Source organism: Aethalodelphis obliquidens, unplaced genomic scaffold (genome assembly GCF_003676395.1).
Source record: "Aethalodelphis obliquidens isolate GAN/ISIS:26980383/991018 unplaced genomic scaffold, ASM367639v1 scaffold66, whole genome shotgun sequence".
Taxonomy (NCBI): Eukaryota; Metazoa; Chordata; class Mammalia; order Artiodactyla; family Delphinidae; genus Aethalodelphis; species Aethalodelphis obliquidens.
Window position 1 is genome coordinate 9,175,293 of NW_020838010.1, and position 144,179 is coordinate 9,319,471.

The following is a 144,179-nucleotide window of genomic DNA, read 5'->3' on the forward strand; positions in this document are numbered from 1 at the left end:
AGGAGACTTCCTGACATTATCGCATAATATACCCACTTTTATCTCATCAGCCAGAACTTAGTCACATGGACACGTACGAGGAAAGCTGAGTGAAAATGTGCCCAGCTAAAAGTCCAGTTTCTCTTATTTAGAAAAAAAAGGAAGAACGGATTTGGGGAGGTAACTGGCAGGGTCCACCACAGAAGGTGAAATCTAAATCTATAACATTGAGAAGGACAGCAAAGGGAAGGAGAGGGTGTCAAGGAGGGCAAGTTTTCTAGTCTGCGTGGTTGGGAGAGGAACTGTTCTCTTACTTGCAACTGAACCAATATACTCTAGTGTAGATTTGTGTATTTTAAGGAAGAGCTTTAAAATAGTTTCCCCATTTGGTACAACTCAGAAGACACTAATATAGTTCTACTAGCAGATTTGGTTATAGCTATGCATATAAATTAGAACTAGAAAAGAGCCATTTGGAGTCCTGACTATTATAGACTGCATTAGCAGGAATCACCATCTATATCACCAGACCTTCAAATAGATATTATAATACAGTAACCCTGTTTTATTATGATTATGCCTTGAAATTATATTTCCAAGAAGTTCAAATACATTACTGTTCTTATAATTTTTAATCTAATATGCATGATATATATATGGCAAGTAATTTAATACTCATTTTATTGATAGGGTCAGGAATAAATTGATGTTTATGGTCATAGGGTTTCTCAGACGGCTTCAAGTACCAAGTCCTCTTCTGGGCTTTCTAGCAAGCAAGCTTGTTTCTCCCAAGCAGATTGGTGACCCCAGCCTTCCCTTCTGTAACCCCTCAAAAGGGGCTTGGGAAAAAAAAAAAAAAAAAAAAGGGGCTTGAGTGCACACCGTTAACAATGGATGGAACTGAGATTAGGCCTACATTCTTCAACATACCCAGTATTGATCTGCACGGGCCATATAAGATGATTCAAAACAAACTTTTATGTTTTCCCAAATAGAGGTCCCCATTTGCAAAGACCAAGCACCCAAAAGTACACGCAAAAAGATGCTGCTGGACTGTTTAAGAACCCAAAGAAGGATGAGAGACATCTTGAAAAGGGACCGTCTCAACTCTGGACTTGATCAGCAGATATGGGAAGGGAGGGGAACGGGGAGTAAGAAAGAGACAGGGAGTAAAAATAATGGGTTTATTTTGTGCTTTGCTTTAAATTGCTTTGCTTTGGTTTTTGGTTAAAAAAAAAAATGTACTGGACCTAAACAATATCTTAATGAGGCAGGTCAGTATTTACAGTCCTTCGAACCCCATTTAACCTTTCTGTGCCTCATCTGTTAAGCATATTGGCCAAGATCACATACCAAATCAGTGACACAGTCATCATGAGGCCTCAAGTGCCTGATTCCCACTTTCATATTTTAAATAAGCCAAGTGACAGAAGAGAGGGAAAAACTGGGTCAGAGAAACAAAGTTGGCCTGAAAAAAATTTGTGTTTCAAAATAAAGCCAATTACACAAAGACATGACATTTCTCATCTAAACAGAAAAACAAGTTGGGGCCTTAATATCTTTCTTTTCCAGTGGATACACAGAGGCACTTTTCAATGGTGAGAAAGGCAAAATGATGGATCTACCATCATTGTCAATCCCTTTATCTGACGAAACTCTATTTCTTGTAAAATTTTAGTAGAGTTAGAGAAACAAATAAGTCAAGTAATTGGCTAATACAACACAGCTATAAAGATACACCTAAGTAAAAAAGGTGTATATGCTGACCAAAACATGCCTAACACCAAAGACAGACGTTTAAAATACCAGTTGTGGGACTTCCCTGGTGGTCCAGTGGGTAAGACTCCACGCTCCCAATGCAGGAGTCCCAGCTTCGATCCCTGGTTGGGGAACTAGATCCCGCATGCATGCCACAACTAAGAGTCAGTATCCGCAACAAAGATCCCGCGTGCTACAACTAAGACCCCGTGCAACCTAAATAAATAAATAGTTAAAAATAAAATATCAGGGCTTCCCTGGTGGCGCAGTGGTTGAGAGTCCGCCTGCCGATGCAGGGGACGCGGGTTCGTGCCCCGGTCCGGGAGGATCCCGCATGCCGCGGAGCGGCTGGGCCCGTGGGCCATGGCCGCTGGGCCTGCGCGTCCGGAGCCTGTGCTCCGCAACGGGGGAGGCCACGGCAGTGGGAGGCCCACGTACTGCAAAAAAAAAAAACCCCCAAAAAATAAAATATCAGTTGCTAGTATCTGTCCTTTAGATTCCTGGTCATCTAAATTGTTTTCCACCAATTTTCTTTGTTTCTTTAACTTTAGAGTCCTAAATTTGCACTCCAGACTTGATAGCTGCCTCTAATCCCGTAAATCATGGTGCCCCATTCATAGTAATTTTTTGAATCTTGGCTTTCTGGTCCAGATATCAATTTTTTTTTTTTTTTTTTTTGTGGCTAAGCGTATGTGGGATCTTAGTTCCCCAACCAGGGATCAAACCTGTGCCCCCTGCTGTGGAAGCACAGAGTCTTAACCACTGGACCACCAGGAAAGTCCCCCAGATATCAATTTTGCTGGCTCCTTTGACTTTTGTGTTTTTTCCCTCATTCTTTCCCTCTGTCTCTCTCTCTCTCACACACACACATACACACTCACACACACACACAGAGCAAAGGGGAACTCCAGCAAGTTAGGCAGCTTTCCAGTGCTTTCCATCAAGCACCTGGGGAATATGGAAGAGGCACAATTTTCCTTATTCCTGGGGCAAAAGTACTGTGAGAAAAAAATTCAGTGATGGGACCTAGTAGCTTTACTTAAGGCAAAACTGACTAACAGGACTCACAGCTGGTCTGGGGTTGGGGTGGCAGATGAATATTCTCAGGTTCTCCTTTAACCAAAGTGATTCTTCTTCACCAACCAGAGATTCCCTCCGGGGTACTATGCAGCATTCCCAGCTGTTGTATATCATGAATGTAACATCATTGCATGCCAGGACAGGAATGCTGCTGATAAATGTATAACTCTAGAGGGTCACCTGTTAAGAATGGCCCAGTAATCCAAGAAAAGGGAAGGGCCTGCATCTGGCCCACAAGACCCAGCCCTGAACCACCCCAACACCTCAGACCAGGAAACTGAGTACAGTTGTCCCTCAGTATGTGTGGAGACTGGGTCCAGAGCAACCCCACCACCACCTAATGGATGCTCAAGTCCCTTAAACAAAATGGCTCAGTATTTGCATATAACCTATATACATCCTCCTGTGTACTTTAAATCATCTCTAGGTTAATTATGATGTATAATACAATGTCAATGCTATGTAAATACTTGCCGGTGCACGGTAAATTCAAGTTTTACTTTCTGGAACTTTTCTCCCAAACATTTTCAATACGCAGTTAGGATGCAGAACCCGCAGATACGGAGGGCCAACTCTACCGGCCTCCCATGCACAATCCAGGGGCTGTGGACCAGGACCCAAGTCAGGGAGCTTACCTCTCGCCTCATGCATACCACAGAAATTGTCAGGCACCCAGATGACCCTGGGAAGGCTTGGCCTTGCTCACCCTGAAGGGGTGGATTCCTTTCTCCCTAAGCACTTGTTCAGAATTACCCACCACCACCATCCACATTGTTCTCCGGCCAACTTATGTTTGTTCTCATCACTCAGCACCTGGACTCTTGGCTCCGTACCCCAATGTCAACACCCATATTTAGCCCATATTTTAGTTTTGGTGATACTCTGGGCTCCCCTCCAAGACCAGAGGTTTGGATCTCATCTAGTTTTCGACTTCGCTTATTTTGTTTGTTTGTTCTTCCAAAACTGAGACTGGGTTATTTTATTTTGATTACAAAAATACTATCTATTCATTGTAAAGAAATTTTTTAAAAAGATCAGCCAATAGAGAATGGTTGTAAAAGATTTTTGATTCACATCAGAATATTATATATATATATATATATACACATATATATATATACACACACAAAATTATTCATGATCCCACCACCCAGGTGATGCCCTCTTCAGACTCAGCTAAGACTTTCCTGATTAAGCCATGAGGAACCCCACCCATCCAAGTTGTACCAGCCTCTGATACTCCCTGCAATTAGATTTGGTCCACTAGGCACAGAATGAGGATCCAGAACCTTGGTCATGAACAGGGTGAGAGTATTTGGCATTCTGTCTCTCATTATGTGCTGGTCACAAGGTGTATAGGTGGGTCCATCATTCTCATCAGCATTGAAGGCCTACAGCCATGTTAGACACCTGGAGCAGACACCTGCAGTATGTAAGCAAATGACTTCAGACAACTGACCTGGATTTACCCAGTCCTCCCAAGAGCAAGCACGTTCAGACAACAATTTGAGACCCTTTAACAGTCTTTAGGAGATTAAGATGTGTAACACACACACACATACACACATATTAGGCTTCATTATGTGAAGTGCTTTATATTATGCAACTCATTTTAGATTGCCTGATTTTTTAGAATTTCTCATGTCTCTGATTTGAATCTAAAATCTTCAAATACATGTTTTGATTTTTCGAGAAGCAAGTATTTGTCTATTGAGAGATATTTAAAGTTCAAACTTTTTGCTTTATTCTTTTAAAAAACAGGACTACTTTTAGTGTAGCAAAACCACAATTTTAAGTTGCTTTCATTACTCCAAGTCTTGAAGTTCAAGCCACTTGTGATTCTAGAGTAAGGGAAGAGCTCCACCTTATGGTACTGTTTTGAAGTACACCAAAGAAAATGCCGCGATTTTTAGAATTGTCCTAGAAACTCACGGGGAAAAAGGATTAAAAAAGACAGACCACGGACTTCCCTGGTGGCGCAGTGCTTGAGAGTCCGCTTGCCGAAGCAGGGGACACGGGTTCGTGCCCCAGTCCGGGAGGATCCCACGTGCCGCGGAGCGGCTGTGCCCGTGAGCCGTGAGCCGTGACCGCTGGGCCTGCGCGTTCGGAGTACCGCAACGGAAAAGGCCACACCAGTGAGAGGCCCGCGTACCGCAAAAAAAAAAAAAAAGTATCCTTTGTCAAGTCAAGGATATAGGATGGGGATTAAAAAGGGCAAGGGGAAAGATAAGGGCAAACTAGACATCAAGAAAACAAAACAAAACAAAGAACAGACCACCTCCTCCAAAAAACTGTAAATCCTCTTCTGTGATATGCCCAAAGTGCCAAAATGGCCAAGGATAAGTTAAAATTAAGCAAAACCTTTCACTTGGTTATTGGACTGGGTACTGGTAAGAAGCTACACCTAAACCAGTAAAACTGGACTTTTTTACTTAATACCAAACATCGTCATCATAACTAATGATTCTTGAGTTCTTATTATGAACCAGATTATGGTCTATATATATATATATATATATATATATATATAAAATAATTTAATACTCACACAACTCTATAAGGTAGGTACTATTATGAACTCCATTTTCCAGATGAAGAAACTGAGGCCTAGGCCTAGAAGTTACAGAAATTGCTCAAGCCCACACAGCTAATAAGTGGTAGAGCCAGGACTCATTAGTCCAGACTCTAAACCACCGTGCCATACTGCCTCTTTCTAAAGCTCAAATTCAATAAGGTCCCTCTCAAAATAAACAACTTGAAGCCATGGTCTTATCCGTATTCTTTCTCAAAATAGATGAAGGCAAGACAAGCTCCCTGGTTCAATTTCTATTCCTCTCATGGCTGTCCAGATTTGTAACTCTTTGGCTTACCTCCTATGTTCCTTCCCTACTTTGGCAATGATTCTCTTTGTGATTTTGAGGATAAGTATTGCAGTGGAGTGCTATACGCTGAATGTTTGCATCCCTCTAAAATTCACATGTTGAAACCTGATCTCCCATGTGATGGTATTAGGAAGTGGGGACTTTGGGAGGTACTTAGGTCATGAGGGTGGAGCCCTCATGAATCAGATTAGTGTACTTATAAAAGAGACCCTTGAGAGCACCTTTGCCCCTTCCACCATGTGAGGACACAGCCAGAAGCTGGCCATGTATGGGCCAGGAAGCAGGCCCCCATCAGATACTGAATCTGCCAGCACCTCGATCTTGGACTTTCCAACCCCCAGAACTGTGAGAAATAAATGTTTGTTGTTTAAGCCACCCAGTCTACGGTTTTTCTATTATAGCAGCCCAAAAGGACTGAAACACTGAGAGCTTAGATTTTGTGTCCCTTTACCATTTATGTTCTGCTGTCTCTTCCCCCTGTTTAACCCCAGGCCCCTCATACATCATTTATTTAAAATCATGTTGAAAATGACACATTTCTATAAAAAACAAGGTCCTACAGGAGAGCACAGGGAACTATACTCAGTACCCTGTGATAAACCATAATGGAAAAGATTATGAAAAAGAATATGTATATGTATAACTGAGTCACTTTGCTGTACAGCAGAAGTTAACACAACATTGTAAATCAACTATACTTCAATAACACTTTAAAAATGACATATTTCTAAAAATTCACCAATGTTAATACAACTCAAATCATAATTTTTCCTAAAGCATTTATTTCTTTAAAAAAAAATGGTCTCCTGTAGTACTTTTTCAAAATTTGGTAAAATCTATAGGTTCCCCCCACCCCGCCCAGTTTGAGCAAGCTCTAGTTTTCATGGAAAATCTGAAATAGTATTTTCCAGTACTTTCAGCATTAATACCTAAGTCATATTCCATTAAGGGAAAAACCATTTCTTATTCATCTAACAAAAATTTATTGAGCTTTTACTACTCCTAGGCTCTAAGGACACAACAATGAAAAAGCCAAATATGGTCCCAGCCCTGCTGGAACTTAGGGATCTGAATATTATTCAAGATAGAAAGGAAGAAGGAGATGACTCTGACCCAGGGATACCTTCTAAATATATTTAAAAATTTTTTTTAAGATATATTTTTAAAATAATGTACTACCTTCAAACAAGAGTTACCAGCATGCACATGTGACCGAAAAGTAAATTTACAGTCTTTATAATTTCACTGACAGAAAGTAAAACCCACGAATATTCCAACAGGGGAAAAACAGGATTGTACTCTATATTCAAAAATTACCAGATGACATTTTTCTCAGACTGCCAAAACAAGGATATTAGAGAGGCCTAGGGCTGCCCTGGAAGCCACCCTGCCATGGGCAGCTTGCCTTTGGAATTTGGAACTACTTGCTAAACTAGAGGCAATCTGGAAGTAGCTCAGCCTGACCCAAATGAGAACCTTGGGTAAATTCCTCCTTGCCTTTTTATGCCTGTGATCCTTGGGCACCACCCAAATTGCAAACTCTGGCTGGACAGCAACAATCCAACAATTTTCTCAATGCCAATCCTCTCTTCCTCTCTTCTCTATCCAGTTTCTTAACTCCTTGTCTCTCTTCCAACACTTCCACTGCACAGTCTGGAACTCTTATTCCTTGGTAAACACAGTCCACTCCTATGTGTCCACTTCTTCCCTGAATACTCACTCCATCTCCTGTTGCTAACTGAAAGGCAGTTCTCTACCTACAAGACCATATGCCATAAAGCCATCCCAAGGCTGTATTTTCTTCCACAGCCTACATGTTGGGCTGAGGTGAGGGTTAGGGAGAGCTATGTCACCATTCACCTTACTCCCCCACCGCATTTTCTAAACCAGGGTCACCAAACTTTTTTTTTTTAAGTACCAGATAGTAAATATTTTAGGCTTTGTGGGGATATACTGGTTCTTTTGCAACCACCTGACTCTACTGTTGTAGCTTGAAAGCAGCCATCGACAATATGCAAACAAATGGGCATGGTTGTGTTCCAATAAAACTTTATTTACGAAAACTGGCAACAAGACCAGATTTGACCCATGGGTAGTTTGCCAATCTCTAAACTATTAATATTTCATCCTGTGTGAAAAAAGATAAATCCCTTCTTATTTGAAAGTCACACTAACTATATATACAGCATCCTACCTCTCCTTGCTCCTGTCATGTACGCAACTCCTAGTTCAGCCGTGTTTATTGAGGACTCTGGCATCTGGTTCACAGTCCACCTCTAGTCCCATCGTCATCCTGGATGATTTCCAAATCCATAAGGGTGATCAATATACTGCCATGGCTTCACAGTGACTTGACTTCCTCAGTTCCAGTGATTTTCACCTCCATTGCATTTTGACAACCCACTCCTTTGAGAAATATTACACCTTTAATACCTTCAAACCAATTTTCCACTCTCACTACAACTGTTATCCTACAGACTTTCCAACTTTTCTCTCCCAATAAATCTGATCTTTGACCTCAGAACCCCTCCATTTTCTCCCTATTAGTTTGCCTCCGCCTGGCGTCACTTTCCCCTACCCAGTCTGCACGCCATGGTAAATCACTGTACTCTCTTGTATCCTCAATCCCCTTGCTCCCTTTTCTTTCCATTGTTCATCTGTGACTATCAAAACCATACCCACTGTGGACCTAGAGTCTGTCATACAGAGTGAAGTAAGTCAGAAAGAGAAAAACAAATACTGTATGCTAACACATATATATGGAATCTAAAAAAAAAAAAAAAATGGTTCTGAAGAACGTAGGGGCAGGACAGGAATAAAGAGGCAGACATAGAGAATGGACTTGAGGACACGCGGAGGGGGAAGGGTAAGCTGGGACGAAGTGAGAGAGTGGCATGGACATATATACACTACCAAATGTAAAATAGATAGCTAGTGGGAAGCAGCTGCATAGCAAGGGGAGATCAGCTTGTGTTTTGTGACCACCTAGAGGGGTGGGATAGGGAGGGAGGGAGGGAGACACAGAGGGAGGGGATATGGGGATATATGTATAGGTACAGCTGATCCACTTTGTTATACAGCAGAAATTAACACACCATCGTAAAGCAATTATACTCCAACAAAGATGTTTAAAAAAAAAACAACATACCCACTCCTGAATCAATTAAATTACCAGACTTCTCTGATCCTATAGCCAAATGGCTGAACACAGCTGGAGAAAACTGTACCACTGGTATAAATCTGAGCCACTATAAACTCATAATTTTACATCTAGCTGGGCCCTCACTACTTCAAGTCTATCCTTTCTAACGGTCTTCCTTTAACTCCCTATCACATTTATATTAGGCAAGGCAACATAGTGCTGTAAAGAGATTGCAGGCTTGTAAACCAGATAGACTCAGGTTTGATATCTGGTTCCACCATTTACTAGCTGTATGGTCTTGAGTAAGTTATTTAACTTTTTTGCCTCAGTTTCCTCATGAGTAAAATGGGAAAAAGAATACCTACTTTATATGTTAAATAAGATAATGTATGCAAAACAATTAACACAGTGCCTGACACCCAGCAGTTGCTGAATAAATGATAGCTATTAATAATAGCTCATGTTCAGTAGGTGACTATACCTCCTACTGCGATAAGACCATTAAGTGTTTCTTAGCCTGAGTTCCCCAGAAGGCAGAGCAATGGTTTATGTGCTATTTGGTTGAATCATATGGAAGTGCTGAAATTCGGCCATTTGACATACAAAAACCATAAGACTCAGCCTAAATATGTTATTAGAGTGCACTCCCAGGGAAGCAGGAGGGAAGGAAAAGAGGGAAATGAAGGAATGAGAGAGTCAATAGGAAGGTTTTCTTTGTCAAAGGTTTGCAGCCCTGGGCTGTGTTAACTCCTCTGCATTTCCAGGCTGTTCCAGGCTACGCTGTGCATGGGCGCCCCAGGCCTTCCCACGCTGTCTCAAGCCTCAATGTCCGCGGAAAACGGCAGAGCCCAGCACTGAGAAGCTGTGGGCTTTGCGCCTTGTCAGTCTGTCCGAGCCCATTGAGAGAACGGGCTGAGACAACGCAATGGCCAAAGGCCCCTGAGACAATAAGGCCCAGAGGATCTGGACTGGTGAGTAAGAGGTGGCTGATAGAAAATGTGCCTCGATTGCCTTTCACTTTGCAAACTTTCCTGTAACTCTAACCCACTCTTTTGGTCAGAGGAAGGGACGTGGCTCCTCCTATTCAGGGCTATGACCCACCCCTCCAGCTCCCCCATCCTCCCGACCCACCCTGTGCTCCTATTTCCATCCCTCCTACCTCCTCCAGCCCACCCACCCTGGATTTTTTTACCTTCAACTCTCTCACTCCTCCGATCCCTCCCCCTCTACCAATATACCTGCTTGGGGCTTTCCTTTCCTTTAAATATCCTTCTTTACTTTGCACAGGCTTCTAGCCACTTCCTTTTCTTCTCAGCGAAATACCTGAAATGAGTAATCCAGATTTACTCTGTCTACTTGCTCACCACGTGGACTGATCTCATCACTCTACCCAAATACCTTCACCGCGGCCACCACTGATGGCCGTATCTGGTAGACATAATTCTAGCCCCATCTATCTTGGTTCCTCTGCAGCATTTGGTCCTGTGGACCCCTCCCTCCTTACTGAAACTCCTTCTCAGTTTTGTTACCACACCACCATTATTTGCCGCTTCTCCTACTGCTTTTCCCGGCCTCTTTTTCTCTCAGCCTCTATCCAGTCCTTAAGTGTTGGTGTTCCCCAGAGTTCTTCCCTTCTCCTATTACCCCCCACACTCTCCATGGAGGATATCACCCATTTCCTGGATTTCAACTCTTACTATGCGCTGGTAACTACCAAATTCATCTCCAGCCAGACCTCTCCCTCCACACTCATCTTGGAAATGCCTGCCAAACAGCTGGATATATCAACCAAAGCACAATTGTTCATAAAAAACTCTTAAACTCCTCCTGGCACTACTAAGGTCAGCTGAAGTATGCGGACCAGAGTAGAGCTACAGTTCAAAGGAGCATATCCTGCACACTCCCCAGCACAGGGCATGGGGGATACAGATGAGGATGACAAGGAATACTGACTTGCTCAGTGTGGCTCCTTTAACATGCTCTACCTATTCCTACCAATAGGTACTAGGCACTACATAAAATGTATTGCCAATAATTACTATCGTATTTTTAGTTCAATTACTAATTCCTGAACTTCCCTTCCCAGGCTGACACACACCTTCCACCCCATTCTATCTCTCTTAAGTCTTCCATACAGAGACTTCAAATAGTCTTTCTTTGTATTATGTTTGGGAACTGGATACACATAGTTGAATCCCAGGTCATGGTTTTGGAACTTTCCAGTTAAAACTCAGCTCTGGTCCAGCAATGTTCTGACCTAGCTGTCCTGGCCCAATGGTGGACACTCAAGAACAAGTGGATGAAACGGGAGTTTAGGCAAGATTAAGAAGGACGTTGAATATCAGATTATGAACTATGGACTTAAACTTGTAGGAAGTGGGGAGTCTGTGAAGTTTCTAAGCAGGAAAGCAAGAGGCTGAAAACAAAAGCCATGTTTTAGATTCTGGTAGAGTGAGAGTAGTAGTAGTGAAAATGGACTGAGAAGGAAAACGGGAAGCATGGAAATCTATTAGAAGTATGTTTCAGGAATCCAGAAATGAGGTAGTCAGCCCAGCCCAGTCAACCACACCTGCCTCAACCCTTCACACTTAATCCCTTGTCAGATCAAATCTAAATGGGGACCCCTCAGCCAACACTGGAGGACAGATGGCTGTATTTGGAATAATTTCAGAACATCACAATAACCAGTAATGAAACTGATATCACTACAGGACACTCTTTTGATGGTTTAAATTTTTAAAGAGAGGTCCTTTGCCACTTCAACATAAGTGTCTGAAGTGTCCCCTTTGCTTTGAGCACTAAAATTTGGGGTTATTTACTAAGGCAGTGCCAATAATAAAGGATGACTATCTCCAAGATTGCCGATTCCTTGTTTTGCAAATTGCCCTTCATTAGGCTTTCACTTTAGAATCAAATTACAAGATTTTTTTTTTTTAAACTCTCTTTAAAGGCTCACACAGCTTTTACAGGTGTAGCCCTGGAAAGAGGGTGTTAATTAGCAATACTTCTAGATCTGACAAAAACTGATATGAAAACGGTGTGTAACGATCTTTGGCTGATCAACTCTAGCTTTACTTACTCAAGTAAGGAAAGAAATTGTACTCATTTGTCCCTATATATAACTGACTTCTCATTTGAATCCTACCACCAAAGCAACTGTAATAAAAATATAAAATGTAGTGGTGCAAAGAAAGAGTGGTAGACAATCTCATAGTCAAAGATTATAAGCTTTTATTTTAATAGTTACAGGAAAACCAATTCAATAAACTAAGTAAGACTAAGAAGATGATTAGAATTAGGAAAGAAATACCCATAGTTCACCAAAATAAAATGTCTTGTACTTGTGAGACAATGGAACATATTTTTTTACTTCAGCTGTGATGTATATACTATACATGCTATCTAAAAGTCTCAGAGATACTTTACATTATCTACAATAAATTAGTAGGAGATTCAGTTTAATAACAACTGGATATGGATAGAAATAATTTCACTTCAAATTTTAAAAAATAAGATCAGCTAGCACATCTCCCTTGATCACTACACTGCAGAATAGAGTAAGGCTGTGCCCAAGCCAACAAGATAATTTTGTAATCAAATGTCATTTAAAATAAGAGTTATGCAAATTGAATCTTGGATGGTCATAAAACCATTAAATTATTACAAAATTGAAGAGCAAATCAAAATCCAAAGCATGATCTATGATTTTTCTGTCCATGCTAATGCATATTATTAACTATTTTAAACTTCATTCTTCTTAAATGTAAGGGAAGACACATCTCTGAACATTGAGCCTGTTTCCTATCAGTGCCTGTTTCCTACCAGTTTTCTGAGATTTCTTCAAGATTAGCTGCATATAAATTTATCCTGCCTCTAAGATGTCAGTGGTGTATTTTGATCTGAGGTTGTTGACACTGTTTCTAATGCTTGAAATATTTAGGTCAACCAACTGATATAACAAGTGATATGAGTGGTGGATAAACCATATATCTGTGTCTCATGGTAAGCAACTTTCTTTTTCATGTTGCTTGTGTCCATACTTGTATAAAAGAAACTCAGGACTTTGACTTTCATTTTGGGATGACTAAATGAAGTCAAAAGAATAGGTGATGTCAGCATGGACAAAGTGAGATCAGCGGTTTCTTAATAATTATTTGACCTTTATTTTTCATCAATTAAAAATGTATTGAGGGGCCAGACTATGCTTAGTGCTGGAAGGAAGTTGAGGGGGACAAGACATAGTCCCTTCTCCCATTTTCGACTACAATACAAAATAAGTGTCATAAGAAGTATGGAGTCTCATTAGATTTCGGGGATGGAAGTGGATGGCTGCCATTTGAAGAATAACATGACACACCATTGAAAATACAAAAACCTTTGAGAGCATCAATATCCTCTATTAGAGGAACAAACCAAGGTCATTAACATTCCATTAAGGGAGGATGAAAGATTAGTCACTGGGAGGAGGATGAGTATGACTTCAACATCAGTCCCTCATTAGGAGCAAAATCTTTCAGATTGGGCCATCCTAGAGAGTAGGTGACCACTTGACATGGAGTATTTCAGGGTCACCAGAAAGGTCACTCAATGTAAAAAAATTCTCCCTGGAGACCAACCTCCAAGACTCTTCAGAGATTCTTTACTCTGGTTTAAGGCACTGCATTTCTAGGAAGCAAAAAGCAAATACCTCTTAGAGGAGTAATACACTAGCTTTTATCAATAGAAATTAGCTTTTTTTGAACATGATAGGCAGCTGGGTGACAATGAATACTTGACACAGATATGGGAGAGAGTTTTCAACTGTGCAGAGCTCTTAAGAAAGCTAGATGACGGCATAAGAGCACTGGGTGATTGGACCAAAGGGCATCTAACGGCAGTAGAGGAGGCCACACACTAGCTTCACAATTTTCCCAAAGGCCAGCCTGCTCCCAGACAAACAAAACAGACAAATTACTGCCTAATTATAACAATTCTACACACTTTTCCTAAAGATGTTCTTGGTATTGGAATCATTTATATCTTTAGCTCAGCAAGATCGGGCAGGATTTAAGTGTTAAAAACAATGAAATCATGTGTACTAGAAGAAAATGTGGGTGAATATTTTTCATATTTTTGAGTGGGAAAGGTCTTTCTAAACATGGCACAAAACACGAAGTCATAACATAAAAGACTGATCAATTTGACCACCCAAAAATAAAGAAACAAATTTACAGGGCTAAAACAACCACAAAATAAAAAATAAACTAGAACTTAAAGCCAGAATATATGGATAACTCTTCCAACTCAATAATCAAAAGACAAATAACTCAATTTTAAAATGGGTAGAGACACTTCCAGTCAGGCACATAAGGAGCTTGAAAGGCATCACTCCCTCCTAATAAGTAAAATGCTGACTAAACCAAAACATCAACGACTCTTTAGATCCATCAGAGAAATGAGGTCACAGGCAGCCAAACTGCTGCCCCAGAATTAGAGAGACTAACAGGCAAATACAGAAAATCACAACTTACTGGAGCAGGAACCCATAAGCAGAAACCTCCATGGGAACCATTACCAGGGTATGAAAACCTGTACTATAACTGACAAATTGCTGGAGGCTAGTCTAAGAGTTAAAAACTCCAGAGGGGCCCAGGCATAGGGGAGCCCCCACACTTTGTGAGTTTTACTTTCAGAAGCTCTAGCAGGTTCTCTCCGTGAATATTGGAGAAAAATCTTCTCATGCCTCCAGCAGGAGGAGAAAAGTAACCAGTTTGAAATATACCAGATAATTCTATTCTTCGTAACAAGGTCTGCCTTCAAAATAAACTATTTTGCCATCACAAAACCTATTGGAGTCTTTGGTAATAAGAGTCTAACCAAACCAGGGGAAGGGAAAAACCCAACCTCAGCCTACTCTAGACATCCTGTACCACTTAAGGGAGAACAAAACTGAGAAGCACTTGTGAAGTTCACAGCCCAGAACATAGGCTCACTAAAAGCCTGAGACCTAATCATAGTTCCAAAGAACACTTCCCCTCCTCCTACACCTTACCACCACACCACTAAAAGTCTATTAATTAGAGATCCTTTTACCTAAAACATCATGTCCAGCTTTCAGCAAAAAAATTACAAGGCATACTACATGGCAAAAAACAAAAAAACACAGTTTGAAGAGGCAGAGCAAGCATCAGAACCAGACTCAGATATGGCAAGGATGTTGGAATTAATAGATCAGGAATTTAAAACAACTATGATTAATATGGTAAGGGCCCTAATGGAAAAAGTAGACAACATTCAAGAACAGGTGAATAATATAAGCAGAGAGATGAAAATTTTAAGAAAGAATCAAAAGGAAATTCTAGAGACCAAAAATATTGTAACACAAATGAAGAATGCTTTTTTTTATGGACTCATTATTATATTGGACAAGGATGAAGAAAGAATCTCTGAATTTGAGGATATCTCAACAAAAACTTCTAAAACTGAAAAGCAAAGGGAAAAAAGCCTGAAAAAAAAGAACAGAATATCCAATAACTGTCGGACAACTACAAAAGGCGTAATATATGTATAATGGGACTATCAGAAGAAGAAAGAGAGAAAGGAACAGAAGAAATATTTGAAGCAATAATAATGACTGAGAATTTCCCCAAATTAATGTCAGACACCACACTACATATCCAGGAACCTCTGAAACACCAACTAGGATAAATACCAAAAAACTACACCTAGGCCTATCATATTCAAATTGCAGAAAATCAAAGATAAAGAAAAAAATCTTGAAATAAGCCAAGAGGGGGAAAAAATCCTTATCTACAGAGGGACAAAGATAGGAATTATATCCAACTTCACAGAAACCATGCAAGCAAGAAGAGTTGAGTTAAATATGTATAGTATTGGGAGAAACAAAAACACCAACCTAAAATTTTGTACTCTGTGAACTTATCCTTCAAAAGTAAAGGAGAAATAAAGACTTACTCAGACAAACAGATATGGAGGGAATTTTTTGCCAGTAGACCTGCCTTGCAAGAAATGTTAAAAGAAGTTCTTCAGAGATAAGTAAAATAAGATAGGTCAGAACTTAGATCTACATAAAGAAAAGAAGAGCACTGAAGAAGGAATAAGTGAAAGTAAAATAAAAACGTTTACTTTTCTTATTCTTAATTGATCTAACAGATAACAGTTTGTTCAAAATAATAATAGCAACAATATATTCAATTATATAAAGCTTATGTGCTTATATATAAATAAAATAGATGACAAGCAATGATACAAGGGACAGGAGATTGGTTCAAGATGGCAAAGTAGAAGGACATGCTCTCACTCCCTCTTGCGAGAGCACTGGAATCACAACTAACTGCTGAACAATCATCGACAGGAAGACACTGGAACTCACCAAAAAAGATACCCCACATCCAAAGACAAAGGAGAAGCCACAATGAGATGGTGGAGGGGTGCAATCACAATAAAATCAAATCCCATAACTGCTGGGTGGGTGACTCACAAACTAGAGAACACTTATACCACAGAAGTCCACACACTGGAGTGAAGGTTCTGAGTCCCACGTCAGGCTTCCCAAACTGGGGGTCCGGCAATGAGAGGAGGAATTCCTAGAGAATCAGACTTTGAAGGCTAGTGCGATTTGATACAGGACTTTGACAGGACTGTGGGTAAACAGAGACTCCACTCTTGGAGGGCACACACAAAGTAGTGTGCGCATCGGCACCCCGGGAAGGAGCAGTGACCCCACAGGAGACTGAACCAGACCTACCTGCTGGTGTTGGGGGGGCTCCTGTGGAGGTAGGGGGTGGCTGTGTCTCACGGTGAGGACAAGGACATTGGCAGCAGAAGTTCTGGGAAGTACTCCTTGGCGTGAGCCCTCCCAGAGTCCGCCATTAGCCCCACCAAAGAGCCCGGGTAGGCTCCAGTGTTGGGTTGCCTCAGGCCAAACAACCCACAGAGAGGGAACCCAGCCCCACCCATCAGCAGACAAGCAGATTAAAGTTTTATGGAGCTCTGCACTAGAGCAACAGCCAGCTCTACTAAACACCAGTCCCTCCCATCAGGAAACTTGCACAAGAATCTTAGATAACCTAATCCACCAGAGGGCAGACAGCAGAATCAAGAAGAACTACAATTGTGCAGCCTGTGGAACAAAAACCACATTCACAGCAAGACAGACAAGAAAAAAGGCAGAGGGCTATGTACCAGGTGAAGGAACAAGATAAAACCACAGAAAAATAACTAAATAAACTGCAGATAGGCAACCTTCCAGAAAAAGAATTCAGAATAACAATAGTGAAGATGATCTAGGACCTCGGGAAAAGAATGGAGGCAAAGATGGAGAAGATGCAAGAAATGTTTAACAAAGACCTAGAAGAATTAAAGAACAAACAAACAGAGATGAAAAATACAATAACTGAAATAAAAAATACACTAGAAGGAATCAACAGCAGAATAACTGAGGTAGAAGAACAGATAAGTGACCTGGAGGACACAATGGTGGAATTCACTGCTGCAGAACAGAATAAAGAGAAAAGAATGAAAAGGAATGAAGACAGCCTAAGAGACCTCGGGGACAACATTAAACACAACAACATTCTCATGATAGGGGTCCCAGAAGGAGAAGAGAGAGAGAAAGGATCCGAGAAACTATTTGAAGAGATTATAGTAGAAAACTTCCCTAACATGGGAAAGGAAATAGCCACCCAAGTGCAGGAAGCGCAGAGAGTCCCATACAGGATAAACCCAAGGAGAAACGTGCTGAGACACATAGTAATCAAATTGGCAAAAATTAAAGACAAAGAAAAATTACTGAAAGCAGCAAGGGAAAAATGACAAATAACATACAAGGGAACTCCCATAAGGTTAACAGCTGATTTCTCAGCAGAAACTCTACAAGCCAGAAGGGGGTGGCATGACATATTTAAAGTGATGAAAGGGAAAAACCTACAACCAGGATTACTCTAACCGGCAAGGATCTCATTCAGATTCAATGGAGAAATCAAAAGCTTTACAGACAAGTGAAAGCTAAGAGAATTCAGCACCACCAAACCAGCTCTACAACAAATGCTAAAGGAACTTCTCTAAGTGGGAAACACAAGACAAGAAAAGGACCTACAAAAACAAACCCAAAACAATTAAGAAAATGGTAATAGGAACATACATATCAATAATCACCTTAAACGTGAATGGATTAAATGTTCCAACCAAAAGACACAGTCTCGCTGAATGGATACAAAAACAAGACCCATATACATGCTGTCTACAAGAGACCCACTTCAGACCTAGGGACACATACAGACTGAAAGTGAGGGGATGGAAAAAGATATTCCATGCAAACGGAAATCAAAAGAAAGCTGGAGTAGCAATATTCATATCAGATAAAATAGACTTTAAAATAAAGAATGTTATAAGAGACAAGGAAGGACACTACATAATGGTCAAGGGATCAATCCAAGAAGAAGATATAACAATTATAAACATATATTCACACAACATAGGAGCACCGCAATACATAAGGCAACTGCTAACAGCTATAAAAGAGGAAATCAACAGTAACACAATAATAGTGGGGGACTGTAACACCTCACTTACAACAATGGACAGATCATCCAAAATGAAAATAAATAAGGAAACAGAAGCTTTAAATGACACAATAGACCAGATAGATTTAATTGATATTTATAGGACATTCCATCCAAAAACAGCAGATTACATTTTCTTCTCAAGGGCACATGGAACATTCTCCAGGATAGATCACATCTTTGGTCACAAATTAAGCCTTGGTAAATTTAATAAAACTGATATCATAACAAGCATCTTTTCTGACAACAACGCTATGAGATTAGAAATCAATTACAGGGTAAAAAACATAAAAACACAAACACATGGAGGCTAAAAAATACGTTACTAAATAACCAAGGGATCACTGAAGAAATCAAAGAGGAAATTAAAAAAATACCTAGAGACAAATTACAAAGAAAACACGACAATCCAAAACCTATGGGATGCAGCAAAAGCAGTTCTAAGAGGGAAGTTTATAGCAATACAAGCCTACCTCAAGAAACAAGAAAAATCTCAAATAAACAATCTAAACTTACACCTAAACAAACTAGAGAAAGAAGAACAAACAAAACCCAAAGTTAGTAGAAGGAAAGAAATCATAAAGATCAGATCAGAAATAAATGAAAAAGAAATGAAGGAAACAATAGCAAAGATCAAAAAAACTAAAAGCTGGTTCTTTGAGAAGATAAGCAAAATTGATAAACCATTAGCTAGACTCATCAAGAAAAAGAGGGAGAGGACTCAAATCAATAAAATTAGAAATGATAAAGGAGAAGTTATAACAGACACCGCAGGAATACAAAGCATCCTAAGAGATTACTACAAGCAACTCTGTGTCAATAAAATGGACAACCTGGAAGAAATGGACAAATTCTTAGAAAGGTATAACCTTCCCAGGCTGAACCAGGAAGAAATAGAAAACATGAACAGACCAATCACAAGTAATGAAATTGAAACTGTGATTAAAAATCTTCCAACAAAAGTCTAGAACCAGATGGCTTCACAGGTGAATTCTATCAAACATATAGAGAAGAGCTAACACCCATCCTTCTCAAACTCTTCCAAACAATTGCAGAGGAAGGAACAATCTCAGACTCATTCTACGAGGCCAGCATCACCCTGATACCAAAACCAGACAAAGATGTCACAAAAAAAGAAAACTACAGGCCAATATCATTGATGAATATAGATGCAAAAATCCTCGACAAAATATTAGCAAACAGAATCCAACAGCACATTAAAAGGATCATACACCATGATCAAGTGGGATTTATCTCAGGGATGCAAGCATTCTTCAATATATGCAAATCAATCAATGTGATACACCATATTAACAAATTGAAGAAGAAAAACCATATGATCATCTCAATAGATGCAGAAAAAGCTTTTGACAGAATTCAACGCCCATTTATGATAAAAATTCTCCAGAAAGTGGGCATAGAGGGAACCTACCTCAACATAATAAAGGCCATATACAACAAACCCACAGCAAACATCATTCTCAATGGTGAAAAACTGAAAGCATTCCCTCTAAGATCAGGAAGAAGACAAGGATGTCCACTCTCATCACTATTATTCAACATAGTTTTGGAAGTCCTAGCCATGGCAATCAGAGAAGAAAAAGAAATAAAAGGAACACAAATTGGAAAAGAAGAAGTAAAACTGTCACTGTTTGCAGATGACATGATACTATACATAGAGAATCCTAAAGATGCCACCAGAAAACTATTAGAGCTAATCAATGAATTTGGTAAAGTTGCAGGATAGAAAACCAATGCACAGAAATCTCTTGCATTCCTATACACTAATGATGAAAAATCTGAAAGAGGAATTAAGGAAACACTCCCATTTACCACCACAATAAATAGAATAATATACCTAAGAAGAAACCTACCTAGGGAGACAAAAGACCTGTATGCAGAAAACTATAAGACACTGATGAAAGAAACTAAAGTTAATATAAACAGATGGAGAGATATACCATGTTCTTGGATTGGAAGAATAAATATTGTGAAAATGACTATACTATTCATAGCAATGTACAGATTCAATGCAATCCCTATCACATTACCAATGGCATTTTTTACAAAACTAGAACAAAAAACACAAAAGACCCTGAATAGCCAAAGCAATATTGAGAGAGAAAACGGAGCTGGCGGAATCAGGCTCCCTGACTTCAGACTACACTACAAAGTTACAGTAATCAAGACAGCATGGTACTGGAACAAAAACAGAAATATAGATCAGTGGAACAGGATACACAGCCTAGAGATAAACCCTGGCATATATGGTCACCTTATCTTTGATAAAGGAGGCAAGAAATACAATGGAGAAAAGACAGCTTCTTCAATAAGTGGTACTGGGAAAACTGGACACCTACATGTAAAGTAATGAAATTAGAACACTCCCTAACATGATACACAAAAATAAACTCAAAATGGATTAAAGACCTAAATGTAAGGCCAGACATTCTAAAACTCTTAGAGGAAAACATAAGCAGGACACTCTATGACGTAAATCACAGCAAGATCCTTTTTGACCCACCTCCTAGAGAAATGGAAGCAAAAACAAAAATAAACAAATGGGACCTAATGAAACTTAAAAGCTCTTGCACAGCAAAGGAAACCATAAACAAGATGAAAAGACAACCCTCAGAATGGGAGAAGATATTTGCAAATGAATCAACGGACAAAGGATTAATCTCCAAATTATACAAACAGCTCATGCAGCTCAATATTAAAGAAACAAACAACCCAATCCAAAAATGGGCAGAAGACCTAAATAGACATTTCTCTGAAGAAGATATACAGATTGCCAAAAAACACATGAAAATATGCTCAACATCAGTAATCATTAGAGAAATGCAAATCAAAACTACAATGAGGTATCACCTCATACCAGTCAGAATGGCCATCATCAAAAAATCTACAAACAATAAATGCTGGAGAAGGTGTGGAGAAACGGGAACCCGCTTGCACTGTTGGTGGGAATGTAAATTGATACAGCCACTATGGAGAAAAGTATGGAGGTTCCTTAAAAAACTAAAAATAGAACTACCATACGACCCAGCAATCCCACTACTGGGCATATACCCGGAGAAAGCCCTAATTCAAAAAGCGTCATGTACCACAATGTTCACTGCAGCACTATTTACAATAGCGAGGACATGGAAGCAACCTAAATGCCCATCGACAGATGAATGGATAAAGACGATGTGGCACATATATACAATAGAATATTACTCAGCCATAAAAAGAAATGAAATTGAGTTATTTGTAGTCAGGTGGATGGACCTAGAGTCTGTCATACAGAGTGAAGTAAGTCCAAAAGAGAAAAACAAATACTGTATGCTAACACATATATATGGAATCTAAAAAAAAGGTTCTGAAGAATCTAGGGGAAGGACAGGAATCAAGATGCAGACGTAGAGAATGGACTTGAGGACACGGGGAGGGGGAAGGGTAAGTTGGGACAAAGTGAGAGTGGCATGGACATATATACACTACCAAATGTAAAATAGATAGCTAGTGGGAAGCAGCCGCATAGCACAGGGAGATCAGCTCAGTGCTCTGTGACCACCTAGAGGGGTGGGATAGGGAGGGTGGGAGGGAGACGCAAGAGGGAGGGGATATGGGGATATAGGTATATGTATAGCTGATTCACTCTGTGATACAGCAGAAACTAACACACCATTGTTGAGCAATTATACTCCAATAAAGATGCTAAAAAAGAAAAGTTAAACCACTTGGGATTCTATTTTGAATGGAAAATATCTCCCAGAAGATTTTTGAAAATATCTCCCAGAAGATTTTTGAAAATTAAAGGTAATACCCAGGCAAAATAAAATAGGTTTAACAAGAAAGAAGAGCAAGGCATAAAAAAATCATGTATATAGGAATCGAACTTATGGTTACCACAGGGGAGGGGAGAGATAAATTAGGAGTTTGAGATTAACATATACACACAACTATATATAAAATAGATAAACAACAAGGATCTTTCTGTATAGCACAGGGAACTATATTCAGTACCTTGTAGTAACCTATAGTGGAAAAGGATCTGAAAAAGAATATATATATATATATATACACACACACACATATATATTTATATATAAATATATATGTATATATATATGTGTGTATGTATATATATATATATATATATATATATATATATATATGTATGTATATATATTGGGTTGGCCAAAAAGTGTCTTAGGTTTTTAAGTAAAAATAAAGGACACATTTTTCGTTTTCACCAAGAACTTTATTATGTATTCACCCTTTTGTTCCACTAACTTCTGCCATTTTTCAGGCAATTTCATAATTCCATCTTCTCAAAACTTTTTATCTTTTTGAGCAAAAAACTGTTCCAGGTGCCTTTTACAGTATTCCAGGGAATTCAAAGTTTTTCCATTAAGACAATTTTGTAAAGACATAAATAAATGGAAATCCGAAGGTGCAATGTCTGGTGAATATGGTGGATGAATCAGAACTTCCCAGCCAAGCCGTAACAGTTTTTGCCTGGTCATCAAAGAAACATGCAGTCTTGCGTTATCCTGATAGAAGACTATGCATTTTCTGTTGACTAATTCTGGACAGTTTCGTTGAGTGCTGCTTTCATTTGGTCTAATTGGGAGCAGTACTTGTTGGAATTAATCGTTTGGTTTTCCAGAAGGAGCTCATAATAGAGGACTCCCTTCCAATCCCACCATATACACATTACCTTCTTTGGATGAAGACCGGCCTTTGGTGTGGTTGGTGGTGGTTCATTTCACTTGCCCCATGATCTCTTCCGTTCCACATTATTGTACAGTGTCCACTTTTCATCGCCTGTCACAATTTGTTTTAAAAGCAGAACGTTTTCATTACGTTTCAGTAGAGAATCACATGCAGAAATAAGGTCAAGAAGTTTTTTTTCACTTAATTTATGTGGAACGCAAACATCAAAGCGGTTAACATAACCAAGCTGGTGGAAATGATTTTCAACGCTTGATTTGGATATTTTGAGTATGTTGGCTATCTGCCGCGTGGTATAACGTTGATTGTTCTCAATAAATGTCTCGATTTGATTGCTATCAACTTCAACTGGTCTACTTGACCTTGGAACGTCGTCCAGCGAGCAATCTCCAGCGCGAAACTTCGCAAACCACTTGACACGTTTGATCAGTCACAGCACCTTCACCATACATTGCACAAATCTTTTTCTGTGTGTGTGTTTCAGTTGCGTTTTTACCTTTCTTGAAATAATAAAGCATAATATGCCGAAAATGTTGCTTTTTTCTTCCATCTTCAATATTAAGATGGCTGTATAAAAATTCACCAATTTTGATGTGTTTTTTTAAATGCATGCTGATATGACAGCTGTCACAATACAATCTAACAAAATTGTTTCAAATGAAGTTAAAGATAAGAGCTACTAGAGCCATCTTACAGAAAAAACTGAACAAACCTTTTGGCCAACCCACTATATATATATATATATATATATATATATATATATATATATATATATATATATACATGTATACACACACACACACACACATATCTGGATCACTTTGCTGTACACCTAAAACTAACACAACATTGTAAATCAACTGTACTTCAATTTTTAAAAATCATTTAAAAAAACATATATATGTATATATTTATATGAATAATTAAAATAACATATATTTTGGAAGAAACATGCAGAAAATATACACCTAACTCTTCAGAGTGTCTCTAGAGGAGAGGATTGCAACCTACTTCCACTATCTGTTATATATTGCAATTGTTTATTTTGTTGTTTTACAATGAGCATGTATTACTACTGCAAGCAGTAAAAATATTTTTTAAAAGTAGGGACAATAAAAAAGTAATCAAGGGAATTTGAACACAACTTTAGTCTTCACTAGGAAAACTCAATGCAACAACAATTAAAAGAAAAAGAATATAGCGGAAAATGCTGTTTTCAAGCAAGCTGCCTCTGAATTTAGTGTTATGCTACACTATGCCAAAGGCTGGGAGAATCGATGAACAAATCAATGCAAAATGTACATATTTTCTTGTATTCTTGCTCAGCATTTCCATTACTGCAATGGGTAAAAATGAAAGAATAAGATGTTATAATTTTTTTTTTTTTTTTTTTTGCGGTACGCGGGCCTCTCACTGTTGTGGCCTCTCCCGTTGCGGAGCACAGGCTCCGGACGCGCAGGCTCAGCGGCCATGGCTCACGGGCCCAACCGCTCCGCGGCATGTGGGATCTTCCCGGACCGGGGCACGAACCCACGTGCCCTGCATCGGCAGGCGGACTCTCAACCACTGCGCCACCAGGGAAGCCCAGATGTTACAATTTTGATTAAAGAGATGCCTTTGCCATCCTGTGGCAGCTGGTCTGGAAGATTAGGCCATTCTTAGGCTGTAATTGGATAATGCTGGCTTGGTTGATTTGAAGTAGAAGGCTAAGCTAGGCAGTTTACAGTGACAACAAAACTGTCAGATTGCTGGCATGGTAACAGGAAAAGAAAATGTAATGAGAGACTGGAACAGTCCTCTTGCCTGTGTCTTATGCCAGTGGCAGGTATCATTTATTGTACATTGGGTTGCAAGTATGTTTATATTTAATATAAATACTGTATGTTTGCAAATATAAAAATCTTAGCATAGATCATGAATGAATATATGATTACATGCATATTGTGTGTGAAGGCTAATTTTAAGCAGAAATCATAGTTCTGAGATGTAAACTTTGTGCTATGTGAACATATTTTGAACAGAAATATATCATACATAACAGAGATAGAGAATAATTATACTCTTTCAGCATTTTGTGGCAACATCACAGTGAACATGTTTTATAAAATGTACCCAGGAGTGGGTTCATTATCTTTAATGGAAAAGGAGAATTACCATAATCATAATTCAGAATCCTATGGCTGAGATGGAAATGAGTCATATGCTAGTTGTTAGAAGGGAAGACCAAAAGGAAAAAAAAAAAAGAATTTACATCAAACAATGCAATGTTAAATACATAGGTTCTTCCAACATGGGTAGTACACTTCTCATTAAAAAATGTTTAAGCCTAATGGCCAAAGTTTAAAACATAATCTTATATCAGCATTTCCCAAAACTGGATATGGAAATTACCCAAAATGGGCCCCTCAAAAAGACAGGACAGAAGAGGGTCCATCATGGACCTCTAAACACCTTTTTGATTCACCAGGAGGAAAAGTAGTCTCTACCAACATCCTTCACCTCCTATAGTAAATGCCTCTAAGTCAAAAAGTGCTATGAAAAAACATTCATAATCTTTAAATATAGTTTTTCAGCTTCTAGAAAATTATTCTGCAGAATCCCATAAGAGTACAAAGATTAATGCACAAGGATATTCATTGCAGTATTGTTCATGGTTTTTTGCAATAGCTAAAAGTTGGTAACAATCCAAATGTTCATCAATAGGGAGGTATTTAAATAAATCAAAATAAATAAATATATATATATATATTTTAATGACAGATTCATCAGTACCACCATGGGAAGATGTGCATGCTATACTAAGTGAAAAAAATATGCTGTAAAATGCTATGTTGCACCCTGTTATATATAAAATAGGTAACAAATAAGGACCTACTGTATAGCACAGGAAACTCTGCTCAATACTCTGTAATGACCCACATGGGAAAAGAATCTAAAGAACAGTGTATATATGTATATGTATAACTGATTCACTTTGCTGTACACCTGAAACTAACACAACGTTGTAAAGCAACCATACTCCAATAAAAATTGTAAAAAATGCCATGTTAAATATGATCCATTTTCATACTTGGTATCAGTATGTCAGGAAAAAAAACTAGAGGAATAAGCTGTAAACTATTGATAGTGGAGGCTAAAGAAGACTTTCACTTTTCGGTTTATGCATTTCTGTAGCATTTGAATCTTGTATAATGTACATGTATTAATTTTATAATCAGAAAAAATGATTTTAAATTTTTTTTTTTTTTTTTTTTTTTTGCGGTACGCGGGCCTCTCACTGTTGTGGCTTCTCCTGTTGCGGAGCACAGGCTCCAGACGCGCAGGCTCAGCGGCCCTGGCTCACGGGCCCAGCCGCTCCGCGGCATGTGGGATCTTCCCAGACCGGGGCACAAACCTGTGTCCCCTGCATCGGCAGGCGGACTCTCAACCACTGCGCCACCAGGGAAGCCCTAAAATTATTTTTTAAGAGACAGATCTTGTACACACAAATACACACACACACAAACTGAGCATTTTGACTGACTTAGGTCAAATTGATTAAAAATAGATGTAGAAACAGACTAGGCTATACAGGCTTGACTTTTTTCTTTAAGATGGTATTATGGACTAAATTGTATACTGACAAAATTCATATTTTGAAGCCCTAATCCCCAATAATTCAGAATGTGACTGTATTTTGAGATAGGTCCTTTAAGGAGCTAATTAAGTTAAAATGAGGTCATTAGGGTGGGCCATAATCTTTATAGCTGGTGTCTTTATAAGAAGAGATTAGGACATAGACACAGAATAATGACCGTATTAAGATGCAGCGAGAAGGTGCTATGTACAAGCCAAGAAGAGATGCTCAGAAGAAACCAATCCTGATGACACTTGATCTTGGAATTCTTGATCTTCCAGATTTGTGAGAAAATAAATTTCTGTTGTTTAAAATATCACCCAGGGCTTCCCTGGTGGCGCAGTGGTTGAGAGTCCGCCTGCCGATGCAGGGGACACGGGTTCATGCCCCAGTCCGGGAAGATCCCACATGCCGCGGAGTGGCTGGGCCCGTGAGCCATGGCCGCTGAGCCTGTGCGTCTGGAGACCTGTGCTCAGCAACGGGAGAGGCCACAACAGTGAGAGGCCTGCGTGCCTCAAAAAAAATAAAAATAAAAAAAATAAAAAATAAAAAAAATATCACCCAATCAGTTGTATTTTATTATGGCAGCCCCAGCAGATTAATACAGATGGTAAACAAGGAAACTGTAAAAACCACTACAGATCTACATTTTAAACTTTACTTTATAACAACAAGGATGACCCTTGAAAACATGCTAAGTGAAAGAAGTCAGTCACAAAAGACCACATGCTATATGATTCCATTTATACAAAATGTCCAGATTAGGAAAACCTATACAGACAGAAAGAGATTAGTGGTTGCCTAGGCCTGAGGGTCTTGGAGTGAAATTAGAAATAACCACTGATGGCCACAGGGTTTCTTCTGAGAGTGTAGAATATGTCCTAAAATGGATTGTAGTGCTGGGTGTAGATCTCTGTGAACATACTAAACCTACTGAAGCGTACACTTTAAATGGGTGAATTGTAATATGAATTATTTCATGAAAGCCATTTTTAAAAACTCATTTTATACAAATAAAGAGGGAAATCACAAAATTGAAAATACTGAAGTAACCATAGACAGTTGAAGTAAAAAGAATTATTGTACAGTAGTTTACTCAACTCTATACAGATAAATTTGAAAACTTGGGTCAATGGCCTATTTCCTAGGAAAATCTGAATCACCAAAATTAACTCTTCGAAGAGAATGAAAACAAACGAATAACTATGAAAGAAAATGAAAATATTGTCAAAAGCTACCTCCATGTTTTATAAAGCCCAGAAATTTCAGATAAATTCTACCAAATCTTCAAGTACTGAATAACTACGTTATTTCACCTGTTTAATAGCACAGAAAAGAATCCAAATTATCTTTTTCGAATTTCAAAGAAAGCTTGAGCTCAATCTCACTTATGAATATCAATGCAAAAATACTATACAAAATAGAAACAAATAAAATTAGCCCATTGAAAGAATAACACACCAGTGACCAAGTGGGTTTATTTCTAGGAGGAAAATTTTTTTAATGTTAGGAATTCCATCAATATAATTCACTATATTAACAGATCAAGGGAGAAAAATAATATGATCATTTTCATAGATGCTGAAAACGTATTTGACAAAATTCAACATCCATTGCTGATTTAAAATACTCAATAAACTAGGGATAAATATATATTTGTTTAACATTATGGTACTTAAAACAGTTTGATACTGATGCATAAACAGACAGACATAGCAATAAAACAGAATACACTCCAGAAGTAGAGCCAGATATATACAGGACTTTAGGAATAAAACACACATTTCAAATCAGTAGAGGAAATGGCTGTATTTAACAAATGGTGTAGCGACAACTGGCTAGACATACTCTAGATCCCTACCACATTCCTTGTACCAAATTAAACTGCAGATGGAATTAGTTTTTAAGAAACAGAAACATATTAGAAAAAAAATTAGTTGGATACATTTATGACCTTGGGTTAAGAAAGGTCCATTTAAACAAGACACAAAATACAAAAGCCATAGGAAGTTTTTGATATATTTTACTATATTTAAAAATTAAAATTTTCTGCAGGGAAAAACACTTCTTACCTCAAAATAATTCTAAATGGATCAAAGATTTAAACATTTTTTTAAGTTATTAAAAAATAACGTAGGAGTGGGGATTCCCTGGTGGTCCAGTGGTTAAGACTCCATGCTCCCAATGCAGGGGGCCTGGGTTCCATCCCTGGTCAGGGAACTAGATCCTGAATGCCACAACTAAGAGCCTGCATGCTGCAACTGAAAGGTCCCGCGTGTAGTAACTAAAAAAAAAAAAAAAAAACGATTCCGCATGCCACAACAAAGATCTCGCACGCAATAACGAAGATCCTGCGTGCCACAACTAAGACCCAGGGCAACCAAATAATTAAATAAATAAATAATGTGGGAGTTTAAAAAAAAAAATAATCTCAAAGCGGAGAAAAGCCTTTCCAAACAAGGCATAAAATCCAGAAGCCATAAAGAAAATATGGACAAACTTGAATACATAAAAATTTAAAAGGTCTGCATGGAAAAAACACTATAACCAAAGTCAAAAGACAAGCTGGACAATTATTGGCAATTCATATCACAGACCCAGCCCTAGTTTCCTTGATAAAGAGCTCCTACAACTCAAAAAGGAAAAAAACCAATAGAAAAATAGGCAAAGGATATGGACTAAGAGTTAACCAAGAAAAAAAAAAAAGAAATAGTTTTTAGAATGTCAGAATTACTGAAGTTCACTCATAATTAAAGAGATGCACACTTACAATGAGATAACATTTTCTCCTATTAAATTATCAAAGACCCAAAAGTTTGATAACATTATTTTTGATTCAGGTACAGGAAAATACGCAGTCTACATTTCTGATGGGAGTGTAAATTGGTACAATCAGCATAGAGATCAATTTAGCAATATCTATCAAAATTTAAAGTAATTGACAGCAATTTTATTTCAGAGAATTTATCCTGTTATACTCCCACATTTGCAAAATGACATATGTACAGGGGTACTTATTGCAGCACTGATTGCAATAGCAACGGTTGGAAACAACCGAATGTCCATCAAGTAGGGGACAGTTTAAATAAATAAAATATCTATATGATTATACAAGTAATCTCTATAGGATACATGAAAAATGGTAAAAGTGGCTATTTCTGAGGAAGCAAACTGAGGGACTGGGGATCAGTGATTAGAAAGAGATTTACTTTTCATCATACTTTTTAAAATATCCCTTGAGTTTTTTTACCATGTCCATAACTTACCTATTTTTTAGTGAACATGTAGAAATCAGTATGTGCTAAACACTATCAGCTTTCCAAATATTAACTTAGGTGTTTTTCATAACAACCCTATGCAATAGGCACTATTTTTATCTGTATTTCAACAAATGATGAAACCCAGGCACACAGGGTCACATTATGACTTCCGTGGGCCCTGAGCACTTTGGTTGTTGTGGGACACTTCCACCATAAGAAAATTTTGCCAATTATATTTTACAACTGCTTTGGTAAATAAAGACAAATAAAATCCAGCCTGGATTCATTATTATATATTCATTAGTTTTATATTTATTCTTCTTCTGATTTTAAATGAAATTAAACTTAAAACATTTTCATAGACTCCTAAAAGTATAATAGGTCCTAGGCACTGTGTCTCCTGCAGGCACAGAGAAGTTATGTAACTTGCCCAAGGTCACACAGCCAGTATTAGAGCTTGGAATTGAACCCTGGTAGTGTGGCTTCAGAATCTATGCTTTTAATCTGTATGCTAGATAAATAAAGCAAATCACAGGGAGAAAATTATGTAGTTATATATGTGCTGACGTGGAGCTACCTACAAGATAAATTAAGTGAGAAAATCACGGGAGAAAATACTGTACATATTATGCATTTTTTAAAAAAGGAAGCTTTATACACACATACACACACTATTTCTGGAAGAATTTTTTTTAATATCTGGAGAAAGGGGCTGGGGAACTGGAGGTCTGGAGGTCTGGAGGACTTCCTTTTCATTGTATTTCTCTTTGCACTACTGGATTTTTTGTTTGTTTGTTTTTTTACCATGAGCATATATTTACAGATGAGAAAACTGAGACTAAAACAGGTTAAGTAACTTGCCCAAAGTTACATAGGTAGTAAAGAAACCAATAACATATAAGTATGAACAACTATTCTGTCAATTAATAATACATCACCATTCCTAAGTATAGACCTGTCAATGTATTCCTGTCAAATTGCATCATTTTAACCCAGTCGGCCAAGCTCTTTTTGTATCATGATTCTGGATCCACTGCATTCATCTTTATGACGTACTTAAATCTGGCAAGCATGCTTTCTGTTTCCATTCAGGTTGTCGATGAAAATGTTTCACACATGATAGGGCTTAAGTAGAGCCCTGCTGATGAGACTAGGGATCCCTCCAGGATCACATTAATCAATCTCTTTGGGTAATGAGCTACCAATCCTATTGATTGTACTATCATTCCACTCACACCCCCTAATTTCCCCTTGACCATAAGGATAACTGAAGATCCCAATGTTTTCTGCAAATTTTCCATAGCATTCCCTTGTTTGCTAAGCTGCTCTGAAACCACTTGCACAGAAGGTATTTAAAATTAATAAATAATTGGTTTCTTTACTACGTTCTGCAGGTTTCTAAAGTTTACAACCTGGACAATTCCCCAGAATTCAAACAAAAACTGTTTCAGAAGGACTAGGATTTCTAGCCCCCAATGTTTTCATAATGCAATTGAACAGAACATTTTAAAAAGCAGAGATATACAGCCGTTTCCCCAATGGAATCAACCCACTGCCACCCAAAATAGCCCAGACAACTGAACAGAGCAGCTGGGAAAAGGACAGACGTCTCTAGCCCTGGGGAAAAGGAAGCTAAACGCACACCACAGGGAATTTCCGAGGAAGCACTCTCTGTAACAACCCCTTACTTTTCTAGCTACAACACACAAGCTATAGTCTAAGTGTTGGAAGAAGAACATATTTTCTGGTTTCCCCTATAATCACACACTATGGCATTGAATGTTTACATAGGTAACGCTAACTGAACACAACTGCTAAGTTTCTGAAAAGTTTACTGTGAAGCAATAAACAAGGAATTCATTTTTTCATTGACTTGCCCTAGCAAATTGGGAGCCACATTGCCCTGAAAAAAATTTTGTTCTCTGGTTATTTAAGAAAACAATTACAACTTACAAATGCTACAGAATTTTCAATTATATTTTAGAGGAAAATGTGATTAACACTAAAATAATAGATAACATGTTTAACTCTAAATGTCACAGAATAGAATGACTAAAAGTAAAAACATAGTAGAATGTCAGAGATTCTGGTAATAGGATTACTTAGCTAATATTGCCTCACATATCGTTCCACTATGAAAGCTCAGTTGTGAACCATTACTAGTGTTTTCCTGTTTTAGATGTACCATCCCTTTTCAGACCTCTCTTCATCAGATAAAGTCTATACGGCTCGTTAAAGGAATTATTTCGATAGGAGAAGAACAATGCACAAGGTAGGTCTGTTTAGATATATGCAGTTGACTGGCAGCTGGTTAATGTCCACAAAATGATAAGTAACTTGGGCTTCCCTGGTGGCGCAGTGGTTGAGAGTCAACCTGCCGATGCAGGGGATGCGGGTTCGTGCCCCGGTTCAGGAGGATCCCATCATGCCGCGGAGCGGCTGGGCCTGTGAGCCATGGCCGCTGGGCCTGTGCATCCGGAGCCTGTGCTCCGCAACGGGAGAGGCCACAACAGTGAGAGGCCCGCGTACCAAAAAAAAAAGATAAGTAACTTAAATTATGACTATACTATTCCCAACCTAATCGTTTAAAAGGTGGTACTGCTCTCCTATGTTATTTTATCAAAATAGTATTTGTTGAGATTGACAAAATGCAGATCATAGATATTAACTCTTTGTTGTCATTTATCATTCCAGGATAGAGCGATAATAGCTAACTTGCACAGATATTCACTATATACCAGATACTGTGATAAGTGTTTGACATTTATTATCACATTTAAGGTTGACAACAACCCTAAGGTACAAAGCATTGTTATTCACATTTTATAGAAGAAACTGAGGCACAGAGGAGCTAAGGAATTTGACAAAGATGGTATAACCAATAATGGTAGAACCTGATATGAAGTCAGACTAATTTCAGAGCCTGAACTCAACCACTACTGGGAAAGGAATTTGGCATTTCTGTTGATGATAGATGGGGGGGAGTAGATATAATAGCAGCAACTTGGTTTTTTAAAAAATGAGGCTGCTGTTTGTATCTTACTAAATGAATTTCTTGATTTCAGAGTTTCTCTAAATCAATCACCCATGAATGAGAGACACCTACCCACTTAGGCTGGACTCTGTCAAGAGTCTATGTATCCATGAATGGCTTTTAATTAGATTGCAAAGGAATTCCACCCTTCCTCCCTAATATTGCAGCTTTGATGCCTTTAGGATAAGTGACAGAGTGCATTGCTAAGAGAAGGGCTAGGAAGAGAAATGGGAAAGATTTTTTTCCTGAGGCTTGACTGAGGGGTATGGCAGGAAAGGCCTGGAGGTATACTTACTAGCAGCACATTAGTCCAGTGCTCTTAAGACTCAACTCTCTTTTGCATAATAAATTATTAAAAGTTCTCACACAGCTAAGAATAACAATCCTCATTCTATACTATACTCAATAGATCACAACTCTAACTAAATATGTTAATACTCCTAATACTGATATTTCAGATTATTGTTTTACAGTTAAGAAGTCATAATAGTAAATATAGATTCTAAAACAATGATCCTGACTTTTTTGAGTGATGTACTAAAAAGATATAAACTAGCCAAATGAGCTGCATCCTGACCTCCTCCGAATTTACACACAGCTCCCCACCTCACCCTGTCAGTTTCCAAAATAATCTCTCTTTTCTCAAAGTCTCCCTTGAATAACAACTGACTGATTATCACAAAACCATTCCTATATCTTTTCCCCTAAACTATATGCAAATTACCTATTTTTCACACTCACTCCAAAAGAAATAAATTTCCTGTCCACATCCCCAAACATTTACTGCCTTTATGCTGTTTCTCTTCATTTAGGGGTGCTAACAATTACTATTACTTCTAGCATTAGTCATGGTCTTCCAGAGAATAGCAAGGCTAAAATTCATGCTTTACTGCAATTGGTAAATCAGGCAAGTGAAAAACAGCAGAAGCACATAATTTAAATCCTCTTTGGGTTCTTAATCTAAGACTCTGACATTTGAATTAGGATCAGTAATACATGGTTAAAATTAAACCATGAAGCAAGCCTATATAAATTACCATAAAATCTAACTCTATCATCCAAAAACTCATAAATTAAGAATTGAGATTGAAACTCTGCTTTGAATCCTTAGTATTATACCTTAAAACTACAGTACATACCATGCTAAATAGACGTATATTTTGTTTTCATTTATTTTGCCTGTTACTTAGGTTAGTGCCTTTTGATCTAAACTAAAAGCCAGTCATTTGCAGATGACAAGTTATTCCTTTGAAAACATATTTTTCCAATTAATGAAATTCCAGAAAGCATTTTTATGTCATCAAAATCTACACTCCATTTATTCTAAGTAATAGGAATTATATCCTATTTTCTCTTAGTTGTGATTTAAGTCTATACTCTCTTCTTTCCCATCCTCTCCTTTTTCCCTTTGATGCCTGTTTTCTAAGAATCATGGATAAGCTACAATTGCATGAGATTGAAGTATTGTTTATAAACAGAAGAATGACAAATCTATTGCAGGGGAGGCAGAGGGAGGTGCTCTTTGATTCTATGTCCCCAAATTGTGTAAGAATGGCTGCCCCATCGGGGTGGAAGTCAACATTTCCATTTTCTTTCCCATATCACTAGGGCTTTCCTCTTCTCCTGGTTATCCTTCCTCCACTGCTACTTTGCCAAACACTACCTAGTATCTCCTCTTCCACCCAGTCCTAGTCCCATTTTGCCTAAGTGCTGGTTGGCAAATGGAGATGGGAAAAACAAAGTGATGCTACTGAAGAGAAAGGGAGTTGAACATCTTTTTTGTGCCACGCACTGAACCAAACATTTTATACATGGCATCTCACTTAATTCTACAACAGGCCTATAAAACTGGACCTATTATTCTCAATGGAAGATGATGAAATTGAGGCTAAAAGACCTTTTAAAAATGTGCCCAACACTTACACAGCTAGCAAAGGTTAGAAAAAAAAAACAACAGAAATCAAAAAACTTAAGAGAAGGCAAACTCTGCTCACCTTACTCCTTACCACCTCTCTCAAGCCCTCAACCCTACAGCTCAGCTCCATGGGACCATGCATGCCAGTGGCCTCCAGCTCAATATTCTCAGTAGCCTTCAACTGTAACTCTCAACATTACCTTAAATTTAACTCTTAAATGTTACCTACAATAAAGTCAGACATATAGTTTTAGAGACAAATAAAGGGATAGAAAGATCTTTGTGAACTTCCATTTCCAGGAATATGAACTAGCTCTCTTTTAAAAATCTCCTGCTACAAAATAACTAGAAATTCTGTAGGTTTATCTTTAATCTTTTTGATGTGTAACAAAACTCATCCTGCAAGAGAAAAGAGTAAATCTCCAGAGGTCAAAAACAAAGTTGATAGCAGAACAGTAATCAGATGTTAATGCTTCAACAGCCCTGGGTGTTTTTGCACTCATAGGTAACCAACATTCAAAGAGATATTAGCAGACAAATTTTCATAATTTATGAAAGTTAATAATCCTCAAATTCTGAAACCATACACAGGATTTTTTAAAAAAGAAATTCCAAATTGTAAAGGAAAAATTCAAGATTTTTCCTTCCTATCTAGGGATAAAAACCTCAGTTCAGTCTACCTCTCATGTAGGAAAAAACGCAGTTCTTCCCTCCTGCTTCTCCTTTCCTTTACACAGACACCCTACTCACAAAGAACACTTCACTTCTGACACCTCCAGTCACCAAATATGTGGAGGTTTTTCCCCACACTAAGCAATTCTCTATAAAACCAACTGGGTGTCCTATAATTTAATTTGAATCTAACACTATCTACCTGGAGATAGTGTCAGGTCCCATAGGTTAAGGGCTCAGTCCCACAAGACTGCTCCCACCACACTTCAGATGCCAATTATAAGTAGTAAGTCTCCATGTTACCCACAACTTCCGTCCAATTTAGCTAAAATCAGAGGTTCCCATGACCCCCCTCCTCAGGCTTGATTAATTTGCTATAACAATTCACAGAACTTAGGAAAACACTTACTTACATTTACCAGTTTATTAAAGAATATAAAGGCTACAGATGAATAGCCAGATAAAGAGATACATAGGGCAAGGTCTGGGAGGGTCCCAAGTGCAGGAGTTTCTGTCCCTGTGGAATTGGAATGTGTCATCCTCCCTGTATGGATGTGTTCACCAACCTGGAAGTTCCCCGAACCCCCTACTATTGGGGTTTTATGAAGGCTTCCATAAATATTATGGGCATGATCCATGATTAACTCCATTTCCAGGCCCTCTCCCCTCTCTGGAGAATGTGGGGGGAGCTGAAAATCCCAAGATTTTAATCATGGCTTGGCCTTTCTGGTGACCAGCCCCATCCAAGAGCCCACCCAGAACCACCTCAGTAGAACAAAAGACATTCTTCATTGCTCTTATCACTTAGGAATTTACAAGGGTTTTATAAGCCCTGTGCCAGGGATGGGGTCGAAGATAGACAGAGGAAGAGGTGCTCCTAGTGTTTTTATCACTTAGAAAATTGCAAGGGTTTTAGGAGTTCTGTGCCAGGAACCAGAACAGAGACCAATATATATTTTCTATTATCTCACATAAATGTAAACATATTGCTGTCAAGTATCAAAAACAAAAAAAATCTTAAAGCGGCCAGAGAGAAAAGATAGATTATTATAAAAGAATAACAAACTGACAGCAGGCATCTCAAAAGCAACAATAAAAGCCAGAAGAAAATAAATAATATCTTCAAAGTGTTGAGAGAAAATCGTTGTCAACTTGGAATTGTGTAACCAGCAAAGCTATCTATCAACAATAAGAGCAGGGACTTCCCTGGTGGTGCAGTGGTTAGGGATCCATGCTCCTGATGCAGGGGGCCCGGGTTCATTCCCTGGTGGGGGAGCTGGATCCCGCATGCATGCTGCAACTGGGAGTTCACATGCCGCAACTGGGGAGCCTGCCTGCCGCAACTACCACCCAGTGCAACCAAATAAATATTTTTTTAAAAGAGCAAAATAAAAACATTTTCAGACAAATGAAAATTACAAGTTTTACCAAAAGACCTTCACTAAAGGAAATTTCTAATGAATAAACTTAAGAAAGAAGAAAACTGAACCCAAAACAAAGGTCTGATATTAAAGAAGAAATTACTTGTTAGGAAATTAGAAAATATGTGGTCAAAGCCAAACAAGCATTGACTGTATGAAACAATAATAACAATATATAGTTTGGATAAGGTGGAGGTATGATACTGGACAAGTACAACTGCGGGGGTATGGGGTTTCAGTGGAGTTAAAGCATTCTAAAGTTCTTGTTTCAATTTGGAAGAGGGTAGAAATGTTCATTTTATTAGTAAAGAGATTTTGTTTAGTCAAGATGCATGTTAAAAATTCAAGAGTAACAGTAAAAGAAAAAAAATGTTTAAATCTGAATAAATTAGCATCCCAAAAACTACAATGGGTGCAAACACAAAAAAGCCCTAAGAAAAGACTGCTCTCTCTATCTAAAGGACCAGGAAAGGAGCAGGCTAGTAAGACAGAAAAACTTTTAAACAATAACTACCTGCAGCAGCCAAACATCATAGAAAAAATGGCCCTATCCCCACCCCCATTGGCAAAGGGCAAGTGGCAAGCCTAGACTTCTATCCTCTCGCCAGGCTATAACAAAGCTTCACAATACTCTCTCCAGGGTGGTACCAGAGAAGGCTGAGTAGGGTGGCAGGACTTTCATTTCTGGTAGGTGATCATGAGAGAAAGCCCCCAAAAGGTATAAGTAGAGACCATAGGGGGAGCCTGGCAATAACAAAACATGTCTCCTCCTCCTTGCTGGGGTAGTGTCAAGAGGCTTGGCAGAAGGACAGGACTTTCACCACTGCCCAGCGGTAATGAAGCCACTCATTACCCCTACCACGGTGTCATTGGAGACCATGTGGTGAGCAGCTAATGAGGTATGAGTGGGGGCCAGAATTCCCACACCCACCTAGCACTAGCAAGGAGCAAACTCCCCTCCCATGATTGTCAACAGAGGCTAAGTGGGGAACCTAGACTCCTACAACCCACCTGGCAGTAACAAAGCAGTGCCCCTCTTCCCTTGCCAGAGTGGTGTCAGAGAAAGCCATCTAAAAGAGGAAGTTTAAATAAGATAGAGTCTCATAACATAATACCAACAATGTCTAGGTTTCAATAAATAAATAAATAATCTCTCCACATACCAAGAACCAGAAAGCTATCAAGCTGAATTAAAAACAGAATCAATAGATGCCAATAACAAGATGACAGAGATATTAGAATTCTGTAACAAAAAGTTTAAAGCAGCTATTATAAAAAAGATTCTATAAGCAAATATAAACATACTTGAAACAAATGGAAAAAAAAAGAAAACCTTAGCAAAGAAATAGAAGAATAAAAAAGAACCAAATGGAAGGGCTTACCTGGTGGCGCAGTGGTTGAGAATCTGCCTGCCAATGTAGGGGACACGGATTCGAGCCCTGGTCCAGGAAGATCCCACATGCCACGGAGCAACTAAACCCATGCACCACAACTACTGAGTCTGTGCTCTAGGGCCCATGTGCCACAACCACTGAGCCCATGTGCCACAGCTACTGAAGCCCATGTGCCTAGAGCCCGTGCTCTGCCACAAGAGAAGCCACCGCAATGAGAAGCCCACGCACCGCAACAAAGAGTAGCCCCCACTCACCACAACTAGAGAAAGCCCGCACACAGCAACGAAGACCCAACTCAGCCAAAATAAATTTAAAAAAAAAGAACCAAATGGAATATTTGGAATTGAATGCACTATACAGCAGAATGAAGGAGACAGAGGAAAAAATATCAGTGAACTCGAAGATAGAACAATGAAAATTACCCAAATTGAACAAGAGAGAAAATAAATGGAAAAAAAATTAACAGAGCTTCCTAGGACTATAACAAAAGCTATAACATTCATGTCATGAGAATCCCAGGAGAGGAAAAAGATGACAAGGCTGAAAAAGTACTTGAAGAAATAATGGCTGAAAACTTCTCAAATTTGGCAAAAGATATAAACCTACAGATTCAAGAAGTGAACTCCAAACAGAATAAACTCTAAAGAATTTCACACCAGGACACATCATAGTCAAACTTCTGAAAACTAACAACAAACACAAAGTTCTTAAAAGCAGCAAGCGAAACAACACCTTACCTATAAGGAAACACAATTTGAACGACAGTAGATTTCTCATCTGAAGCCATGCAGGCCGAAGGAAGTTGCATGATGTATTTCATAGGCTGAAAGAAAAAAAAAAACAACTGTCAACCTGAATCCTGTATCCAACAAAAATATCCTCCAGGAATGAAGAGGAAATCAAGACATTCTCAGATGAAGGACAGACACTAAGAGAATTTGTCCCCAGCTGCCCTTCCCTAAAGAATGGCTTAAGGAAGTTCTCTAAATGAATAGGAAATGATTTTTTTTAAAGAAATCTTGGAACATCAGAAAGAATATGGTAAGGAAAACTATGGATAAATAGAATTTACTTCTCCTTTGGAGTCTTCTAAATTATGTTGGAGGGTGGGAGCAAAATTATTACCCTGTGTGATGTAGTTTTAAATATATGTAAATACCTAAGACAAATATAGTGTAAATGGGGAAGTGTAAAAGGACATAAAGGGAGATAAAGTCTCTATACTTCACTCGAACTGGTAAAATGAAGACACCAATAGTCTGTAATAAGTTATATGTACATAATATAATACCTAGAACAATGACTAAAAAAGCTACACAAAGAGATACACTCAAAATAGCCATACATAAATTAAGATGGAATTCTAAAAATGTTCAAGTAACTCACAAGAAGGCAGGAAATAAGAAATCAGAAGAAATAAAAAAGAGAGAAAGAAAACAAAAAATAAAATTGCAGAATTAATTCCAAAATAGCAATAATTACATTAAAGTTAAATGGTATAAATATACCAATTAAAAAACAGAGACCTTTGTATGGTGACAGATTGTAACTAAACTTATCATGGTGATTATTTTGTAATATACAGAAATATCGAGTCACTATGTTGCGCACCAGGAACTAACATTGTGTTGCAAGTTAGCTATACTTTAAAAACAAACAAACAACAAACTCATAGAAAAAGAGATCAAATTTGTGGTTACCAGAGGCAGGAGGTGGAGGGAAGGAGAATTGGATGAAGGTGGTCAAGGAGTACAAACTTCCAGTTACATGATAAATAAGTACTAGGGATGCAACATATAACATGATAAATATAATTAGCACTGCTGTGTGTTACATATGTAAGTTGTTAAGAGAGTAAATTCCAAGAGTTCTCATCACAAGGAAAAAAATTTTTTTCTCTTTTATTTTGTATCTATATGAAACAATGGATGTTCACTAAACTTATTTTGGTAATCATTTCATGATGTATGTAAGTCAAATCATTATACTGTACACCTTAAATTTATACAGTGCTGTATGTCAATTATATCTCAATTTAAAAAGACAGGGAAACTGTCAGAGTGAGTTAAGAAACATGACCCAACTATATGCTATTTACAAGAAGCTCATGTTAGCTATAATAACATAATTAGGTTGAAAGTAGAAGGATGGAAAAAGTTATATCATACAAACATTAATCAAAAGAAAGCAAGAGTGGCTATATTAATATCAGAATATATATAAAGAAAATATCTATGCTAATATACATTAGCAATATATACATTATATATAATAGACAATTTTATTATTTACATATTATATATTAAATTAAATATATACCAATATATAAATAAATAATAATAATACATATATAGACAGAGTGAAACATAAAATAGATTTCAGATCCAAAATATTTAACTGAAACAGAGGATATTGTATAATGATAAAAGGGCCAATCCATCAAGATACAGCATTCCTAAATGTGGATGCACCAAACAATAGAGCTGCAAAACATGTGAAGCAAAAACTTATTAAACTAAAAGCAGAAATAGACAAATCTACAATTATAGTTGGAAATTTCAACACCCCTCTCTCAGTGATTGATAGAACAACTAGACAGAAAATCAGCAAGGATATAGAAGAACTCAACAACACCGTCAACCAATTGGATCTAATCAACATCCATAGAACATTCCACCCAACAGCAGGATGCACAATTTCTTCATATACCCATGGAACATATATCAAGATAGGCCCTATCCCAGGCCATGAAACAAACCTTAACAAATTTAAAAGAACTGAAATCACAGAGTATGCTATCCAACTGCAGTGGAATCAAACTAGAAATAAGTAATAGAACAATAACAAGAAAATCTGCAAACACTTGGAAACTAAGCAACATACTTCTAAACAATTCATGGATCAGAGGGGAAGTTTCAAGGGAAATTTAAAAATATATTGATGTTGAGGGACTTCCCTTGTGGTCCAGTGGTTAAGACTCCGTGCTCCCAGTGCAGGGGGCCTGGGTTCGATCTCTGGTCAGGGAACTAGATCCCACATGCCACAAATAAAGATCCTGCGTGCTGCAACTAAAAGATCCTGCATGCCGCAACTAAAGATCCTGCATGCCACGGTGAAGATCAAAGATCATGCATGCCATGACTAAGACCCAGCGCAGCCAAATAAATAATAAATATTTTTAAAAAATAAAGAAAGGATTGTTGTAAATATATATATATATATGTTGAAATGAATGAAAATGAAAACACAACATATCAAAATCTGTGGGACACAGCTAAAGCAGTGCTGAGAGGGAAATTTTTAGCACTAATTGCATATAATAATGGAAAAGGAAAAGTCTGAAATCAGTAACCCAAGTTCCCACCTCAAGGACCTAGCAAAAGAAGGACAAAATAAATCCAAAGCAAGTAGAAGGAAAGAAATAATAAAGATAAGAGCAGAAAGCAATGAAATGAAAACAGAAAAACAATAGAAAAAAAATCAATGAAACAAAGAGCTGGTTTTTTAGAAAGATCAAAAAAATTGGCAAACCTCTAGTAAGACTGACAAAAAAAGAGAAGACACGTATTATATTACATACCCTACAGACATCAAAAGGATAACAAGGAAATATTATGAACCATTCTACACACAAATTTGTTAATTTAGGTGAAATGAACCAATTCTTCCAAAAACAAAAATTAACACCATTCATCCAATATGAAGTAGATCATTTGAATAACCCTATTACTATAAGGAAACTTCATTGGCAATTAGAAGACTTCAATTTAAAAAAAAGGAAATCTGCAGGTCCAGATGGTTTCACTAGACTATTCTACCAAACACAAGGAAGAATTAACACCAATTCTACAGAATCTCTTCCAGAAAAAAGAGAAAGGGGCATTGCCCAAATCATATTTCCCTAATACAAAAACTATATATAGTACAAAAAGAGAAAATTATAGGCCAATATTCTTATTACTATAGATGCAAAAATTCTAAAAAATGTTAGCAAATAGAATTCAATAATATACAGAAAGAATTATAGAATTCAATAATATACAGAAAGAATTATACAGTGTGAACAAGCAGAATTTATTCCAGGAGTGCAATGCTAACTCAGTATTTGAAAATCAAGCAATGTAATCCTCCGTACAAACAAGTTAAAGAAGAAAAATCACATGATCATATCAATAGATGCAGAAAAAGAATTTGACAAAATCCAACACCCATTCATGAAAAAAAATCTCAGAAAAAATAAGAATATAGGGGGACTTCCTCAACTTGATAAAGAAATCTACAAAAACCCTATGGCTGACATCATACTTAATGGTGAGAAACTAGACGTTTTCCTCCTAAGGTCAGGAACAAGGCAAGGATATCTGCTCTTAACCACTCTTATTCATCATGGTGCTGGAAATTCTAGCCAGTGAAATAAGGCAAAAACGGAAATAAAAGGCAGACAGAGGGCTTCCCTGGTGGTGCAGTGGTTGAGAGTCCGCCTGCCGATGCAGGGCACATGGGTTCGTGCCCCGGTCTGGGAAGATCCCACATGCCGCGGAGCGGCTGGGCCCGTGAGCCATGGCCGCTGAACCTGCGCGTCCGGAGCCTGTGCTCCGCAACGGGAGAGGCCACAACAGTGAGAGGCCCGCGTACCGCAAAAAAAAAAAAAAAAAAAAGGCAGACAGATAGGAAAGGAGGAAATAAAACTGTCCCTATTTGTAGACACGATTGTCTACGTAGAAAATCCCAAGGAATCTACCAAAGAACTCTTAGGACAAATAAATGAGCTCAGCAAAGTTTCAGTATACAAGATAAATACATAGAAATCTACTGAATTTCTATATAATAGTAATGAACACATGGACACAAAATTCAAATACAATACCATTTACAATCGCTCAAAAAATAATTAAATGATTAGGTATAATTCTAACAAAACACGTACAGGACTTGCATGCTGAAAATTACAAAATGCTGATAAAATAAATCAAAGATCTAAACAAAACTTCATGGATTGGAAGACTCAACATAGTAAAGAAGTCAATTCTCTTCCAAATTGATATACAGATTTAATGCAATTCCTATCAAAATCTAAGCAGGATTTCTTATAGATATAAACAAGATTATTCCATAGGGCTTCCCTGATGGCGCAGTGGTTGAGAGTCCGCCTGCCGATGCAGGGGACACGGGTTCGTGCCCCGGTCCGGGAAGATCCCACATGCCGCAGAGCGGCTGGGCCCGTGAGCCACGGCCGCTGAGCCTGCACGTCCAGAGCCTGTGCTCCGCAACGGGAGAGGCCACAACAGTGAGAGGCCCACGTACCGAAAAAAAAAAAAAAATTATTCCATAAATTATATAGAAAAACAAAGTAACTAGAATAGCTAAAACAATTCTGAACAAGAATAAAGTGGGAAGAATCAGTCTACATGATTTCAAAGCTTATTATAAAACTATAGTAATCAGGACTGTGTGATATTGGTGGAGGGACAGACACATAGATCAGTGAAATGAAATCGAGAACCCAGAATTAGACTCACTCAAATACGCCCAACTGATTTTTGACAAAGGTGCAAAAGCAATCCAATAAAAGAAAGATAGCCTTTTCAACAAATGACACTGGAGCAATTGGTCATCCGTCAGCAAAAATGAAACTCAATCTAAGTCTCATGATTTATACAAATATTAACTCAAAATGGATCAGGGATTTAAATGTAAAACTATAAAACTTTTAGAAAAAACACATAGGAGAAAATCTTTGGGATCTGGAGTAGGCAAAGAGATTTGACACTAAAAGCAGGATTCATAAAAGGAAAAATTGATAAGTTGGGCTTCACCAAAACGAAAAACTTTTGCTCTGTGAAAGATACAATTAAGACCATGAAAAGACAAGCTACAGAATGGGAGAAAATATTTGCAAACCACAATATGCCAAAGGACTAATATTCAGAATGTATATTTAAAAAAAAAAAAAAACTCTGAAAACACACACACACACACAAAAAAATCCGTTAGAAAAATGGGCAAAAGACACTGAAGAGACATTTCACCAAAGAGGATATACCTATGACAAAGAAGTACATGAAAATATGTTTAAAATCATTAGCCACTAGGGAGATGGAAATCAAAAGGGTGAGATATTACTGCTATCAGAAGGATGAAAATAAATAATAATGACAACACCCAAATACCAGCAAGGATGTAAAGAAACTATCATTTGGACATTGCTGGTGGGGAAAATGGCACAGCCACTCTGTAAAACACTTTGGTAATTTCTTAAAAAACTAAAAATGCAAGCATTATATGACTCAGCAGTTGCACTCCTGGGCATCTATCCCAGAGAAATGAAAACTTATGTTCACACAAAAACCTATACAAGAATGTTTATAGCAGTTTTATTCATAATAGTAAAAAACTGGAAATAACCCAGATGTCCTTCAATAGGTGGATAGTTAAACTGTGTTACATTCATACTATGGAATGATACTCAGCAGCAAAATGGAACGAATGGCACCTCACATCCATTAGGATGGCTACTATAAAAAAAAAAACAGAAGTGTTGGTGAGGATGTGGAGAAATCGGAACCATAGTACAATGTTTATGGTATTGTAAAATGGTGCAACCACTATGGAGAACAATATGGAAGTTCCTCAAAAATTTAAAACTAGAACTACCAAATGATCTAGCAATCTCACTTTGGATATATATCCAAAAGAATTGAAAGCAGGGTCTGAAAGAGATATTTTCACACCCACATTCATAGCAGCAGATGGAAGCAACCCAAATGTCCATCGATGGACAAATGAATAAACAAAATGTGATATATACATACAATGGCATATTATTCAGCCTTTAAAAAAAAAAGGAAGGAAATCGTGGCACATGCTACAACATGGAAGAAGCTTAAGGACACTATGATAAATAAAATTAGCCAGTTACAAAAGACAAATACTCTATGACTCCACTTATATGAGGTATCTAAAGTAGTCAAATTCACTGAAACAGAAAGTAGGACGGTGGTTAACCAGGGGCTTGTAGGGAGGAGGGAATGGGGAGTCGTCGTTTAATGGGTATAGAGTTTCAGTTTCGCAAGACAAAAAGAGTTCTGGAGATTGGTTGCACAATGTGAATGTACTTAACAAGGCTGAACTGTACACATTACACTGGTTAAGGTGGTAAATTTTTGTTATGTATATTTTACCACAATTAAATTTTTTTTAAAAGACTTTCATCATATAACTTTAAACTTGTGTCTCATTTCCAATACCTGCCTACCTAATATACTACAAATCCTTATTTTATATAAACCCAGCAATTATTCTGAACAAAAATATTGCACAATATTGTCCATGTTAAGAAAAAGCATTTTGTTAAATGTATACATTTTAAATATACCACAATTTTTAACCCTTGCTTGGCATTTATTTTCTATTATATCCTGAAGATTAAAACTGGCCTTGTTTCTCCTCTTCAAACACCTCTTTTTCAACCACCTTTCCCTTTCCCCAAACTATGTTCTAATAACTATGTTCTAATTCTTCACCTGTCTATTGCCCCCATCCCGCTTCTTTGTATAGAATCCTCACCCTAGGGATCCTCAACTCAGGACCCTGTCATTTCTGTCTCCCATCCCTACTCAGCCTGCATTCATCTGATTGAGCCAGAACTGAAGACCAGGGAAGCCACTAGCTGCTTGGACGTGGGGAATTTCCCGTCCTGCTTGTCAGGAACTGGCATGGAATGCTCTAGAACTGGGGTAAGGAGTGCTGAGTTAGAAGGTAGCAAGACTCAGAACAGACTTTTGTATGAGGCTGAAGTCAAAGCTTAGGAACTACCTCCAAAGTGAGGAGGAAAAAGTTGATGATAGAGTTGGCTAAAGCTCTCAGTAAACATTGGTGGGACAGGTCCCTTTGTCTGAAACAGAATCACAGTTACTGTTAGGAAACCACATAGCCCACAAATAAAGGGACAATTGGTTGGGTCAATGCTGTACCCCTAATAAACATGAGTCCTTAGTAGAGGTCAGGATGGATAGAAATGGATTCCAAATATACACTTAGATAACTATTAGCTTTACAAAGCAGAGGCTGGACCAGAGAAGCCTGATCTGAATCCCATCGAAGCATGTCACTCCAAATTGTTCTGCAGCTGGTAGGAAAAGACACAGCCATAGTTTCATGGGTGTCCCTGGCCAATTACATCCAGAACCAGCTCCCCATCTCTTTGTGATCACAAGGCTAGCTTCAAGGGAGTACAACTTGTGTGGTCACACAGGGCCCCCACTCAGAAGGGGCTTGATTTAATGCTACACTACTGCCATCTTGAAATTCTTAATAATTTTATCTTTGAATTTATGTTTTGTAAGTGTAGTTCAATGGGACAATAGATCATGCTCATAAGCAGAGTAGGTATGTGGGATAAAGAAAAAAAGCTTTACATTTTAGTACCTTTAACAGCAATTTTTTCCTTGCTTTTGAAAAAAGCATTTTCATTCTGCAATGGGCCTAGCCAATCAGGCAGCCAGTCCCCCATGACCACATTTTCCCTGCAAGACACACCAACTGCCTCAAATCTGCCAACCAGATTCTCTAGCTCTCCTTCAAGGAACCTGGAACTTTATGGTACTTTGTGCTTTTTTTCCCCTTAAATTCACAAAATATATTTATTAGAGGAAAATTAGAAAATATGTTAATCAAAAAGAAAAATATATAAAAATCATTGCTAATCCCAAGATCCAGAGATAACCACTCTCAATATTTTGGTATATATCCTGTTTATATGCACATGTACTCATTTTTATAAAAACAAATGTTAAGTCACAAGATTTAGTAATCTGCTCTTTTACAATATTAATATATTAAAAACATTTTTATGCCACTAAATATATACATATTTATTTTCAAAAGGAAATAAATGTCAATTTTTCTAATTATAAAAATAATATTAGCTCATTGGGAGAAAACATCAGGCAACAGAGAAATGTATAAATAAGAGTGAAATTTCTACTTAATCTCACCATCCATAGATAATCACTGCTAACAATTTGCTGCAGATACTTTGAGACTTCCTTCTGTGTGTGTGTGTGTGTGTGTGTGTGTGCGTGTGCACACATGTGTGTGAGTAAATACACACATATAAGTTTTATATTAAATACACATATTTAAACAAATATGGGATCACACTGTGTATAGTCATATAGTCTTTTTTATTTTCCTATAGAATATGGATATATTTCTATGTGAATATAGATCACTATATACTTTTACATAAATGAGATTATCCTATATATAATACTCTTCATCCTGATTTTATCTCCTAACAATATGACTTAGATGTCTTTCCCATTCCAATACATACAGACTTCTCTTATTCTTTGTAATGACTGAAGAGTTATTAAACTAAGAGTTGTTAACACTCATTGTATAGATTTATTATAATGTAACCATTCCTCAGATGATTAAACATTCAGCTTGTTTCCAGTTTTTCAATTTTTAAAACAATACTATGATGAACATTCGGTTACATATATGTGTGTATATGAGTGTGTATGTTTGGACCCGTCCAATTATTTCTTCAGAATAAACTACTAGATGTGTAATGGCTGGATTAAAGGATATTAACATAAAATTTATACTTTACAGTTCATATTGAGCAACTATGTGTAGCCTCTTTATTTTTTTCTTCTTTTTCTTCTTTATTTTTTTCTTTCTAAAGTTTCTTTAAACCCCTATCCCTCTGGATGATACAGGAGGCATACAGACATAAACTTGCCAATTAAAGATATCCTTAATTCTTCAAGTTTAAAAAATAATATTTTTCTATTTCAAATAATCTCCTTTGGTTAAATGCCCAGACTTTCAAGGTTTCTCTCCCTTCTCCTTCCCAAGATGTCTTCATGGCAATTGAGTGTGGGATCCTGGCCGCTGGCTGTCCTTTGAGTCTCAGCTGGTCCTTTGCTCCATGCTGTCTGTGGGTACCTTCCGAAGCTCATGGCGGTTGGTGCTGATATCTTTACCTAGTCTGGTTTTTGAGACTAATGATGTCTACCTTCTTGGTTCTACCGTGTGGCATGAGGTTATTGGTATAGGACATTGGTATGACAGGCATGACTATTGTCCCTACGACTCATCTCTAGAGGTTGGTCACCCACAGCCTCTGCTTGGTGTCATCTCATCCTAGTTTCTTTTGGGAAGCAAGTTGGCCCATATCCCAGTAACTTTTCAGAGCCTTCTCCAGGTCCCAGCTATGCCAATCTCAGTGCCATGGGAAACAAGGGAATGCCTTTTTCCTTCTTCCAACTTACTATGCCATCATGCCATTTTAAACTTCTTATCTGGGTAGCATCATAATGGACACAATACTTCTCTAGGGGAATTTACCATTTTCCAGTCTGAACCTGGGGATACAAAGAGCTGTCTCTACTGCTCTAATAATCTCTCAAACTTATTTGGGACCACCCCCTTCTCCTTCCTAGGCAGTCCCCTCTAGGAATCAGAAAGGGCTATATTTTACTTCTTCCTATCTGGACGAGACAAAAATGTCCCTTCCTTCTCAAGGTGGCATTTACTCTCTCCATTCCCTAGGAACTTAATGATGGAAAGCTATCAGATTATCAAAAAGGAAACACACTGAGAGGTATTTCAAAAAATATCCATGTCACATACATTTTAAGGCCTTAATACATGTTACCAAATTACCCTACAAAATATAGTACCCATCTAAACTCCAAATAGCAGTATATGAGATGTCCTTTCCCATAATCCTTCAATAGTAGGCACTAAACTTGGCCAACTGTGCAAAATCTTGTTATCCTAATCCTTTAGTTTGCATTTTTTTGAGTATTAGTGAAATTGACAGTTTTTGATGTTTATTTGTTCTTTTGTGAATTTCTCATTCCTGATCTTTGCCCATTATTCTACACATCTTTTTATATTTTTCTTATTGATTCATGAGAGTTCGTTATATAATAAGAATATATATATATTTTTTATAATAAGAATATTAACCCAAGTTTGCCATTTGTCACTTAATTTATGGTACTTTTTACTCTTCAGAATTTTTTAAATTTTTATGAAGTCAAATCTATCTTTTTTTTCCTTTTTTGTTTTCTGTTTTTACCTTCATGCTTAGAAGGACCTTCTACACACTGATTATATGAATACATATCTACATTTTATTCTATACTTTATGTGTTATTGTTTTCATTTAAGTATGTAATATATTTGAAATTTATGTTGGTGCAAGATGTGAGGTAAGGCTCTTTATTTCCCAAATGATTAACAAGTTGTCATAATGTCCTGGTGATCTTTGTAAAGAAGAAAAATATCGTGCTCTTGATTTTCCACAACACTGTGGCTTCAATGTAGTAACCGTAAGTAACCACCATAAACTTTATTTTCTGACATTACAGCAACTCTGAGGAACCTAGGTCTAACCAAAGTTCTAACCTCCTAGGCAAATACTCATCTGAACTTGTGTTAGTGGTAAATAGAAAGGGACCTTCCATATGTATTTAGGAGAGGTAGATTATCTGATAATGCCCTCTGCCTCTGTCACACACCCTGACCATTTTCTAAGACCAATCACTGGGATCCCTCACAACTTTCCGCCCAGAGTTTCACTAGTGTTAGAGAACCCCCTGCATCTTAGCTGTCACCATAACGTTCCCGAGCCAACCCAGAGATGTTTATTTTAGAAAACTTAGAAGCGCAAAGGACAAGTTCTCTTTGGCTGAGACATTTTCAGGATGCTGGACAAAGTATCAGTTATCTTGGAGTGGAAAACCCCCTGAACTGTTATTAAGGACATCAAACAATTACTGGAGTTCCCCCAGTTTTCCACCCCCACCCTGGTAACCCTACTAACAGGCCTTCTCAAGAAGAAGGCAGGCTTTTACCTAGTCCCTGGCTGTAGCTCCTCTGCCTTTATCCTTGCCTACCCTACGCCAACATGTTCCTAAGTTATTAAAATCAACCGCAGCTCAAGCATCATCACCTCCAGGAAATCTTCCCTGGTACATTCTCCCCAAAGGCTGGATTAAGCGTCATTCATACATCCTCCTATAATACAGAATATAAAGTTTACCACAGTTTTGCACTCATTGTATTTTAATTATATTTCTGTGTGCCAGTGAACCCATTTGATCGCAGCACTCTCTTAGGGAAGGACTCTGTCTTATCTCTCTGTGTATCCCCAAGGTCTAACAATATGTGGTACACAACAGGCCCTCAGTAAATTCTTGCTGGTTAAATTAACAAATAAATGAACCGTGTCCTATCATTTGATTGTTAAACAATCTCCCTGCCCCAATCCAGAAATGAAGTAGTGCCCTGAAGAAAAAAAATCCGGTACAACCAAGTCATACATACATTTTGAGAAATTTATCAAATTTGGCTAAGGCTGTTACCATTGTGTATATATTGCTTCTATATCCAAGTATTTGGCCAAAGGGAAATCTTCATTGAGTGAACTGACTATTCTAATAAAGAATAACCTATATTCTACATAATTTCTTATTGTGATTATCTGTTTAGGTATACATATCTCCCACAAGACTAAGAGCTTCTTAAAGCTCCACGCCCAGTACAATGCTTGACACATAGTCAACACTCAATAAATGCTAGTTGAATAATATATAAGACATATATTCATGCTATTTCCTCTACCAAAATTGCCTCTTCTCCCTCTCCTTTTGCACCTGAAAAAATTACACTTGTCCTTCAGGGTTCAGCTCAAATGTCAACCCTTTCTGATTCAGCATAAAGCAGAAATAATCACTTCCTCCTCTGGGCTACCGTAGTTATTATATATGTAGTTCTTGTAGCATCTACTATGTTGTACTGTAGTTAGTTAAATTTAAGAACGATCATCCACTCCTCACGAACTCAAGAGCAGGAACTTTGTGTATTTACATTTGCATCTCTTTGTACTGTACTTACTGTACCGAAAAATTGAAGGCCCTAAATAACAGTCTGTAAATTAGATTGAAGGGGGTAACAATAAGAATAGAGAGGAGGAGATGTGTGTTATAACAGGGGGTAGAGACCAAATCCAGAGAATTTTCTGAACAAAATAGTGAGAGAAAGGAAAGATGTAGGGAGAAAAATCAAGGATGATTAAGGTTTTGAACCTGAGTGACTAGAATAACTGAGTCATTTAAACCTGAATAACAGAAATAAAGAAATGAATACTAGGCACAGGTTTGGGCAGGTGTGGGCAATTAGGACTTTATTTAATTTTAGACATGCTGAATTCAAGGTTCCAGGAAACATCCAGTCAACATTTAAAACCCAAATCTGAATTTAAGTTGCAAAAGATACAGGCTTAGCATTCATCTATCATTGGAGCTATCAGGATTAAGTAACAAGAAAAAGGTATCCATTTTCCCACATTGGTCTTAGTAAAAAAAGAAAAAGAAGAAAAAGAAGTGAGTGCTAAATACTGGAATTATTTGCTTATGATATGACAGTCTAACTGGAAAAGTATAAAATAGAAGCCAATAAAGTTATAGAAGCCAGGATAAAAGGTGAATACACAAAATTCAATTGCTTTCAATATAATGAAAATAACTAACTAGAAAATGGTATTTTACGACTTCCCTGGTGGCACAATGGTTAAGAATCCACCTGCCAATGCAGGGGACACGGGTTCGATCACTGGTCCGGGAAGATCCCACATGCGTCAGAGCAGCTAAGCCCATGCGCCACAACTACTGAGCCTGCACTCTAGAGCCCACGAGCCACAACTACTGAGCCCACGCACCTAGAGCCCATGCTCCGCAACAACAGAAGCCACCGCAATGAGAAGCCCGCGCACCACAACAAAGAGTAGTCCCCACTCGCCGCAACTAGAGAAAGCATGCGCACAGCAACAAAGGCCCAATACAGCCCCCCCAAAAATGCAATTTTAAAAACCTATTCATGATAATAGCAAAACTATAAAATGCTTAGAAAAAAATGTGTAAAACCTATATGAAGAAAATCATAAAACTTCACTGATGCACATAAAAGAAAATCTTTAAAAACAGAAAAGTATACCAAGTTCCTGGGTGGGATGATGCAGTATTCTAAATAAAACAATTCTTTTTAAATTAATATATAAATCTAATGCAATTTTAATCAAAAACCTAAAGAAATTTTTGGAAATGTTAAAAGTTAATTCTAAAATTCCTCTGTAAGAACATATCCTAGAAATTTTTGAAAAAGAATAATGAAAATGGACTTGCTCTACCAGAAACCAAAATTTACATAAAGGAACAACAATGAATGCAGTCTAGGAGCATATTTATATACATCTGGGGATTCAGTATGTGATAACAGTGGCATTTCAAATCAGTGGGGAAGAAAATGATTATTCCATAAATGAAGTTAGTACAGTTTTCTATTCATTTGGGAAAAAAATCAGAATCTCTACTTTATATCATATACAAAAATAAATTCCAGATGGATTGAAGATCTAAATGTAAAAAAGAAAATATAGAGGAATAGAAGAAAATACAGAAGACTCATGTGACAATATTGAAATAGGAAAAGCTTTCTAAGTAACTCACAAAACACAGAAGCTATAAAGTGAAAAAATGATAGATCTGACTGCATACAAATTTAAAATTGTACAACAAATGACAGCATAAATAAAAATCAACTGTTTTGGTCTTCCCTGGTGGCGCAGTGGTTGGGAGTCCGCCTGCCGATGCAGGGGACGCGGGTTCATGCCCCGGTCCGGGAAGATCCCACATGCCGCGGAGCGGCTGAACCCGTGAGCCATGGCCGCTGAGCCTGCGCGTCCGGAGCCTGTGCTCCACAACGGGAGAGGCCACAACAGTGAGGCCCGCGTACCGCAAAAAAAAAAAAAAAATCAAGTGTTTTTATTTAAACATAATAAGTACAACTGGGATAAAATATACTAACAAATTAAAGGATTAATATACATAAAGAATAAAGAGTTCCCTCAAATCAATAGAAAAAGAGAATCCAAAGGAAAAAATAGGCAAATAGGTAATTCAAAGATAAGAAGTACAAATTTCCAATAAAACATTTTTAATGTTCAGCCTCACTAGTAATCAAAACATGCAATTAAAAACAATGAGATCTTTTCTTTTTACTCAGGTTGGGAAAAAGGAAAACAATCAAATACTTATTAATGCATATCCAATGCTGCGGATAAGGGTGTGGAGAAATGGACTCTCTTAAATCCTATTGGTGAGAGTGACTGTAAATTGCTTCAAGCTTTTCAGAAGGCAAATTGTTATTGTCTATTAAAGCTCTACGTTAAAAACTATAAAATGCTAATTATATATTTAAGTATCTATTACAATTTTACAGGTATATACTCCATCATCCAGTAATTGCATAGTGTGCCTTACATACCTTATTTCCTTCTGTCACACCAATCCAAACCTCTCCTTTATGATAATCTATATGTTATTTCTCATACAGCTCTCTTCCTCTTCTAAGATAACCAAATCTCTCACTCTCTTTACCCTCCCTAATTCTTCTACTGTGTCCTCTGGAACTCCATTTGTATCAGTATTAAAGTCTGTCATATCCTCAACCTCTTCCCTAAATGTTCCCTTCACCTTCTTGTTCTCACCAAAACCTCACACTTCCCTGAGCACACTGCTTTCCCTGTAGCCCTCTCAAGTGGAGGTTGTATCTCTTCCACACAAGTCACACCACTAAACTTGGACATAAAGTGGCCTCCTGTTGCCCCTCTCCTCACAGCCATTTCTAATTCATTCCTCCTTAAAAATAATTGCTGTCATCTAGCCCTAAGACTGATGACTTTGCCATCAGTCTTACATCTTGCTCTCTAAAACTACTGCTGTCATTCTTGGTGACTTTGATATTCATGAGGATGATCACTGAACCCCCTCTGGTCAATCAGTTCCTTGACCTCCATCACATCCAATGATATTTTTCTCCAGGCTGCCTCAGCTTCTCACTTCACTGCCATAACCTAAACCTGTAATCACTATCACTGAATCGCCTTTCAATGTAACAGTGGCAATTCAAAGACAATAGAGCAATGTCTTCAAAATTGTGATGGAAAATTATTTTCAAACTAAAATTCTATATTCAGCCAAAAATCAAGTGACAGGGTAGATTAAAGACATTTCAAACAGGTAAGATCTCAAATAATGCTCGAGATTCTCATCCCCCATCCCCCAACCCCCACACACACACAAACACACACACGCAATGTTATGCTCTGACCTATTCTTTTTTTGAAATATAGTTGATTCACAATATTGTGTTCGTTTCATGTGTACAGCAAAGTGATTCCGTTATACATATATATGCATATATATATTCTTTTTTATTCTTTTCCATTAGAGTTTATTACAAGATATTGAATATATTTCCCTGTGCTATACAGTAAATCCTTGTTGTTTATCTATTTTATATATGGTAATGTATATATGTTAATCCCATACTCCCAATTTATCCCTACCCCCCCCCCTTGCCCTTTGGTAACCATAAGTTTGTTTTCTATGTCTGTGAGTCTGTTTCTCTTTTGTAAATAAGTTCATTTGTACTATTTTTTAGATTCCACATATAAGTGATATCATATAATATTTGTCTTTCTCTGTCTGACTTACTTCACTTCATGTGATAATCTCCAGGCCCATCCATGTTGCTGCAAATGGCATTATTTCATTCTTTTTATGGCTGAGTAATATTCCATTGTATATATATATACCACATCTTCTTTATCCATTCATCTGTTGATAGACACTTACGTTGCTTCCATGTCTTGGCTCTTGTCAATAGTGCTGCTATGAACATTGAGGTGCATGTATCTTTTCAAATTAGAGCTTTTGTCTTTTCCAGATATATGCTCAGGAGTGGGATAGCTGGATCATATGGCAACTCTATTTTTAGTTAAGGAACCTCCTTACTGTGTTCCATAGTGGCTGCACCAATTTACATCCCTACCAACAGTGTAGGAAGGTTCCCTTTTCTCCACATCCTCTCCAGTATTTATTATTTATAGACTTTTTAATGATGGCCATTCTGACCAGTGTGAGGTGATACTTCATTATACTTTTGTTTTGCACTTCTCTAAAAATCACAATGTTGAGCATCTTTTCATGTGCCTATTGGCCATCTGTATGTCTTCTTTGGAGAAATGTCTACTTAGGTCCTCTGCCCATTTTTTGACCAGGTTGTTTGTTTTTCTCTTATTGAGTTGTATAAGCCATTTGTATATTTTGGAAATTAATCCCTTGTTGGTCACATCATTTGCAAGTGTTTTCTCCCAGCCATAGGTTGTCTTTTCATTTTGTTCATGATTGCCTTTGCTGTGCAAAAGCTTATAAGTTTGATTAGGTCCCATTTGTTTATTTTTGCTTTTATTTCTATTGCCTTGGGCTAGTGACTGTCTAAGGAAACATAATCAAAACATTGTTATGATTTATGTCAGAGAATGTTTTGCGTGTGTTCTCTTCTAGGAGTTTTATGGTGTCATGTCTTATATTTAAGTCTTTAAGCCATTTTGAACTTATTTTTGTTTATGGTGCAAGGGAGTGTTCTAACTTCATTGGTTTACATATGGCTGCCCAGCTTTCCCAACACCACTTGCTGAAGAGACTGTCTTTTCTCCATTGTATATTCTGGCCCCCTTTGTTGAAGATTAATTGACCACAGATGTGTGGGTTTACTTCTGGGCTCTCTATTCTGTTCCATTCATCTTTGTCTGTTATTGTGCCAGTACCACACTGTTTTGATTACTGTAGCTTTGTATTATAGTCTGAATGCTTTGACCTATTCTTGAATACTGAAGTTTGGCCATGGTGAGCTTTAAAAATATGGTGCAGCCCATTCCCTGTGGTCATCTTTCTGCAGAATGTTCAAAACCTGGTCCACACAACAACAGCCTTGCCAAATACCCTGACTGTTCTGAGCCCTGTGTTTCTCAGGACAAGTGGTTTGCTGGTTTCCTGGCTTTCCAAAATATTTTTTAATCAAAAGAAAAAGCCCTGAGTTTAGATTTTTGTCAATTTTCATGACACAAATATTTCCCTTAGGGCCAATTTCAAGCTGCCAACATGAGATCAATTTCCTGAAAATGTAATCATCAGCCAGTAAAAGCTGACTCCAGCACACCACTATGTAACGCAGCAGCACTCACTTTAGGCTTTGCCCAAGAATTCCCACAGAAAGGATTCCTATAAACTCTCAGGAAAGCTGAACACAGGCTATGCCCCAGAGACTTCCTATGAAAGCCTTTATTTAATAATGGCAATATTACTCTTCCCTAATACAGTGAAATTAGTGCTTACTACTCAATTTTTCAAAATTAAACCAAATACATTACACAAAGGTGGTTAATATGTAAGAAAAAAACAAAGAAATGTTTAAAACAAAGGCAAGATAGTGATTACACCTGGTGGTGAGGGAAGGGTACACAAGTGAGAAGGATCCATCCACACAGGGGCCTTCTAAGGTATTGATGATTTTCCGCTTCTTGAGTCAGATGACATGTATCCAGGTGTTTATTTTATTACTATGCTTATGCTATTTTTAATGTAATATATATTTAATAGTTTAAAATGTTTAAGTAATAATAAAATAGAATAAAGAAAGAAAAATTATGTGCTAAAATAAAATACAGTAGAATATTTTTACGTAATCTTCAACTGGGAGGGCCTTCTTTAGCAAGACTCCAAACCCCAAATTGAAAAGATTGACAAGTTTGATTACATCAAAATATTAAATTTCTGTACAACAAAAGATAACATAAATGAAGTTAAAAGACAAGTAACAGAGTAGGAAGGAAAATTTTCTATTATGTGAGGAAAGGATTAATACTTAGTATATATGAAGGGTCCCTACAAATCAATGAGAAAAAGATAAATAACCCATCAGAAAATTGAGTAAAGAATATCAACAGACAATTCATAGAAAAAAGGCAAATATTAAACATATAAAAAATGTTTGATATCACTAATATTGGGGGAAAAACAAATTAAACAATAATGAAATGCCAATTCTCACCCATCTTGTTGGCAAAGATAAAAAAGATTGATGATACCCAGTGTTGGTGAGGGTGTAGGGAAAGAAAGCCTCTCAAATACTACTCGTGAGAATGTAAATGAGCACATTCTTCTTAGAGGACAATTTGGTTGTATATCTAACAAAATATTAAATGCATTTTTCAACCCTGCAATTCCTCTTCTAGAGTACTAGTCTTCAGACATACTTTCATAGGTATACAAAGTACAAATGTAAAAATAAAAAGAAATGCCCATCAATAGGGGACTGATTAAATATATCACAAGATATTGATATAATCGAATATACGCATCTGCTGAAGAAACAAGATTCACTGACACGGAAAGATGCCTCTGGTTTATTGTTACATTAAAAAAAGCAATATTCAGATCAATATGATTGACTGATATGATTTTATTTATTAAAAAACTATTATGTGTATTTATATATATAAATAAATAATACATATAAAATGTCATATATATGCTTTTTTCTTATAGATTCTTATATATTTTATATGCTTATATATTTTTTCTATATGCTTTTTAATAATTTAACTATAATATATAAAAGTATATATAGATATATATATGTAAAAGCATAGAAAATATTTTGAAAGAAACTTACTAATCTGTTCATTATGTTACCTCTTGTTGGGTCATGTACCTGGGGAGCAGCTGGAGGAAGACTAACAATTATAACATTTAACTTCTCTATTGTTTGAATCTTTATAAGCACGTATCTGAAGGATTTTTACACAATTATAATATAAAAATGTTAATGTTTACATGGTGCGGACATTTTTACAAAAAATATATTTGATAATGTTTAATTTAGTATAGCTTTGATTGGGACTTCTTTAAAAATAATCCTGATTACTTCTGTCAAAGCAGCTTATGGATAATATGGGCTCACAAGCATAATAACAAAATGGTATATCTCTGACTTCACTCCCATCAGCTCTGCAGAAGTTAAAAATAACTCTTCTTAAAATTTTCCCTAATATTTCTGGCATTAAGTCCCCAGAGGCTATCTCACATATGCTCTGTAAATGAGTCTGCTTTGCTGCCATGTGGTGCCTGCCATTTTTCTCCAGTAATGATGTCTCCGTTCCTTTCACCAAGAGTGGCTAGTATGCCAACAATGTCCATGAAGGCCACATGAGCTGATGTCTGAGCTGAAGGTGCCAATGCTGTTTAGCAGAGGCACTGAAGGTACCACTGCCAACGGAACTACTGCCTTTAACAATGCCACTGCTAATGTTGCTGCCACCATCACCATCATCTTGATACCACTCTTTCCCTCAACCCCACCTCCTATTTATCTATAAGTCCAATGGATTCAAGTTCTAAAACATATCGCCAATATGCCAACTTCCTTCCAAGTCCACTATTAACACCCTGGCCCAAGCTACCACCATATTTACTTGCACTATTGCAAATACCCTAAATGCTCTCCCTGTTTCCATTCTTACACCAATCTGACCCATTTTCCATGACAGTAGTAAGAATGATCCTTTAAAATATAAATTAGGTCTTATCATTTCCCTGCTCAAAATCATTCAATGACTCTTCATCACACTTAGATTAAAATTCAGAGTCTTTACCACGACTCACTAGATTGTATAATACATGATCTGGCCCCTGACTACCTCTAGAATCTCATCTTTTTTTTAAAATTTATTTTATTAATTAATTTATTTATTTTTGGCTGTGTCAGGTCTTCATTGCTGCGAACGGGCTTTCTCTAGTTGCAGAGAGCAGGGGCTACTCTTCGTTGCGGTGCGCGGACTTCTCATTACGGTGGCTTCTCTTGTTGCAAAGCTCGGGCTCTAGGCGCGTGGGCTTCAGGACTTGTGGCACACGAGCTCAGTAGTTGTGGCACGCAGGCTCTAGAGCACAGGCTCAGTAGTTGTGGTACACGGGCTTAGTGGCTCCGCGGCATGTGGGATCTTCCCAGACCAGGGCTCGAACCCATGTCCCCTGCATTGGCAGGCAGATTCTTAACCACTGTGCCACCAGGGAAGTCCTAGAATCTCATCTTGTCCTACTCTCTCCTCAATCAAACCGGCCTCCTTTCTGTTCCTCAAACATGCCAAGCTTCTCCTGCCTTCGGGTCATTACATCTGCTGTTCTCCTTGCCTAGAATATTCATCTCCCAGCATTTCATATGGCTTGCCTCCTCCTTGTCATTCATACCTTACCTTAGATATCTCCTCTGCAGAGAGCAAACTTCCCAGACCTACCAATCCAAACAAAAGCCACTCATTCTCTACTATATGACTTTATTTAATATTCTGCACGGCACTTCTCACTACCTGACGTTGTTTTGTTAGTCTGTTTTCACCAACAAAAGTACTAGAATCCATGATCCAAGAGAGAAAGGACTTTGTCAATCCTGTTTGCACTGTTTCCTTAGTGCCTAGACTGGTGCCTGGCACATAATACAGGCTCTCAATAAAATTTTGCTGAATGAAGGAATCACCATCACCAATACTGCCAGTGTTGTTGCCAATACCAAAGCTGTTAACCCCTTGTGCTCTTACTATCCTACTGAGTTTTAGAGGACACCATTATTTTAGCTTTTACTCTTTTGCAGCTCCTTAGACCTAGTCTCAAGTCTGGCAATCCAGGTATGACCACAGGTATGACTCCCTGGGGGCTGAACCCAGGGGCATCTTGATTGATAGAAACATGCTGCACCCAGAACCACCCTTCCCCTGCTGCATTGGTCAGTATTCTTGACTCAGCCCTGTGTATCTCTAGGCTCTCATCCTCTGGAGCTGCAGTTCTTGATTTTGGCTGCAGAAAGAATTACCTGAGGAAGTTTGATGCCTGGCCAGGTCCCACCCTCAGAGGTTCTGATTAATTGGTCTGAGACGCATCAAGGGCGTTGGGATAGTTTTTTAAGCTCCCAAGGTGATTCTGATGTGATAACTGCTGCTTTGGAATAAATTCTTTCACAGGAGCCTCCTTGATTCCTCATATAAATTAGATTCCCGGTAGGTCAATTTCAAGTCCTCTTGAATCTCCCAGAATTACGACGAATGACAGCTTTAGGCTCAATCTGACACCCCTGAGGCCCTTGCTGCATGGATGTGCTGCCACATACTGATACTGAAATAGTAATACAATAATATTTTGACCAAATCAGGGTTCTGAAGATACATTTCATGATCACATTAACTGAGTTGAGGCACTTTTGAGAAATGTAGTATGTGCTTGTTGTCACTAGAGGGCTGTCAGGTAAGGTAAGCAAAAGAAGAAAAGAGGAAGAAAAATTGTCAAACTTCAGAGAATCCATTTACTCCCACAGTTCCTATCATTTTGATGAGTACAAAGCTAAGTTTTCTATCACTTGCCCTGATCACTTTTCAAATGTCCAGTCCTGTATATTCAAGTGGATCCTAGCGATTTCTTCCTGATTGTCCACCACCTCACATTTAACTAAACACTAAAATCAAACACATGCCTCCCCAAACTGACTTTTCTTTCCGACTTCTGTTTCTGTGCATGACGTTTTTATTTTCCCAGGCACCTAACAAGAAACTCCACAGTCCCATGCTTCCTTTTCCCATATGTCCCCTCCCTCCATGCTCTACACTGATTTGCCTCCTAAATATTTCTCACATCCATTTCTTCCCCTTTATCCCTATTGCCATGGCCTTAGTCCAGACCCATAGGACTTCTCACTTGGATTTTTGTAATAACCTCTGAAAGGGTATCTCTGACCCAGTTTGGGGTTGTCTACTCTTTCCTTAACACTGCCACCAGAATGAGCTTTCAAAACCAAAAAGCTGACCGTGATCATGGCAGTCCCCTGCTTAAAACCCTTCAGTGGCTCTACACATAATAAAGTACAAATATCTCTTTAGGGCTCTTTAAGATCTGGCTCCTGCCTACTTCTCCAAACATATGTTTCACAGCCCCTTCTCTTGCATGCTAAGATCTGATGTCTACAAACTTGCAGTTCCCCCATCTGTGCCTTTGCAAGTGTTATTTCCTCTGTCTACAACGCCCTTCCTCCTCTTTTTAACCTTTTTAAGATACTCATCTCTCAAAATTCAGCTATGGAGTTTCCTTCTTTTTCCAGGCAAAGGTAGCCATTCTGGTGCTGCCTGGGCATCAGGATTTTTCAAAGCTCTCCAGGTGATTCTGATGTGTACCAAGGTTGAGAACCACTGCTGCCATATATCTCTAAAACTACAATATATTTCAATTAGTTTTAGGCATATCTGTCCTCCTTTCTAAACTCTAAGGTCTTTGAGGGAATAAACTATGTCTTATTCAATTTTACAGTCCTAGTACCTGGGGAGAAGAAATGAATGAACGAGTGAATAAACCCTCCCAATGATATAAAAAATACAAGTTTCCACTAATATTTTTGTCATATCATAAACACATGTAAGTCTCTTCTGTAAAAATATGATGGAGCATTACCTTATAGGAACATAAGAATTGTCTTGCTGATTTAGACTAAATATTGTCACCAATAGTGTAAAAGAACATGATTGTCCTCATTGACAACTACCTTAACCTGCACAAAGATATACCTATAATAATTTTAGCTTCCTGAAATAATTTATTATAAAACCATTTAAAAGTTGTTTATAATTTTAGCTCATCCTATTTTGTGGGGATAAATTTACTATTGGCATGCAGCAGCATTCCAGGGCCTGCTAGGAGACACAGAGTACAATGAAGCCACCTAAAATTTTCTTTTTTAGATAGAACTCGATCCTATGCCCAAGGACAATTTATCCCCACAGCAGCTTCCCTAGATGCCTCCATTACACCATCACATTCTTATCAACAGCTGCTTAGCTAAAAAGTCCTGAGGACAGCTCATCCAGCCCAGCCCAAAAGACTTGAAGATATTTCTGGGATTAGAAGAGAGATAGTTGAGAGACCACGGAAATAGGGGACAGCTGCTGTTGTCATTCCACAACAAAGAAGACACCAGACAACTTGGGCCTTCGTCCTAGGTAGGAGTGCCTAACCACAGTTTGGAGGTTTCTGGCCCATGAGGAAATACGAAGGCCTAACCTGAGTTGGGTCTGGGACATGCATTCTTCTAACCTGCACCCTGCTTTGGCAGGGGTGTCCTGTCAAAGACTCTCTCAACTCCTTTCACGTCATTTATCTAGACACACACAGGGTATTTAAGAGCCAGAACCATTACTCTTATCCAAAAGAACAGGGACCTGAACAGGCCATGGACTGGCAGCAAGAAAGTACCTTCGTACATAGGTAGTCAGATCAAGAAAACCAGCGCTCGAAATTAGTTGGAGCACATATTAACAAACTCTCACGTAGGAGCATAGTCTAAAGCTACAGGCAGCCAGGAGGCTGGCTGTTGCCTCAGCTCTAGTCTAAGGAGGACTGTTCAATGATAAAAATGGCAAACATTCTTCCTATTTTCAGGACTTAAAGGGTGAGCATCTTGTCCTTTAACTGAAAGCTCGATTAGCATTGCAGATGGGATGAAATGCACCTGGACACCCCCTAGCTGGGCTCCTCGTTTTTTCACTACTGATCAGCTCCCTTGGTCTATTCCAGACACGAGTAAACTTAAGGCGCTGAGAGGAAAATTTGGAGAAAAGCTATTTACATTTGTGGTAATGGCAAAATATTGCTCAACTTTGCAAAGTTTGAACCACTAAGTAGGTCCTTGCAGTATTCACTGCTAACATTCCCTATAACACAGAGGAGTGACAACAGTCACTAAACCCTGACCTTGAAGTCTATTTTTTCTAATTAGTTTTCCCTACTTCCACCTTCCAGACCCAGATTACAAAATAAGCTTTAATTTCCTTTTTGGTCTTTAGAGGGATAAAGTCCTTTGTTATCTGGCTTTCAACAGACATGGGTTTTGGCTTCAGCTTGAAACGGCATTAACTTCCTGACCACCTCTCATCACCCACTTGGTTAGTTTCCCTCTGGCTGCTCCCAGGATGTCCTGTTTCTATCTCTTCCTCCCTGCTTGCGACAGAGGCCCTGCTCCCACGCTGTTCCTGGTCCCTGCCCCCAGGATTATAGCATCCTGAGTGGTCTGCCATTTGTCTCTATTGCCTCTCTCCAGACTCTCCCTGTACTTTCCGGTTTCCATCATATATTCCACACCCAGTGCCCTTGAGCTTCTTTCCGTCCCTGACTCTGGTCATCCCACGTTTTCTGTCTCTTCTCTTTTTTTCCAAAGAAACACTTCTGGATTTTGGATTTCTTTTTCACAAATTTACCCCTAGGTATCACCCACCCACTATGTAGGGCTCCATTTCCTTACCTCCCTGTAGTTCAATCTTTCCCCCATTCAGGCTTGAACAATACACATCTTCAAAAGTACCCCCCAACACACACACACACTAATTACCATTAAACATTTACATATACTTAAGATTCTTACATTTAGATTTTAAGAGTCCCACTTTTAGACCTCCTCTTCCCAATTCCACAGTCACTTTGAAGAAGGAAGGCGTTTTTTTCTATAGATGTCTCTGAGTATTTACGGCTGGAATCCTCAATCTGATGGCCAAATGGCAGCATGAAAATATAATGTGAAACTCCCTCAAGTAAACCTTGCTTAAAGTGTTATCTAAAGACCACCTGCATCACAGTCACTTGGGGGAAGCTTCTCAAAATGCTAATTTTAGGGGCTCCCTAGAAATAAGAATTCAATAGGTCTAGGGTGAAGTTCTAGAATCTGTATTTTAACCGGCTCCCTAGAAGAGTGTATAGTTTGAAAATCACTGCAGTAAGACATGCTGCTTACATAGCTCTCCTAACTTTAGGTGTTAGCATCTTGACTGTGGTCATCAGATTATACATCCATAACAGTATGTGGAGAGTTCTTTAACTTGGGACTTTATGAAGACAGCAAAAATAACTGAACCTGAACTGAACTCTAATAACAAGAACTATATACCTACTCATAAACACGCACACACACACACACACACACACACACACACACACACACATACTGCTTATTTACCTACTGCATATATTTAGATAAAACCAACTATAAGGTCTATGGTGGGTTTTGTTATCAATCTCCATATCCTCCTTTCTAAGGAAGTGACCTGTGTACATTTTCCTTCCAGGATCTGAGGATCACCATCTGTCTGCCAAGTTGTTAGTATCCCGTGCTGACTGAGATGGGAGATCTAATTCCTGCTTCACAGTGCTTATTAGGAATCCCATGCACTTGCTCTAAGTATTGAGAATTAAATGATTTATATGTTAAGCTTTACATCCTTCCAATATGTTCTGCAAACAGGTGACTACCTATTGTACTAGTTAATTGGAATTGTTTCAAAAGAGAGCCAGCGGGGAGGGAAGGGAATATATGAAAATCAACTGAGGAGCTTTTTCAAGTGACATGTGCCCTCTGTCCAGGATGCCTGAGATTTTGGCAAGATTCATGCTTGTGGATGGGGTAGGAAATTCAGGTTGAGAATTACACTCTGACCAGCATTCTGCATCTATGTTCTCTGGAACAGGTGGAGTCTCTTATTTTTTTAAATCAGCATTTTTCAAGGTGAGAGGTGCATTTTAAATATATTTTGCTGGGAAAAGCCACTCGTGCTTTTGAATCTAAGCTGAAAAAAATTCTCCTGTTTCTCTCACGACACAAGTCCATAACACAACTCTTCCTCTATACACCATAAACATCCTCCACAACCATTCCAACCCTTACTCCGGGGCAGCATCAGCTCAGGGTATTACTACCTAATCACTTCTTGCCTTCTATCCATTGATCTAAAGAATGACTTTTACATTTACAATGGACATCCTCAGGATTGACAGTATCTACAGTCTTTCCCAGGGCTGGTATGAGATACGGCTTAGATTTTGAGTTTCCCACATATGGTATATGACCAGAGGGAATGTGTTTCTGTCACTAGCTTCATTGACCTTCATCCCTCAACCAAAATGATGGACATCGAATAGCTGTCCACTAACCAATGTATACCCAAAGGAGGAAGACTTAGATTCCACTCAAAAAAATCATTGACCCCTTCGTAGACAAAAAAGTTATGGCTCCTCAGTAAGAAAGTAGCTCAGTTTCAAATAAATTGAATCTCCACATGTCCTAGGCAGACCAGATATCTTGATGCTATTATGGAAAGAAAGGATTCTCACCTTCTACCCAAACAGTGCTTGATCTACTTTCTGCAGTTCTCTAGGCCAGAAAGTGTCTGCTTCAGGACCTGCTGCTGGTATAAGTAGTTATATCACACTACCTGATCCAGGACCTCAAACATCCTTAGTTTTTCAAAGACACAAAAAATCCAGTAAACATATCCACCACAACAACTATGTAATGGCCTAATCAATATAAACCTAAAGGCAGAGCTTCTGTGTAATCAGTTTTACTTTTTGCCAAAAAGACTGCCTCCATGATAATTGTACACATCTTAATCCACCTAGCCAAACATCCTTCTGTGGAATAGAACTGAATTGAGGGACATTCACAGAAAGATAGACAAGATAAAAAGGCAGAGAGCTATCTACCAGATGAAGGAACAAGATAAAACCCCAGAAAAACAACTAAATGAAGTGGAGATAGGCAACCTTCCAGAAAAAGGATTCAGAATAATGATAGTGAAGATGATCCAGGACCTTGGAAAAAGAATGGAGGCAAATAACGAGAAGATGCAAGAAATGTTTAACAATGACCTACAGGAATTAAAGAACAAACAAACAGATGAAAAATACAATAACTGAAATAAAAAATACACTAGAAGGAATCAATAGCAGAATAACTGAGGCAGAAGAACAGATAGGTGACCTGGAAGACACAATGGTGGAATTCACTGCTGAAGAACAGAATAAAGAAAAAAGAATGAAAAGAAATGAAGACAGCCTAAGAGACCTCTGGGACAACATTAAACACAACAACATTCTCATTATAGGGGTCCCAGAAGGAGAAGAGAGGGAGAAAGGACCCGAGAAAATATTTGAAGGGATAATAGTTGAACACTTTCCTAACATGGGACAGGAAATAGCCACCCAAGTCCAGGAAGCACAGAGAGTCCCAGGCAGGATAAACCCAAGGAGAAACACACCGAGACACATAGTAATCAAATAGACAAAAACTAAAGACAAAGAAAAATTATCGAAAGCAGCAAGGGAAAAATGACAAACAACATACAAGGGAACTCCCATAAGGTTAACAGCTGATTTCTCAGCAGAAATTCTACAAGCCAGAAGGGAGTGGCATGATATATTTAAAGTGATGAAAGGGAAGAACCTATAACCAAGATTACTCAACCTGGCAAGGATCTCATTCAGATTCGATGGAAAAATCAAAAGCTTTACAGATAAGCAAAAGCTAAGAGAATTCAGCACCACCAAACCAGCTCTATAACAAATGCTAAAGGAACTTCTCTAAGTGGGGAACACAAGAGAAGAAAAGGACCTACAAAAACAAACCCATAACAATTAAGAAAATGGTCATAGGAACATACATATCAATAATCACCTTAAACGTGAATGGATTAAATGTTCCAACCAAAAGACACAGGCTCACTGAATGGATACAGAAACAAGACCCATATATATGCTGTCTGCAAGAGACTCACTTCAGACCTAGGGACACATACAGACTGAAAGTGAGGGGATGGAAAAAGATATTCCATGCAAATGGAAATCAAAAGAAAGCTGGAGCAGCAATTCTCATATCAGATGAAATAGACTTTAAAACAAATACTATTACAAGAGAAAAAGAAGGACATTACATAATGATCAAGGGATCAATCCAAGAAGAAGATATAACAATTATAAATATATATGCACTCAACATAGGAGCACCTCAATACATAAGCCAACTGCTAACAGTTATAAAAGAGGAAATCAACAGTAACACAATAATAGTGGGGGACTGTAACACCTCACTTACAACAATGGACAGATCATCCAAACACAAAATTAATAAGGAAACACAAACTTTAAATGACACAACAGACCAGATAGATTTAATTGATAGTTATAGGACATTCCATCCAAAAACAGCAGATTACACTTTCTTCTCAAGTGCACATAGAGCATTCGCCAGGAGAGATGACATCTGGGGTCACAAATCAAGCCTCAGTAAATTTAAGAAAATTGAAATCATATCAAGCATCTTTTCTGACCACAACAATATGAGATTAGAAATCAATTACAGGGAAAAAAAACGTAAAAACACAAACACATTGAGGCTCAACAATACGTTACTAAATAACCAAGAGATAACTGAAGAAATCAAAGAGGAAATCAAAAAATACCTAGAGACAAATAACAAAAACGCGACAACCCAAAATCTATGGGATGCAGCAAAAGCAGTTCTAAGAGGGTGGTTTATAGTAATACAAGCCTACCTCAAGAAACAAGAAACATCTCAAATAAACAATCTAACCTTACACCTAAACAAACTAGAGAAAGAAGAACAAACAAAACCCAAAGTTAGTAGAAGGAAAGAAATCATAAAAATCAAAGCAGAAATAAATGAAATAGAAACAAAGAAAACAACAGCAAAGATCAATAAAACTAAAAGCCGGTTCTTTGAGAAGATAAACAAAATTGATAAACCATTAGCCAGACTCACCAAGAAAAAGAGGGAGAGGACTCAAAAATCAATAAAATTAGAAATGAAGAAGGAGAACTTACAATGGACACCGCAGAAATACACAGGATCATGAGAGATTACTACAAGCAACTCTATGCCAATAAAATGGACAACCTGGAAGAAATGGACAAATTCTTAGAAATGCACAACCTGCTGAGACTGAACCAGGAAGAAATAGAGTATATTTACAGACCAATCACAAGTAATGAAATTGAAACTGTGATTAAAAACCTTCCAACAAACAAAAGTCCAGGACCAGATGGTTTACAGGTGAATTCTATCAAACATTTAGAGAAGAGCTAACACCCATCCTTCTCAAACTCTTCCAAACAATTGAAAAGGAAGGAACACTACCAAACTCATTCTATGAGGCCACCATCACCCTGATACCAAAACCAGTCAAAGATACTACAAAAAAGAAAATTACAGATCAATATCACTGATGAATATAGATGCAAAAATCCTCAACAAAATACTAGCAAACAACACATTAAAAGCATCATACACCATGATCAAGTGGGATTTATCCCAGGGATGCAAGGATTCTTCAATATACGCAAATTAATCAATGTGATATACCATATTAACAAATTGAAGGATAAAAACCATATGATCATCTCAATAGATGCAGAAAAAGCTTTTGACAAAATTCAACAACCAATTATGATAAAAACTCTCCAGAAAGTGGGCATAGAGGGAACCTACCTCAACATAATAAAGCCCATATATGACAAACCCACAGCAAACATCATTTTCAATGGTGAAAACTGAAAGCATTTCCTCTAATATCAGGATCAAGACAAGCATGTCCACTGTTGCCACTATTATTGCACATAGTCTTGGAAGTCCTAGCTACAGCAATCAGAGAAGAAACAGAAATAAAAGGAATACAAATTGGAAAAGAAAAAGTAAAACTGTCACTGTTTGCAGATGACATGATACTATACACAGAGAATCCTAAACATGCCACCAGAAAACTACTAGAGCTAATCAATGAATCTGGTAAAGTTGCAGGATACAAAATTAATGTACAGAAAGAAATCTCTTGCATTCCTATAAACTAATGATGAAAAATCTGAAAGAGAAATTAAGGAAACACTCCCATTTACCACTGCAACAAAAAGAATAAAATACCTAGGAATAAACCTACCTAAGGAGTCAAAAGACCTGTATGCAGAAAACTATAAGACACTGATGAAAGAAATTAAAGATGATACAAATGGATGGAGAGATATACCATGTTCTTGGATTGGAAGAATCAATATTGTGAAAACGGCTATACTACCCAAAGCAATCTACAGATTCAATGCAATCCCTATCAAATTACCAGTGGCATTTTTTACAGAACTAGAACAAAAAAAATCTTAAAATCTGTATGGAGACACAAAAGACCCCGAAGAGCCAAAGCAGTCTTGAGGGAAAAAAACGGAGCTAGAGGAATCAGATTCCCTGACTTCAGACTATACTACAAAACTATAGTAATCAAGAAAATATGGTACTGGCACAAAAACAGAAATATAGATCAATGGAACAGGATAGAAAGCCCAGAGATAAACCCACGCACCTATGGTCAACTAATGTATGACAAAGGAGGCAAGGATATACAATGGAGAAAAGACAGTATCTGTGATAAGTGGTGCTGGGAAAACTGGACAGCTACATGTAAAAGAATGAAATCAGAACACTCCCTAACACCATACACAAAAATAAACTCAAAATGGATTAGAGACCTAAATGTAAGACAGGACACTATAAAACTCTTAGAGGAAAACATAGGAAGAACATTCTTTGACATAAATCACAGCAAGATCTTTCTTGACCCACCTCCTAGAGTAATGGAAATAAAAACAAAAATAAACAAATGGGACCTAATGAAACTTAAAAGCTTTTGCAAAGCAAAGGAAACTACAAACAAGACGATAAGACAACCCTCAGAATGGGAGAAAATATTTGCAAACGAAGCAACGGACAAAGGATTCATCTCCAAAATATATAAACAGCTCATGCGGCTCAATATTAAAAAAACAAACAACCCAATCCAAAAATGGGCAGAAGACCTAAATAGACACTTCTCCAAAGAAGACATACAGATGGCCAAGAAGCACATGAAAAGCTGCTCAACATCACTAATTATTAGAGAAATGCAAATCAAAACTACAATGAGGTATCACCTCACACCAGTTAGAATGGACATCATCAGAAAATCTACAAACAACAAATGCTGGAGAGGGTGTGGAGAAAAGGGAACCCTCTTGCACTGTTGGTGCAAATGTAAATTGATACAGCCACTGTGGAGAACAGTATGCAGGTTCCTTAAAAAACTAAAAATAGAATTACCATACAACCCAGCAATCCCAGTACTGGGCATATACCCAGCAAAAACCATAATTCAAAAAGGCACATGCACCCCGATGTTCACTGCAGCACTATTTACAATAGCCAGGTCATGGAAGCAACCTAAATGCCCATCGACAGATGAATGGATAAAGAAGATGTGGTACATATATACAATGGAATATTACTTAGCCATAAAAAGGAACGAAATTGGGTCATTTGTTGAGACGTGGATGGATCTAGAGACTGTCATACAGAGTGAAGTAAGTCAGAAAGAGAAAAACAAATATAATATATTAACACATACATGTGGAACCTAGAAAAATTTTACAGATGAACTGGTTTGCAGGGCAGAAATAGAGACACAGATGTAGAGAACAAACGTATGGACACCAAGGGGGGAAAGTGGTGGGGGGTGGGGGTGGGGGTGGGATGAATTGGGAGACTGGGATTGATATGTATACACTAATATGTATAAAATGGATGACTAATAAGAACCTGCATATAAAAATAAATAAATAAAATAAAATTCAAAAATTCAAAAAAATTGAAAGAAATAAAAAGTAGATTAAAATTTTTTTAAAAAGAATTGAATTGAGGAAATATGGCAGAAGAGATAGCCAAAGAAATACCTCCAGTTTAGTACATCTTAAAATGATAGGTAGATAGATAGATATGATAGATAGGTATGATAGATAGAATATATCCTTTTAAATGCAGGGCTGATAGTTGAGATAGTGGGAAAATAAGAGCCAGTAAGGACATGTCAGCAGTAATCCAGAATAAAGAGGAAGCAACTACCTTTGGATAGCTACTGGTTCCTAATAACCCTAGAGTTCAAAAAATCCTAGTAGTTTTAATGGGCTAGTCGAGTGCAAGGGACCAAAAAGACAAATCCTGGGGCCCAGGCAAGGTTAGAAGTTAGATCAGGCACACACCATCCCTTTCTTTCTCTGCTTAAAGTCAGACCCCCAAAGGGTGATGCTCTTCATGGATGAATGGGGGCAAAACTACCACCCAGAGGCAGATGGTAGAGATAGGTGCTTCTCCTGGTTTGGGCTCTGGGTAGGAGAGAGAGAGAGAGAGAGAGAGAAATTTCCTTTAGACATCATAACCCCAGGCAGGTCTGGGTCCAGAAATCACATTACCTCTATGGCCAAAACACCTCATACCAGAAATTTAGCTTAAAATAGTCCTGGACTGGCAGTATTGCCAGGTGAGTAGTAGGAGCAACTCTCCCTTAGAAGTGTTCACTTTAAACCCAGGTTTCAATCTCCAGAGAGAAAGTTCCAATGAAATGTGTGCTCACAAATAAATACCAAAATACACACGAGGGAAAATATGAAAGACAGGTGAAGACATATGGAGGATATAATGAGATGGATCAACATGCATCTAGTGGAAGTTCTAGAAGGAAATATCAAAGAGAATAAGAGAAAATGGCTATGAATTTTCCACAGTTAGCGAAATACAAATCCTCAGATTCAGGCCACATTTAGCGAGCTGGCTGACTTTGTCTACTAAACTTATTAGGCAAATATCAACGTTTCATTTGCCCACATGAGAATCCTGGATTGACCACAATCAGGGTGTCCATTCATGTCATCTTCAAAAGGAGCAAAGGGCAATGAGCACAGTTGCTTGAATAAGCCTTATGGTTTTTTTCAGAATACTAGACATGCGATTCTGTTTAATCAACACAGACATTTCCTTCAGAGTCTGAAGTGGTATCTGGTAGGTGAGCTCTATTAATTCTAACTCCTAGCTTGACCATTCTGCAATCTCCAAAAGGAAAAACAGAGAGAAAAGTATGCATTTTGATGCAGTATACTGGGAAAAGTGTGCATTTAAGGGCCAGGTACACCTAAGTTCAAATTCTGACCCTGCTACTGTGCTTCAGGTCCCTACGTATAAAAATTTTTTAATAAACACAGTGGGGGAAGGTTTGAGAACTGAATGACTGAGATAACATGTAAAAAGCCAGCCAGATCACTGGTACAGCACAAGTGATTATTCCCTTTTCATCTCCCCATCCCTCTTCTTAGGTCATGACTTTCAGACTTTGGTCCAAGACTGAGGTCAGATCCCTGATTAGTTTTTAAACAAATTGTCTACTTTTGACAAAATGGCCATTTTAGGTATAAAACTTTGTTAAAATTTTGAAAAACTAAGATTATGTCTACTATTTCTCAACTTCAAGATGTATATGGTCAAGCTAGGTCTAAGGATTGAAGAGATACTGACCAACGAGAATGGCCAGCCAGTGTGACCCAGATGGATAGGATGACTGAAGTAGGAGAAAATATTTGGCATGACAAGCTAGATTTCAAGTCCATAACTTAGCACTAGCCAGGGAACATTGGAAGACTGTGGTCAAGGCAAGCTGGAGAAGGCTGGTGACCAGAAGTTTAGGCTTCAAAGATGAGGAACATAGGCAAAAGCCATAAATGAAAAGCTAGGCATTTAGTTATTCAGGGTGACCTGGATTACATGTGTCAGATGCCAGGCACACAGTACTGAAGCTACAAGTCAGAGCTCAGATTAAGAGTTTAGGTGACAGGGATGAAAAGCCCAGCCCAGAAGGACTGTTATACCACTGTTAACCCACTACTAGTACAATGCCTAGCATACAGCAAGCCCTCTGTTGAATGAATGAAAGAATGAATGAATGATCAAGCAACCACCGTGAAGCCATATAAAAATACTGGAAGGTCAGTAGTAAGATTAACAGTGAAACTAAGTCTAAATTCTAAAGGCAGGCAGGTTCACTCAATGGTTAAAGACCACAGAAGCAAGGGAACCAGAGAGTCCCTAACATCACATGGGTAGCCGGATTGCTGCGGTTCTGGAGAATATTTTGCAAACGGGGTTGAATTTTGGGTGTACTGTGTGTGAGTGTATGTGAAGCAAGATACTTCTTTCATATCTTAAATGCATGTTAGGTAATTTTTTCTGATCTCACTGTTTTTTCTTCTGTTATATTACACCTTAATGTTCACTCCCAGTGTTACATTTATTCCCAAGTGCACTCAAGGACTTCAGAAAGCAAACAGCACCTGCTGATGTATCACACTTGCTTTGCCATGACCTACCTAGATTCATGGTTCTTAACTAGCAGAGGGAAGATAAGGATATGTACCCCTGGAGTCGTTTTCTATTGTTTCATAACAAATTACCAATTTGTTAGTGACCTAAAAAAGTGGCCTAAAAAAATACGAATTTGTTAGCTCACAGTTCTGTAAACCAGAAGGCTGGGTAGTGTGGCTGAGCTCTCTGCTCAGGGTCTAACAAGGCTGAAATCAAGATGTCAGCTAGGCTGCTTTCTCATATGGAGCTTGGGATCCTCTTCCCACCCCATTCAGGTTGTCGGCAGAACACAGATCCCTGTAGCCAGAACACTGAGGTCCCCCTTTCCTTACTATCAGCAGGGAGCTACTCTTGGTTCCTAGAGGCCACATTCCACACCCCTTGGCCCCAAAGGCAGTATACAGCATAGATGTTTGCTCTCTTCCTTTTAGATGTTTGCTCTCTTTTTTTTTAGATGTTTGCTTTCTTCCAAGCCTGCCAGAGTGTATTTCTCTGACTTCCTTTTCCCACCAGTCAGAGAAAATTCTGCTTTTAAAGGGCTCATGTGATTAGGTCAGATCCACAGGTATAATCTCGCTATCTTAAAGACAACTCATTTGGGACTTTAATTACATCTGCAAAATCCCTTCATAGCAGCACCTAGATTAGCATTGAATTGAATAACTGGGAGAAGATGTGTGTATAGAAGAAGCTAGGAAATCTTAAGGGTCTATCTTAAAATTCTGCCTACCATAAACGCCAATGTTGAGATGTTCCTATTTAGATAAATACCATAAAAAGTGGGAAAAAAAGAAATGTCAACCAATTGCTTTAATTTTTTGTTGTAATATTATTATTTCAGACACTTCACTCATTAATATGGCTCATTTGCTATAAGTTAGTCAAACTAGAGGAAACTCTGGGAAGATAACAAAAATAAAATAAAATAAAATAGAATAAAATAAGTGTGACCTTGGGCTTAAATCTTCACCACTAAATGCTAGCTGTAAAACTCTGGGTAAGTTACTTAACTCTTCTAAACTTCAGTTTCCCTACCTATAAAATGGGGATAATAGTAGTATATTCCTCATATAGTGCATGATGGATTAAGTGAAATAATATGTGCAAAGCACTTAATACAGTATCTAGCACTAATTTAATGATAGCAATTATTATTTTATCATTGAATGACATAAGACATGTAAAACTGTCTCAGAAAGCATAAAGAATGATTCTGATGTAACATATTATCACTAGGTACACATAGAGGGCACACCACTAGACAGGTATCCTGTACATAAGGTGAATATGTTTAGTATGTACACATATTATCACATACTTATTTAATGTACCACTTTAATTGTGCAGTTCAAATTCCCACTTATCTTTGTCTCTGAACACATTCAGCATAAACAAATCAGCATACAGTTGACCCTTGAACAACACGGATTTGAACTGTGCAGGTGCACTTGTATGTGGATCTTTTTCAATAAATACATACTACAGTACTACGTGAACCGAGGTTGGCTGAATCCGAAGATGCGTAACCACAGATACGGAGGGCCAACTGTAAAGTTGTAAGTGGATTTTTTGACCTCTAGCCCCCACATTGTTCAAGGGTCAACTGTATGCTCCCAAGATGAAGAACATAAAGAGGACTGATAATCATCTTTAAATAGATTAAAGGTTTTGTATGGATTTAGTAGCCAGAATTATAACCAGTGGAAGGAAAATACAGAAATGCAGATTTGGGCTAAATACAATGAAGAGATTCATTAACATTTATCAAAAAAATGGATTGAGTAAATAGTAAGTTCCATGTCCCTGAGTGACCACTTATCGGGGAAGTTTGTAAAAAGAATTCATGCATTAGATATGAGGCTTACACTAGTGACCTTTAAAGTCCCTTCCAATTGTAACAGCACGCACACACGCATTAACCTGATTGATATTTCTATATAAATGTTTCCCACTAGATTGTTTCACCAATTAAAAAATACATATGTATATGTGTATATATATGTATGTATGTATATATTCCTTTTCTTCCCTGAAAGAAAAATAAAAGATCTCTTCCTCAGAATTTGACCTGGAGTAAAATTTTGAAGCATAAATTTCATATGTCTTAGTTTTTCTCTCTTTAGATCAGGCCACATATACTGCTTATTGTTTTGAAAAACAAAATTATGCTTAGTCCATATTATTTACAAGTGAACCTCTAATATTATACTTTGCTTCTAGAAGCTCCATATCAGTGCATCACTTCACAGTTGCTTTGGAAATTACCGTTACCATTCTCTTTGTGTGTCAGGCCTGCAGTGCAGAAAATATGACTATTTTTTCCAAGTTCATTTTCTCAGTGGCCCTTATTAAACTGTTCCAAAAGCTAAGTGTGACACCTGTAATAGGCCCAGGACTCACAGTCATGCACTATATTGGGAATGAATCTCAGATCTTCATTTTGTGTATAAGTCTACCCTGTATATGATTGCTTATATATTTTCTTTCAACATTTTCCCCTCGTTTAAAAAGTAATACATATTCACTGTAGAAAACTGAGTCATTATATAAAGGTACAAATAACCAAAACTTTCATTATTATTTTAATCAGCAACCAAAGACAATCACCATCAAGCATTTATGAATATTCTTCCAGAATCCCCTATGCTTATATACACATATAGATACACAGATAAATAATCTTACATAAATGGGATTATTCCTCATGCAGTTATTTCATGACATCTGTTTTCATTTAATGCATCATGAGCTCCCGTCATGTCAATGAATATAGAGACTTACCCCTTAACAGCTGGTGGTTAGCACATTGTTCCTGTCTGCTAGTAACCCTTTCTTGAAAAAAACATCCATTGCATACTCCATGTGGTCCGTGAGGAAGATGATCACAGTAGTCTCTCCCCACATGGTGTGTGGCAGGGAATCAGTTGACCCAGAGAGGTTTCCTAAGACCAATCAACATAGACCCTGAGATTTAATATATCAACACCAAGAGAAAGTTTTACTTCCTTTGGGATTGAGAATTATTAAGACATTATAAACTGAAGTTGCCTGCAGCCATCTTTGCTGAGTACAAAAAGGAAGCTGTCTGTGATAGGAAAATTGAAGCCAAAGCACAAAAAGAAGCAGAGATAAGCAAAGAAGAGAGGCAGACAGAAAGAGAAAGTTTTGATATATCTTAGACCCTGGATCTAGCCATGCCTAAAGCTACTTCATCTGGACTACAGTCTGTGCTGCTATAAGACAATATATGGGGACTTCCCTGGTGGCACAGTGGTTAAGAATCTGCCTGCCAATGTGGGGGACATGGGTTCGAGCTCTGGTCAGGAAGATCCCACACGCCGCAGAGCAACTAAGCCCGTGCGCCACAACTACTAAGCCCATGTGCCACAACTACTAAGCCTGCATGCCTAGAGCCCATGCTCCGCAACAAGAGAAGCCACCGCAATGAGAAGCCCGCGCACCGCAAGGAAGAGTAGCCCTGCCCGCCACAACTAGAGAAAGCCCTCGTGCAGCAACGAAGACCCAATGCAGCCAAAAATAAATAAATAAATTTAAAAAAAGACAACATATGCTTTCCCACAAAATTACTGCATTATGCAAAGTTGTTCAATAAAAACCACAGGGCTTATGGGGGAAATGGGGCTATGAGTGCAACATTTAAGAACTGTCAGTGACACATACACTAAAAGATACAAACCTAATGAAAATGGTAGCAGTTTTACACATTAAATGGTTAAGAAATACATAAATACTACAATATGGTGCTTTGAAAAAGAACTAAAGTTTGCTTGTGGAAATGGGTTATCAGAAGGGTTGCAACTTGTGAATTATTGTGAAGTGGTGGAAGGAGGGTTATCTGAAATCAGGTGGAAAGCTGTAACACTCCATGTGGATGGGTGTGACTCAAAACACACAATGAAGTGAGGTAACTGGTAGACGTCTGAGGTCTGTGTGCGTGTATTTTGTGTATTCCTACGCAACTTGATTCATCTGGGTGTAGTTTTCTGTTCACCTGTATCTGGCTGACAAAATTGCACATAAACAAATGCAAAATTCACCTTCCGCTTAAATTGTCTCTAATATATTAGTCACAAAGGAATAGACAAGTGTTAGAGCAGTCTGTACTTGACTATGTTAGCGAATAAATTCCCTTTTTTTGTTTAAGATAATTCCAGTTAGCTTTCTTCCAGGGTCCTGAATAGTAATACATGGCTACAAAATATTCCATTGCACAATACTAACACATTTTAAGTGTCAGGCTGGCTTTTCTGTGTCTCTTGACACATTTCTAGACTACCACTCTCTACTTTCAGTTCTTGTGTGCTCAGAGATTGAAAATTCATTTTAATATGAACATAAACTATCATTAAGAAGGTGGAGTAGACCTGAAAAAGATATAAAAATTCCAAAGCCAAATAGATTTTTTGAATTTGTACTATTATAATCTGTAACACAACTGACTTTTCAAACAGATAATTGAAAGTTGATGATTACAGAATTTAGTCTTGGCCCTGACAAACTGTGGCCAGTTTCAGAATGATTTTTTCATGGATTCTTATATTTCAAAATCCACAAAAACTCTCACAGAGATTATAATATTAAATCTTTTCATGTCAATATTGTATTGTATCAAATCACCTAACCCTGTACATAAAAAGTTTTCCCCTGAGTTATCATGTTAGCTCTTGTTTATAACAAAAGCCTACATGCATTACAGTTTTGTTACTGATGTTTTGAGTGATTATCCTTGGGGTTGGAGCAAAATTGGCTCCAAGGATACCGCCATTTTGTATTATTCTTGACAAGAGGAGAGAGCAAGTATCCCACAGACAAGCTGTTCTATACACTGGCTGTGACCCTAGCCTTTGAAACTCCTAAGTAGAGTTTATGCTGTGCAGATAAGGAGGCATAAAAAGTTTCCTTAAACCCACCTTAGCCCTAGACCTGTGCAGTTTTTATAGTCATTGGAAATGAGCCAGGTGGGAAAATGTTTTATTCTCATTTTTATCTATACGTATAATTTTGTGCCATTATACAATTCTGTTGTGAAACTAATTCAAACAACCATTTAATTTCAGTGTAATTTCAGTTCTCAGTTACCCTAGAAAATAGTATCCTCTGGATCAGGGGTTGGCAAAATTTTTCTGCAAAGAGCCTGAGAGTAAATATTTTAGGCTTTGAGGGCCATAGAGTCTCTGTCCCCACTACTCAACTCTGCTCTGAAAGCAAACATATACAATATATAAACAAATAGGGCTGGTTGTGTTCCAATAAAACTTTATTTACAAAAAGAGACAGCAGGACAGATTTGTCCAGTGTACCAGTACCATAATTTGCCAACCCCTGCTTTGGACCAATAGCTTTCTTTTTCTTTCTTTCTTTCTTTTTTTTTTTTTTTTTTTGATGGAGCCTTGCAGCAGTCTCTTGAGACTCAAGGAAAGCCAAGCAGGCAGGAACCTGAACTATCCCTGCTTCAACTAAAATTGTTTTTATTTTTATGATATGTGGACTTTTGCAAGAAATTAGGCTTGATTAAAGGGTTCCATTTCTAATAAGGAGAAAGGCTTCAAAACCACTGCCTTGGACTAAGCCTAAAACCTGCTGCTTTAAAACTCAAGAACAGATGTTTCAGGCAAAACAAACACATCTTCTGACATCTTTAAAAATGATCATAGGTGGTACACATGTGTTTTGATGTTCCCAGAAATTCACTTTCTCATAAAATTGATAAAAGCATTTACATAGATAATTTTAACAGCTCTAAAAATGTTATCAGCTTAATCTTTCCTAGTTCATTTTAACTGTTTTCTAAGTATAATGTTTAAAGTACCTTAAAAGGTCCAAGAGAGGTGGTATGGTATAGTGAAAAAAAGCACCAAATTGGGACTCTGTGTTTTCATCCATTGTTAGATTGTGAGCTTCTGGAAGAGAGGAACTAAGTTGTCTTTTTCATCTTTGAATTATCCTCAGCACCTAGAATAATACATGACACCAAACTTTAATTTTTTTTTTTTTTTTTTTTTTTTTGCGGTACGCGGGCCTCTCACTGTTGTGGCCTCTCCCGTTATGGAGCACAGGCTCCGGACGCGCAGGCTCAGTGGCCATGGCTCACGGGCCCAGCCGCTCGGCGGCATGTGGGATCTTCCCGGACCGGGGCACGAACCCGTGTCCCCTGCATCGGCAGGCGGACTCTCAACCACTGCACCACCAGGGAAGCCCCAAACTTTAATTTTTAAGGCAAATGTAAATTCACTATCAGAAAGCTAGGAAGAGAATAAATTCAGGTAGTTTATTTACTTGTATCTTTCCATAATCCATAAGGAAAATAGCATATCTCTCCTAGTGAGCAACAAAATAAAAAGTTAGTACTTTGAGATATATTTTTATACCTAGGAAATTAACATGTTTAAAACACATAAAAGCTAGGGACTTCCCTGGTGGTCCAGTGGCCAAGACTCTGTGCTCCCAATGTAGAGGGCCAGGGTTCGATCCCTGGTCAGGGAACTAGATCCCGCATGCCGCAACGAAGAGTTCACATGCCACAACTAAAAGATCCCACGTGCCGCAACTAAGACCCAATGCAGCTAAATAAATTTTTTAAAATAAATTTATTTATTTTTATGTTTGGCTGTGTTGTGCCTTCGTTGCTACGCCCAGGTTTTCTCTAGTTGCGGCGAGCGGGGGCTACTCTTGGTTGCGGTGTGCGGGCTTCTCATTGCAGTGGCTTCTCTTGTTGCAGAGCACAGGCTTCAGTAGTTGTGGCTTGCAAGCTCTAGAGCGCAGGCTCAGTAGTTGTGGCGAACGGGCTTAGTTGCTCCGCGGCATGTGGGATCTTCCCGGACCAGGGCTCAAACCCGTGTCCCCTGCGTTGGCAGGCAGGTTCTTAACCACTGCACCAGCAGGGAAGCCCTAAATAAATATTTTTAAACAACAAAAAAAGCTAATAATTATTGGACAGTGCCAAAAGTCATGTCCTCACAAGGATCCACAAATCCCTTATGTGCAATTCTTAAATCTCAAAAGCTCTGGAAACCAAACATTTTTGTTTTGTACTTTTAGTAACTTATTGACAGTTAAATTACTCTAATCTAAACTTACTTGACAGTAGTAGCTGATCTGAACTGAAGGAGGCTATTTACTGGTATTTATTTACCACGCATGAATAATCATATGGTTTACTGCAAAATATATTACCCTATTTCATTATGCAGCGTTTTCCCTGAACTTCTAGGGTGTTAAAGAATACACAATCTATGGCATTTGGTTTTACACAACTCCAGATCTTTTCCTGGTTGCTTTCCGTAGTAATCTAGAGCCCCATTCCAGCCTGAGGCCATGCCATTGGTCCCACTTGTCTTTTCTGCGACCATCTTGAGCAACAATTGAGGCTGCAAACGGATCAGACCGCCTTCCTTTCTGTCATGGCAGTGGGAAAAGTAAATGTGCCTCCCAATCCCATAGAAAGTCAGTATTATCACTTTGATGGTCCATGATGCGTTAAGAAAGACCATCTTGGTCTTTTAAAAAGCACCTTTCTATTTTCATCACTGGACATTGGGCAGTCGAGGATTAGAATTAAGTTACCAGCTCTTAGCCTTGCAACGGAATCTGCTCAATATATATTTACCATTTGGCTGACGCACATCTTGGGCAGTATGTAAGAATTTCTCTTGCATTAAGTGTGGGCAAAAATGCGTATTTGTAGGGAGAAAGTAACCGGAGGCCCAACAGTGGCTCAGCTCCAGTAACAAATCCATCATTACTCCATGCAACTATCACGCTCCCCACGTATCTCTCTTGGACCCCACCCTCTGGCCGGCAGGATCGTATCTAGGGATCTCAATTAGAGAGCTTGTAGTAAATAAGACGGGTTATACCCGTAACGCTAGAGGAGGTGGACCTGCCTACTCCCTAGGGTGGGATATTCCGCGCTTGGAAAAATTAAAACGAAGTAGATTCAAACCACAATGCTAACTTTTCCCGACAGCATTTCCTTGTAAGAAAAAAAGCAGACCCCAAATCACCCCTCTAAAAATGCCTCTTTGGAACTGCAGAGTTAGTGGGTAGAACACTCTGCTGGACCCCACCTACGTCGGGCGCGCTCTCACAAGGCCGGGGAACCTCGCCGCTCCTGCGCGGGTTCTAGACTCCTCCCCTCAGGACGCTCATCACCACCCTTCCCCGCTACTTCCGGCCCTCACCGAACGCCCTCATCGCGCTTGCGCCGTTTTGATAGGCTCTTCGAGTACAAGAAATCTGAGAGCTGCTTCCCAGGAACCGCCCCCGCCTCCTCTTCGCCCCGCCCACGCCTTACTGGCCTCTCCTGAAATCTCGCGAGGGTTGGTGAGCGTCCGTATTTTGCGGGCAACTAGCTTTCCCAGCTGCTGTAATTGCAGCTGCGGGAGAAATTGGAGCTGCTGTCGTCGGCGTGCCCCCCCCTCCCCCACTGAGGAGAGCCACCGCCTCTTCTCTCGCTCTCCTCGTACACCTATCGCCGGGAGCGGCGGCAGCAACAGTCCCTGAACCCACCGGCGCCTCCTCAGGCGGCCGCACTGCTGGTCATTCCCTCAGTCCGGCAGCTGCCGGCGGCCCCCTGCCACTGTCCGGCTCCTTACTGCAGATCGTCTGCTCCCTCCTCATCCTTCCCCGGGACCCACCTCCCCACGGCCTCGCCGGGGTGGAGGACGACGAGGAGGAGACGAGAGTCACCCTCCCTCCAGGCGGCGCCGGCTCCCTCACCCGCGGGTGTGTCTTATAAATGGCGTCGGAAAGCGACACAGAGGAATTCTTTGATGCCCCTGAAGATGTGCACCTAGGGGGCGGCTACCCTGTAGGGTAAGTAACCGGAGCCATGGCCCACAAGCCGGGCGTCCCCGTCCCCCGGCTTCCCCTGTGCCTTCCCCCGTGCCTTCCCCCCTACACCCCTCCCAGGGCCGGCTGTGTCCGCCACCGCTGCTCCTCTCCGCCTCCCTCGGGCACTTAAGAGAGAGTCGGGGGAGGGCGATTGGCCACTTCGGGCAAACCCTCCTCTTTTCCCTGGTGAACGGCCCCAGGTGTTCCTTTCTTGTCTTGTCCAGCTTTCTAAGAGGTGGGACAGTTTACGAACCTGAGAGCCGGAGATTTGTATTTGTGGGCTTCAGAGCATACTTTGGAAACATCCGTTTTAGCCTTGGGGGCCATAGTTTAAAGGAGCAGCAACAGGAGAAATTACAGTGCCCAGTTTTTTTTTTCTTTTGCCGCTAACTTACCTATTCGTTTCAGAGGTGGCTGTACCTCTCCCTATTTTGCCTTCTCTTCGTTGCACAGAAAGAAAAGGAGCGGAGCGCGGAGTGGGGGGGAAGATTGGGTGTTTACTTAGGAAAGTCCTCTAGGTGATGTACTCTAGATCCACGGTGTTTTATTAAAATAGCACCTTGCCGTGAGGCAAAGGAAATCGAAGACAAGGTCCTTTGCCATTAGGGAGAATGCGGTCTTAAAAGAGTAGCCGGACATAAATGTGCACAACCGACTACAGAGATACAAACAAGTGCTGAGTAATCTGTGGTTAGAAGGAGAGCCACAGCTTTGTGCTCTTTATCTAATTCTGCAAGATGTTTTAGTGGTGATTAATATGGGAGATTCTGAGTAGGAAATAGAGTAGTTGGAATGCTTCGCTTGCCTGGGACTTCTACTTACCCACTCCTCCGCTTTTCAAAGTTGGAATATGTTTAAAGCGATTTCACCGAACTCTTCTACTGGGCTTGTGTGGAACTAGAGGCAGTGAAATACATTTTCATGCTATAAGAACTTGAAAATCGGTAAAATTTGTCTGTTAATGTAAGTCACTAATATGGTTCCAGGAGTCAGCTGCCTTCAATTTGCAAGCTTACCCGTGGAAGAAATATCTTAATGCAGATAATGTTATCTGTACATTCTAGAAGTCGTTCTAAAACCTAATATGTATTATATATAATATATACCTCAAAAGTTACAGCAACAAAATCAGAGAGAACTTTCTACGTTGGTAGATCGCTGATGAGTGTGTTTCCACCAACCTTCAAATCACTGTTATGGGATTTGGGGGCTGCAATGGCCAATCTTGAGATGGCATTGAATCTCCTTCAAGTTCAATATATGAAACAAGTTCATAGCTAGATGTTAGAGGATAGAAAATTCACTTGGATTACCAAGTACATTGGAGCCCCCTGAAATTAAATTTTGTCTTTGTGGTATTCCCTTTAAAGTTATGAACTGTCAATTCAGGTTAAATAAGAGACCTAATCCTTTAGTTGTTGTTGTTGTTGTTGTTGTTGTTGTGTGTGTGTGTGCGCGCGCACGCGTGCGCGTGCGTGGAGGGGGAAGGGAAATAACCGTCGACATATATGATTTAATCAATTTAGAGCTATGTGAATATTGTTCCTTTTCAATGAATATAACAAATTTAAGTTTGAAGGACAGCTACATCAGGACCTGTGTAAACTGCCTAGTAGTCCAGGACCTGGCACAGAGAAAGAACTGCAATGTTCATTCCCTTCTCCTTCTTTTCTTGGAATTAGCAAATTTAACTTCACACAGTGCTTACTTTGGGAGGAAGTATGCAGAACTTGGAGTTATTTAACGTATCCAAACCGAATGAGTCATTTTGATAGAATTGATAGAGTCACTTATTCCCTCGTGGGATAATATAGTTTCTCAAGCACTTTGATCCTTTGATATGCTAGGTGAAAAGTAAAAACATCTCTTGGGACCCAGCCTTCTGATTTTAACTCTAACCTGCCTATATATTGAGAGTGTTGAGCTCTGTGGATAAAACTGTTAGTCTGAATTTTTCAGCTCCATTCTGCGTTAGTGAGGGGATTTGGAAGAGAATTAGACTCATCTGGAGAATTGCATCTGAAAAGAACTAGCTGTACTGGGAGGACTGCACAAGGTTGGCATCATTAGCATTTCCTCTGTCCTTTGTGACAGTTTTTGTCATTTTGCATAAGGTACTGTGAGGAGACTTGGCTGGGTAACTAACAACCTAGAAATGCAGTGAGAAATCTTGATTTGTGGAAACACATGGTATCACTAGATATCTGGTCATTAGAAGTATCCTCTCTCCCTTGAGATACACTTGGAGTAGCATACCATACAAACTCTAAGAGGTTAACAGACTGAGTTTGGGCACTTTAAGAAATGTTCCTTGCATTGCGCGTTCTAGAGTACACAGACCATTTCACCAAATTGTAGTAAACTGAGTAGACTGTTGAGAGTAATCTCGTGTTTTGTTAATCAGCAGAATCCAGGTAAACAATTCATTTCCTAAAATTGATTTATTTCTTCTTTTCTCCCTCCAGTGGTGTCTTCAACTTTGTTATTCTACTCTTTGAAAGCAAATTTAATAAGTTAAAAATAAGCCCAGCTGTTTATAGAAAGGCTTGATTCGAATGCACCCTACTATGACACAGTGGCAGATCATCTCCACTTGTACAGCTTTGCAGTGTACATCAGTTATAATGCTTTATTTTGATTGGTATTTTAAGTCAGGTTTCCTTATTCTTATCTCCGTTTTAATGAGAAACCTTAGGCTCAGAGAGGTTAATGAATTGGCCTAGGAGACACAGCTTATAAGTGAAAGCTGGGATTTGAAACCAGTTCTTCGGACTCCTACTCCAGTATTTTTTCTAGTACATCATAGCTGCCCCATCCTGGGTGTGTGTGTGGGGGGTGTGTGTGTGTGTGTGTGTGTGTGTGTGTGTGTGTGTTTATACAGGGTAACCTCCTCCAAGAGATGCTGGAGTAAAATGTTTTAGGACCAACTTGCTAAATTGAACTGATGCATATATTTAGAACTAGCAGCACAAACTTTTCAGTTCTCTTGGCTAGAAATTCCCACTTTCTCTTTCAAGAATGTGTATCTTGTTTTGTCAGATAGGAATGTTATAAGATCATAGCATGTTACAGCTGGAAGGGACATCTAGTTAAACTCTTCATGTAAAATGTTGTGAAAGCCAAAGCCTGGAAAAAGTAAAGTGACTTGTCCAAGGTGCCACAGCAAACTAATGGCAAAGTTAGGACTAGAATCCAGATGAGTTTCACAGTCTAGAGTTCTTTTCTGCTATCATGCTGTCTTTTGATAAAGCAGGAAAGGGAGGAGGAAGTTTGGTATAGTAGAAAAAAGCCCTGGACTATGAGTCATTTCATTTCCTCATCTTTAATTCGAGGAGAGTTTAACAGACTGGATGGTATTGGGTACATGATTCGAGACCCATAGATTTGAAATTAAATATTTACTGGGTAAATTATATATGAAATGAATGTTCCTGCTAATTTGTGTGGATTATACATACACCTACTAAAGGCTGGCACTGAAACATGTTATAAAATTAAATGTGACATTTTGAGCATTCTTTATTTTTGTGTTGGCAACCAAAATATTTGTATTTTGGCTATACTTGTAATCAGCTATACATATACATATATCCCCATATCTCTTCCCTGTTGCGTCTCCCTCCCTCCCACCCTCCCTATCCCACTCCTCTAGGTGGTCACAAAGCACTGAGCTGATCTCCATGGAGTCACAGTATATTATTTTAGATTGGAGTAATGACAAAATCTTGATTTTTAAGTTATGAGAACTGAGATCAAACTGCTCCAAAGAATTGTTTGGTCTGAAAAGTAAAAAGTTGCATACTGCCTTTGTTGAAAACTCAGCTTCTCACTTAGGCCTCAGAAACATTTCTCTCTGAATTGAAAATTGATACAAGTTTCAATTAAAAAGGCCTTGGAAGGAAGGCTAGAATGGTAACATTTTTAGAGTAGGAAGGGACAGGAGATCATTTAGCCCAGCCCTTCCATTTAACTGAAAGAGAAACCTAGGCTCAGACAGGTGAAGTGACACATCGCTGATTAGTGGCAAGCTCAGAACTAGAACCCAGGTCTCTTGATTCTTCATTTATACCGTGATGCCTTGTCTGCAGAAGGAGGGGAAGTGTTGCCAGGTATCCCTGCTGTAGGTTTCTGGCACTTACCCTGTTAGCGGGACTCCTAAGATGGTCAACTGCTATCTACCATGATTCTGTTTCTTTCATGCCTTTCTGTCAGAGGACATGGACTGTTCTAGGATCCTAACTTTTGTCCACTAATTTTCTCCAAGTCAGGATGAAAAACGGTGACAGAATAGCTAATCTAAGAACAGGGATGGTTATTTGTTTTGTTTTGTTACTGTCAGTCACAGTGTATTATTTTATTTATTTATTTTAACATCTTTATTGGAGTATAATTGCTTTACAATGGTGTGTTAGTTTCTGCTTTTAACAAAGTGAATCAGTTATACATATACATATATCCCCATATCTCTTCCCTCTTGCGTCTCCCTCCCTATCCCACCCCTCTAGGTGGTCACAAAGCACCGAGCTGATCTCCCTGGAGTCACAGTATATTATTTTAGATTGGAGTAGTGACAAAATCTTGATTTTTAAGTTATGAGAACTGAGATCCACCTGCCCCAAAGAATTGTTTGGTCTGAAAAATAAAAACTTGCATAGCTGCCTTTGTTGAAAACTCAGCTTCTCACTTAGGCATCAGAAACATTTCTCTCTGAATTGAAAAGCGATACAAGTTTCAATTAAAAAGGTATTTGGGGCTTCCCTGGTGGCGCAGTGGTTGAGAGTCTGCCTGCTGATGCAGGGGACACGGGTTCGTGCCCAGGTCCGGGAAGATCCCACATGCCGCCGAGCGGCTGGGCCCGTGAGCCATGGCCGCTGAGCCTGTGCGTCCGGAGCCTGTGCTCCGTAACGGGAGAGGCCACAACAGTGAGAGGCCCGCGTACCGCAAAAAAAAAAAAAAAAAAAAAAAAAAAGGTATTTGTGTGCTATGGGTTACTTAAGGAAAGAGTCCTTAAAAATGACTGTTCATGGGTTGGCGTTTAAGCATAAATTGTATTTAATCATGGATTATATTTGATTGCTATTGGCTTTGTGGATGATAGAAATATATTTACATATGCTGTTTTATCACACCCATGTAGCATCATATAGAAGTGGGGGGGAAACCTTCTGCATATTAATTAGTAAATTCAGGCTCTAAATTTAGTGGCCTCAAACTGTCAGTTTGGTGACCCATTGAGGCGGGACAGTCCGAACCAGTACTGCAATTTGGGGGCTCAATTTGAATCTGTACAAACTCCTGTAAACTGAAAACTTTATTCTGTTCTTATGATAACCTACTTCGTAAAATAGGGTAGATAAAATTTGATCTTTAAAAATATTAAAAACCTAGATTTAGGATGTTGACCATTCAGTGGTGATCCTACAGAACAAAAAATAACTTCTAATTGTTGATATTTGAGACTTGTGTAACCTTTACATTACATGACAATCCATGTGTTCTCTTTGGTTCATTGTTTTGATTTTGACAAAGTCAGGTGAATTTGCCGGGCAAGCACCTTGAAGAGGCTGTTTGTTTCCTCCTCACACTCTGCCTGCAGTTCTGGTAATTACTTCCTGGGGTATGGAGGAAAGGAGTGGTGGTGGTGGTGGTGGTGGAGGAGGTGATGGAGATGGAGTAGGTGGTGAAGGTAGCCCCAGCAGCCGAGATAGAGAGACCAGGTTCTAAGGCTGCTTCTGGGGCATGGGTAACTGAGACCAGACAAATCATACTATTTAGCATTGTTTTAGGTACATGCCTACACAGTGAATTAAACAACCCTTTCTGTAAGAGATTAATAGCCTATAAGAATTACCTCAAACAAAATTTAAAATAATAAAAATTGTAGGTATTTAACCTGAATTGATAATTAACCTACATTTGTTTTCTACCCAGAGCTAAGCTAATTTCTACAAACTTTCACAAGGTTTATTCCCCCCTAGCTGTCAGATATTATTCTGCTAACAAGCTAAACCTTTAATTGGGTGCTTTCCTTACTCTTCAGAGCGGAACCTTATCTATTCTCTTATTTCAAACTGAGCAGTCTTTGTGTTAGTCCGTCATCTCGTGATTCAAGATTGTGGAAAAAGCACATAAGACATAATGTGGGCCTCATACCTGATGGCAACCCCAATGTTTTCCCCCATTCAGTATACAAATTTATCTTGGTTACTATAGCAACCAACCTATCAGTTATTCTTCTAGCTCTTTTGCCTTCTCAGATATTAGGATTACCATATAATCAGGTTCTGCTAAAGCTCTTCAGGTCTTAGCATTTTATTACCAGCCGCAGCTGTCTGGCAGTTTACAGCTTGGCATTCCATTAGTGTCAGTCGGTTTTAAGTCCACAAAACCTTTTTGTCTCCAAACATTTTAAACATACAGAATTTAACAGGAACATGTTTAGGCAACATTTTTCTCATACTAATTTTCTCAGTTCCATTGTTAGTCATTGTCTTGAAGATTGAATGCATTACATCACTGGCATCCAGTGGCCATCCATTTGTCATATCAGCTAGAATAAACTTCAAGATCAAGAGTGACCGTTTAAGAAATATATGCAAATGTGAAGTGACTTAAAAGTACCTTGATTCATCAGCAACTACCAAATAACCATAACTACCTCTAACAAAAATGATTTCCGTAGGTTGTAGAAAGAATGTTTGGACCTTTCATTCTAATTTGAGAAAACAGTTTCGAAATTTAATAGGAGAGGTTATCTTTCTTTTGCAGCCTTTGAATAAACGGGAAAAGAAAGGTAAAGACTGCATAGTTGTATGGGTCTTTATTATGTCCTTCTGGGTTTTTTTTGTTTTGTTTGCAATACGCGGGCCTCTCACTGTTGTGGCCTCTCCCGTTGCGGAGCACAGGCTCCAGACGCGCAGGCTTAGTGGCCATGGCTCACGGGCCCAGCCGCTCTGCGGCATGTGGGATCTTCCCAGACCGGGGCACGAACCAGTGTCCCCTGCATCGGCAGGCGGACTCTCAACCACTGCGCCACCAGGGAAGCCCGTGTCCTTCTATTTTTTTATCTCTTAAAAACTTCAGAATTCAAACAACTAAAATAGTTTTAAGTTATATATATGTTTGTTTTGCTAAAAATAAGGATGTTGAAGAAATATTTAGGATATATAAACCGGTAGTTTATGTATTAGTGTTTGTGTTAATGTTTGGTGCTCATGCTTGTTAATATTGTATGGTATAGTAATAACTTCTAAATATGCATAATTAATCTCAGTTTAACTGAGGTGGTTAATCTTTTAGTCATTTAGCCAATATTGGTATCCGTTTCTGTACACAACTATAACGTAAGTAATTGTTACAGCTACTGCTTTGGGCAGCACAGATCTAGAATGTTCTGTCACCACAGGACGTTCTCTTGGGGAGTGCTGCTGATGCCTCCTGGTGGGGGCGGCTGGAGAGATGCAAGTTGGGCTATGTTGGCTATCCCTGTCTAAAAGGCAGGCAAGAAGATATTGGAACCGCTGTCTGCATTTTATGCCATGTTTCGCCAGGAACTCAGTCTGTTTTGTTTTACCAAACCTCGAGCTGGAGCACATGGTTCGGGCAAGGATAGTTCTTACATATTTGTAAATTGATTTATAGCAGTCTTAAAAGACAAAAAGTGAAACCACATTTGGTTAAGCATTTAAAAAATATATATATCAAAGTAGAATTCTCTTAAGATATTGTGTGTACTTTTCAAAAAGTGTTTGTCTTTCTGAATTAGAATATTATGTAGTGAGCTTGTAAGTTTGTGAAATGATTAAATTAAAATTTCCTGGCTTGAATTTTTATTTAAATCATATTCAAATGGTTTCATTTTAATATTAGTTTATCCTATTCAGAACTCTGGTTACCAAATTCTGAGGATGCCCCAAGGAGAATTTTATTTTCATTGTATAAATAGGCTTAAGAGCAGAAAAGGTTTTACTTTATCCGCAGGATCCTAATCCTTAAAATTTTTAAAAAGAAGGGGGAGGGGAGGATAAAATTTTTTTCAAAAAGGGCCAAGGATGAAGCATAAAAGTTTTGGAAACTACTGACAGAAAACTTTAACAATGTTTTCCAGTAGGCAGCCTGTACAGAGCAACCCATACCTGTTTAAAACCTACTTGACCACTCACTACTAATTGTAGTAGACTATTCCAGTACAGACTCATTGAACCATGGGCATTCTTATGAACCACAGGTCAAGCTCTCTAGAGGACCAATAAATAGAATATAGAGCTGTATTCAAACCCACTTTCTCAGAAGCAGGCATCCTGGTTACTAAGTAGGCTCAAGAGAAGAGGTAGGAGTGTTCTTTCTGGCATTGCTCTTGAACTGGAAAGACTAGCCATGGATGAACTTAATGTCCATAGTCCTCTTTTAAATTTGTTCCTGCAAGTCTTTATTTAAATTGGGAGACTGAGGAAATTATCTTTCTAGTTATTAGCAGTACTATTAACAATTTGTGTGGTTTTTAAAAAAATCATTATTTTAAAATATACCTATCTACCCAAATGGCAGGTGGTTTGAAGGTTTCCTCCCAACCCCAATTCCACCCCATTCACCCCCAGCTTTCTCCTTCCTAGCTTACCTCAAGGACATTAGTACAGAGATTCCCCAGCATAATGACTTGCTGTTCCTTACAACTGAGAAGGAACAGTGATGGATGACATATAATGAATGGGTGGGTCTTTGGGAAGGAATAAGGGAAAGATTGGTTAAATTGGATATAGCGGATGCATTGGTAAGTGGGAGGTTAAATTGGATATAGCAGATGCATTGGTAAGTGGGATTGGTTAGTATCACAGGTGGGGTAGGTCATTGGATTAGCAGAAGTTAGGTGAGCGGAATGAATAGGTAGTTTGATAAAACTAGTACCTTTGTGAGTGAAAGTGAGTGGGTTTGTCAATATTTTGCAATTGGTATTTTATCTTTATTGGATTGGCTTTAGAGAGATTAAGGCTAATGACTGAGATCAGTCTTTTTTCCTTTAAGTGAACTTTACTATGCCTATTTTTATCCCAGGTCATAGCTCCTGGTTGTTGACTTTTAACCTTTGCCTTACTTCCCAGCGTAGAGAGGAGATGTCTGCAGTTGATGTGTAGCAGCTACAAAAGGTTTAGGTGGCGATAGGATGCTCTATGGTGTTCCACTTCTCTTCACAATTTCTTCTACTTTTGAACTTCCTGGTTCTCTGAAATCTTCACTCCCTTCCCCCATCCCTATACAGTTCCTATAAGGGTGAAGGGAAGAAATGGAAGGGGCTGAGACAAGGACAGTGGTTTGGATTTATGGGACCTTTATAACTTGGGGACATCCTGTACTCAGTAAATATTAAGTGTTAACAGTGAAGCCTTGGGAAGTGTTGCCAGTTATCGTGCAGTCATATCAATTCCTTGTTACCAACTTTCTTTTTTCCAGGAATGAATGTATTCCCAATAAGAAAGAAATAATATAGTACTGCATGTTGTTAAACATGCAAAGAATGGTAATGCCATACTCTTGATTAATGTTGGGCATTCATTTTCAAAGTACTTTTATTTACATTATCTCTTCTGATTTATCCTGCAATTCTGTAAGATAGGACAATTTTTGTGAGCTAGGTAGGGCAGTTATTATGCTAATTTTGCAAATAAAAAAACAGCTCAGCATAAATGGGGGTCAGCCAGCAAAAGTGGAATTTCACTAATTTGTGGTAATTAGATGATGGTTTTGAATGGAGATGTAAAACATTAGGTTCCTCCCGCTTCACTTTTCTAAACTATAAACATTTTTCGATGTTATATTTTAAATGTGAATTATTAGAATGATGAGGCTGACTCTCCTGCCATTTGGGTATGTATAATTCACTGTTGAAAACAACAAAAAGCAGTATTTTTTATGCTTTTCTTTTTAAGCTTTGACGGAATTGATTATGGTACGGTAGCTAGGTCAGAAAATGACCTTGCTACTGAAAGAGCTGGAATCCCAGACACTGCTAACTGCATTTCAAAGGGTATGTTCTTTGTTCCTAAGGGAAAAACCCCTCAAGATGTGAGACACTGCTGATTTGGGCTTCTGTGCCTCATCAAAAAGTCTTGAGCACAGATTTTTTTTTTCTGTAATTGTTTTGTAGATTGTTGTCAGTTGTTTAGTTACGCCACATTTTTTTTCCTTTTTTTTTTTGCTGTATAACTCTGATTCATATTTTTGGCTACAAGCCACTAATTGGAAACACAATGTTTCTTTATTTTTTTTTCCCTTCCCCTTCAAAGGTATTTTCTAGCAGTCACAATGAATGCATGTGGGAGTTTTTAATATTTTCCAGCTAATCAGACCTCTTTTGGCTATCAAATTAATGGGAAAAATACATTCCTAGTAGCTAATTAGAAAAATTACATTCTCAGTAATTACTATTTAAGATGTAAATAAGGATGAATAATCTCTTTAATAATAAACTTGGCCTACAGATTGTTTTATGTAGGTAAGCATTCTGGGTAATTTGAGATTTTTCTAGAATATTTATGAAGTTTTTAATACATGTTACAGAATGCAGAAGTAGAAATTCAGATACATAAAGCATAGAAGTAGAATTTATAACCTAAAGTGCTTAATTACTGAAATATGTCCAATTTTCTATTATTCATGATATTGGGGGAAAACATGAATAATTAAATGTTACCAGTTACACCAAAACCTCAGCTCAGTCATTAGTTTACAACTTCCTTTCCCATCAAACCTTTTATCAGAGATAACAGTAATTTTTTTCCTGTAATTTAAAAAACAAAATAAATGGTTTAGTTTGAATTTTTGTTCCTCTACCCATCTTTGGTGATAAGTAGTGAACTCAAAAGAAGAAAAGCAAAGAATCTCAAAGTCTGAATAATCAGTTCATTGATAATAGAATTGATTTATTTAAATTTTTTAAAAAGGGGGGTTGTGATAGGTTCTCCCTTGGTGGCACAGTGGTTAAGAACCTACCTGCCTACACATGGGACACGGGTTCAATCCCTGGTCCAGAAAGATCCCACATGCCGTGGAGCAGCTAAGCCCGTGCGCCACAACTACTGAGCCTGCACTCTAGAGCCCCTGAGTCACAACTACTGAAGCCAGCGTGGGTGCCGCAACTACTGAGCCTACACGCTGCAACTGCTGAATCCCGCACGCTCTAGGGCCCGTGTGCTGCAACTACTGAAGCCCACGTGCCTAGAGCCCGTGCTCCGCATCAAGAGAAGCCACCACCATGAGAAGCCTGTGTACCACAACGAAGAGTAGCCCCCTCTCGCCACAACTAGAGAGAGTCCACAGGCAGCAACAAAGATCCAACGCAACCAAAAATAAATAGAAATTTTAAAAAAAGATTAGTACACCATTGGGTGTTTTAGATAACTTACAAAATCATATTAGCACGTTAACTTGATAAAGCTTCTGTAAAGTGGCCTGTAGCCCAACATCTTGTTTACTTTTTAAAAAGTAAGTTACAAAGTGATTTAGCATAATTGCATTAGTATTGACTTTTCCAGACAGTCATAAATTTAGTTATCTGTTTCTGTTGCAATTTTACTAGAAATTATTTTAAATCATTAATAGATGTGACTTTCATCTAACCCACTTTGACAAATTGGGACATTGTGATATAGCTGCCCTACCCTGGAGTTACTGCTTGAATGTGGGTATTTATTGAATGATTGTAAACGTGCAGGGTAGAATGGTTTTAGTTTAGAATTCTTGAGTAGGCCCAGGGAGCTGATATATTTTTCTGTTTATTTTGTCAATAAATAGATTATCAAGCTGTTCTTTCAGGAATATGGCGTAAAACTACATGAATTACATAAATCAGTTTGGAAAAATCAGCTTGTCATTTTAGACAAGATAAAGCTGCTTAAGTTCTACTTTGAGCTTTAATTACTTTCTATATGACTAGAATTATATTTCATTATAAAGTTTCCTTTGATTTCATTATAGATCACTTAAAAATGTTGCCACAAAACCTATATTGAGAAAACAGAGAGCCATTGTGCCAAATTTTCTCTCCATCTATTTCTATTAATATCAATGGTAAAATAGTCATTAGGTATTTTAGACATATTCTGCTTCTTGGCTTTCATAGTATTTAAAACCTAAAATGGTCTTTCAAAGGATAATAAAAGTAGTAATTCACATCTTGAGGATTCAGTTAATTCCCTATTAGATAACTGTCATAACTATATTCTCCATTTTTTGTTAATCTTGTTAATAAACCAGTATTGCCATGTATCAAGGGAAACCCCCTTCTGTGGGGGGTTTTATGCTTAGCATGTAATCTAGTAAAACTTGCCATAACAATGTAACTAATTAATAAATACATTCATTAGTGATATATACGCATCAGTATATACATTTTAATTCCAGTGAACGATGCTGCATACCAAATTTTTAAAAATTATGCACCTAGAGCAAGATTTAAAAAATAAAATGGTATCTTATTCTCTAAATTTGAACTGTTCTTAATTTTTCTTCAACCTGAGGTTTGGTTCTGTTTTTGATTTTTGCTTCGTTTTTGTTGTTTTCCTGCCTGGCCTAAGTGGGGGAAGAAATCCTCATGTCCTTGTTTTGTGAGCACCAGAACCTTTTTGATTACTAGTTTAGACTTAGCACTTTTGTGTTGGTCTTAGTTTGCCATCAGATCTTCCTATTTCAGTTTGCTGGGCTTTAGAAATCAAAACCCTTTAATTACCTGCTTATTTTAATGACTAGCTAGGGCCTTATCTGCGCTCACCTCCTGTTCACCTCAAGGACCTTAGAATCCCAAATCTTTGTACAGGCAAGCTGTTCTTTGCTCTGCTTGATTCAGTTTGTTGATGTACTGCTTAAGCTTATCTTACTTTTATAGTTTCCTGATGGCAAAGGCAAAAAGAGGTGGATAAAAACAAAATCAAGCTATAGGACAATTTTCTGTTAAGCCCTTGGTAGTCACCTTCTATAAGAAAAATGATTGCCAAGCCACCAGCTTTATTCCAGCTGACTCACTCTATGCTTCCTCCTTCCATGTCATTACTCTTTTTTTTACCTCCTTAGGAGTTTGTCAGGAATTTTGCACCCTGACAAGAGGCTTCTTCAGAGCCAACCATCTTTTTTTCCTCAGAACCTAAAATGTGAGTCCTCTTACTGACAAAAAAAGAAAAGAAGACCTTGTTAGTCCGTTTTTCTGTGTGTTGCCCAATTGTTTTGGTATATTCTTTTCGCCCAGTATAATGAGTAGTCTGGAAATGGAAATGTTAAATGTGAGATCACTCTTCTATTTTGTGTAGTGGGTCTTTGAGTTCCTCCTTGTTTAGTTGACTATGAAGCAGGTGGCAAATGTAGCTTTAGTCTGCACATTCCTTCCACCCTGTTCTCAGAAGGCTTACAGGTTGTGTTTGTTTTTCAGATAACCCTCAGGTAAGAGGTAAGAGAAACACCAAACCCAAAAGACAGAAGGATCTGTCTATAGCTAAAGGGTGAGAAACTAGAGGTAGGATGGCTTATGGGATCTGACTGTTTGAAACTACAGAAATTCAGTGTTCTTTTTTAAAGTAGACTTAAGCACTGATTACCCTAAAGCCATAGTGCATGAGTGATGAAGATGGAAAAGATGATTCAATGATTGCCTGGAGAGAAACCACTCGCTGAAGCTCTGAAAAACCAAGTTAGACTATTACAGTAGTCAGCCATGTTTATACCTGATTTCAAAATGTGGGTTTTGCAGTAAGACAGGCAAGGAAATGCAACTGGCTTCTATTTGGGGAATCTAATCTGTACGAGTTCTTAATACACACTTGTATTGACTGCCATTCAAATTGAGGAGCCATTAGTGCTTCAGGTTGTGGGAGGATGTTGAGACAATTGAAAAGCAAGTTCTACCTCATATTGTAGAAAGCTCATCAGTTTTTTTTATTGAAAAAGAACGTATCTGAAATATTTCTGATATCCCTTTTATAAAGTGAAGTGTCCTAAAATGACTTTGTAAATACAGTAACCGGATCCATTTTTAATGACAACATAATTTTAATTGATATTTATCCAGAAAGTTGGCTGTTGATCTTTATTTGACCTATATAGGTTAACTTCATTTTTAACACGAAGACAAATGATATAAATATTTTTATAAATAATGGTTATAAGTCAGTTTACATATCTAGAGATTTATCAGTTTGTTACAGTAGCCATCTTGTTTTTGTTTTTTTGAGGGGTTCAATCTAAGCCAAAATAATGAAGCTGTTAATAGACCTTACTACTCTGTTTCACTGAGTGTTTTTGAAAAATGTACATAATAGCATATATACAGTATTTGCATTTGGGCATATCCACTGAATGCATTGTCTGGAAAAGCTTTGACTAAATTCACACATGTGCAATTTTTTTCCCCAGTCAGTAAATGCTGTTGAATACTTAGATTAATATTTATACAATGACATTGGCCATACAATTCCTCCCACTTTGTCCCTTTATCACACACGGACAGATCATAGAATTAATTGTCCACCTAATCATTTTAGGGGTAGGGTAGAGTTGCCAGATAAAATACAGGACTCCCAGTTAAATCCCAATTTCAGATAAACATACTAAAAATAGATTTGTTGTTTATCTGAAATTGGAATTTAACTGAGCAGCCTATATTTATGTTTGCTAAATCTGGCAACCCTAGGTGGGGGAGAAGCAAAAGGAGACTAGTAGGTATGGGCACAGTTGTGAGACTTAAATACAACTAAGTATGCAGTGACAAGGATCGCCTTTTACTCTGATTGGGAATACCGAGATTTTTGAGTGCAATGTTAATTTTAAGAGTCCAACTCTTTTTTTCTTTGTAAGTGCATTCCTGAAAACAAAGCTCAGAAATAACAAAACTTAACAATATATTGTTTAGAGATACATGGCATTTTAAAAATAAAAAAGTAAGGGAACAATAAGTCAAATCTGGGCTAGTGGTTCCCTCTAAGGCAAAAGCAGCAGAATAGGGCAGACAGTAGCTGCCCTGGTCTTGATGCTGTTCTCATTCTCAGGTGACCTAGTGAGTCACAGTTCATTTTATTTGTTGTGCTTCATAATTACATGTATATGCTACATTATACTCTTGTACATATCAAATATAGAATAACAGTTTAAAAGTTAAAACATAGGCTTCAGTGAGAATATTAGCCTATATGCAAAGTTTCACTGCTTGTACTTTCCAAAATAAATCCAAAATCCAAAAGGTAAAGAGGCGTTCATTTCTCTCTTCTCTGGGTTAGCCATCCTTAGTTCTTTATATCATTCTACTCAGTTTCTGGAACATTCACCAAATTGGTTTCTGTCTTTTGGATATGTTCTGTTTTTTCAGTGTTTCTTTTAAAATGTATCCCAATGATACATGATATTCTAAAGCGTGCTCTTATCTATCAGTGGGAAGTAGAGTAGAATTTACCACTCCCCTTGCCCTGGACATGATAGTTCTGTTAATTCAGCCTAAGATCACACTAGCTCTTTCAGTAGTCATATCACAGCCTTTACTGTCTGAGCAATCAACAAAAATACCTAAATGTTTTCACATGATTTGTTGTTAAGTCATATCTCCCCAATCATGCATTTTACATTTATCCCTATTACATTACATTCTGTTAAGATTTGGCCCATCCTTCTAACTTGTTGAAATATTTTTGGATACTGTCAGCCAGTATATTCCTTATCCCTCCAACTTTGTGCCAACTGTAAATTTGGTAGATATACCATCAGTTTCCTCATTCAAGACATTGAAATGTCAAGTGGGACAGAACATCAAGTAGGATAGAGTACAATAAAAATTATTTAATATTTCCTTATGGTTTTTCATTGATCCATTAATCACACCTTGAGTAATGTTCAACCAGTTACACACCCACCTAAGTGTATTCTAGCCTACATCTCTTTGTTGTCTAAAAGGATATCATGAGAGAATTATAAAATTTAGTGCGTAAATCCAGATTTTTTGTGTGTACAGTATTCCCTTTATATTCTAGGCCAGTAACCCTATCAAAAAAGGAAATTAGGTTAATCTTGCATGTTTGGCTTTCTGTGAGTGCTTACTGACTCTTAAATGAGTATCTTTTCCCCACGCCTAGGGCCCTAAAACCATTTCACAATGTGTTTAAGAATTTTGCTTGACATTGACATCAAGTGAATCTGTTTATAGTTTGTAGCATCTACCTACTTTCCAGTGTTGACTACCAGAGTTTTCCTTAGCATCCTTTTCCATCTCTGATTCTTCAGAGGTTTTAGAGATTGAACTCTATAAATTCTCAGAGTATGCTGGGATATAATTTGGGACAGGAGAACTGAAATCATTTACAGTAGCTAGGTACTTTTATCTCCTTGAATGCTCTGGGATTCAATTTCCTCATTCTATAATTTGTTTTTCCCTTTCCGGTTTAACTATCAGTAATCTTAATTGGAAAAAAAAAGAATTGATGCAGGCTTTTATTTTATATTATTCATTCACATATATCCAGACTGCAGTTTCTTTTTGTTGTTCTGAATATAAATTACAATAATGAAAAACTCTGTCTCTGGTATTTTTTTAAATCCTCGCACATTTTGAGCACCAGTCTTTTCTGATACTGTTCTTATAGGTTTTTGTACTTTTCCTTGGATGTGTGCCCATTCCATCCCTCCGATCTCTTCTGCATGTTCTCCTTTAAAATACTTCTTTTGACATGTCACCATGGAGATGCAATCAACGAAATTCAGACAATGAGAAATTCTAGGGGATGAACAACCTAGTGTCTTTGTTTAAGACTTTTTTTTAAGAGCAGTTTTAGGTTCACAGCAAAATTGAGAGGAAGGTACAGAGATTTCCCATATACCCCTCCCCCACACACAGGTATAGCCTCCCCCATTATCAACGTCCCTCACCAGAGTGATACATTTGTTACAATTGATGAACCTACATTGACACATCCATAATCACCCAAAGTCCATAGTTTACCTTAGGGTTCACTTTTGGTGTTGTAGATTCTATGGTTTTGGACAACTGCCTAATGGCATGTATCCATCATTATAGTATCATACACATTAGTTTCACTGCCCTAAAAAATCCTCTTCAGAATGAACAGCCTAGTTCCTCAACACATGAACTGCAAGAAATAAAAAAAAGAAAGGAAACCTACTCATTGAAAGAGACATATCAACTGATTATAGCACAAGGACCTTATTTGGATACTGATTGAAATGGACCAACTGTAAAAAAAAAAAAAAAAAAAAAAATTGAGACAATCTGGGAAATATGAATGTTGACTGTGTATAATAGGGAATTGTTAAATTTGATAATAGTGTTGTGGTTATGTTTTAGATATGTACTGAAATTTTTATGGGTAAAAATGAAATAGTTCCTGAGATTTGCTTCAAAATAATCTGGCAGGGGAGTGGAGGGAGGGATATTGATATTGATCACTATTGACCATGGTCAACATGTTGTGCATGTGGGTTGATAATATTATTCTCCCAATTTTGTACATGTTTGAAATAGCCATAATTAAAAGTTGGAAAAACTCCCCCAAAATATTTTTTATGGTCACATACATTGTTACTAGCAGATTCAGAACTAAAACTCAGGTCTCCTGATTTCCAGCTCATGTTCTTTTACTATGTAGCTAAACTTACAGCCCTTCTACTTCGAGATTGGTGTCATGGTGCCCTTTCAGTCTTTGGGACCCCCTCCCCAAGGCTTCCCTGGGGAATTTGTGGTGGCACTCCTAGATAAGTAAGGCTTTAGTAAATGGCCAGTTTCATTTGACTGGCTACCTACCCATGTGAAACCAGGAAAGAATATTAGACTTATTAGGGTAAATTGACAGGCTGCATGTGTTGCTAGAATCAGCAAAGAGACTTGGGTCCTACGCCTAATTATTATTAGGCCCTTGATCTTCGCATAGGCTCTAGGAGATGAGGGCCTATGTCTGCTTTGTTCACTACTTTACACCCAGTGCCTAGCACTGTGCTGGTACGAGGTAAGCAGTAGGTAAATGTTGAATGAATGGATTAATTTAACCTTCTTTGGCCTTATTTTCCTCACATGTAAAATGAGATAGTTGGTCTAAATTATTCTTACTTCCTTCAAACATGAAAAAAATATATATTCCCTTCCTACTGATTTTTTTAAAATCCTTTTAGGACTTTGTAAAGAATTACTGTAAATTTCTTTTTAACACTAGGTAACATCATTAGGTAGAATGCTCACTTCCAACACCTGTGACAGAAAACCCACAGTTATGTTGCATCAAAATCTCTTGAAAATAGCCTACTGCTATGCATCTTCTGTTGGATTGATTTTATTTCTATTAAGTAAATGAATACTGTTCTCAACATTACTAAATTAGAGAGTCAGGTTTAGCAAGTTCCAAACTCAAGCTAAGAGGGTTATTAATAAAATGTTGCATCGCTTGCATATTTTTACATTTCACTGAAATTGTATTGAATGCAGTATTATTATGTCAGAGTTTATAAAGGATTTGACATTTTGCTTCCTCTGGAAACTTAGTGAGCAACTTTTGGATAAACTGTAATTATTGTCATCAGATCCGAATCCCAGTGATTAGCACCTACCTTGGGAAGTAATGACCTTATTATTCTAATGAAATTTTACCTTAGGTGTCTGAAAGTTATCACTGGATCAGGTCAGAGTTTATAAAAGAAAAAATAATTCCTATACTGCCCTGCAAAGTGACCAGAGCAATGTTTTGATGCCATGTAACATTTTAAAAATAATGAATGTTGTGTAGATACTAAAGTGCATTGGTACTGAACACAAATACCCTAGATGCAAAAGGAAAACTACTATAATTAAAATGCTAAATGGACAGGGACCGGAGAAAGCTTCAGTCACACATTATTTTATACTCAAATATGAGGTTCGTTAGTATAAACTCAACATAGCGAGTGCATGAAAATAACTTTCTTACAGAAAACAGGATATAATGAATTAAAATATTCTATCTGTATAAGTTGCTGAAATACTAACCTTAAAATTGCTTTTATATTCAAAACCTGAGTGCAAGCCACACTAAAAATAAGTATTTGATCCATAAGCCATGTGGGTTTTTGTTTGTTTTTTAGTAGAATACCAATACTTGTTTAACTTAGACTTTATTTTGGAGCTGTTTCAGAAATTGTTTTTCATGTTTAAGTTTAATAATATCATTGATAGACATTGTCTTCAATTTCAGAAACTATGCTGCAAAATCAAAGATTTACTGCATTTTTAATTAGTATGAATATGTTGAAAGGTTTTTTTTTATGCTATTAGGTGATGAAGGAAGTTTCTCCCATTAAAGTTATATATATTTTTTTTTTTTTTTTTTTTTTTTTTTTTGCGGTATGCGGGCCTCTCACTGCCGCGGCCTCTCCCGCCGCGGAGCACAGGCTCCGGACGCGCAGGCTCAGCGGCCACGGCCCACGGGCCCAGCCGCTCCGCGGCATGCGGGATCCTCCCAAACCGGGGCACGAACCCGCATCCCCCGCACCGGCAGGCGGACTCCCAACCACTGCGCCACCAGGGAAGCCCTAAAGTTATATTTTTGTTCAGCTTTGTAAGAAGCACATTTCTTATTTCAATGAAGCTTTGTTAATCATATATATTTAAATGTGTCAAAAATATTTGATTTTAAAATATCCTATAATAAAAACTTTTGAAATGAAAATTGAACTTTTGAAGTTCTCATTTTGGTTTGTAAAGGTTTTGTTAAAGTGAGATAAACTACCAATACTTAAATATATCTACCTGTTAACTTCAGTTTTCTTATAGATCTCTCACTTGTGTGCGGTGTAATAAAAGTTATTTTATGTGCTTTTTATGGGAAATATGTGGGCTTTTTATGGGAAAAATTACTGACCTTAACCTTTGAACAGGAGGAATCTAATATTTAGTATCTACAGAAAATTTTGAAAGAATATTTTTCTAGTAAACAAGATGTATCAGAGTATTACCGGACATTTCTGGATGTGTGTGTGTGCGCTGGATTATGTCCAAGTTTCCTATAATATATCTCAAATTTAAGGGAAGTCAGAGGTATAAAATTTAGATCATTAATCATGGTATAAAAATTACATCTTCACTCCCAAACTAATGAAGCGTCTTAAAATAAACTTTCCTAAAATTACAGAAACTCTGAAAACCCTTGCTTAAAGGTCTTGCCCCTAGTTGGTTGGGAAAGCCAAGAGTGGAACTTAATTTTCTTGACCTAGTCCCCTATTTCTCCTGTCCCCAAACTCCAACATGAATAGCTATTTTCTTTAGGTACATAATCACTCTGAAATAGTATGTTATTATCTCTACTTTGAAGTTAGAGACTGAGTTATGGAGAAGAGTTGAGTGGTTGTCTGGAGAGACCCTCAGAAGCTCTGGATTCTTCCTTTACCATACAATTCCAGTTTTAAAAACCGGGTTTCCCAGCTCGATGCAGACTAGAAGCAAAAATTAGAAGGGAAGGGGGAAGAAAGCTTTTAAAGGCAGGCACATGGCCAGCTGTAAGAAGTGACCACTTCTATTGAGGAGGGAGATGCAAAACTATAAAACACAGACATTCCAAGCATAGTAGCCTAGGGTCCTGTAGTGTGAAGGCAAATAAATCCCCTGTACCTTAGGGTCCGTGGAGGGCATTACTGTATTAAAATGTAGTGTAGTATTTGAGCATGATAATTACTCTGAGTCAGTAAGAAAGGGAAAATTGTATATCCTTTGTTTAAGAAGGTATTTTCAAGGGAAAGATTACTGAAACGGCAAGGCTTAGCCTATAATGTACTTATTTACAAGCTGCTTTTGAAATTTGAAATTCAAAAGTACTTAGAACACTTTCAGAAGTTTGGCACTCAAAGAGAAGCTTCATCTCTGGCAGTTTTATACATGGAACATTTCATTATTTTATTTCCTAGCTGTGCCAAATCAATTAGGCATTAATTGTAGTTGTTAAAGGCAGATCAGGATTCAAGCCTTTGACTTAATTAGTTTAGTACAACTCAAGAAGCAGCGCTAATTGCCTTTAGTTTGGTGTTCATTCATAGCACTGCTTAGAATATTCTCATAACCGTCATCTTGTAAGACCTTACACAGAAAAGAGGCCATATTGCAATGTAGTTGAGAGAGTGGACCCTAGAGCCAGACTGCCTAGGGTCAAATTCTGGCCCAGTTATTCACTAGCAGTGCAATTTAAATTACCTCATCTGACCCAAGCCTCAAGTTTTTTTGTTGTGTAAAATAGGGAAGGTAATATAACTACCTCATTGGAAAGTTGTGAGGACTAAAGAAGCAAAAGCAAGTCAAGTCTTAGCACATTTTTGGCACATGCTTATTAATAAATGATGGCCATTGTATAATTATTATTACAAGGCCCCTATTAAGAACATTTCCTGTGGAAATACTAAATAATGATTTACTGTTTATTATGGTGAAATGAATTGTTTTCTCATTTTGGCACATGATACAAATCGTTTTAGCCAACTTTGCAAGTTATAAATATGCTTTCACTTTTTACTAGATGCTAATGTTCTATAAATGGATGAAAAAATGTATCTTACAGACTACCCTGTTAAAGACAATTTTAGGCTTAATCAGACTAGAGGAAGCTATGAAATGTTTTACTACCTACCAAGACCTTAACAACTTTGTAACATTTAAATTATGTTTTGAACACGAGTGGCTTTTGTTATTAGTTTTTTGTTTAATGACATCACAAAATGCAAGCAGGATCCCATTTTAATCACCAGCTCAGTATAATCTGGTGTTTTTCATGTTCCCTGTTGTTAAATAGCCTGGAGCTTTACGGGCTGTAGGGTATCTTTCCTATATCCAGAAATTGGTCTCAGGCTTCCCACTACTGACAAAGTCCCTTGGAGAAACTTGGTGCACTCATTATTTGTGAGTTTCAATGGAGCAATTCAAAGCTGCTGAGGAAACTACAGCTTATTGTGTGTGCCCCATGTGCTCTCTCACTTAATGCTTATAGTAGTCCTATGAAGTGTAGATGTTTTTACCCCTTTTCCAAAGGAGGAGATTGAGGCTTGGATAAATTAAATGAATTGATCAAGATCACACATAGGGTAAATGGCAGAAGCAGTATTCAAGCAAGGTCTATCTGCACATGTTCTTTTCACTGCATTCCCTTGGCTCTCAAAAGGAAGTAATAAATTACTCTTTATAGTTTGTACACAGCTGTATGTAAAGCCCCACCAGAACCAATCTGGACTATTTCCATGTGTGTCAACAGTTGGTCTATAACTTAGATCCTGTGAATAATCAGCTCTTTATGAAACCAGTTACATGCAAGAGATAAATGTGGCGCCCTATTCTGTTTTTTGGACAGCTAAAAAACCTGATCAGATTTCTCAAAGTGGGAGTCATGGGGAAGGCAGATTTTCTTTTTCTTGCCTTCTCTACCTCATATGGGGGTTAAGTTTTTTGAAAAACATCTTATTTCCTCTTGTCGCTACACCTCTGTGGTAGATGATTTTTTTTTTCTTGATTGACATTCAGAATATGTGCCATATGGAAATTTGAGCCTCTTCAAGGTTTTTTGTTTTTGTTTTTTAAATTTTTGTTATTGTTTTGAGTGCACTTGTATTTTACACATCCTTTTTGTGAAATATTATTCCTTTTTTTAAAATTGGAATAACCTTGGTCCTAATCACCTCCGGATAAACAGGATTTTGTTACAGACCAGTATATGTTTGCCAGGGAAACCAAATTATTGCAGATATTAAAATTTTCATTCCTGGAAATTGTCCTTTATTAACATGAAATGATATCGTCCAGGCACTGCAATTAAGTGGGCAGGCACTTAAAAGAAACTTAAAAAGAGACTACCTTTTTTGTTTTTTAAACAAGCTTTAAAAAACCCCTAAACTGGGATTGTGTCTTAATCATCTTCCTATCTCTAGTCCCTGGTACATGGTAGATGTTCCATAAATGTTTGTTGCATAAAGGGGTTGATTTTCTGTTGAATGGCAAAAGTAATTTTTTTATCACACTGTTTTGATTAGAGGTCAAGGATTACTCAATTTGGCACATGAAGAGCATGGGAGTAGGACTCGATGCTTCTCTTGGTTCTGCCCCTAACTTAATTTGTGACTTTGGGGAAAGTCACTTAATCTCTGAGCACCTTGGTTTCTTTATCTGTAAAAAGAGGCGCTATGACTAGATGAACTTGAAGGCGCCTTTCAACACAAAGTTGTATCATCTGTGATCACTGCATTTAAAAAATTTAGGAATGGCATATGAATCATTTAAAAGCTTCTTACTGCATAACCCTGATAAGCGGCTGTAAGGGTATGTCTCTCCTTTGTGCTTTGAAGCAGATATCAAATTGTTCCTATTCGAAGGAAAATGTAAGGGGGTGTGTGAAAATAATCGGTGAAAAGTTACTTTTTAAAATTATTATATCTAGAGCACTCTGTATTTAAGAATAGAGTTTTGCTCCAGTTAAAAAAAAAAAAGAGCTGCAAACAAAAATAGGTTATCTCTCTTTAAAAGTAACGTAAATGTCTAATGCATATGAAACTTTTCATCCATACTGTAAATCAAAGAAGCACAAATTAAGACAGCAATAAGATATATTTTGCCTATCAAATTTGTAAACATTTAAAAATAACACTCATTTTTGGCAAGGGTATTAAGAAACAGGGACTCAGAGCAATGGGAGTGTATTTAAATTGGTAACAACTGTTCTGGAGGGCAATTTGAGAGTTTCTCAAAATGCTGAAAAGTGTGTATACTTTTGACCTGCAATTCCACTTTTAGAGAAATTTATTTTAAAGAAATTTATCATGGAAGAGTACAAAATTTTATTCACATTAATGCTAATTATAGTGTTATATATCTAGGAAGACAAAAGATACAAACTCAAATCTCTTGGTTGTAAGGCTATGGGTCACTTTAATTTTCTTCTTTACTTTTTTATGGTTTCTACATCTTCTGTAAATGTTTTTTAAAATATGGGCTTGTCTTTAATGAGTGTGTAGAAGTATTTCCCTTCTCATCTCCACTATTCAACACTTTCTTGCTTTTATTTCTGAACAGGCCTCCAGGAAAGGTTGTGATTTCAACATTAAAGGTGAGTTGTGCTTTCTGAAAGTGATAAGTATATTTCTACAAATTGTATACAATTTTCATTCATTTTTCTCTTTTATGTAATTCTTCGTTTTCTGCTTTGGCTTTCTATTACTTATTTTTTGCTAAGTAATATTATCATTGTATCTTACTCTAGGTGTGATTAGGTACTCTAGAAATACCTAATTAAATATTGTACTGTAAGGAAGGGACTATAAGTATTTTTTAGATTTCTGCTAATTTTTATTTGGTTTACAATTTTTAGAATAAAAGAACACTATAAAATACTTGTATTTGTGTGTATGTGTGTTTTTAATTGAAAAAGTAATACTTGCATGACAGAAGTATGGAGTAACCAAAACACTTGTATACTTCTTATGGGCACATGTATTGGTATCATAATTATATATAAAAATCAATCCTAGCCTCAAGCAAAGAAGTTTGATATTGAGACATTATGCCAATGAGAACCATATTAAATACAAGAATATCACCAAACAGAACTATTTACATCAAATAGAATATATACTATATGTGTATGTTTGTGTATGGTTGTGTTTGCGTGTACGTCTGTACATATGTATGTATAATCTCAAACATGCTGTATTTTTTTTTCAGTTTCAGTGTCCCTACCTTCTATTTATACACATTGGATATTGATCTGTTTGATAAATTGTGGTGTATTCATATGGAATATTCTGTAGCAGTGGCTATGAATGAATTAGTTATACACAATAACATGGATGAATTTCAGCACCATGGTGTTGAGTGGGGGAAATAAAACAAGTCACAGGAAAATACATGTAGGAAGATTCCATTTATATTAAGTCCAAAAGCATGCAAAACTAGAGAATATATTGTTCAGAGATACAAGCATAGTAAAACTATAAAGAACAGCAAGGGAATAATAAACACAAAGTTTAGGATATCAGTCATCTCTGAGGGTGAAAGAATGTAATGGAAATGGAGAAGGACATACAAGAGACTTGAAAGCTAATAGTAATACTGTTCTTTTTCTTAAACTGAGTACTTAAGAAAGGTTATATCATAATTCTTTATTCCTTATGTTTTATAAAAATTCTTTTATATTAACTATTTAATAAAACCGTTTTAAAAAACAACTCATGGACATGGTTAAAATTTACTCAGTGTGAGGGTTTCCCTGGTGCCGCAGTGGTTGAGAGTCCGCCTGCCGATGCAGGGTACACGGGTTTGTGCCCCGGTCCGGGAAGATCCCACATGCCGCGGAGCGGCTGGGCCCGTGAGCCATGGCCGCTGAGCCTGCGCGTACGGAGCCTATGCTCCGCAACGGGAGAAGCCACAACAGTGAGAGGCCCGCGTACCGAAAAAAAAAAAAAAAAATTCACTCTGTGAAAAGAAGATGGTTGAAAATGTAGCTTCCCTCCCATTCTTCACCTTCCACTTCCCAGTCCTCCTATCCAGAGACTATTGCTGTTTATGCTTGTAGATTTTAAAAGCCACTTAGATCTTAAGATATTTTTAGGTTATAACAAATAGGTTTGGGGAATTTATTTTATCCCAGTAATTATAGATTATCCTTAACTTGAATAAAATTAGATAGAAAATGTACATATTTAGTAAATAAATATGAAGTTGGATATAGTTCTTTTTTACTTTTTATTTTGAAATAATTATAGAGTCACAGAAAGCTGCAAAGATAGTACAGAGTGAAGCCCTGTTATCCTTCACCCACTTTCCCCAGTGGTTATGTCTTAATTATAGTACAATATCAAAACCAAGAATTTGATGGTGGTACAGTGTGAGTGTATAGTTCTATGTCGTTTTATTACATGTGTATATTTATATAACCACCACCACAATCCAGATGAGATCTAGTTTATCACCACAGAGAGCTTCCTTTATAAAGTCACACCCACCGCCTCCCCATATCATCCCTAACCCCAGGCAGCCAGCCACTAATCTGTTTTCCATCTCAATAATTTTGTCATTTGAGAATGTCCTATAAGTGGAATCATATAATGTGTGACCTTTTGAGATTGGCTCAAATGATTGAGATCCATCCAAGTTGTTGCATGTGTCAATGGTTTATTCCTTTTTGTTGTTAAGTAATACTCTATGATGTGGATGTACATGGGTTATTGAGTGCTTATTGTATATAACAGCATATCTATTGATACCTTAAGCAATCCAAAGAAAAGTTTGATATAGTTCCTATTTTTGATGGCTTTACAACCTCACAGAAAAGATACATATATATAAGAAGGGATGATACATGTGGTATTGATGTTTGTAGACTAGAATAGACCTTAAGAATTACAGGGAGTTTGGAGGAGGAAGGGGGACATAGAGCAATTGTGAGAGCTCTGTTGCCTGGAATAGGAGAGAAAATTTTTCGGGAGGAAGTAGAACTTGTGTTAGGCTTTGAAAATTGGGAGAGGTTTGCATAGGTGGATAGAGAAAAATTGGGAAAGCATTGTATGTTAGGTAATAGTATGAACTAATTAATATGCAAAGGCAGAGAATTTGCTGGGCACGTTGAAAGACTGGTGTGACTAATGTAAACATTTCAGTGGTGGAATGTTGGTAAAGTAAATTGGGGCCAGATTTCCATGAGCCTTGAATGTCAGGTTAAGAAATCTGGGCTTTAAAATTTTGAAGCAAGATATTTAAAGTCAATTTTTATATGTCTTACAAGATTTTTTGCTGGGGAATTAACAAAAGTTAAGTGGTAGAAGGGTGGAAGAAAGTTCGGGGGAAAGAGACTAAGTGCAGAGAGAGCTATTAAGAGGTTAGGATGTCAAGACATGAGACTCCAACAGAGGGATGGTGTTGATAGGAATGGATGGATGCATATGACAACTATTTAAGAGTTGTTTCCTGGTTTTTGTTTCTTGTTTTTTTTTTTCTCTCCTCAGCAAAAAAGAGTGGCGGTCACATCTCAAACATTTTTTAAAATTTCCCTTTAGTCACAGTTAATTACTCATTACTCATTACACAGTTACTTCCTCATTACTAAAAACCAGAAGTGACCTGAATTTTTTAGTAACTAACATTTTTAGCTTAATGTTCTTTAGTAGATAATAATGAAGATTTCTTTGAGTGTAGATCACTTTTGTACAAATGATTTGTGAAACTGGGTCTTTTGTTGGATGTGCTTATTAAAATTAAAAAGCTCAGTTCTTATAACTGAATACTATGAGGAGGGTACAGACAGCTCTCTGATATCCAATACAGATGGAGGGAAACAGTGGTGTGAATTGCTAGAAATTGAATGCTCTATCATACCTTTTAAGAAAGCATGTGTCTGAGGTTGTGATAGGTAGGAGTTAGAGAAATGGCCTAAAAGGTGGGAAGCTGGGATTTAGGTGGGAAGCTGGGATTTAGTAGGTACTGTGCCACAGTAATGGGGCAGCCCATCTCCAGAAAAAGGTAATAATTGAGGACTGTCTCAAGTCTAGCTAAGTTGGTGTTGGTTTTCTGTAGGCACATGCTTGGCTTCCATTGCTTTATCCTCAAAGCCTGATCGAGGTGCTAGGGGAAGGACCTGGACCTTAAACCTCACTAAAGAGAGAATCATAGATGACTATATATACTAAATCAGGTTTTACTAAGAAATCTTCCAACTAACCTCTCTAGAGATCAGATCCTCTGGTAGGTGCCATATCACTCCTTAAAACTAGGACTTAACAGCAGTTTACCTTATAGGAGTTGATATCTTTCAAAAGTTCAAAGTCTAAGAGAGTTTTGTTAAAGCCAAATAAAATAGAAGCCAGTTTGGGTCTGTGATCTTTGTAAGTATTAAAACAAATGAAATTGAGGTACAGGAATTATTATTATGTATTTTTCTTAGGTTAACTTGGGGAAAATATCCATGGAATTAAGGTTGTACAGTGCTTCTGATTTCCCTACTAATGAACAGTTATTGGAGGGTAATTGGGTAAATACAGTTCATTTGTAGGACAGTTGAAGGTGTTTCTCTAATATTCATTAACCCGTTCTTAATTATCATCAGCTTTCAAGAATTCTCTCTCATCTTGTCAAGATGGCTATTTCAGGGTGGTCAGGGAAGGCTTTTCTGATGTAATAATGCCTGAGCTATATGACCCTAAGGATGGTAAGGAACCATCCAGTTGGCCAAAGTATAATTGTGTGGTTGTGATGGGAGAGGGAGGTGAGAAATATAGATGTCAAAGATGTAGGCAGGAGCCATATCGTGTTAGGTGTTCATGGGCTGTGGTAGAGTTTAGATTTTATCTAATACTTCAAATTCCATGAAACAACTTTTCTCTAGAAGAATCTATATAAGAATTGGTAGTATTTCCCAAATGCTGGGAGGAATTCAATGAAACAACTTTTCAGCTTGAAGATACTGGAAGTCCTACAGAAATTTCTCTAGCACATTATTAAGTCTTTAGCGTTATAATAATCTCTGGAGTAGAGAGATTACTGGAGCCTGTCCTGATACTTGTATAATTGCTACCTTAATACATACATACATCCTTATGTATCTTAGGTCACTTATCTGTCAAAAATGGTTATAGTGACTTTCTGACAAGCTCTGTGATGTACACCAAGAATTATGAAAAGTTTTTTTCTCAGTATTAGTGGTAGCATTCAAATTACTGTACTTCTATAAATGTAAAGAAAACTTAAGATGGAAAAGAATATTGTGTTAAGATTTGCAAATGTATGATTATCTTACTTTACCCGAATTTTTTTTCCAACAGAAATGCAGCATCCATTTTACCTTCTCTAACCTCCCAAATATATATATATATGTACGTATGTGTATATGAATGTATACGTAGATATATATGTATTTTTGGTGGGTTTAATTTTTTTCATCTGTTACTGTTTTGGGGCCTTCATTTAATACCGGTTAAATCTTGATTCCTTTTATCTAAAGTGTATAGAGTTTTTAAGAAAATGATTCTCTGAATATGGTCTTCCTCATTATGTACTTTTGTGTTTATTCATATTTATGAAGGGATACTTTGGGGAAAATAACAATTCTAATTCAACCCTTTGCTTAAGTCCTTAATCTTTTTAAGCTACAAAGGTACTTAGTAGTTCTTATCTTCCTGCACAGTTTTTTAATGTTAAAAAGTTGGGTACATGTGAAGGAAAATATCCTGTTACAATAGAAAAATCGAAAATTGCTGATTGGTAACCTTCCTATGCAAATTAAATTGTCCCAATTGGCATAAAAATCTCTGGGCATCTATCAGTATACAAACATATAAGCTCTTTATGGGCCTTTGATTTATTAATGTTGTAATTTCTAATTTATACCCATTTTAAACAAAGTTTTAAAGAAAAGATATTTGGTCTTTGTTTCTTTTCTTTTTGAAATAGGAAGCAGAGAACTCTGCATACAAAGTTGGAAATGAGTCCCCTGTACAAGAATTGAAGCAAGATGTGTCTAAAAAGGTTTGTAAGATAAAATGTTAATATTAGTTTAGCAGATGTCATATTTTTATGGTATATTTAAAGTGGAAAATTTTTTATATTCTTTTAGTATAGTGCCCTGTACGCGGTGGATGTTCAGTAAATCTTCCTGAATCTGTTGAATTTGTGATTGAAGGCGCATCAGGCTTTTTAGAAGGCATTTTGTAATTGAACTAATTGGTAATTTATCCTTGAATCAGTATTTTGAAAAATGTTTTGTAATGTGTTTTTATTTTTTATACCTGTATTTTTATTAGAGTAAGCTATAGCTACTCTTGAGGCTAGTACCAAGAGGTAAAGGTACTGAAAAACTCAGTGCAGCAAATTCTAATGTCTTGAGGAGTTAGAGGTTACAAGAAGTCATTACTCTTCTAGTACCTTTGATAACTTTTAAGGAATTGATCATATGAAGCTTCAGGGTTTGGTTTACTGGAAGAGACTGAGCATAAGATAAAAATTTTGGCAATGGGTTATTCACAGTATCAGGATAAAACCCAAGGAGAAAGAACAGTGTGTGTCTGTTCATTTATACCAGTTTTGAGTGTTTTCTGGGCCCCAGGCACTGTTTAGCGAGTGGATTTCCAGAGACCAATGCTACGACACATCCTCTATCCCAGAGTTTCTCAACAGCAACACCTTTGGGGTGAATAATTCTTTGTTGTGGGGGGAAGGAGAGACTGTTCTGTACATTGTAGAATGTTTAGCAGCATTCCTGGCTTTGACTCACTAGATGTCAACGTCCGCCCCCCCCCCCACCAACCCCTACCCCATCTTGACAACCAAAAATGTCTCCAGACATCACTGAATGTCTGGGGGAATGATACCAGGCAAAATCACCACTAATGTAGATTCATTGTTCTACCCTTATGGAATTTAGAAACTAATGGACTACATATTTTAATATTGATCATACTTTTTCCTTTAAAAAGAAAAATTTCCTTTTTGGGAAAAATGGTTTTGTGTATCAGCATGAATGAGATAACAAGAGTGGTACCCTTTTTTTTTTTTTAAATCAGAAATGTCCCACAATTCTACACAAACAAACAGCTGTCTTGATTTTTTGGCGTTCCCTTCTGGTTCTCACTCATTTGCTTTTTTTTTTTTTTTGGCCTGTTTGTAGTGTAGATAGAATTTTGTTGGTGATGGTGTTGTTTTGTTTCTGACAGAATTTTATATTCTACCTTTTCCTCTTAACACTTTTTGATTTTTATCATATTTCTACATGATTTTTTTTTTTTTTTTTGCGGTACGTGGGCCTCTCACTGCTGTGGCCTCTCCCATTGCGGAACACAGGCTCCGGACGCGCAGGCTCAGCGGCTGTGGCTCACGGGCCCAGCCGCTCCGCAGCATGTGGGATCTTCCCGGACCGGGGCACAAACCCACGTCCCCTGCATCGGCAGGCGGACTCCCAACCACTGCGCCACCAGGGAAGCCCTCTACATGATTTTAATACTCAGTTTTCATTTGGTCTATTAGCTTCCATCAAGCAAATGGATTATTATGTATCTAGCCGTTTTTATTGTTGAAAACTTGAAAAGTTTCTGTTTTTCCACTAGAGCTTTTCTTTCCCTTTTTAAGAATTTTTTTCTTGGGATAAAATACAAATGGGTAAGTATAGTTAGTAGCCAAAAAAAGGTGATTTTTAAGGAGAGTTTAGAAGCTGAAAAAGTAGTAAACACTATGGAGCCATAGAGTGAGTCTTAAGACTCTAGGTATTACTTTGTAAGTTCTGGCCTTTTCAAGTGAATTAAGTATCCAACATTAATGATAAAGGCCGTGGAGTTACACCCTGGATCAGGGTATAACACAATCCCTGTTCCCAGTAGCTTACATTTTAGTAGAGAAAATTGGATAAACACAAAACTGAGTGTAATAAGTGTTCAAGTAGACTTGCAAACTTTATAAGAACACAAAGGGAGGCTTTACTTTCTCCTCGAGGATAGGAATGGGGAAGGAGGAAGTAGCATCTGAACTGGTTCTTGATGAATGGATAAGATTTGGGCAGGGGGCTTCCCTGGTGGCGCAGTGGTTGAGAGTCCGCCTGCCAATGCAGGGGACACGGGTTCGTGCCCCGGTCCGGGAAGATCCCACATGCCATGGAGCGGCTGGGCCCGTGAGCCTTGGCTGCTGAGCCTGCGCGTCCGGAGCCTGTGCTCTGCAACGGGAGAGGCCACAACAGTGAGAGGCCCGCGTACCGCAAAAAAAAAAAAAAAAAAAAAAAAAAAGATTTGGGCAGTCAGAGATGGAAGAGGAAAGGCATAACCAAAGGCGTGGAGATGAGGAATGTGCAGAATGTTTGACGATGAGTCTAGAGACCAGAGTTAGGGCCAGATTATGGGAATGCCTCTCATGTCATACTAAAACATCTGGTTTTTATTTTACAGTCGCTGTGAAAGCAATGATTTTTTTGAAGCAGGGAGGTGATAGGAAACAGTTGCTTTAGCATGATCATTTCTATGTTAGTCTTGATTCTCACTGTTCTCTTGTTCTTTCCCCATTTGCTACCTCCTGAAACCCGGCAGAGAACGGGGGTGGGGAAACAGGGCTAGGTACTGTAAATAGGTGCTATGGGGGCATATCAAGAGGTAGAAAACACGGGCCTTGTTTTCCAGGTGTGGAGAAAATATTTATATAGCGCTAGCTCGTGTACTACTCTGTATTTATATTCTAGTTCATATTATAATGAACAGTAAGAGTGATAGGAGTTCAGAAGAGGAAGAGATTGTCCTCAGGTAAGGGATTAGAGAAGGTTTAAGATTTTCAACCTTGTTTTAACCCCTCTGATGGCATAGGCCTTTTCACTCTGCATAGTGATTATTTGAAACCTTTACATTCACCTCATGCTCACTGTGCCCACCTGCATCTGCTTACTTTCATCAGATAACCTTGCTTCCCACACTGCATGTAGGTGTTAGAGGCTAAGAAGCCTGAATTCAGTCCTTTTCATCATCTCTCACTTCCCTCACCTGCAAACTTGTTGTCATCTTTTACCTCTTTTTCATGCCATTCCTGAGAATTTAGTATTCTTTTTTTTTCCTGTCCGAAGTAGAATGATATAATATAAAGAACACTGGATTTTTTGGAGAAAAACCCAGATTTCAGTTTTGACTTTGTAGTTTACTAGCTGTGGGACCTTGGGCGAAATACTTAATGCCTTTACCTCAGATTCCTGCTTTTGTAGAAGGGAGATAATCTAGCTCCCTCACAAGGCCTGTGTAAAGATTAAATGGCAAATGTGTGTACTGGGTCTGATACACAGCAGACCTTCTTTCTTTTCTTCTCCAGAACTTGTTATCTTCCTTTCCATTGGCTCTTTCCCCTCGGCTTATAAAAATGCTGGATCATTTTCTTGCACCCTCTTCCATGTATAGCCAAGCTTTTTGAGAACGTAGAGTGTGCTCGCTGTTCCTGTCTTCACCTCTTATTCATTCGTAAATTTACTGTAATCTGGCTTCTGTTATTGCTAAAGTACTCAGAGCTCAGAAACTACCTAATTGACAAATTAGGTGGACTCTAGTTAATATTTCTCTGGTAAAAGTAAGGTAGGTCTAGGATAAAAATTTGAAGATTGAGAAAAATTAATATGTAGAATATGCTGGGAAATCAGGGATGAATATTATTGAACGGCTTAATATCCAGTTCAACTTGGCATGAATTTGTAGTAAACCACATCAAGATAGTTCCATAACACATTCTGTTAACTTTCTGGAGCCAAAGAATTGAGAAAGCAGAAGTCATCCATGTCTCCGTGGTGGAAAGATAAGTGAGTGGGCTGGGAGATTTATTGTGTTAATAATGACAGGACGGGTAGAAAATATATTTTCTTCTAAATGTTGGTAGGAGACGCAGAAAGGCTGCCTGTAGTTTTCAACTGTAGATAAGAAATAAAAGGGAAAAAAAGGCAAGATGAGGTGGGTATTTGAACTCTTTTCACGGTCCTGCCATCTCTCTGCAGAACAGGGGATTAGATGTAGCCTGTTTAAGAACATTAATCTCCCTGCATCTGCTGGCTTTCCATGTCAGGCTTGAGTTCAGAGCTGAACAACTTGAAATCTTGTACAAGGTGGTTTTGATTCTCATAGTTTTGTTAACTAGGCTCAAACCAGCAGGCAAGTAACTTGGCATAAATATGTAAATGAACTATGACATGAAGCATCTGAATGTAAATTTAGGTTTAAACTTTCTTTTACAGGGTTGATTGAATTTTTGTGATTACACGTACTAACACAGATTCCCTATATAATGGTTAAGAGTACAGTGTCTGGAACCAAACTCCCTACGTTTATGCCAGCTTCATCACTTACTAGCTTTGTGACGTTGGACAAATCACTTGGTCCCTCTGTGCCTTAGTTCCCTCATCTGTATAATGATGATAGTAAGAGTGCTATCTTACAAGGTTGTTGTAAAGATTAAAATACGTAAAGTGTTAAGAACATTGCCTGGCACATAGTAAGTACTATATAAATGATTAGCTGTTATTTTGTTCTTGTAAATAGCTTCACTGTTTTTTTTCAACTGCTTTTTAACCTTTCATCAGATTATTGAAAGTATTATTGAAGAGAGTCAGAAAGTACTACAGCTGGAAGATGACTCTTTGGATTCCAAAGGAAAAGGACAGTCTGATCAGGCTACTGCCAGTCCTATCATGGCTGGAACAGATATACCTGGATTGTTAGCCGTAGATCAAGTACTGCAGGAAGATTCCCAAAAGGCAGAGAGTCAGGATGTATCTGAAGAAACTGAATTAGAATCAAAAAAATGTTTTCCTTCTGATGACACATATGACAAGCCAGTAGATGAAACCACTAAGTTAACTGAAATAAGTTCAACTGAACAACAACTTAATGTGCCTGAAACTGAAACAGAAGTGTTGAACAAGGAAGCAGTGGAAGTCAAAGAAAGTGATGTTCTAGAACCTGCATCCTCACACTCCTTATCTACTAAAGATTTTGCTGTTGTGGAAGAAGTTGCTCCTGCCAAACCACCAAGACAGCTTACTCCAGAACCTGATATAGTAGCTAGTACAAAGAAGCCTGTTCCAGCACGCCCACCTCCTCCAACTAATTTCCCGCCTCCTAGACCCCCACCGCCATCTCGACCTGCTCCACCACCAAGAAAAAAGAAAAGCGAATTGGAGTTTGAGGCTCTTAAGGCACCTGATCTAGATGGCAAGTATTAATTGAGAAATAGCTATTTTTGCGGGGAGTTCTTGGAGTTGAAACTTGAACTTTCTGATTTTTTTTTCACTTTATGCTGTATATAACAACATTGATGACCAAGTTATAAAACTTATTTGAGTAATAGAAAATGAAAATGTTTACATTGGTGTTGTTACATTACTGTAATTAAACATTTCAGGAGACTTTCAAATCTGTTACCATTGGAGAGCCAGTGTGGCATAGTGAAAAGAGCGTAGAATTTGGAGACTTCAGATTTGAATTCAAGTCCTAGTTCTCTTCATGTGTAAGTTGTGTAGCCTTGAGGAATTTAACATATTTGAACCCTGGTTTTCCCATATATAAAACGAGAGTAATAAAACCACTTTTCTCAGAGGATTGTTCTAAGCATCAGCCAGATAAAGGTTAAAGCACTTTTCAAGCTATGTATAAGGTCTTATATAAATATTAGTTGTTGTTGTTGTTGTTGTTATTATTGCAGTTCCCAAAGAGAATATTACATCTGATACTCTCCTAACTACAAACATGGCTTCAGAGAGTACAGTCAAAGATTCTCAGCCTTCTCTTGATTTGGCAAGTGCTACCAGTGGAGATAAAATAGTTACTGCCCAGGTTGGTGAATTTGTGTTATATTTGATACAGGCTTTCTCAACTTTCTGCAACTGGCTGGTTTGTTGATTGTTTTGGTTTTGGTTTTGCTTTTGGTTTTGGTTTTGCTTTTGGTTTGTTGATTGTTGAACCTTCTTTCTTCTCCAGGCCAAATATTTCCTTGTCCCCAAAACCTGGCTACCTTACATCCCTTGTCTAGCTCTGCTACTTAAGTAGCTGGCTGATTCTGGCAAGCTATTTAACATCTGAGTCTGAGATGGCTCATTGATGAAATGAGGGGAAAACCTTCCTTGAAGGTTTCTTGCAAGGTTGAAATGAGCTAGAGTATGCCAAGTACCTGGCATGTAGTAGGTATTCAAAAAGTGACAGATGCTGCTATATGTAATATTTATTAATAAATACCAACTATAATCTTCATTTATCTGACCTATAGTGGTCAAAATTGGGGACTTTTATTTTTTATAATTTCCTTTTCCTAATCATGAAAAAAAAACTTCATACACTAGGCTATGTATCCATATATGAGGCAATAGAAAGGACTTGATAACATGAATTTCTGCCACTGTCAAATTCTGGGATTCAAGAGGGTTACTTATGTGGTTAGGGCAGGTTAGCCGACTGGGAGATACTATCATACTAAGTGAAGTAAGTCAGACAGAGAAAGACAAATATCATATGATATCGGAATCTTAAAAAAAAATGATACAAATGAACTTATTTACAAAACAGAAACATACAGACTTGGAAAACAAACTTATGGTTACCAAAGGGGAAAGGTGGGGGGAGGGATAAATTGGGAGTTTGGGATTAACATATACACACTACTATATATAAAATAGATAATCAACAAGGACCTACTGTACAGCACAGGGAACTCTGCTCAATATTCTGTAATAACCTCAAAGGGAAAAGAACTTGAAAAAGAAGAGATACATGTATATGTATAACTGAATCACTTTGCTGTACACCTGAAACTAACACAACATTGTTAATCAACTATACTTCAATATAAAATTAAAAAAATTTTTAAATCGAGGATTCTGTGGCCAATGGAACTTGGAATAAAATTCAAAGCACATACACACACAAAAAGACACTATAGTCTTTTCAGAGCCTTAGAGCAGAGGTCAACAGTGGCCTGATTTTGTAGGGTCCCCAAGCTAAAAATGGTCTTTATATTTTTAAAGGGTTGTTTTTAAAAAAAGAATATGCGACAGACACTATATATGAAACAAAAAGCTTAAAATATTTACTATCTGGCTCTACAGAAAAAGTTTGCCAACCCCTACCCTCAGGATATCCATGTGTATAGCTCTGATTAATGGCAATATTAGTGCTGGCATTTTACTGGTAGAGAACTGCTTTTGGGCCAGGTTCAAATAGAACATTTATTTGCTTTCAAGACTACTCAGACATTATTTCATGAGCAGCAACACTTTTGGTACCCAATGTTTTTCAGCATGCTGGGAATAATAAAAGACTGAAATGGAGTGCTCCATTTAAATTTTCAGTAGGCTCCATTATCTGTATTCTGCAATTCTTTAGAACTGTGTGTGGTAATGAATAATTGAATATTTATAGAAATTGATTCAGTCTACTTTCTGTTTATAAAATTATAATTTCAGGAAAATGGAAAAGCACCTGATGGGCAGACAATAGCAGGTGAAGTGATGGGCCCTCAGAGACCTAGATCCAACTCTGGGAGAGAGCTTACTGATGAGGTATAATTAGATTTTTTGGTTCTTGAAAACATAAAACATAGAGGTCATGATGAGAAGATGAAAAAATTCTAGAGATGAATGGTGATGATGGTTGCATGACAATGTAAATGTACTTGATGCTGATGAACTATACAATTAAAAGTGGTTAAAATGGTAAATTTTGTATTATATATATTTTACCATGATTTAAAAAAATTAGCTTTATTGCTGTTAGGCAAAAAAATCATAATGTAGAGGAAAAAATGAAAATTGAAGATTGTCTTAGTTTTTTTTTTTTAATATGCTGGAGTTTGAACTCTGACTTAAACTTGCCCTTTCACATAATTATATGGTGGAATAAGTGTATTGAAAGCAAGGCCTATGTTTTATAGAAAGTGGGCTTAAAAAAAACTTGATATTATAGGTATATGTTTTTATACATATTGGATTATGTACAGTGTATACAGACTCAATGTTTAATTCTTACCTTAAAATTTAGTATACATCTATTGGCCAATTTATTCAGAATGAAGTTTTGAAGCAAAATCTTAACTTTTGTTTCTTTTAAACAGTACATTTAAAAAAATTATTGTACTTTGGAAAACGGTTTGGTAGTTCCTCAAAATATTAAACATCGAGTTACCATGACCCAGCAATACCAATCCTATGTATACACCAAAGAGAAAGGAAAACATACATCCACACAAAAAATATACATAGGTGTTCATGCTAGCGAAAGTGTGGAAACGACACAAATGTCCAACACTGATGAATGGATTAATAAAATGTAGTATATCCATCCATGTGGACTATTTTTTGGCAATTAAAAGGAAAGAGATACATGCTGCAATATGGATGAACCTTGACAGGATGATGCTAAGTGAAAGAAGCCAATCACAAAAGACTACATACCATATGATTTAATTTATATGAAATGTCCAGAATAGGCAAATCCATAGAGAAAAAAAGTAGATTCGTGGTTGCCAAGGACTGGGAGGAGAGGGGAATACAGCATGACAGCTAATGGGTTTATGCTTTCTTTTGGGGGAGGTAGAAATGTTCTAAACTTAGATAATGGTGATAATTGCACAACTCCGTGAATGTACTCAGAACCATTGAATTATACGCTTTAAATGAGTGCATTTTGTGGTGTGGAAATTGTATCTCACTAAAAATGTTTAAAAAATTATTGTACAAGTGGGAGGGGCCACAACAGTGAGGGGCCCGCGTACCGCAAAAAAAAAAAAAAATTATTGTACATAGTACTGAATGTATCTAGAAAGTTCTTAGCTTGAATTTTTGAGGATTTTGTAGATTCAAAAAGATAATTAAATTATAGGTACTCTTGGTGTTACTTTTTACTTCAGGAAATTTTAGCCAGTGTAATGATTAAGAATCTGGATACTGGAGAAGAAATACCTTTGAGTCTTGCAGAAGAGAAACTGCCAACAGGTATTAATCCTCTCACTCTACACATCATGAGAAGGACTAAGGAATATGTAAGGTATGGCCTAATGTTATTATTTATCATTTGTAGTATTTCATTCAGAGTGGTGAAAAGTTCTCTGTTTATGAACTATGAGAGTCCCTAATTTGGTTTCATTCAGTCTTCTGTTTTTAAAGTTAGAATTAAAATTAGAGTTAGTTAATGTATGTATTCTTAAACTTTTTTCTCTCTCTTTTTTAAAATGAGCTTTGTTTTTTAAGATTCCACATATAAGTGATATCATAAAGTATTTGTCTTTCTCTGTCTGATTTATTTCATTTAGCTTAATGCTCCCAAGGTCCATCCATGTTGTCACAAATGGCTGGATTTCCTTCCTTTTTATGGCTGAATAATATTCTTCTCTGAGTGTGTGTGTGTGTGTGTGTGTGTGTGTGTGTGTGTGTGTGTGACATTTTCTTTATTCAGCTTTGTTCTCAAGATTGTACAATTACTTGGGGGAAAATATATATATATCTTAAATCTCATAGTATTTGGTTTGTCTTCTTTTAAAATGATTTATATTGGATTGGCCAAAAAGTTTGTTTGGGTTTTGTTATGACATCTTACAGAAAACCCAAACAAACTTTTCAGCCAACCCAATATTATACTAGAGACAATATTAGAACACATGAAGCTAAAAAGCCATGTGGGATAAACGCCTGGTCTTCTGAAACCTCGCTTTAAGGATCAGAAATTTTATAAATAATTGTATTGTCTTTTTAGGATCAGAAAGTGTCTTTAGAGTGAGGTGATTGACTTTACTGTGAGATGTATGTAGAACTAAGAAATAATTTCGGTGAAAGCAAAGCTTTCACATGATGTGCCTGGTAAGTAAGGAGGGAGATATTTATAAGTTAATGTGTCATTTCTGTGCAGCATGTTTTGCCCAGCAAAAAGCCTTGTTTGTGTTAGGTTTTTCATAAATTCCTAAATTGCATTCGTTTGCATTTTGTACATTGCACCTTGCTTAAAGATTCTACGCTATGATCTTTCAAGTCTTTAAATTCTCAGGGTCATCATTTAAATTAAACTTATATAAAGCATGTTAACATTTTTTTCTTACAGTGATTAGCTAATTGTATACTAAGTACACATAGAGATTTTTGAGAAGTGTAGGGGAAATGGCTTCTTATAAAATGACTACTTCTTCTTGTAGTAATGACGCAGCACAGTCAGATGATGAAGAGAAGTTACAGTCTCAACAAACAGATACTGATGGTGGAAGGTTAAAACAGAAAACGTGAGTTACATTACATCCCTTTTCTTCATTTCAGGCTTTTATTTTATATATATATATATATATATATATATATATATATATATGAGAGCTGCCATATTTTAAATCTATACTCTGTCCAGTTTATATGTCCATCCACCACTACCACTCCCTGCCCTCGGGCAATGGATTATGAGTTCCTTGAGGCTGTCTTGGTCATTTTTATAGCATCTGACATACAGTAAATGATCGATACATTTTGCATCATGCTTGTATTTTTCTGATGGTAGGTGCCAGAAGTGTTGGTAGAAGAACATGATTGTCCTTGAAGTTGCTTTTTCCATTTCTCATCTCTCCAAATCGTATTTGTCTTTCTAAACCCAACTACGTGAGATTCTTCCTTACTACTCCAGTACATAGTAAAGTTTTTCCTGTTCTCAATTTCAATGACACCTATTGTCTACATAACTTACATTTGCTGTTTATATTTTATATTATCTTAAACTGTTTTCTGATTTTAAAAAATAAGATAAGTACATGTTAAACAACTAGACCATGTGTTGCAAAAGGATTTTGATCACATCATTCTTCTTTTTCCCCTATAAAAATCTAGCACAGTGGTGGACATGTATGTTTTGCTTGATTATACACAAGTCACTTAATTGGCAATAATTCAGTCTAAGGCCTAAAATGAGCTCTCCACTCAAGTCTGATCTTCTCCTAGTGTGGCAAGTATAGCAAAGAAAGCATTGAGATTTTTTAGAGCAGGTATGCCCACAGTGGAGGTATATGATAACACCTCAGCTATCTGGACCTTGGCCTTCTAGCAATGGCAACTATCGGGAACCGGAGAATTAGAATTGTTCAGGAGACATATAGACATCCAGGAAAGATGTCACTTGCTCCATGCACTAAAGCTCATTATTTTTTAAAAGAAAAGCTCCTCAGGTTCATTCAAAGCCTTTATACTTACTTCTTACATAATTTCTAAAAATCTGGTTATCTGGTATCTGATCTCAGAGCAAAATAGAAGCAGCAAACTGACATGTAAATCAACACATAAGAATGTCACATAATACTCTGATTGCAAGAGAGGAATCAGAAAATGATAAAAAAGGACTCGCATTGCACAACCATTTCACATGGCAGTGCTTTCAACTTCTTCTTATGTTGTGACATACAGAACATGGTATTATTTGCACTGAACCCTGGGGTAAACTGATGAGGCAGCTGATGGCCGAAAGAGACTGGCCCAGGGTTCTGGTTTCTCTGGGCCCTACCCTGTTGCCTTGAAGGCTGAGAGGGGAACCAATATTATGGCTCACTTGCAATCCATTTGAAAAGCCTTGAATGTATTAAAGAATAGTAAAGATGGTAACTGACCCTATTTATTAAAGAAAGAAACTTATCGAGCATTAAGTGCCATTAAAGAAGGCACAAAAGTATGTATTTTAGAAATGTTCTCATCCAAAATGATTAAAATATGTTTCCTTGCTTAAAGTAGTACTAAACCTGTAGTTAACCAGAAAATATAACTTCAGAGTTATAGGTAGCAGGGACCTTATTGTGATTTTAAAAATGGTTTATCTGTTTTTAATCTCTATATCTGTATTTAATTTCTGTAGCACAGATATAGAGAACAAATTAGTGGTTACCAGTGGGGAGAGGGAAGGGTGGGGAGGCAAGACTGGGGTAAGGAATTAAGAGGTACAAACTACTGTGTGTAAAATAAATAAGCTACAAGGATATAGTGTACAGCATGGGGAATATAGCCACTATTTTATAATAACTTTAATTTGATTTTTATTTTATATTGGAGTATAGTTGATTTACAATAGCATGTTCATTTTACTGGTATACAGCAAAGTGATTCAGTTATACATATATCCATTCTTTTTCAGATTCTTTTCCCATATAGGTTATTACTCAATATTGAGTAGAGTTCCCTGTGCTATACAGTAGATCCTTGTTGATTCTCTATTTTATATATAGTAGTGTGTATATGATAATCCCAAACTCCTAATTTATCCCCCCCCACACCTTTCCCCTTTGGTAACCGTAAGTTCATTTTCGAAGTCTGTGAGTATGTTTCTCTTTTGTAAATAAGTTCATTTGTATCCTTGTTTTTAGATTCCACATGTAAGTGATATCGTGTGATATTTGTCTTTCCCTGTCTGACTTACTTCACTTAGTATGATAACCTCTAGGTCCGTCCATGTCACTGCAAATGGCAGTATTTCATTCTTTTTTTATGACTGAGTAATATTCCATTGTATATATGTACATCTTCTTTATCCATTCCTCTGTCAGTGGACATTTAGGTTGCTTCCGTGTCTTGGCTATTGTGAGTAGTGCTGGTATGAACATTGGGGTGCATGTATCTTTTCAAAGTATGGTTTTCTCCAGATATATGCCCAGAGAAGTGGGATTGCTGGATCATATGGTAGTTCTTTTAGTTTTTTAAGGAACCTCCATACTGTTGTCCATAGTGACTGTACCAATTTACATTCCCACCAACAGTGCAGGAGGGTTCCCTTCTCTCCACACCCTCTCCAGCATTTATTGTGTGTAGACTTTCTGATGATGGCCATTCTGACTGGTGTGAGGTGATACCTCATTGTAGTTTTGATTTGCATTTCTCTAATAATTAGTGATGTTGAGCATCTTTTCGTGTGCTTTTTGGCCATCTGTATGTCTTCTTTGGAGAAATGTCTATTTAGATTTTCTGCCCATTTTTTGATTGGGTTGTTTGGTTTTTTTGATATTGAGCTGCATGAGCTGTTTTGTATATTTTGGAAATGAATCCCTTGTCTGTCACTTCGTTTGCAAATATTTTCTCCCATTCTGTGGGCTTTCTTTGTTTATGGTTTCCTTTGCTGTGCAAAAGCTTTTAAGTTTAATTGGGTCCCATTTGTTTATTTTTGTTTTTATTTTCATTACTGCAGGAGGTGGATCCAAAAAGATCTTGCTGCGATTTATGTCAGAGTGTTCTGCCTATGTTTTCCTTTAAGAGTTTTGTAGTATCTGGTCTTACATTTAGGTCTTTAATCCATTTTGAGTTTATTTTTGTGTATGGTGTTAGAAAATGTTCTAATTTCATTCTTTTACATGTAGCTGTCCAGTTTTCCCAGCACCACTTATTGAAGAGAGTGTCGTTTCTCCAGTGTATATTCTTGCCTCCTTTGTCATACATTAATTGACCATAGGTGGAGTATAATCTATAAAAAGTTTGAATCACTACATTATACACCTGAAACTAATATAATATTATAAATCAACTATACCTCAAAAAAAAAGGTTTACCTGGGAATTCCCTGGCGGTCCAGTGGTTAGCACTCTGCACTTTCACTGCCGAGGGCCCGGGTTTGATCCCCGGTTAGGGAACTAAGATCCCACAAGCCGCGTGGTGTGGCCAAAAGAAAAAGGTTTATCATCTGTGTTTTATGATTATCAAAATAATACAGAAATGGGTAAAAAAGAAAATGAAAGCCTCTCATACTCTCACCCCCAGAAATAATCTTTAGGTATGTTCACCATAGAATTTTTTTAAAATTTATTTATTTTTGGCTGCGTTGGGTCTTCATTGCTGTGCGCGGGCTTTCTCTAGTTGCGGCGAGCGGGGGCTACTCTTCTTTGTCATGTGTGGGCTTCTCATTGCGGTGGCTTCTCTTGTTGTGGAGCACAGGCTCTAGGCGCGTGGGCTTCACTAGTTGTGGCACGTGGGCTCAGTAGTTGTGGCTCGTGGGCTCTAGAGTGCAGTCTCAGTAGTTGTGGTGCACGGGCTTAGTTGCTCCGTGGCATGTGGGATCTCCGGACCAGGGATTGAATCCATGTCCCCTGCATTGGCACGTGGATTCTTAACCACTGTGCCACCAGGGAAGTCCCCACCATAGAATTTTTTTTCTCACAAAAGTGAAGTTATACTGTGTCTATAGTTTATTGACTTTAAAAAAAATACCTATTATGTAATGGACATCTCTTCATATCAATACCAGTTGTAGCATATTGTAGTCTTTCTGTCAGTTAGACATGGGAGTTTGGTGCTGCAGATAAAATAGTTAGGAAGACAATCGTAGTCTCTGCCCTCATAGAGCTTCCAGTTAAATAAGAGAAGCAGACACTAAACATGTAATTACACAGATAAATCTAACTATGTTTGTAGTAATTACTATAGAAGAATATATGGGGTGCTATGGGTGTGTATAACAGGAAAATCTGTTCTAAAGAGTCAAGGAGGGCTTTTTTAAAAGAGAGCTGTTTGTTCTGAGACCTAAAAGATGAGTAGAAATTAGCCAAGGGAGAAGTGTTCCAGGCAGAAATAACCACCCATCCAAAGGCTTTGAGGTGACTGAAAGCTTGGTACATTTCAAGAACTGAAGTTAGGGCTTCCCTGGTGGCACAGTGGTTAAGAATCCGCCTGCCAATGCAGGGGACACGGGTTCGAGTCCTGGTCTGGGAAGATCCTACATGCCGCGGAGCAACTAAGCCCGTGCGCCACAACGACTGAGCCTGTGCTCTAGAGCCCGCGAGCCACAACTACTGAGCCCACGTGCCACAACTAGTGAAGCCCACGCGCCCAGGTATCTGCACTTTAAAACACTCCCCTCCCACTCCGTTCCCACCAAGTGATCATTATCCACCACTGAAAACTAGTGCTCTAGAGGATATGATATTATACATTGGGGGGAACTGCCTATATTTCCTTTGTAGCCATATTGATTTGAGTATATTTATTCCATAGAACAAGGGATTTGGGAACTCAAAGACCTACTATGTATATAAAAAAGGAGTTATTTCAAAATGATACACTTTACCAGTCACAGCTCATGAGATTATCTGTGAATTGTTGAACTTTTACAATTAGTTGAGTTAATAAGAAGTAATTTGGGTTGGGATTTTTGGTTTTTTTCTTTTTTTGGTATTTTTGTTAAGGACTCAACTAAAGAAGTTCCTAGGAAAATCAGTAAAGAGAGCAAAGCACCTTGCTGAGGAATACGGCGAACGTGCTGTAAATAAAGTTAAAAGTGTTAGAGACGAAGGTAAGTGAAACAGAACATTTCAACTGAATACTTAATTGATTTGTAATCATTTAAATTTAGCCTGTAGCTTGTAAGAAGCATTCTATTTTATTGAAAGTAATAAACCTTAATAGCTAATATCTTAGTATTTCAATAAATCATGTTACTCTCACTGTCAGTTTTATGAGTGGGAAGAAAAATGAATTTATGCATCTTAAACATGAATTTGTACATACTTTGTGACTAGCAACCTGGAAGAGTTGAGTGTTCAGTAATCAGTTGTAAATTCGTTTTGTAAGGCTATTTAGTGTTTATAAATATTCTCAAAATTAGGTAAATTTTCTGAATTTCCACACCTTAACTTCCTATGCCTTTGTTATAATTGTGCTCATTTGTTTTATTTAATAAACACTTATATAGTATTTATTCTGTGCCAGACACTGTTCCAAGCACTTTCACCTGTGTTAACTCATTTAATCCTCTTAAAAACTCTATGAGGTAAGGACCATTATTATCCCCATTTTATAGATGAGAAAACTGAGGCACAAAAAGGTCAAATACCTTGCCCATAGTCACACAGATAATAAATGGCAGAGCTGGATTTGGACCCAGGCAATCTGGTACCAGACTCCATGCTGCTAACCAATATGCTGTTTAGTAATAGACAGATTTTGCTTTTCCAATTAATGAATTTTCTTGGTAAGCAGTAGATATGAAAATACGACAGTAGGGTTATCTATATTAGCTAGTGATGATTTCTATTGCTTTTCTGTTCAGTGTTTCATACTGATCAAGATGATCCTTCATCAAGTGATGATGAAGGAATGCCATACACAAGACCAGTTAAATTCAAAGCAGCACATGGCTTCAAAGGACCTTATGATTTTGATCAGATCAAAGTGGTACAAGATCTTAGTGGTGAACATATGGTAAGCAACCTTTTTATTTTTCAGGATTGATTCTGTTTTCATTGAGAGAAATACCTTGGTTTCTATAAAGCTGATGTCTTATGTATGTAATTTTGCTAGCCTGAGCCATGAAAAGTGAATTGATAATAATATGATTTAATGAATAGGTAATGCAAAGTCTGTCTCTGAATGATTGTTCAAGAAGTGACCTATTGAATAAGTAAACTCTAGGCCTGTATTATTAAGAAAGCTATGCAAACTTTCTTTTACCAGAGAAAGGTACCAAACTTTAAAGCAGTTAAGGGTGATCTGTCACTTTGAACAATGTTTAAAATGCTCCCTGGTATATTTTAAATAATTTATACAAATATTTCAAAGCTCAATATATTTTGTAAAGTGACAGAACAAGGAGAGAGGTAGAGGTACAAGTCGTCTATCAGAGTTAAAATGTACCAAAGTAGATATAAAGTTCACAAATACATTACAGTTACCCCCTGAAAATGCTAGGAACGCAGGGAAGGCAGTAATAAACTCAGAACTGGGTAAGTGATACTGTTGGTCTTTGATCAGGGAATCTACTTATCTATTTAGATTTTAAATCTAAAAGTTGGCTTACACATATCAGTTGGCAGCCAGATTTGAATTTACTTTGGTGCTTATAATCTACACATAAAACATTTGAGTTGTATAGCACAGGGAACTATATTCAATATCCTGTGATAAACTATAATGGGAAAGAATATGAAAAAGTATGTATAACTGAATCACTGTGCTGTACAGCAGAAATTAACACAACATTGTAAATCAACTATACTTAAATAAATTTTTTAAAAAGGTTCAATTGAGGGCTTCCCTGGTGGTGCAGTGGCTGAGAGTCCACCTGCCGATGCAGGGGATGCGGGTTCATGCCCCGGTCCAGGAAGATCCCACATGCCGCGGAGCGGCTGGGCCCATGAGCCATGGCCGCTGAGCCTGCACGTCCGGAGCCTGTGCTCCGCAACGGGAGAGGCCACAGCAGTGAGAGGCCCGCGTACCGCCAAAAAAAAAAAAAAAAAAGTTTCAATTGATTATAATAACTTCCTTAAGGAATCTGATGAATTTCCTTGTACTGTATTGGTTCTCTTTCATTATTTCCAGTTTTAAGTAAATATCATTGAAGTAGGCTCCAAATGACAAATTTCTTAACATACTTGAATTTTGTGGAAATGAATGTTATTCCAGTAAATAAACTGTTACCTTTAACTTGGATGATCTTTTTGACCTGCATAGATGTGTGTTATAACAGTGGTTATAACAGTATTTATTGTAATAGGATTTGGCCTTTCCAATTTAAGTGTTCACATTCTTTACCATGCCTGCCCCCCCCCCCGCCACTCACACACACACACACACACACACACACACTTCCGCACTGTTCTTAGTACTGTCTATCTGGGAATTTTAGCCATATGCTGCAAAACCTTTTTTCTGGGGAGAAAAATAGAATGAGACCATACCATTCCAACACTTCTAAATAACCAGTGCTGTGAGGGTCACTGCTAAGCTGGGCCTTATTCTTCCCTCAGTCCTGGTCAGGAGTTGTTATTGCTGTTCTGAGGTCTGTGCCCCCTCCTATCCCACTCGCCCTCATGTTCAGCTAGAAGACTGAGATCCCAGACTAGGATTTGTTCTTTTGCAATGAAGGTTTCTGGCCACCTCAGATCTCCCATTTCCATTAATATGTGGACAAGGTTTTGGGTCTTGAAGTAGTTTATTTTTATTTTTTTATAAATTTTGTTTTGTTTTGTTTTATTTTTGGCTGCGTTCGGCCTTCGCTGCTGCACGTGTGCCCTCTCCAGTTGCATCGAGCGGGGACTACTCTTCGTTGAGTGCACAGGCTTCTCATTGCAGTGGCTTCTCCTGTTGCGGTGCCCGGGCTCTAGGCGCACAGGCTTCAGTAGTTGTGGCTCATCGGCTCTAGAGCGCAGGCTCAGTAGTTGTGGCGCACGGGCTTAGCTGCTCCATGGCATGCGGGGTCCTCCCGGACCAGGGCTCGAACCCATGTCCCTTGCACTGGCAGGCGGATACCTAACCATTGTGCCACCAGGGAAGCCTGAAGTTGTTAGTTTAGATTATGCAAACTGCAACTGTCTTTTCCCTCTCTTCTAAAAGTCCCTTTTTGTGGTATTATAGCATCATTGGACTATTGGCCTTAAGTGGTGTTAGTTATGTGAGCATTATCTTAGTGTATAGTAAGTCCCCTTACATACGACCCTTGTTGTGAACTTTCAAAGACGCGAACGTGCGTTCACATGTCTAGTCACGTAAGTTAGTTCACGTGTCTGGTGTACATTGTCACGTGTGTGCATCCTCTACAAGTGGTTGTGCTTTTGTGTACTTTACAGTACTGTATAGAGTACAGTAGTACAGTATCTTTATTTCAAGCCCATGATGTCTGGAAACAGGCGTAAAAGCAGCGGTGATGTAGCTGGTACTGTACTATGCTTTTCAAGGTGTACTGTACTGTAAGATTTTAAATGTTTTCTTTATTTTTTGTGTTTGTTTTTTATGTATTATTTGTGTGAAAAGTATTATAAACCTATTACAGTACAGTACTGTATGGTTGATTGTGTTAGTTGGGTACCTAGGCTGACGTTTTACAAACGCACTCTCGGAATGGAAGTTGTTCATATGTAGGGGATTTACTGTATGTGTAATTTGGCATAATTTTTTTCTTTGGCTTAAAAACAATGTCTCAACTTCTAAAGTAATAACTTTGAACCTTCCTTTGTTTTCACAGGGAGCTGTTTGGACCATGAAATTTTCTCACTGTGGCAGATTACTTGCCTCAGCTGGACAAGACAATGTAGTAAGAATATGGGCTTTAAAAAATGCTTTCGACTATTTCAACAATATGCGGATGAAATACAATACTGAAGGTATTTTTCATTTATTGGTGGGTTTTAAAAAATCTGGAGACATCTGGCATTTTTACATTTTAGGTATAATGATACCCTCTTATCTGGCAATCATTTGCAGCAAGCACTACTTTCCATAAAAGCCACAAACTTAAAACAGAAGTCAACAGCAAAAAGCATCTAAACCCAGTGAAAAAAGCTACCACAAAGTTTTTGACTTTATCTCTTTTTAGGTGTACCGCAGAGTTAAATTCATCAACTACCGAGAACAAAGTTATTTGGTTTCCCCTGGTAACTTTCAGTTCTATCTTAGGTTAAAATGAAATATCTGATTAATCTAGAAAAAGAATGAGAATAATGTTTACATCCAGTAAGTAAAGAATGATTAAGGAAACATAGCCATGGAAAGTAAATGTGATTTGTCAGTACATCAAAGGGTATATGAAACTAGGTTAAATGGAAAAGAGAAACCCCAGAACATGATGTGTATACGCAACGATTACAACTATGTAAAATATTTCTGTATTGTGTTATCAGCAAAGTGTGTAAAATTGATGTAAATAGGAGCTTTAAGTATATGGGATTCTTTTCTTGTAATTATTGTCATTATTTAACTGCAGTACATTTTCTCCACAAACCCCTCACCACCCAATCATCCAAGGCTGAACACAGAAGTTAAGGGATGAGAGAAAGGAGAATAGAGGTAGTATGGGCAGGAGTATAGACTGTAGTTGAAGCAGCAGTTTGAGGAACATAGAAATCTAGGGAGGGCCACTAAACTGGCCAGCGAGGCCCATATACTTTAGTAGCCCCATGGGGTTGTTTGCAATATGTTATAATACATAATTCAAGATGATGATGAGTTGACAAAAAGTAAAACTATGTTTATTATACATTTATTGACCTGCCTGGAGCAGAAAGACTATTTTCAGTGGCCATTGAGACTTACCCCAGCCCAGACCCTTCCTGCCCCTGTATTCATCTTCCTATCTGTTACGATTGGCAAGAATGTCTTCACGATGAATAATGAGGACTTAACAGTATTTTTTTAAATTGGGGAAGTGGTTAAGCCATTTTATAAATATTTTATATAAAAATGATAAAAACAAATATTTTGGTGCATAAGAGTTAACACTTCGCTTGTTTAGAAAAATGTATTTTTCCAGAATGATGTATTCTATGACTTTTAAATAGGTGTTACTTTATTATTATTTCTGATTGATGTGTGTGTGTGTGTGTGTACACTTGTATATATACGTGCCTTTTTACAATTATTATGTTGTTTTAGGACGTGTATCCCCATCACCTTCTCAGGAAAGTCTAAATTCATCAAAATCTGATACAGATACAGGGGTATGTTTATTATTTTATGGTTACTATTGTTACATACTATGATTTTTTACCATAAAGTACCTTATTGTTTATCAGATATTACAGGTACATGAAAGCATTTAAAATTGAGATGCATTAGAACTGAGGGTTTTTTTCTATTAGAATTGTTAAATGAAAAATTGTGATGTTTAAAGATTGTCAGACAGTAACTAATATTACTCAAGCTACTATACTAATGTAAACTTAAATAAAAAAATTCCCTCCCCTCAAATCCATGTTAGATATTTTAAAAATAATAATAGTAACGGACACCTGAATTAAAGATAATTAAGGAAAGAAAAAAGATATTGAAATATTTTCATTTTTCCATCTTCTTGGTTTAATAAATGTTTTATCCCAGTGTCAGGTGTTTAAAATATCTTAATGATTTTCATTTGGTTTCAGAGCTGGAAGGTTAAATATAACTAGTTTTAACCTAAGAAGCGGAATGCAAAATATTACTCTGAGCTGTCCCTGTGCTGCTTGTGTATTCAGCAAGGCAAGGGTGATGTAAACAAATAGAACCTAAAATGTCCATCTGCTCAACAGTATTTTCCTGGGATTTCACTGGCTCTATAGTATTTGACACTAATTTTTCCTTACTCTAAACATACTCCTCTCAGCTTTCCATGGTTCTGTTTTTCCTTGTTCTCTTCCTATATCCCTGCTGTCTCTTCCTCTTCCACCCCCTAAAATGTTGCTGTTTTTCTGGGTTTTGTCCTTTGGCTATTCTCAGTTGACATATTCACTCGCTACCTCCAATCCTGAACTGGCTTTAGCTCCATAATTCTTGTTTCCTTTCAATAGCTTTATGTTTTTTAAACAACAGTGAAATCTTATTGTGCATGCTGCCCTTTTCACATAATAACATGTATAGGCTCTCTCCACCTACACGTTCTTTAAGCACATCAATTAATAGGTGTGAAACTAAACTCCCTCAACAAATGTTTTCTGAGTGCCTGTTACATGTGCCAGACACTGCTAGATTCTGCAAAATCAAATGAGACTTATTTTCTGGCCTCAGGGACCTTGCTAACTAGTGAAATAGATATATCTGCAATTATAGTATTGGATGGTAATACTCTATAGAAGATACTACACAAGTATACAAGTTAGCCTTATGAATTAGTGTGTCAGGAAAAGCTCCCTGGAGGCTTTGAACGAGGAATCAACTATGTGAGGGAAGGAAGGGGCGTATCAGAGCAAATAGCAAGTGCAAAGGCATGGAGGCTGAGACGACATGGCATGTTAAAGGTACTACCTGGCTGGAGCAAAGGGTGCATGTGTGAGAGTTGTAGGAAAGGTAGGCAGGATTGGTATTTTCAGTGGCTTTTTCTATTAAACCAAAACATACGAACTTTATCCTCAAGGTACTAGGGGAAGATGGGCTTTGAGGGGTTTGGGTCAGAAGCTGAATTAAAATGTTCAGATTTTTGTTTTGGAATGAGCATTCTCGTAGCAGTGTAAAAGATAGATTGGATGGGGGGCTCCTGGCTAGAGACAGGGAGACCACTTAAGAGGCTCTCAACCCCAGAGAGAAATGGGTACTTCGATTATGGTAGATTATGAAAGCAGTGAGTCTAGAAACCATAAAGAGGAGCTGAATTTGAGAAATATAAAAGAAGGACTTGATGACTGGACTACCTGGGGTAGTAAGTGAGTAGCCTAGGATGATTCCCAGGTGTCCAGCTTGAGCAACCGGCTAGATATTAATGGTCATTCACGGAAATAGTTTTATTATTATCTACCCACAACCCTGCTTCTCCTGTTTTGAGCCTTCTTTAATGGTATCAACATCCATAAGTTACCTTTTTAACTCAGAAACACTCATTACTTTTTCGTCCTTACCCACATACCAAATGAGTTAAAAATTCTATCCGCTCCACCTCCTCCTACAAATGCCCATGGAATCTGACCCCTCATTACTCACCTCGTCTAGGTCCTTGACGCTCATTTAAATGCTTGCTGTAGCCTCCTAGTTGGTTTTTCTGTCGCTGGTCTCTACTGCCACCAGCTTTTCTTTTTTGGCCACACCACGTGGCTTGCGGGATCAAACCTGTGCCCCCTGCAGTGAAAGCATGGAGTCCTAACCACTGGACCTCCAGGAGATTCCCTTTTTTTTTTTTTTTTTTTTTGTCAAAATACAGACCTGTGCCATTTTGTGATTTAAAGTCTTCTGGTGGCTCCTTGTCACCACTCTTCCTGATATTACCTCATCTTACCTTTTTAACTCAGTTCTAATTCCCTAGTACCTGTGCATCCTACTTGCCATGCCAGATATAGGTCTGTATCCTAAACACTCTTTCACTTTCATGTCTTTGTTCATGTTGTTTGCTTTGCCAGGAATTCCCTCCCTGTCCCCTTTTCTTACAGGGCAAAGCCCTACTCATCCTTCAAGATTCAGCTCAAATATCTTATCTTCTCTTATTATTTTCCCTGAATCAAGCAGACAAAATTGTTCCTCACTTGGGTTCTGACAGTAGTACATCATATGTACTTTGACATTGATATTATTTACCATGCCTTCCTTGGCAGTTTGTCCCTCTGGCTAGGCTCAGGGCTGATTTAAGGCAAAGAACTGTACTTCACAGATCTTAGTATCCTTGGAACCTAACCCCATGCCTGACTGTGGTAGACCTAAATCAGTGTTGAATTCCTGCTTCTGTGCCTTTCATTCATTCCTATTCCCCTTATCTGGATGCCTGCGGTCTCCCTTTTTTCTACTTAAAACTTGCCCATTCTTGAAGGCCCACTTCCTCCATAAAGCCTTCACTGACTAATGTAGCAGTGAAAATTTTAACCACTTTGCTTTAGGGGAAAAGGATTTGCTTTTATTAGTTTAATTTACCATAAAGTTTCCAGGCCTTGATTACTATTAAAAACAGAGCCTATTTGTACTATCTTATATTATGCTTATTTTAACAATCCTACTTACAGATTCTTAACTACTTCCATCCCCCCCCCAAAAAAAAAACCCTAAGTAACTCCCAATCTTGTTTGAATAGAAGACCTTTTAAATGAGGAGCATAGGGACTTCCCTGGAAGTCCGGTGGGTTGGGACTCCGCGCTTCCAATGCAAGGGGCATGAGTTCTATCCCTGGTCGGGCAACTAAGATCCCACATGCCTCTTGGTGTGGCCAAAAAAAAAAAAAAAATGAGCGTAGTAGTTCTTTGACCCAAAAAGTACTGAGCCCCTGGAGTACTGAGCCTTTTTTCTGGAGTAGTTGAGTATCATTTATATCTATTGTTTTCAGGAAAAGATACTTTGGGGTTCCTTTCACTTCTGTCATTCTATATGGGGACAGTTAAAAGAAGCCTCTGTTTCATATGCCTTTGTCTTTAACCTGGTACTCACTGCAGTGAGGCACAGTAAGCACAGTGGAGTTTATTTCCCTGATATGTGTGTTCTTTTTTTCTTTTTTCTCATGATAGTGATATCTTATATATATCTCTTTTGATACATTTTTACTCTTGCCTTCTTAGCATCCATGTAAAATAGAATACATAAAAGTACCTATTGTACAGTTGGGCATACAAAGTGACACACCCAAGATCACTCACCTACTCGTTGGTCATGCCAAGCCTAGAATTCTGGCTCTTATGCTCTCTGTTTCTATTGATTTCCGAAAGTAGCTCAGTAAATGTAAGGAAGAGCAGCGTATTTAGTTTGCTCCATTATGCTACAGACTTGTAACATTTCTGCTTGACACGAGAAGTCATAAATATGCTATCTACCTAAAAATTAATGTTTTTCTTGGATAAATCTGTTTGGTGCACTTGATTAGTGGAATATCAATATGGGTGTTCCAGCATTTAACTTCTGCTTAGAATTTTTGAGAGTAGATTGTAGGGGAGGAAAAAAATTTCCTCTACCCTCTTAGGTTCTGTGGCTGGGAACTTCGAAATAACCTAACAAAAGACAGATTAAGAGGAGAAACGGTTTATTACGTATGCATATGGGGGCCTTCCTAGAGGAATAGTGAAGACCCAAAGAAGCTATTAGACTTAGGCACTTATATATCATTTTAACAAAGAGCAAGAAATTTGTGGAAAAGTGACAAGATAAAGAAAAAGAAGTTTAGGCTTTTAGAGGTGGTAAATTGTGGGAAGGTAAATCTACTGGGGGAAACTAATGGAAGATAAGGGTAATTTAGTAAGGTTCTGTTTAGGCAGTTAAGATTGATTCTCCCCTTCCTGGTAAGGGAGAGGTGAGGGGGAGACACCTTCACAAAGGGCACTTTATGCTCTGCTTTCAGGTAGAAAGGGGAAGGGCAGAGACTTTTTCTTGTGTCTGTTTCCTCTTAGTTGCATTGAGCTCAAAATAATCCTTAGGCAAAGGGGCATATTTGGGGGTGACATATTCTGATCCCCTTCAAAATCATTAGAGTCTAAAATGGATGAAAGGCCTTAACTGTAAGGGAATGAGAGGGAATTTTTATGAAATTGTACATATGCAGTATTTATTTAAAATATGCACTGATTTAGATTTGGTTCAATCAACAAGCAATTTTTAAACGTCGACAGTGTGTTAGGCACTGAAAATATAAAGATGCAGTGGATAATTCATACCAACGAGCAATGCATGGGAGAAGACAGACATCAACAATGATATTGCATTGGCCAAAAAGTGCCTTCAGTTTTTAAGTAAAAATAAAAGGCACATTTTTCATTTTCACCAAGGACTTTATTGAACAACGTATTCACCCTTTTGTTCCACTACCTTCTGCCATTTTCCAGGCAACTTCATAATTCCGTCTTCCCAAAACTTTTTATCTTTTTGCGCAAAGAACTGTTCCAGGTGCCTTTTACAGTCTTCCAGGGAATTGAAATTTTTTCCTTTAACAGAATTTTGTAAAGACCTAAATAAAAGGAAATCCAAAGGTACAATGTCTGGTGAATATGGTGGATGAATCAGAACTTCCCAGCCAAGCCGTAACAGTTTTTGCCTGGTCATCAAAGAAACACACAATCTTGCGTTATCCTGATGGAAGATTATGTATTTTCTGTTGACTAATTCTGGACGCTTTTCGTCGAGTGTTGCTTTCAGTTGGTCTAATTGGGAGCAGTACTTGTTGGAATTAATCGTTTGGTTTTCTGGAAGGAGCTCATAATAGAGGACTCCCTTCCAATCCCACCATATACACAACATCACCTTCTTTGGATGAAGACCGCCCTTTGGTGTGGTTGGTGGTGGTTCGTTTCACTTGCCCCATGATCTCTTCCATTCCACATTATTGTACAGTATCCGCTTTTCATTTCCTGTCACAATTTGTTTTAAAAACAGAATGTTTTCATTACGTTTAAGTAGAGAATTGCATGCAGAAATACTGTCAAGAAGTTTTTTTTCCACTTAACTTACGTGGAACCCAAACATCAAAGCGATGAACATAATCAAACTGGTGCAAATGATTTTCAGCGCTTGATTTGGATATTTTGAGTATGTCAGCTATCTCCCGCATGGTATAACGTTGATTTTTCTTAATAAATGTCTCAATTTGATCACTATCAACTTCAACTGGTCTAGCCAACCTTGGAGCATCGACCAGCGAGAAATCTCTAGCACAAAACTTTGCAAACCACTCTTGACACACTCGATCAGTCACAGCACCTTCTCCATACACTGCACAAATCCTTTTTTGCATTTCGGTTGTGTTTTTACCTTTCTTGAAATAATAAAACATAATATGCCAAAAACGTTGCTTTTTTTCTTCTATCTTCAATATTAAAATGGCTACACAAAAATTCACCAATTTTGATAAGTCTTTTTTTAAATGCACGCTGATATGACAGCTGTACATACAATCTAATAAAATTGTTTCAAATGAAGTTAAAGACAACTAAGTGCTACTAGAGCCATCTTATGGAAGAAAACAAACGAACCTTCTGGCCAACCCGATAATATATGCCCCAAACAGAATTAAGTATCATTTTCCTGAGAAAACCACTCCTTTGATGGTATGCATACTTGATATCAGTTCATTATTTAACATCCATACCATCTCCTGAGTTAGAAACTGTGATCACTTTTCACTCTCCTCTCCCTTCAGTGTCTGCTCATTTACCAGATCCTGCCCGCTTGATCTCAGAAATGTCTTTGGAATCTGGCCATTTCTTTCATTTCCACTGTTACAATCCAGGCCTTTATCTCTTACCTGGACCACTATAGCTGTTCTCCCAGATTCCAGTCTTTTATCCACAGAATTATGGATAAAATTATGCCAGCAGAATTACTTTCCTGTAAAACAAATCTCATCATGTTACTCTCCTGTTTTAAGCACTCCCTTGGCTCTCTTTTTTCCTATAGAATTAAGTCTAAATTCCTTAGATGACCCAGTCTTTCAGAGATCAGCCTGACCTCAGCTCTCATTGTTACTTCCCACCCTTCCCTCTCTCAGACCTTATGTTCTGAGCCACTTGGTTGTTCATGCCCCAACAAAAATGTCAGACCCTTTGTTGATTCCCTGTACTTAACAATACATATGCAGTTCCCCTTTGCCTGGCAAATTCATTTAAGACTCGTCCCCTCACTGAAGCATTCCTTGCTTCACCTAGTAATTTACTCATGTGCTCCCTCACTGTTCCCATGGTACTTTGCCCATAGTTCTGTTAAAAGCACTTACTGTATACTATATCAATTTATGTAACAACAGCTAACATTTTATGAGCCCTTACTATATGCCATGTACTTTGCTAAGTACATTTTATGTCTTACTTCACCTCACAACAGCCCTGGTAGTGCTGTGAAGTACTATTAAGAACCCTATTTTACAGATGAAGAAAATGCTTAGAGATATTGAGTAACACCAGTTTCACACAGTTGGTAGATACAGCAAGAGAATTAGAACCCAGCTCTGATCTGTCTTTAGAGCTTATGCTCTTAACCATTATGCTCCGCTAGTTGGCATCTGAAGGTCTGGCACTATGTCTTCATTTAGTCCACAAATATTTATTGAGTGTCTACTGTGTATTTATCATTGTTCTAAGAGTTGGGGATATAGTAGTGAACAGAAGAAACAAAAAAATCTATTGTTCTGAAGCTTATTCTAGTGGTGGGAAACAGAAACAAAACAAGTAAATTTTGTAATGTATTAGAAGGTGATAAATTTCGTGGAGAAAAATAAAGCAGATAAGGCGGGGTGACAGGAGGTAAATATGGTGGACAAGCAAAGCTTCACTGAGAAGTCATTTGAGGAGAATCTGAAGGAGGTGAGAGAGGGATCATCTGGCTATCTGGAGGAGAAGAACATTCCAAGTGGAGGCAAGTGAAACTGTGATAAGGCAGGAGTCCTGGTATGTTCAGGAAATAGCACTGAGGCCCGGGTAGCTGGAGCCAGTGAGCAAGGAGATGAGTAGTAGAAAATGAAGTCACGAAAACAAAAAAAAAGAAAATGAAGTCACGGAGGTGTAGATGGGCCAGTCATAAGGTGTAGGACACTGCAAGGACTTTGGCTTTTGCTCTGAGAAAGAAGCCAATGGAGGGTTTTTGAACAGAGAATGACAATCTGACATATTTTATTCTGGCTTTTAAATACTGAGAATAGATTATAAACAGATAAGAAATATTTATTTTGGTATTTCAAGTAGCATACCATATCTGGTATATAGTAAGTGTTAATAAATATCAAAAGACAAGTTTTCAAAGCAATCCAACTTTAAATGACGTTTTTAGATAATCTGGATATTTGGATATGGATTTGATATTTGATGATACAGATGGTATTTTTTTAGGTATGATAATGTAATGGTAGTTAAATTTAAAAGATTACTAGTTAGAGATACATGTAGAATATTTACTGATAAAATGAATGATGTTTAGATTTTGCTTTAACTGCTCCAGCAAAAATAAGCAAATACATAAAAGTGGGAGGATTGAAAAACAAGGTGAATAAAATGTTGATAATCATTAAAACAGGTGATGGATGCATGGGTTTCATTATACTGTCTACTTCTGTGTACATTTGAAATGTTCATAATAAAGTTTTATATATACATTATATTTACATAGAGATATAAATATCTCTCTACATATAGATATCTAGAGAGATATAGATAAAATATATAACATTTCACTTGGTAATTCTACCTTTAAAAATCTATCACAAAGAAATGATCATGTATGCCCAAAGATGTAAGAGGATTTTCATATTAATGTTCTCACAGTAGCTAAAATTTAAACAAACTGAATTTTTTTTTTTTTTTTTTTTTTTTTGCGGTACGCGGGCCTCCCACCGCCGTGGCCTCTCCCACTGCGGAGCCCAGGCTCCGGACGCGCAGACCCAGCGGCCACGGCCCACGGGCGCAGCCGCTCCGCGGCATGTGGGATCCTCCCGGACCGGGGCACGAACCCACGTCCCCCGCATCGGCAGGCGGACTCCCAACCACTGCGCCACCAGGGAAGCCCTGAATTTTTAATAGTTGGAAAATAAAAACTATGGTATAATCCATACAGTATAATACTATGCAGTCCTTAAATTCTTTTCAAAGACTACTTGATCACATTTAAAATATTCTAAATAAATTGTAAAGTGAAAATAGCAGAATAAAAAAATGGATATAATATTATCCTAATCTTGACTAAAAATATCTATAAATATAGATTTTAAAATTTTAAAGAAATACACTAAATTATAACTAGTAGTTATCACTAGCTGGTAGGGTTTTAGCTCATTTTTTTATATGAGTCTTTATACTTCTCTGTATTTCTAAAATTTTCTTTAATAAATTTATCTGATTTTATTAAGACAAACAACAGAAGATACTATAAAAGTCTATGGTTTAAGCCTTTGACCCTTCTATTAGGATAAACAAATAATAAAATAGGGATAAAGGTTCATGCTCCAGGATGTTTGTTGAATTGCTATTTAGCAAAAAATTGGAAATGTCTAAATTACCAACAAATTGGAAATGATTAAATTATGGTGCATCCATATGCAGCTAGTAAATGTATCCAAAGAGTGAAATACAGAAAGTGCTCGTGTAAAATAAAAAGGAAGATACTGAATCATGTGTACAATGTGATTTCAATTATGTTTTTAAAAAATGAAAGATTGAAGGTGGCCAAAATTTTAGCAGATTATAGGTGGTTTTAATTTTAGTTTTTCTACTTTCTATGTTTTCTGAATTGTCTATACTGAGCATGTATATTACTTTATAATCAAAAATACATTATTTAAGTATTTTGAAAATATGTAGAGTACAATGAAAAGAAAGTGGATGATTAAGGAGGAAAAAAAAGATCTGGGATCACAGCTAGGGGAAATATGCTGAGGAATTAATAAAATGAAAATTATTATTAAACAAAAAGTTGAATTTTATGTAACAGGGCAAGAAGCCTGTTTAGTTTTGTCTTCCAGCAGTGCTCACTAATCTAGCAGTAAAATTAGGGGAAGTAGCTGTAATCATCTAGGATGAGGAGTGTTTGGCAAAGGGTCAGGGCATCTGTGTTGCTGGTCTACCTCCACAGAGAATGTGAAGATGTTTTTATAAACTGTAAAGTTGTTAACAGATAGCAGGGGTAGTTTTTATCTATCCCCATGGCCACTGTCCTACTTAAGCCCTCGTTATTCTTACTTAAACTTACTGACTGCTTTTCCTGCCCCGACTCTCTTTCCAAACCATCTTTTACATTATTGCCCAGCATTCTCTTTCTAAAGCCCCAGTCAGATTGTGTTACTTTTCCTTTTCAGAAACCTGTGTTGGCTCTCCATCACCTTAGAATGTCTGAATTTTTAAGCCACAAATCCAAGGCTCTTTATGATCTGGTCTCAAAGTACCTTTCTACCCTAATCCCCTGCTTTATCTCCATATACGTTTTTCTCCATCCTCATCATCCTACCTACCCTTCCCTAAATATGCAAGGCTTAGCTAACATTCCATATTTCTGCTCAAGTGACATCCTCTAAAACATTTGAGGAACAACCTCTGGACTTAGTTAGATTACTTGTACCTTTGCTTTGGTTCTGCTGTTTACAGGTGGCTACGTGACTTTTAATATGTTATTTTGACCTCTTTGATTCTCAGGTTTTTTGCTTAATTTCTTCATCCTCATAATGGTAATACCTACCTCACAGGGTCGTTAGGATTTGTTCAGATAATGAATACAAAAGCATGTTGTAAACTAAATGCACGGCACATGTGTATGGCATTATTTTCTACCTACCTCTACCTGTCAGGATGCTTTTGACTTCAAATAATAGAAATCCAACTGAAAATGGCTTAACAATGAGGAAGCCAGTCTGGAGGTAAGGCAGCTCTAGGGTTGCTTAATTCAGCAGCTCAGTAGTGTCATCAGGAACACAAGGTCCTTCCGTCCTCTTGCTTTGCTGTTCTTTATCTGTTGTTCTCCTGGGCTTGGTGCCCTCATGGTAGTAAGATGACTACTACTGTCTTAGGTGTCACATGCAGACAACAATGTTCAGAAGCAGGAAAGAGGAAGGTCCCTTTAGTATACCCCTTTTTAAGAGTGAGGAAATCTTTCTAGAAGCCTCCCCTATCACCTCATCCCCCAGATGGACTTGCCCTCATGTCTGTTTGATGAAAATTATAACATATGCCCATGCCTAAACCAGTCATCACTGGAAAGGGGAGTGAGCTCATCTTAATTAGCTTAGACCAATCGTGATCACCCCCTGGTGCTGGCTCCTACCTCTCCTAAAGGAAGAGATGCTCAAAAAAGGACAAAGTGGGGGCTCTGTTAGGGAGGGAAAGATTGTGGTAGCACGATGTCTTCAGGGATGATCCTGGTTTATTAGGACAAGGAGGTGAGGAAGTAATAAGTAGTAGATTCAGCATAAAGGGGAGTCAGCTTTTAGTGGATCAAGATTTCAATCAGGCATCGTATAAAATGAGAGAATAAATGGGGTGCGAAGAGTATGAAGCTTTTGTTTTTCTAGTTTTAACATTTGTTTTCATGTCTAAATAGGTATGCAGTGGAGCTGATGAAGACCCAGATGATAAAAATGCACCATTTCGACAACGGCCGTTTTGCAAATATAAAGGACATACTGCTGATCTCCTTGATCTTTCATGGTCTAAAGTAAGTAATCCTTTTTTTTTTTTTGGCTGCGTTGGGTCTTTGTTTCTGTGCACGGGCTTTCTCTAGTTGCGGCGAGCAGGGGCTACTCTTCGTTGCGGTGCATGGGCCTCTCTTGTTGCAGAGCACAGGCTTTAGGCGCACAGGCTTCAGTAGTTGCAGCATGTGGACTTAGTAGTTGTGGCACACAGGCTTAGTTGCTCCGCGGCATGTGGGATCTTCCCGGACCAGGGATCGAACACACGTCCCCTGCATTGGCAGGTGGTTTCTTAACCACTGCACCATCATAGAAGTCCTAAAGTAAGAAATTCTTATTTGAATTTTGTATTCTATGTAACTATTTTAGGATAAAAGCAAATGTTTTATTTGTATGATTGTCACAGTCAGGTGTTTGAATGTCTGTATATACTTTGTGGGAGTTACAAATTAATCAAAGTTAAAAAAGAGAAATGTCAGATTAGGCTAATAAAATGTTTATATTACTTAACAGCTTCTATCTGGATCTGTCTATATACTTGTATTTGCTTCTTTTATAAAATAGTTTTGCAAAGTAACTATCCTCAGCAAAATGGATATGACTTCAGCTACAAAGGTGAAGTCTGACCTATCTAATCAAGACTGTTTTGGGGATAATCTGCTACATTCATGAAATTATTAATTTAGGTTTAATAATTATATTCTGCAGATCAATGGTAAGTCTTCATTTTGTAATTTTTTTTTCCTTAGAGCAAAATTTTAGAAGTAGAGGGGCTATTTTGCCACCGATCAAATATCTTAGAAGTTTGCAAAATTTTTAAGAGGTATTTTAAATTTTATTTAAGGTGTTTGAAGCATGAAGCAAAGCATGAAGCAGTTTTTGGAATTTTTGTATGATTCCTTATACTTTCTTTGTATTAAAATTTGTCAGTAATCAAAATCTAAAATATATTAAGAATTTGTGGGGGAAAGTAATATTTAAAAGCTTTAAATT

The 144,179-nt window shown here is 37.8% G+C and overlaps 1 protein-coding gene and 2 long non-coding RNA genes across 5 annotated transcripts in view; 2 read left to right on the top strand and 1 right to left on the bottom strand.

Moving 5' to 3' along the window:
* The first annotated feature begins 11,162 nt into the window (after positions 1-11,162).
* Positions 11,163-22,910, top strand: LOC113611020 (uncharacterized). The gene is made up of 3 exons (XR_003429324.1): positions 11,163-11,174; positions 20,593-20,600; positions 22,747-22,910. It is a non-coding gene; the product is annotated as an uncharacterized LOC113611020 (long non-coding RNA).
* Positions 22,911-39,105: 16,195 nt separating this feature from the next.
* LOC113610988 (uncharacterized) lies at positions 39,106-79,407 on the bottom strand. Its single transcript, XR_003429315.1, has 3 exons — positions 79,270-79,407; positions 76,221-76,381; positions 39,106-39,261 (listed from the first exon to the last, which is right to left on the bottom strand). It is a non-coding gene; the product is annotated as an uncharacterized LOC113610988 (long non-coding RNA).
* A 2,407-nt stretch (positions 79,408-81,814) lies between these two features.
* Positions 81,815-144,179, top strand: part of WDR44 (WD repeat domain 44) — an 81,109-nt gene continuing 18,744 nt past the window's right edge. Inside the window, exons 1-13 of one of the 3 annotated variants that reach the window (XM_027089623.1) lie at positions 81,815-82,274; positions 106,336-106,369; positions 111,703-111,777; positions 116,333-116,963; positions 117,454-117,584; positions 119,207-119,302; positions 120,649-120,785; positions 121,924-122,007; positions 126,916-127,022; positions 127,779-127,930; positions 130,689-130,827; positions 132,095-132,159; positions 143,099-143,212. In XM_027089623.1, the coding sequence (XP_026945424.1) occupies positions 82,198-82,274; positions 106,336-106,369; positions 111,703-111,777; positions 116,333-116,963; positions 117,454-117,584; positions 119,207-119,302; positions 120,649-120,785; positions 121,924-122,007; positions 126,916-127,022; positions 127,779-127,930; positions 130,689-130,827; positions 132,095-132,159; positions 143,099-143,212 (1,842 nt within the window). In that variant the 5' untranslated portion in view covers positions 81,815-82,197. Of the gene's footprint in view, positions 82,275-106,335; positions 106,370-111,702; positions 111,778-113,280; positions 113,404-116,332; positions 116,964-117,453; positions 117,585-119,206; positions 119,303-120,648; positions 120,786-121,923; positions 122,008-126,915; positions 127,023-127,778; positions 127,931-130,688; positions 130,828-132,094; positions 132,160-143,098; positions 143,213-144,179 lie in introns of those variants that run through there. The other 2 variants (XM_027089621.1, XM_027089622.1) reach the window with 2 other exon arrangements.